This window comes from Gopherus evgoodei, unplaced genomic scaffold (assembly GCF_007399415.2).
Source record: "Gopherus evgoodei ecotype Sinaloan lineage unplaced genomic scaffold, rGopEvg1_v1.p scaffold_41_arrow_ctg1, whole genome shotgun sequence".
In the NCBI taxonomy this organism is placed as follows: domain Eukaryota; kingdom Metazoa; phylum Chordata; order Testudines; family Testudinidae; genus Gopherus; species Gopherus evgoodei.
In genome coordinates, this window is record NW_022060062.1 from 1638604 (window position 1) to 1740660 (window position 102057).

At 44.1% G+C, this 102057-nt stretch overlaps 1 protein-coding gene across 1 annotated transcript; it reads right to left on the reverse strand.

Moving 5' to 3' along the window:
* Window positions 1-5363: 5363 nt before the first annotated feature.
* LOC115642547 (nectin-3-like) lies at window positions 5364-68105 on the reverse strand (the record flags this gene model as incomplete). Its single annotated transcript, XM_030546171.1, is given in 9 exon segments — window positions 5364-6085; window positions 24385-24535; window positions 35473-35594; window positions 40389-40685; window positions 59951-60289; window positions 62735-62899; window positions 64594-64794; window positions 67656-67847; window positions 68033-68105. Coding segments are annotated over 9 exon segments (2262 nt in total), but the record flags the coding sequence as incomplete, so codon positions are not given.
* Between the last annotated feature and the right edge of the window lie 33952 nt (window positions 68106-102057).

A 102057-nucleotide genomic window follows, 5' to 3' on the forward strand; every position in this document is an offset into this window, starting at 1 on the left:
ATAGTCCATTCTATGCACTTGTAGCTGTTTCTTTTTACATTTACTGTTGTTTGTACGTGTTCTGGGCAGGTAGCCCCATTTTCCATACTGGAGTTCAGGTGTCCCTTAGGGCAGCTGAGGCAAAGGATGGCTTGGGCTCTAAAAATGTGTGAAGTTTCTTTATGGAACTTTGGCAGGAACAAGGCCAACAGACATTTGGAACCTGTTCCAACTGTCTCCTAGAGACCTACCTACTTCACAACTTTGGCACATGCATCTTTAAAAAAAGAATCTGAGCACCTTTTGCTCAGGGGCTGTTCATTATATAGACAGTCAAGGTGCAGTCTTCTTCTGCAGTGTCAGATACTTGGATCAAGACCACAGGACCATGCCATCAGATCAGGATCACCAGCATCTGTAAAGACATTAAAGACTGTTAACATCCAGTCACTGACCTTCAACACTGTGGTGTTCCAGAGTTCCAAAATCCTACCTTTGTGTACGCCGGGAAATGGTCCTGCTATTGTGGGGAACTCTTCTGGCTTCTGCACTACCCCAGTGAAGTGGGCTAGCGAAAGGATCTGAGTCTTCGCTCTCACTTCCTTTACCCAGAGGCCTCCCTGCCCATGAGGTCTCCCCTTCCACTCTCCTGTCTGGCAGAGTCCTCAGAACCCCAACAAGGCTGGGCCCAGAATTCCTGGGGGGCTCGACCCCCAACCCTGCTGTGGTCACCCAGGATAGGCACCTCCCTGACCCACTGATCATTTCATACAATTTAAAGCCAGTGCAAGTTGTTTAATTAACAATTTAATTTTAAAAAAAGAATAAGAAAAATGGGAAAGGTTAAAGGAAAACACATCGTCCTGCTCTGTGGCAGGGAACAGACTGAAGTGCCTTATGTCCAGAGACACTGTCTGTGGTGTTCCCACAGACAGTGTCTCTGGACATCAGGGCACTTCAGTCTGTTCCTTGTAGGTCTCAGGCCTCCATCTCAGGTCTTGGCTGTGCTGCAGGGATTCTGCGGGTTGGACACTTGCAATGGTGGTGGCCACACACCAATGGGCTTTGGGTTGTGGGACCCTTCTTCCCAGCATCAGCTCCCCATAGGGTTAAGATCCTCCTCCCAGTCTGGCCTGCAAGGACCTTTGGCTGGGGGTGTCTTTCTGCAGTGGGCCCTTTGCCCAGGGTCCCCCCTTGGCTGGCCTCAGTTGCTCGCTGCAGCTCTGCTCCCAGCACAAGATCTGCTCTCCCTGGGCTGTCTCTGGCTCTGCTCCCTGCTCTGACCTGCTCCCTGGGCTGCTTTTCTGGCCCAGCTCTGCTCCCAGTTCAGCTTCGGGCCCTGCTCTCTCCTTAGCTCGGCACCCCTCTGTCTGACCCAGGCAGCTCCAGCTCACATGGAGGATGGAATCTCCCTGGTCTTCTGACTCCCTGATTAGCCTTCCCATCCTGTCAATCAGGCTGACCTGGAGCACTGGTCTCTCCCCATTATTCCTGGGGACTGTCAGTCCCAGGGTCCCAACCTTCCATCGACCCTCCTCATTTTAGGGCTGGGAGCTAGCAACCAAAACACCCCCACTGAATGTCAGTAAGGGGAAAACCATCCCCTTACATTTGGGAATAGTCACCAGAACCCAGAGGACTATCACCCAGGGTCCCACTACGTCAGCTTCCAGATCCCGAGAGACTGTGGATCACCTGTGATGACAACTGCATCTTAAACTCATTCCTCCTAGTTAAGAAAACCTGGAGACAGTAAAGTATTTTTGGGCTATTCTTTAGTTCTCTTCTGTTCAGTTGTGGCCAAGGTTCCAGTTAGTTAGGACCTGAAGTTTTTTTTATAGTTCATGATTTTTTCCTTTTCCCATTGTTACTTAAATAAATCTGTTTGCAAAAATAATTTCTCTCTCTCTTTTGTACACTACACCACACAAGAGAGGTGGGAGGCACCTCAACTTCTGTCTAACACCTGGTGATAGATCCAGAGGGGTGAAAAGAACTGCTCCTGAAATCAGAATTGTAGCTGGCTTATTTACTCTTGAGTTAACAGGACAGGGAAAAGTTGAGAGGACGAACTGGAGGCACACAGGGTGATGTAACTTGAAATCCAGGTGCTCATTTCCCTGTACTTTTCTTCAGAATCCCAAATTATAAAATGTTTGGATTTCCCTGGTTTCAGAGTAGCAGCCATGTTAGTCTGTACCCGCAAAAAGAACAGGAGTACTTGTAGCATCTCAGAGACTAACAAATTTATTTCAGCATGAGCTTTCGTGAGGATTTTCCTGGTAAATTCTCCAAAGGCCTGATCAGTATAATCTCTCTGGTATATTCCCCCACTCTATTTCCAGCAGCAGTAGCTGTTATCTGGCAGGTCCATCAACTGAAACTCTCATCTTTCCAAATGTCATCTTGTGTGTATTTTATTTTGTGCTGAGTCAGAGAAGCCAGATGAAGGTAGGGATTGCGATTGGGCTGGACATGTGCAGAGTTTAGCAGAACGCTCTTCTAACAAGAGAGAGATCGGTGTGATACTTTGCATTCTGTCAGCTGCAGTATTCAGCATTAGTTTCTTGGCCATGTCACTAGGACGGACAAAAATACTTTAGCACTCTGCAAATGCAAACCTTCCATCAACATCTGAAGGGATGCATGCCCTGACCCTGTCTGGTACTGCCCCAGAGATTCATGTAGCTTCCAAACTCATTCATGGTCAGCCTCATGCTCTGCTTTCTTCCACCTCTGTAAAAGCATATTATCTTTTTCATTAATGACCTGAATGATGGGATGGATTGCGCCCTCAGCCCGTTTGTGGATGACACTAAGCTGGGGAGAAGAGGTAGATACGGTAGAGGGTAGGGATAGGGTCCACAGTGACCTAGACAAACTGGAGGATTGGGCCAAAACAAATCTGACGAAGTGCAACAAGGACAAGTGCAGAGTCTTCACTTAGGATGGAAGAATCCCATGCACCTGTGGTCACTCTGGCCAGCACAATGGTCCTTAGTAGACTATGGATGTGTCTCTATGTGTACAAGAAGGTTACTCACTCTGGGGAGGGTGCAATGGCACTATCCCCCTCCAAGCCAGAAGTGTACACAATTGATCTGTTTTCTTCATTGTGATGTGGGGGAGCAAACAGCTGAGTTGGCATCTAGGTTCTTCACTCCTTTGGCCACAAGGATCAGTGGTATACATGAGAAGAATGGAAGTCTACAGATCCTTACACACAGAAAGAAAATGCCTTCTGATGAAGCAGCTCCCAAAGCTGTTGGACACTGCTCAAACGGATACAGTCACACACTGCTTCAGACAAACATTACTGGGCACTCTGCAGCTTGATGGCCCTAAACTATGACCCTCCTGGCCCTGTCATTACTCCACCTTATTTTTGCCAAGGCTTGAGATGAGCATAATTTTTCTAGATGATTACAAGGTACCTTACTAACACACATAGCAGGGAGCTACTTTCCTTTTATTGTTAGAGTTAGTAACATCACTAAAACTTAAGAGAATGAAAACTTCTGCTCAGGAATTGTTTGTTAGATAAATGCTTATTTTTATTTGCAAGTATTAATAACCATGTAAGACACGCAGTCATTTGGCATCACAAACTGTCAAAAGTCTAATACAGATACTGTCTTTGTTGCAATGCTCTAAATATTGTCATTTTGCAGTGCTTTTACTACTAAAGGAAACATTCAAAAAAGTAGCCAATCAGCTTCCTTAAAATTCTGGTCCAAGCTTGTTAAATTTTTATTTGTGTGGCAATACCACCCCCCCGGCAAAGTTTTTTTCATTTCTGGACTTCAACGTTAAGGCAAGTTTTGCTGGGTAAGAGTTTAACTCATGAATGCATGTCAAGAGGAGAGCTTAAAATGGGATTTCACCACAGAACTATTTCTCACTTCTCATTTTTACAATGTAACTGCCCTCAAACTGGATTTTCTGAATTAATTTCACTCAGATTCCGTTCTATTCATTTGCAAAGATGAAGCAGTGAACCTACTACTGAAGGAGAGGCAAGGTTGTTCCAGCTCTTGAAACTGACTTCCAAGCATTCAGTTTCATTGCTGGAAGCCATCTGCTTCTCCTAGCTACAAGACTGCTTACTGTTTTAGTCAACAAAGCAAACCAATGCAATACAAACAAACCCAACCGAGTAATACATACAACTGCTGTTCTGCGAATCCTGGAGATTCCGGTACAAATTATTTTTCAACAGCATCAAATAACAATAGTTATTTCCCTACTTGCTTTATTTTAAATAGCACTTTTTTTTACATTAACCCCTTTTCATTAATATGTTTTTTTCAAGTATGCTCAACTCTTTAAAGCAATGATGTAATCACAGAGCATCGTAAAAATATGCCCTTTTACCTTTTATGTTCTGCACACCATGTTATGCTGTATTCTGCTAAAATCTTAAATTTCTAAATCTTACCTACATTAACTCCATTTGTTTTCCCCATATGCTTAGAATTTGTACCTGAAATGAGACCTAACCTTGTATTTCCCAATCCCAGAGAAAACTTTCCTGGCCTCATCTTATTTCTAGTTGAAAATTCTCTTAAGTTCGAGAATCCGATTTTGATGACGTGTGAAGTGCAGGACTACAGCTGACTAATTCTGTACATAGACTGTAATCGTACTTTTTGGAAATGAACTGTAGTGTAACAATAATTCTCAAAAATCAGCTACAAGACAAAACCTTCCATATAGTCAGTGTTATGCCTCTAAAATGCCTTCATTGAAAATTCTAACTTTTTCAATGCAACATGTATTCTTTTAAAAAAGTTACCACTAACTGTGCATTGCAGGAAGGCTCATTAAAACAAAGAGGTATTCATTTGTGTGTAGAAAAGTAAAATATATCTTTGGGAAAAAATAGATTTAAGTAAATCCAAGTTCTTTTTAATCATAAAAATTACTTTTAAGAATTGAATTTACCTCAGATTAACTTCAGTTTTGAGACTAATTCACTCATTTTTTTGTCTAAAGTAAGTGTGTGTGTATACATACAGATATACATAAAATAAAGCATGTGCTTAACACAGATTATACTTGATCATAGTCTCAGGTAAACTGTTTTTAAATCGCAAAGCCAAGACAGCTGCTTTTTAACTCTAACATTGTTGTATGGTAACTTTAATTTAGCACTTGGTTCCTATGTGTGCAGCAGACGAATGAAGCATTATGCATCAAAAGCCCAATATTTTCAAAGACAGTAGTACAGCACTGAAAAATCATAAAGCAGCTCAGATACATTTAACCCAGATTTTTACAATATCAAAAGCTTGAAAATCAACTTCAAAAAGCTTGTTTTTCCTCAAATAAAAATGAGCAACCTGAAAGCGATCAACTAATGAACGGAACAGTATCAGTGGTTACTACACATACAGTTCCCTCCGGGATTCTATTGAGCCATCTCCATGTAACACAAAGTCTTCTCCATTGTCATCATAACATTCACCACCCTTGTCCTTTCTTCTCAGTGTTCCTCCTTCATAATAATCCAATGGTCTTTCATACAGTTTTTTGAATCTCTTAAAACTGACTAAATGTTTCCATTCTGGATTGTCGTCTTCATTGTCATTGTAACATTCACCACCCATGTCCTTCCTTCCCAGTGTTCTGTCTTCCATTGGTCTTTCATACCCTTCATGTGATCTGTTAGTATTGACTAAATTGTTCCATTCTGGATTGTCTTCCAGATGGCCTTCTAAATCTTTTGATGTTGGACTGTTCACTGGATGTTTTATTTCTTTTTTTATGCTGTCAGGATGAGAGCCCACATCATCTGAATGGAGAACATCTATTTGGGACTCTTCTTGCATATCTGATGGCGGAATGTAGTTCCTAGCAAAGTAGTAACCACAGACTGTCCATCTTCTCCTATAGCAGATAACTCCAACCAAAACACTTACAAGTATCAGAAAAAGAGCTCCACACACTGCATTAGCGATGATGGTACCCTGATTGCCAGCAATAAAGGAAGAAAAGGTTGATGTTGGAAAATGCATTAGTTCTGGTTCTGTTGTTAAGGCTCTGATGCCATCAGTTGAAGGATGCAATGGAAGCATGGGTGGTCGTGTAGTAGCAGTAGGAGGATCTAATGGAAAGAGGAATAGGGTAGACAAGACATAGAAAAGGCAAAGAATGTCAATACAAGCTAAATAAGTAGAGGGTTTATAAGAAAGCCAAGTTGATGAATATGTAAATATGATGCTCTCTACTAACAGCCAATACTTTTTCTTTCTTACGTTTCTAACAAGTCTGAGCAATTATAAAGTACTTTTGCAATATAGATGACAGTTTTTTCAACTAATTCTGAATTGGCTTCTATGTATTAATTTTGGGCTATACAATAAGCAGAGTGGGTAACTGCTTTTGTAGCACAAAAGCAATTGCTGTCAAATTTTAAAAATAACCATTAATTATCCTAAAACAATGGAGAAGTTCCTTTCAGTTTATGTAGATATTATAGTTGACTACTTCCAACCAGCTTTATCTCATCCATGGGGGATATTATCTACTGCAAAACAGCAAAAACAAAATAGAACCAACCACTAACAATTTTTCAGCAAAAGATAAGAATAATAGAGGTGAAGGACAAATAGTATCTTCACTTTTTACTTAAAGTTTTATTAAATTTTGAAATTGTTCAGTGCATTGAAGCAAAGTCATAAAGAATGAAAAAAAATATGCATTGTGTCCTAAGTTAGCAGAACGTAAGTTATTGATTTTAATTATTCTCCCCCAAACGTTGACTGTGTTAATAGAACCTCAAGAGCTTAAGTGGGGAATGGTGAAGGAACTGAAAGTTCAATTATGTTGTGCAGTTCTTTGCTTATGAATTTCCTTTTAAGAGAATGTCGTCAGCAGTGTAACAATTCAAGGTTATATTTTAAACCACTCTTTGAAAAAAAATATTCCACAGAAACCAGTTGAAGTCACTAAAAATACGTAATAACTAGTACATTTCCAGAATGTTGATTGGTTTAACTTGTTTTTAAGCATTTTTTTTTAAATTCTAAGTTTTCTGTCTCCTCCTTAATGGCACACATTTTGAGTTTTAGCTTGCTCTCAAGGTTAGGCACTGAAACATCACTTAAAATCTGCTGCTGGGGTTGTATGACAAGACCTTTTTTCTTTTGATTTTCTAAGTCAACTGGCAATGTACACGCTTCTATATGTAAAAACCGCCTGAAGTCATATGACTGCCTAATATCTGCAAGTGGTTTAAAACGAAGTGACTTCATGGTCTCTTAAACTGCAAAATCACAAACAATATATTGAGTAGGATTTCTTAAGCGCTGTACGAATTAGCAGCTTATCACCAGCTGCAAGCTTAACGTAATTCATCCAAAAGTTTTTAAAACTGAAATTTTGACTCATGACTTCAGGTTACATTTGAGAGAGAATATTAAAAAAAAAAACAGCTTACACAACAGCTACTAAAGCATGAACCCATCTTTAACTCATTCTTAACATTGTTTGTTACTAACGAGGCAACTAAACGCCAAGAATGAAACCCATGAGAATGGTCCAAGTCGTGACTCAGCTTGCAATGGAAGTAACTGAACAAAACAAAATTAGAAGTAAGATCCAAAAAGTTCAGTGCCTCTGACAAATGCAATATTTACAGGTTCCTATTGAGCACTGCTATTCAATTTTTTTAAAAAATAAGTAATACTAACAATTATGTAGAATCAGTTATAAAATCCTTGCATTACATTGAATGATTTCTCTTTTCAATGCACACAACATTTACTGCAATTGATTTCTTCATTTGCATTTCATGTATTGTGGCTTGTAGTAATCTACTTGTGTTGCAAAGTTCTGTTCAACGTATTTACTGATAGTTTTGTAAAAAAAAATCTTTTGAAAGCAACAAACTGTGGCCCACTCAAGTCCATGGTGATTTGTTAACACATCTATATATAAATTAAATGACTTTAAGATAAGAGAGGAGAGAAAATGCACTAAAGAAATGAACAAAAGGAATTCAGATTATGATTTTAGTTATCCAGAAGTTCAACCTGAAGTGAAAAAAAACTTTATTTCATCCTATAATGGAAAAAGGATAGAGCTTTTAACAATCCTAATTTACCAGGATCATCATCATCCTTCGATTTAAGGGCAAAGACTGAAATCAATTCTTTTTTTCTCAAATCAAGGCTGACACAACTGTTGGTTCTATTAAAGAAATAAAGGTTAGATTCATATCTACAACGCTTCAGATGGCATCAGAACCAGGTAATAGGGGAAAACTCAAGTATTTAAGAAATAAAAGATAGTGCTATAATCCTTCCTTAGTTCTCCTGACCAGAGAGAATTGTTTTCTGAAGTTTCATCCTTTAAACTCTTCCATTTGTGGTCACACGTAAGCAATGCTTGCTTCTTGGAAAGCATTTTCCAATTGCCATGAAGTAAAACCAGTGTCAACTGCAGATTTTTTGCCAATTGATTTCTATAGTGTTAAGGGATCTATAAGATATGGTTAGTTGAAAACCTGAACTAGTAAGATTAATTTGAATATGTAATACTGTAGACAAGTTTCTTTGTTATATTCCACAACCAGAATGTCTAAAAGGACTGCAAGATGAGGCTATCTTAAAGTGTCAATTAAAATGGGATTATTGCCTCATTTTTCATTTATGTGTGTCCAAGTCTCAAGAAAATATGATCCAGAATACTTGTATTTTGTACCGACTTTTATCTAGGAACTACTTAGTTTGGAAACCTGACAATTCATACTCTTAACAAGAAATAGCTATTAAAGCTTCTCTAGTATTTTCTAAAATTGAACTGTCTTAAATGTTCTTGTAAATTTAACTTTTTCTGAAATAAAAGAACAACCCCATTTCCCCCCGTTCCTTCCTCCCCCAACTACCCAAGGTTGAGGCCAGAATTATTCCACTGTTGCTGCTGTAACAGCTCAAGGACAAAATTTCCAGAAGCAAGTAAACACTATTGGGTTTTTTGTTAACGAACTGCAGACATCTCATTTCCAGGGAAGTATCTCATACCCAACCCAGTGAAACAGTGTTTCGTATTGGGCACCTGAAAATTGAGGCATACAAAATAATTAGTCCATTGTGACAAATTTGGCTGAAGACAGTGGCTCTCAATCTTTCCACACTACTGTACTCCTTTCAAGGGTCTGATTTGTCTTGTGTACCCCAAGTTTCCCTTAACTGCAAAACTAATTGCCTACAAAAATCAGACATAAAATTGCAAGTGCCACAGCACACTTACTGAGTAACTGCTTGCCTGTTTTACCATACAGTTATAAAATAATCCACTTGGAATATAAATATTGTACTTGCATTTCAGGGTAAAGTATATAGAGCAGGATAAACAAGTCATTGCCTGTATGAAATTTTAGTCTGGTCTGTACTGACTTTGCTAAGTGTGCTTTATGTAGTCTGACGTAAAAGTAGGCAAATATCTGGATGAGTTGATGTATCCCCTGGAAGACTCATAGACTCATAGGTCAGAAGGGACCAATCTGATCATCTAGTCTGACCTCCTGCACAAGGCAGGCCACAGAACCCCACCCATCCAATTTTATAACAACCCCTATCCCAGGACTGAGTTATTGAAATCCTCAAAATTGGTTTGAAGACCTCAAGCTGCAGAGAAACCACCAGCAAGCGACCCGTGCCCCACGCTGCAGGGGAAGGCGAAAAACCTCCAGGGCCCCTGCCAATCCGCCCTGGAGGAAAATTCCTTCCTGACCCCAAATATGGCGATCAGCTAAACCCTGAGCATGTGGGCAAGAGTCACCAGCCAGCACCCAAAAGGAATTCTCTGCAGTAACTCAGTTCCCATTCCATCCAACATCTCCCCGCAAACCATTGAGCAGACCTATCTGGTGGCAATCCAAGATCAATTGCCCAAATTAACAATCCTATCATAACATCCCCTCCATATACTTATTAAGCTTTGTCTTAAAGCCAGGAAAGTCTTTTGCCCCCACTACTTCCCTCGGAAGGCTGTTCCAGAACTTCACTCCCCTAATGGTTAGAAACCTTCGTCTAATTTCAAGTCTAAACTTCATAATATCCAGTTTATACCCATTCATCCTCGTGCCTACATTAGTACTAAACTTAAATAATTCCTCTCCCTCCTTAACGTTAACCCCTCTGATATATTTATATAGAGCAAGCATATCCCCCCGCAGCCTTCTTTTGGCCAGGCTAAACAAGCCAAGCTCTTTGAGTCTCCTTTCATAAGGCAGTTTTTCCATTCCTCGGATCATCCTTGCAGCCCGTCTCTGAACCTGTTCCAGTTTGAATTCATCCTTCTTGAACATGGGACACCAGAACTGCACACAGTATTCCAGATGGGGTCTCACCAATGCCTTGTATAACGGTACTAACACCTCCTTATCCTTGCAGGAAATACCCCGCCTGATGCATCCCAAAATCGCATTTGCTTTTTTAACAGCCGTATCACATTGGCGACTCATAGTCATCCTGCTATCAACCAGTACCCCAAGGTCCTTCTCCTCCTCCGTCGCTTCGAACTGATGCGCCCCCATCGTATATCCAAAATTCTTATTATTAATTCCTAAATGCATAACCTTGCACTTTTCACTATTGTATTTCATCCTATTTTTATTATTCCAGTTTACAAGGTGGTTCAGATCTTCCTGAATAGTATCCCCGTCCTTCTCCGTGTTAGCAATACCTCCCAGCTTCGTGTCATCCGCAAACTTTATTAGCACATTCCCACTCTTTGTGCCAAGGTCATTAATAAAAAGGTTAAATAAGATCGGTCCCAAAACCAATCCTTGAGGGACTCCACTAGTGACCTCCTTCCAGCCTGACAATTTACCTTTCAATACGACCCTCTGGAGTCTCCCCTTTAACCAGTTCCTTATCCAACTTACAACTTTCATATTCATTCCCATCTTTTCCAATTTGACTAACAGTTCCCCATGCGGAACCGTGTCGAACGCCTTACTGAAATCTAGGTAAATTATATCTACCGCATTTCCTTTATCTAAGTAATCCGTCATCTTCTCAAAGAAGGAGATCAGATTGGTTTGACACGATCTACTTTTACTAAATCCGTGTTGCAATTCGTCCCAATTACCATTGACCTCTATGTCCTTAACTACTTTCTCCCTTAAAATTTTTTCCAAGACCTTGCATACTACAGACATCAAGCTAACAGGCCTATAATTACCCGGATCACTTTTATTCCCTTTCTTAAAAATAGGAACTACATTAGCAATCCTCCAGTCATACGGCACAACCCCTGAGTTTATCGATTGCTTAAAAATTCTCGCTAACGGGCTCGCAATTTCACGCGCCAGTTCCTTTAATATCCTCGGATGGAGATTGTCCGGGCCCTTCAACTTTGTCCCATCGAGCTGTTCAAGTACGGCCTCTACCTCAGTTGGGGTAATATCCACTTCCATATCCACATTCCCGTTTATCATCCCTCCATCATTGCAAGGTTCCTCACTAGTCTTATTAAAAACTGAAGCAAAGTACTTGTTTAGATGCTGGGCCATGCCTAGGTTATCCTTAACCTCCATTCCATCCTCAGTGTATAGCGGCCCCACTTCTTCTTTCTTTGTTTTCTTCTTATTTATGTGGCTGTAGAACCTTTTACTATTGGTTTTGATTCTCTTTGCAAGGTCCAGTTCAATGCGGCTTTTAGCCTTCCTCACTTTATCCCTACATGTTCTGACCTCACCAAGGTAGCTTTCCTTACTGATCCTGCCTTTCTTCCACTCCCTGTAAGCTTCCTGCTTTTGTCTAATCCCCTCTCTGAGTTGCTTGCTCATCCAATTTGGCCTACAACTCCTGCCCATGGTTTTTTTCCCCTTTCTCGGGATGCAGGCTTCCGACAGTCTCCGCAGCTGCGACTTAAAGTAATTCCAGGCCTCCTCCGCATTTAAATCCACTAATTCCTCCGTCCAATCCACTTCCCTAACTAATTTCCTTAACTCTTTAAAATTAGCCCTCGAGAAGTAAAAAACCCTAATCCCAGATCTACATTTGTTTATCCTTCCATCTAGTTTGAACTGAATCAGCTCATGATCACTCGAACCAAGGTTGTCCCCTACCACCATTTCTTCTACGAGGTCCTCACTGCTCACCAACACCAAATCTAAAATGGCATCTCCTCTCGTAGGTACTTCAACTACTTGATGAAGAAATCCATCCGCTATCACATCCAGAAAAATCTGTCCCCTATTATTCTTGCAAGTACTCGTCCTCCAGTCTATATCCGGGAAGTTGAAGTCCCCCATAATCACACATTTCCCCTTTGTGTTTACTTCATTAAAGACATTAAAGAGGTCTCTAGCCATATCCCAATCAGATCCCGGCGGTCTGTAGCACACGCCAAGCACTATCTCAGGGGAAGCTCTAGTTGCTTTTTTACCCAGTGTGATTTTCGCCCAGACAGACTCTGTCTTATCCATTCCATCGCTTCTTATTTCGTTACAGTTAATTTCATCATTGATGTACAAGGCTACTCCACCACCTTTGCCATTCTTCCTGTCTTTTCTAAACAGCACATAGCCTTCAATAACCGTGCTCCAGTCATGAGTACTATTCCACCAGGTTTCAGTTATCCCTATAATATCCGGTTTCACTTCCTGCACCAGTAACTCCAGTTCCTCCATCTTGTTACCTAGGCTCCTCGCATTAGTGTACAGACCTTTTAATTTTCGGTGTTTGGCGTCAGTGACATTCCTTCCCCCATCGTGCAGAGACCTTTTACCACCAGCATCACCCGTTACTCTGGTTTCTCCACTATTCCTCCTTGGATCAAATCTTGGGACCGCAAGGGTATCCCCTCTCACTTTGTTTACTTTCCTCCAGGTTATATTCCGGCGTGGAGATCTCCTGAACATCCCCCAACCATCTCCCCCAACTTCCTAGTTTAAAGCTCTCTTGATGAGGTCGGCGAGCCTCCATCCTAGAATTCTATTTCCCTCCTTGCTTAGATGAAGTCCATCCTGAGCAAACAGTCATCTATCCGTAAACGCTTCCCAGTGACCGTACATCCCAAAGCCCTCCTTATAACACCACTCCCTAAGCCATTTGTTGATCGCCATAATCTTGTCACTCCTTCGTCGCCCTGCTCTAGGAACTGGCAGAATCCCACTGAAGATCACCTGAGCCTCGATGTCTTTGAGCCTCTTCCCCAGTCTGGCACAGTCCTCCTTGATACAGTCCAGCGAGTAACTAGCGGTATCATTCGTTCCCACATGAAGGATAATCAATGGATTCTTTCCCGCTCCCGCTAAGATCGTATTCAGCCTCAGGTCCACATCCTGTATCTTAGCCCCTGGCAGACAGCACACTCTTCTGTTCTCCCGATCAGGTCTAGTTACAGGCCTATCTACTCTTCTCAGTAAAGAGTCTCCAGTCACGTAGACTTGCCTTTTCCTGGTGACAGTGCGATTCTGCAGTCTATCCCCCACAGCAGGTGGTCGCAATTCCTTTCGATTTGTATTCGCCCTTACAGTCCTCCTAGGGCTCATACTTGGTGTCGCCTCCATTGACTCCTCCCCTCCTTCTGCAGGACTAGCTGCTTGCCTCTTCTTCCTCGCCCTTTGTCCTTCAGCAGCCTGCTGTGCTCCATCTTCATTTCCCAACTCAGCAAACCTGTTCCTGAGGTCTATTTCTCCATCGCTGGCCCGTCTTTTCCTCTGCCTGGTTCTCCTAGTCACATGCTTCCACCATCCACTTTCCTCACCCAGCAGCCCCTCCTCAGAGTCCTTTGGTCCTGCTTCTATCCGCTTGTCTGAGCTTGTCCCCTGTGCCTCATCATGTCTGTGTTCCATCAACTGCTCAAATCCCCTTCTAAACTCAGCCAGAGTTTCCACTTGCATCTCCAGTCCCCTTACCTTTTCCTCCAGCAGCTCTATCAGGCGGCACTTCATGCAGATGAAACTCCTTTCAGGCCCTCCCTCTAGGACCATGTACATGCCGCAGCTACCGCATCCGGTCATCCTCAGTGTGTCTGCACCTGCTACCTCCGCCTCCATCGTAGCGCTCCAACTCTGTGCCTGGCAATCCACGCCTCCCATCGCAACGCAGGCCACCAACAAGTGTTGGGCTGCTGGCAGACCCCTGCCTCTTCCCTAGTCAGCCTGCCTGGTTCCTCTGCCTTGGTCTCCCCTGGAAACTCCCACTGAAACTCCCCTGTTAGCCGCTCTGTTCACCGCCTCCTGTGCCGCTGCAGCTGACTGTGCCTGGCTCCTTATATAGGACCCCTAATCAGGTAAGCCCCGCCCCCAACTCAGGGCTCAGCCTCGCTCCCAGCACACAGCCTCTAGCAGCCTGCACACACACTCACTCACACACAAACACCACAAACTACAAAAACCTGCTCCTCCAACAGCACTCCCACTGAAACTCCTCTGTTAGCCGCTCTGTTCGCCGCCTCCTGTGCCGCTGCAGCTGACTGTGCCTGGCTCCTTATATAGGACCCCTAATCAGGTAAGCCCCGCCCCCAACTCAGGGCTCAGCCTTGCTCCCAGCACACAGCCCCTAGCAGCCTGCACACACACTCACTCACACACAAACACCACAAACTACAAAAACCTGCTCCTCCAACAGCACTCCCACTGAAATTCCCTGTTAGCTGCTCTGTTCGCCGCCTCCTGTGCCTGACCTCTCCATACCTCCAGTGGTACACATACCACTGATTGAGAGCCGCTGGCCTACGAATGTGTTGCTAAAGACTGGAACAAAGTGATGGGACAGCCATTTCCCAGGATCTGTTGGAAGAATTTAGCTTGAGTAGAAAGGTTTCTGAACTACAAGTAACTAAACTTATCCTGCAATAACTGGGGGGGTTGCTTTTTGTTGGGGTTTTAAGAAGTTGTCAGTGCAGATCCCACTGTACATGACTTTTTTTTTTAAATTAACATTGTCCATGAGGGCTGCACATGTGCCCGATCCCTCCTCATACTCCTTTGCAAGGGTCTAGGGAGTGGAATGGCGGTGACCCTCCCTCAGGTCCCTTATAATACGAGGCCCCCGTGGTAGCTGAAGATTGAAGAAATGGGTGAAGAACAGCTCACAGGATCCACATTGATGTTAATATCAGCGAAATAGTATAGTTACCTAACTGATAGTAACAAATTCTCCTAGGTATTTGTCCACAGGTTCTGCTCTTGGTATGCATGTCCTACATGAGAGAGAGTTTTTATTAATAGCATTGTTATTTTGGAGTTGTGCCGGCACTGTAAGAGCCCTCGCAACCGTCATAGCCAAGACCACTCCTACTATTCACAGTTCCTTGGGCAATAAGAATTGGAAGTGTTAGGACTCCTGAACTGCAATAGACATGTCATCACCAACTTGGAATCGAACACAGCTTCCTAGGGATTTGATGCTTTGTGTCAGAGTCATAGACTTTAAGATCATATAAGCTGACCTCCTTCACAACGCAGGCCACAGAATCACACCCACCCACTCCTGTAATAAACCCCTAACCTATGTCTGAGCTACTGAAGTCCTCAAATCATGGTTTAAAGACTTCAAGGCATAGAGAATCCTCCAGAAAGTGACCCATGCCCCACACTGCAGAGGAAGGTGAAAGCCCCTGCCCCCACTCCCAGGGCCTCTGCCAAATCTGCCCTGGAGGAAAATTCCTTCTCGAACCCAACCATAGCAAACAGCTAAACTCACCAGCCAGATACCCATGAAAGAATTCTCTGCAGTAACTCAGATCCCACCTCATCTAATGTCCCATCACAGGCCATTGAGCATATCTACTGCTAATAGTCAACCATCAATTTGTTGCCAAAATTAGGCTATCCCATCATACCATCCCCTCCATAAAATATCAACCTTAATCTTGAAATCAGATGTGTCTTTTGAGACACCGCCTCCCCCACTGCCCTTGGAAGGCTGTTCCAGAACTTCACTCCTCTGATGGTTAGAAACCTTCATCTAATTTCAAGTCTAAATTTCCTGATGGCCAGTTATATCCATTAGTTCTTGTGTCCACATTGATACTGAGCTTAAATAATTCATTTCCCTCCCCGGTATTTATCCCTCTGATATATTTATATTATAGAGAACAATCATATCTCCCCTCAGCCTTCTTTTGGTTAAGCTAAAAAAGCCTCCTTTCATAAAACAGGTTTTCTATTCCTCGCATCAACCTAGTAGACTGTTCCAGTCTGAATCCATTCTTCTTAAAGACGGGAGACCAGACCTGCACACAGTATTCCAGATGAGGTGTCACCAGTGCCTTATATAATGGTACTAACACCTCCTTATCTCTACTGGAAATACCTCGCCTGATGCATCCCAAGACCACATTAGCTTTTTTTCACGGCCATATCACGCTGATGGCTCACAGTCATCCTGTGATCAAGAAATACCCTGAGGTCCTTCTCATTCACTGTTACTTCCAATTGATGAGTCTCCAGCTCATAACTAAAATTCTTGTTATTAATCCCTAAATGCATGACCTTACGCTTTTCACTGTTAAATTTCATCCTATTACTATTACTCCAGTTTACAAGGTCATCCAGATCTTCCTGTATGATATCCCAGGCCTTCTCTGTATTGGCAATACCTCCAGCTTTGTGTCATCCACAAACTTTATTAGCACACTACCAGTTTTTGTGCCAAGATCATAATAAAAAGAATAAATAAGATTGGTCCCAAAACCGATCCCTGAGGAACTCCACTGGTAACCTCCCTCCAGCCTGACAGTTTACCTTTCAGTATGACCCATTTTAGTCTCCCCTTTAACCAGTTTCTTATCCACCTTTCAGTTTTCATATTGATCCCCATCTTTTTCAATTTAGCTAATAATTCCCCATGTAGAACCTCACCAAATGCCTTACTGAAATCAAGGTAAATTGGATCCACTGTGTTTCTTTGGTCTAAAAAAATCTGTTACTTTCTCAAAGAAGGAGATCAGGTTGGTTTGGCACGAGCTACATTTTGTAAAACCATGTTGTATTTTGTCCCAATTACCATTGACCTCAATGTCCTTAACTACTTTCTTCTTCAAAATTTTTTCCAAGACCTTGCATATTACAGATGTCAAACTAAGAACCCTGTAGTTACTTGGACCATCTGCCACTTGCTTCTCTATCCTCCTTGGATTCCCACACGAACAGCTGATTCGCGGGAAGCGGGGAGGGGTAGTAAGCTTGGCCTGACCTGATACTCCAGGCGCTGTGCGGCAGCAGTATGGCCCAGCTCCAGCCAAGTGGCGAGCTGAAGTGCCGCCAGCCCCCTCCAGGCAGTGCGGTGAGGGGGCAAGGAGGGGAGTTGGATGGGGGCAGGGGAGTTCGGGATGGTGGTTGGGGTTTGGGGGTGGATAGGAGTCGGAGCGGTCAGAGGGCAGAGAACAGGGGGGTTGAACGAGGGCAAGGGTCCGGGGGGGCCATCAGGAGGAAGGGGAGGGTGGATGGGGTGGGGGGGGCAGTCAGGGGCAGAGGTTCCAGGGACAGTCAGGGGACAGAGAGAAGAAGTGGTTGGATAGGGCAGGGGTCCCAGGGAGGCCATCAGGAATGAGAGGAGGAGTTGTATGTGATGGTGGGGGGCAGTCAGGGGACAGGAAAGGGGTTGGATGGGGCAGGAGGTCCTGGGGGCGGCAGGGGGGCATGATCCCCTTGTGGGGTGAGGAAAGAACCAGTTGTTAAGATTTTGGCAGCTCATCAGTTGCCAGGGGACTGGGAGGCTGAGGAGGCGAGTGGGCAGGCAGTGGCGGGGGGGTGAGTATGTGAGCTGTGGGGGAGAAGGCAGGCTGAGAAGGTGAGTGGGGGGGCAAGTGAGCTGAGGGAGTGGGAATCTGAGGAGGCGAGTGGGCGGGCATTGGCGGGGGAGCAGGTGAGCTGGCAGCGAGGGAGAAGGGCTGAGAAAGTGAGTGGACGGGCAGTGGCGAGGGGGGCAGATGAGCTGGTGGCGGGGAAGTGGGGCTGAGGAGGCGAGCGGGCAGGCGTTGGAGCAGGTGAGCCAGTGGCGAGGGAAAAGGGCTGAGGAAGCGAGTGGACAGGCAGTGGTGAGGGGGCAGGTGAGCCGGCGATGGGGAAGCGGGGCTGAGGAGGCGAGCGGGGAGTGGGGGTCTGAGGAGGCGAGCGGGCGGGCGTTGGCGGGGGAGCAGGTGAGCTGGCAGCGAGGGAGAAGGGCTGAGGAAGCGAGTGGACAGGCAGTGGCGAGGGGGGCGGATGAGCTGGCGGCCGGGAAGGGGGGCTGAGGAGGCGAGCGGGCAGGCGTTGGAGCAGGTGAACCAGTGGCGAGGGAGAAGGGCTGAGGAAGCGAGTGGATGGGCAGTTGTGGGGGGGCAGGTGAGTTGGCGGCGGGGAAGCAGGGCTGAGGAGGCGAGCAGGGAGTGGGGGTCTGAGGAGGCGAGCGGGCGGGCGTTGTCGGGGGAGCAGGTGATCTGGCAGCGAGGGAGAAGGGCTGAGGAAGCGAGTGGACGGGCAGTGGCGAGGGGGGCAGATGAGCTGGCGGCGGGGAAGGGGGGCTGAGGAGGCGAGCGGGCAGGCGTTGGAGCAGGTGAGCCAGTGGCGAGGGAGAAGGGCTGAGGAAGCGAGTGGATGGGCAGTTGTGGGGGGGCAGGTGAGTTGGCAGCGGGGAAGTGGGGCTGAGGAGGCGAGCAGGGAGTGGGGGTCTGAGGAGGCGAGTGGGCGGGCGTTGGCAGGGGAGCAGGTGAGCTGGCAGCGAGGGAGAAGGGCTGAGGAAGCGAGAGGACGGGCAGTGGCGGGGGGGCAGGTGAGCCGGCGGCGGGGAAGGGGGGCTGAGGAGGCGAGAGGGGAGGGGGGGTCTGAGGAGGTGAGTAGGCGGGCACTGGCGGGGGAGCAGGTGAGCTGGCAGCGAGGGAGAAGGGCTGAGGAAGCGAGTGGACGGGCAGTGGCGAGGGGGGCAGTTGAGCCGGCAGCGAGGAAGGGGGGCTAAGGAGACAAGTGGGGGTCTGAGGAGGCGAACGGGCGGGCATTGGCAGGGGAGTGGGTGATCTGGCGGCGAGAGAAAAGGGCTGAGGAAGCGAGCGGGTCGGCGCTGGCAGGGGAGCAGGTGAGCTGGTGGCGAGGGAGAAGGGCTGAGGAAGCGAGTGGATGGGCAGTGGCGAGGGCGGCAGATGAGCCGGCGTCTGGGAAGCGGGGCTGAGGAGGCGAGCGGGGGTCGGAGGAAGTGAGCAGGCGGGCAGTGGCGGGGGGGCAGGTGAGCCGGCGGCAGGGAAGGGGACTGAGGAGGCGAGTGGGGAGTGGGGGTCAGAGGAGGTGAGCAGGCAGGCAGTGGCGGGGGGGCAGCTGAGCCGGCGGCGGGGAAGGGGGGCTGAGGAGACGAGAGGGGAGTGGGGGTCTGAGGAGGTGAGCGGGCGGGCATTGGCGGGGAAGCAGGTGAGCTGGTGGCAGGGAAAATGGCTGAGGAACCGAGTGGACGGGCAGTGGCGAGGGGGGTAGTTGAGCCGGTAGCGGGGAAGAGGGGCTGAGGAGGCGAGCGGGGAGTGGGGGTCTGAGGAGGTGAGCGGGCAGGCATTGGCAGGGGAGCAGGTGAGCTGGCGGCAAGGGAAAAGGGCTGAGGAAGCGAGTGGATGGGCAATGGTGGGGGAGCAGGTGAGCCGGCAGCAGGGAAGGGGGGCTGAGGAGGCGAGCGGGGTCTGAGGAGGTGAGCGAGCGGGCATTGGTGGGGGGGCAGGTGAGCTGGCAGCGAGGGAGAAGGGCTGAGGAAGCGAGTGGACGGGCAGTGGCGAGGGGGGCAGATGAGCCGGCGTCTGGGAAGCGGGGCTGAGGAGGCGAGCGGGGAGTGGGGGTCTGAGGAGGTGAGCGGGCGGGCATTGGCAGGGGAGCAGGTGAGCTGGCGACGAGGGAAAAGGGCTGAGGAAGCGAGCGGGCGGGCGTTGGCAGGGGAGCAGGTGAGCTGGTGGCGAGGGAGAAGTCCTGAGGAAGCGAGTGGACGGGCAATGGTGGGGGAGCGGAAGAGCCGGCAGCGGGGAAGGGGGGCTGAGGAGGCGAGCGGGGAGTGGGGGTATGAGGAGGCAAGCGGGCGGGCATTGGCAGGGGAGCAGGTGAGCTGGCGACGAGGGAAAAGGGCAGAGGAAGCGAGCGGGCGGGCGTTGGCAGGGGAGCAGGTGAGCTGGTGGCGAGGGAGAAGTCCTGAGGAAGCGAGTGGACGGGCAATGGTGGGGGAGCGGAAGAGCCGGCAGCGGATAAGGGGGGCTGAGGAGGCGAGCGGGGAGTGGGGGTATGAGGAGGCGAGTGGGCGGGCATTGGCAGGGGAGCAGGTGAGCTGGCGGCAAGGGAAAAGGGCTGAGGAAGCGAGCGGGCGGGCATTGGCAGGGGAGCAGGTGAGCTGGTGGCGAGGGAGAAGTCCTGAGGAAGCGAGTGGACGGGCAATGGTGGGGGGCCAGGTGAGCTGGCGGTGGGGAAGGGGGGCTGAGGAGGCGAGCGGGGTCTGAGGAGGTGAGCGAGCGGGCATTGGTGGGGGGGCAGGTGAGCTGGCAGCGAGGGAGAAGGGCTGAGGAAGCGAGTGGACGGGCAGTGGCGAGGGGGGCAGATGAGCCGGCGTCTGGGAAGCGGGGCTGAGGAGGCGAGCGGGGGTCGGAGGAGGTGAACAGGCGGGAATTGGCAGGGGTGCAGGTGAGCTGGCGGCGAGGGAGAAGGGCTGAGGAAGTGAGTGGACGGGCAGTGGCGGGGGGGCAGTTGAGCCGGCTGCGGGGAAGGGGGGCAGAGGAGGCAAGCGGGGAGTGGGGGTCGGAGGAGGTGAGCAGGCGGGCAGTGGCGGGGGGTCAGGTGAGCCGGTGGTGGGGAAGGGGGGCTGAGGAGGTGAGCGGGGAGTGGGGGTCAGAGGAGGTGAGCAGGCGGGCAGTGGCGGGGGGTCAGGTGAGCCGGCGGCGGGGAATGGGGGCTGAAGAGGCGAGCGGGTGGGCAGGCAGTGGCTGGGGGTGAGGAGGCGAGCAAGGAGTCAGTGGCTGACTTGTTCTACTGATCTGGTCTGGCTCCCAGCCCCTTTCCAAGGGTTGCAGCTGTCTGGAGGTGCTGCCTTCCACGCCTTCCTCAGTCACTCCTCATTCATTCAACAGGGCAACTGATTACAAGGTGGGGGAAGATCTTATTCTACTTCTAGTAAAAAAAGACATTTTTCTTTTAGCTTAATTATATTGCCTTAGGGGCCCCCATAACATATTGCCCGAGGTTCAATACTGCTGTTTCAGCAGGGCGGCGCTGGGGAAGGAGGGTTTGTTTCTGTGGGGTGGGCGGCGCTTGGGAGGAGTTGTTTTGGGGGGGGGCGGGTGGTGCTGGGGGGTTGTGTTTCAGGGGGGTTGGGTGATGCTGGCAGAGGTGGGGGGGTGGCGGTGCTGGGGGGGTTTCAGCCCTCAGCTGTTTTCTTTGGAGTAATATGGCCCTTGCCGCTTTACGAGTTGTGCAGGCCTGCATTACAGCATTTTAGTGCTAGATATGTGATCAGGCAAAATTCCTCACCAACGTTAAGCTCAGTTCTCAATCCTTTTTCTCTTACTACTTTAGGAAACTTCACAGAAACAGATTAACTTGATGTTCAATTTTGATTTTACTTTTCTTGTTTATTAAGTTTATGTTTGAATGAAATTCTTAGTCTATAGAAGTTGAATATGTTTATTGACAATTGTGTCTACCTTAATTTCCCTTAGAATGTATATTTGCAGTCATACATTAGCACCCAAGCAATTTCTTTTGTACTCTGCATAGCTCAACAATCTTGAAAATTTCACCATCATTATGGCTGTTTACCTACAGATTAATGACTGATTGGCTAATTTTTCTGACCATTCTTCCAGACTGGTATGCACTGTTGAGATATTTAAAGTTTTTTGATAATCAGTTGGAAGCTGTGGACAGGCATGTTAGGATAACTGAAATAGTTTAAGATACAAATAGTTAATACTGATTTTTAGTGGAAAAAAATCATTTGGAAGTCTAAGAATCCTTGTTATCTTTGAAATAGAAAAAGGGGAGCAAAGTAATTTTAGAATTTGATAGTTATTTCATTTTACAAAGACTGCAGCCACAATATGCTCAATGTGTCTAAATCAGGGGTAGGCTACCTATGGAACGAGTGCCGAAGGTGGCACGTGAGCTGATTTTCAGTGGCGCTCACACTGCCCGGGTCCTCGCCACCAGTCCAGGGGGCTCTGCAATTTAATTTAATTTTAAATGAAGCTTCTTAAACTTTTTAAAAACCTTATTTACTTTACATACAACAATAGTTTCAGTTATTTATTACAGACTTATAGAAAGAGACCTTCTGAAAACATGAAAGCTTAAATTAGAGTGAACAAATGAAGATTCCGCACACCGCTTCTGAAAGCTTTTAAATACCCAGGAAGCTTTCAAACCCTTACATAGGTTTTGTACAGTTTTTCCAAAGCTTCTTAGTCAACCTTTCCAATTAAGCATTGGCTGTCTTCAGTAACATAATAGTTCAACGAAGGCAAAACACAGAGCGTTACAGAACAATTTACAGGGGATTTATCCTCAGGAAGATATTGCTACATTTATTTTCAGGTCATAGAACTGCACATGCATACTTACGAGCTTCTTCAAATGTGTTTTTGAAAGGGTTTAACACTAATATTTTGCATGCTTATACCAATTTGGTTCAAATATTGAAATTCTATCTTTGACAGTATTGTCTAAATTCTCCCCAAGCCAGATTAAGCTGTACCGAGTTCAAGGTCACTCACCTTCCCCTCCCATTCGTTTATAGTCAGTGTGGTCTGAGGTATACAGCCTGTGGCATTCTGCTATGAAGTAGTGAAGCCTGCTCAAGTATGTACTTGGCATACAGAGGGTGTGACTTCAATGTTTTAAATGTGGATTGTGTGGTGCTATCTTGCTCAATTTCATTCTCCATTCACAGCCTCCAAGAAGGATATTTTTTCTGCTCTGTTAGCCAAAGAGGCTATTACTTCACTACTCACTCTCAGTGGTCTACAGGCTGAATCTGTAGTGCCACCAGCACAGTAGCTACTGAGATAAGAATGGATTCAGACCTTACCATACAGATTTGCCCTCAAGAACAGAGAAAGAATAAAATGAATTTATAGTTCATATTCTGAATACTGCTACCACCCGTTCATTGAAACATTTGCACCTATTGTTAAAATTAAGCAATTCCATTTCATTTACTCCCATCATCGTGGCAATATAATAATGTTGGGTCTCAGCTCTACTACTGATGCTACTATGTATGATCTTCATTAGGCCATGGTACTCTTTCAGTATGCTGATATACTCAAAGGAACATGTACTACGGTAACAGGGCACTTCTGTCTGCTCCTGAGATTCTTTACCATGGGAAACCCTGGTATAAGTGCTTTCCTGATTTAAATACTAATGAAAAGTCTGCCAACAGCAATACCCCACCCACAAGAGAGTACCACACAGACGGGAAGGGGCAGGTGTAGCCAGGAGCGCTGACAGCCTTTTTGGCACTCTAGGTGGTGGAAGATCCTGCCCCCAAAATACCACCAACAACCATGGTGGCCAAACATCCAGCCGCCACCCGCCAAATGATAGCGCCCTAGGTGACTGCCTAGGTCGCCAAATGGGTTACGCTGGCCTTGGTTGAAGCAAGGTGAGCTAACCATTTTTGTTCCTTGTAATTAGCTTTATGACTGCTCTATAGGAGTGCATGAGCAGTGAGAGGCGTCACTGTTATTCTGACCAGCTCAGCTGAGGATAAATGAATAAAACCAGACATCCTCAGAAAAGTGTTTTAAGCTTGGGTTGGATAACATTTCTTTCCTTCGCCTCCAACTCTGTCATTTTATTTAACTCCTTCCCAGCTAAAATCTCTTCCATTTGTCAACTGATCACAAATTAGGTAGCATGGATGTTGCCAATAATGCTGTCTTCACCGTAGAGGGAGGGAAACAATTTCTCTTAGAGCTAATGTATCATCTCAGACACTACTGTGGTCCTGGTAAGTACTACAATTGGCAAATGGCATGCATGATTGAACAACAGTATTAGCCCCTAGAAACAGTGGCAGTACTAGCAGAGTAATGGTTTATTAAATAGACTCATAGACTCTCAGGGTTGGAAGGGACCTCAGGAGGTCATCTAGTCCAACCCCCTGCTCAAAGCAGGACCAATCCCCAACTAAATCATCCCAGCCAGGGCTTTGTCAAGCCTGACTTTAAAAGCCTCTAAGGATGGAGATTCCACCACCTCCCTAGGTAACCCATTCCAGTGCTTCACCACCCTCCTAGTGCAAAATTTTTTTCCTAATATCCAACCTATTAGATTTCCATTTGTCCTTCCCAGTTTTATATTATCTTTAATCAAAGACTGAGTTTTAGGTAATCTGTTATAGAACATGGCTAAAAAACACATTCAACTAGACATCTAATCTAATTTCTGAAACAGTATTTTAAAGAAAGCATGCTTAGGAAGTGAAGGGAGAAACAACAACTCACCTAAAATGTAGATCGTCTTTTGATCACTTGCTTGTCCAAGCGAATTGGTCACTTTACAGACGGAAGTCCCAGCATAATTGTAAGTCAATGGATGGTTGAAATGCAAAGTATTATTTGAAGACATTAAACCTTCAGGCCATTGCCCATCCACCTGAATTAGAAAATATTTGGAAGTTTAAGCATTCTCAAAATTTACATGACAAAATTTAAAAGCAAAATGTATTATCTGACCTGGCTGGTGGCTCCTATCTTGAGCTGGGCTGAGCTGCTAGTCCTGGCTGGGCTTCGGACGATGGGACTTCCTCTTCCCCTGCATGGCATCTGGCATCCCCAGATTTCTCCCCCAGTTGTCGGGAGCTCTGCCAACTCACTCCTCTCCCTCCCACTCTCATCCCCCATATTTCCTATAGCCATCGCTCCTCAGCTGCAGAGGGAGGAATCAAGGTACAGGGAGCTGCTCCCCGAGCATCCAGACCCCCTTAGACCCAGAATCCTCCTGACTAGCCCCACTCCCCCTGCACCTGGTTCACCCCAACAACGCACCCTATCAAGCCCCAACCAGTTGCACCTGGATCCTGACCCCACGGGATCCTCACAATGAGCCCACATCTCACACTGAGCCCCAACCATCTTCACCTGGACCCTCCGGCAGAGTTCCATCAACACTGCACCCAGAACCATCCAACAAGTCCCTGTGCATCCAGATCTTCCCCTCTACCCAGATCCCTCACTAAGCCTCCCGCACCCAGACTGCCCCACACAGAACCCTCCCAACCCACACCTGGATTCCCCCACACTAAGCCCCTCCCCCCTTGGATCCTGCCTGCCCTATTGCACCTGGCACATAGGGTAGGGCCCTGGGGTGTTTCTGGGGCTCATTATTTCACAATTGGGTGCAGCCTCACTGCTCAGTCTGTGTCAAATTTTTAAGAAAATACTTTTTACTAGTAACAATATAGTTTTACTTCCAACAGGACAGAATTTAACTAATTCAGTCCCTCAAATCACCATTACTGGAAGTCTGAGACACAAAGTCAGGGTAATATATTTGGGCTTAATAAGACCTGAATTTATGTCTCAGGATTTCTCTGAAAGTTTAGATGAGGGAGCAATATTTTCAGAAAAACAGATGATTGTAGGAATAAAGTTACAAAACCCGAAGGACCACCTACAGCTCCCTGTCTTGTTAGTACATGCAAGGCTGATGCATGTGGAAATGCCTATCTTCCGCACCCCTATCTCTAGAGGAAGAGAGACGGACTACTATCAAGGGCCAACAATTCAAAGGTGTGGAGGAGGAAGAGCTTTCTGAGTATATTTGCAGCATTCAATGTAGCGCTTAACACAAATTCATTTGTATCTTGAACAGCCTGTATGATTTCACATATATATTGGCTCTGCCAGCTGTTTCTTGTTAATGTGCTGAGACATTTTTGTTTAGGGGGACCTTTAAATGATCCTTCACTGTTAATTAAGCAATTAGATGATTTTAGGGCACACAGGTGTTACAACTAACCAAAAAACGAGCAGAGAGGTTATTTACCTTTTACAGTAACTGGAGTTCTTCGAAGGATGTCCCCTCCCTGCAATGTGTGCTCCACATCACGATATACACATGGAACTTGCTCTCTTGATAGGAGTTTTCGGTCAGCAGTGTCTATGGATCCACATCTGAACCCTGAAAACCCCTGTGCCTTGATTCAAGAATAAATCGGGAGGGCACACCCAATGACAGTGCAGTTTCTTCTCAGCCATCAGTGTTTCAAGACAGGCTCTGAGGCAGAGGGGAAGGATGTTGGGTAGTGGCATATCCTTGGGGACACATGTCTGGAATAACTCCAGTTACTATACAAGGTAAAGAAAGCAGAGAGATTATCTGAGTAGTATCCTCATGGATGCTCCATGTCAGCAAACTCCCATCATGGAACAGGGTGCTGGGGAAGTGGATTCAGTATGGATCACAGGACAACATCAAATGCCATGTCAGTCCTGGAGGCAGGCAGGAAAGAGCGTAATGCAGGTAAAACATGGGTGACAAAGACCAGGTGGCTGCCCTACAAATAGACTCATAGACTCGTAGACTCTAGGACTGGAAGGGACCTCGAGAGGTCATCGAGTCCAGTCCTCTGCCCACATGGCAGGACCAAATACTGTCTAGACCATCCCTGATAGACATTTATCTAACCTACTCTTAAATATCTCCAGCGATGGAGATTCCACAACTTCCCTAGGCAATCTATTCCAGTGTTTAATTACCCTGACAGTTAGGAACTTTTTCCTAATGTCCAACCTAAATCTCCCTTGCTGCAATTTAAGCCCATTGCTTCTTGTTCTATCATTGAAGGCTAAGGTGAACAAGTTTTCTCCCTCCTCCTGATGACACCCTTTTAGATACCTGAAAACTGCTATCAGGTCCCCTCTCAGTCTTCTCTTTTCCAAACTAAACAAACCCAATTCCTTCAGCCTTCCTTCATAGGTCATGTTCTCAAGACCTTTCATCATTCTTGTTGCTCTTCTCTGGACCCTCTCCAATTTCTCCACATCTTTCTTGAAATGCGGTGCCCAGAACTGGACACAATACTCCAGTTGAGGCCTAACCAGCGCAGAGTAAAGCGGAAGAATGACTTCTCGTGTCTTGTTTACAACACACCTGTTAATGCATCCCAGAATCATGTTTGCTTTTTTTGCAACAGTATCACACTGTTGACTCATATTAAGCTTGTGGTCTACTATGACCCCTAGATCTCTTTCTGCCATACTCCTTCCTAGACAGTCTCTTCCCATTCTGTATGTGTGAAACTGATTTTGTTCCTTCCTAGGTGGAGCACTTTGCATTTATCTTTATTGAACTTCATCCTGTTTACCTCAGACCATTTCTCCAATTTGTCCAGATCATTTTGAATTTTGACCCTGTCCTCCAAAGCAGTTGCAATCCCTCCCAGTTTGGTATCGTCCGCAAACGTAATAAGCGTACTTTCTATGCCAACATCTAAATCGTTGATGAAGATATTGAACAGAACTGGTCCCAAAACAGACCCCTGCGGAACCCCACTTGTTATACCTTTCCAGCAGGATTGGGAGCCATTAACAACTACTCTCTGAGTACGTTATCCAGCCAGTTATGCACCCACCTTATAGTAGCCCCATCTAAATTGTACTTTCCTAGTTTATCTATAAGAATATCATGCGAGACTGTATCAAATGCCTTACTAATGTCTAGGTATATCACATCCACCGCTTCTCCCTTATCCACAAGGCTCGTTATCATATCAAAGAATGCTATCAGATTAGTTTGACACGATTTGTTCTTTACAAATCCATGCTGGCTATTCCCTATCACCTTACCACCTTCCAAGTGTTTGCAGATGATTTCTTTGATTACCTGCTCCATTATCTTCCCTGGCACAGAAGTTAAACTAACTGGTCTGTAGTTTCCTGGGTTGTTTTTATTTCCCTTTTTATAGATGGGCACTATATTTGCCCCCTTCCAGTCTTCTGGAATCTCCCCCGTCTCCCATGATTTCCCAAAGATAATAGCTAGAGGCTCAGATACCTCTTCTATTAACTCCTTGAGTATTCTAGGATGCATTTCATCAGGCCCTGGTGACTTGCAGGCATCTAACTTTTCTAAGTGATTTTTTACTTGCTCTTTCCTTATTTTCTCTTCTAAACCTACCCTCTTCCCATAAGCATTCACTATACTAGACATTCCTTCAGACTTCTCAGTGAAGACTGAAACAAAGAAGTCATTAAGCATCTCTGCCATTTCCAAGTCTCCCGTTACTGTTTCCCCCTCCTCATTGAGCAGTGGGCCTACCCTGTCCTTAGTCTTCCTCTTGCTTCTAATGTATTGATAAAAAGTCTTCTTGTTTCCCTTTATTCCCATAGCTAGTTTGAGTTCATTTTGTGCCTTTGCTTTTCTAATCTTGCCTCTGCATTCCTGTGTTATTTGCCTATATTCATCCTTTGTGATCTGACCTAGTTTCCATTTTTTATATGACGCCTTTTTATTTTGTAGGTCACGCAAGATCTCAAGGGTAAGCCAAGGTGGTCTTTTGCCACATTTTCTATCTTTCCTAACCATTGGAATAACTTGCTTTTGGGCCCTTAATAGCGTCCCTTTGAAAAACTGCCAACTTTCCTCAGTTGCTTTTCCCCTCAGTCTTAATTCCCATGGGACCTTACCTATCAGCTCTCTGAGCTTACCAAAATCCGCCTTCCTGAAATCCATTGTCTCTATTTTGCTGTACTCCCTTCTACCCTTCCTTAGAATTGTAAATTCTATGATTTCATGATCACTTTCACCCAAGCTTCCTTCTACTTTCAAATTCTCAAAAAGTTCCTCCCTATTGGTTAAAATCAAGTCTAGAACAGCTTCCCCCCTAGTAGCTTTTTCAACTTTCTGAAACAGAAAGTTGTCTGCAATGCAGTCCAGGAACTTATTGGATAGTCTGTGCCCCGCAGTGTTATTTTCCCAACATATATTTGGATAGTTGAAGTCCCCCATCACCACCAAATCTTGGGCTTTGGATGATTTTGTTAGTTGTTTGAAAAAAGCCTCATCCACCTCTTCCACCTGATTAGGTGGCCTGTAGTAGACTCCCAGCACGACATCACCTGTATTTTTTACCCCTTTTAGCCTAACCCAGAGACTCTCCACACTTCTGTCTCCTATGTCCATCTCCACCTCAGTCCAAGTGTGTACATTTTTAATATATAAGGCAACACCTCCTCCCTTTTTCCCCTGTCTATCCTTCCTGAGCAAACTATACCCATCCACACCAACATTCCAGTCCTGTGTATTATCCCACCAAGTTTCAGTCTGAAATTGGTCTATATTTGAAAGGGGTTAGAGTGAGTCTTGGTGGAATGAGCAGTAACTCTCAGCGGAGGACGGCAGATTAACAATGAAACTTCATAGAATGTGAGGGTGCAACCTTCAACTCATTTGGACAGCCCCTGGGTGCAGATCAGATGTCCCCTTTCATTCCTTCTGCAAGAGAGATGAAAAGTCAAGGGGCAACCCAAAAGGGCCTACTCCTGTCATGGTAAAAGCCAAGAGCTCTTTAAACATCAAGTGTATGGTGGTTCACTTCTCTGTAAGAGTGAGGCTCAGGGTAAATATTGGTAGATTAAAGTCCTGCTTAACTTGCAATTCAGAAAAGACTTAGGGACTGAGTTACCTTATTTTGGTAGAACACTGTATTCGGTGGGCCCACCATCAAGGTTCCAAGCTCTTACGTTCCTGGCCAAAGTAATGGTTACGAGGAATAAGGTCTTAAGGGCCAAATGAAGGAGGGAACAACTCCCCACAGGTTCAAATGGAACATTGATAACTAGAGTGAGGTCCCATGCTGATGTTAGTTCCTGGATAGGAGAGAAGAGGTTGAATAGGTTCTTGATACATTTGGCGGTGCAGAACCTTTTTATGGGAAGGTGGTCCTTGCCTACCACAATGCACAGGAATTGCTTGTGTGAGGGATGAATGGTGACATGGAAACAGGAATCCTGAAGGTTCAAGGAATAAAGCCTCCCAGACAGAGGGAATTATTGTTCCTAGGGTCATATTCTGAACGATCAGGAGCTGATGGAGGTGTTTTAAGTCCTGAGGTCCAAAATTGGTCTGCTCCCCCGACCCCTCATGGCGTGCCTTCTGAACAAGAAAATATCAAGAAGAGAATTCTATCCTGATGAAACAGAATCTTCTCACAATTAAGTCTGATGGGACATGTTCAATCTCCCCCAGAGCCAGGAGGAATTTTACCTCCCGCTTTAAGAACTCTTTGTGAGAAGGGTCCCTAAACAGGAATGGGGTGGACTGGATGGAGAAGCCCGTGAAAACTGCTTCTAGTATCCATCTGTCCAAAGTGATGAGCTCCCAGGAAGATTGGTAATAGGAGACAGAATCCCCATAAGGGTGGGAGGGGAATAAGTGCAATGTAAGATCCACAGCAAGAAACAGTTTACCACTATCAACCAATGGATCAAAGCAGACATTGAAGATTATCACTGGCTGGGAGATTGCGGAAGGGGAAACCCCTTAGGGAATTTGGTTTTCTTATGTGTGCGCAAGAGCAGGGGATGTTCAGCCATTCTCATAGGTTGGTAGTGGACTGGGCAAAAATATTGAGTTCTCTGTAACCTGATGTATTTTCTTTAGTTGCAGGTATACAGCTGCCTAGAGAACTTAGTGTCACCCAGTAGTTCTTCAGAGAATGGAGGGACCCATCCAGGTTGTCACTCAACAACGTGAGGGCCCTCAAAATGAAGGTCCTCTATAGTATTTTGTACCTCCCAGGGGAGGCCTGAAAACCACAGCTAGGAAGGTTGGCACAGGACTACTGCCATAACCATAGACCGTTATATGCAACTGACAATTGTAGAAACCCTGGAGAGATGCCTTGGCAGCTGTTTGATCCTCTGCAGTGAGGGCCTGAAATTGTTCTCTCTGCTTCTGAGGCATATATTCAGTAAGATGAGCATTTTTAATAAACTGAAGTCACATTTAGCCATCAGGATTTGATAACAAGCCACTCTGAACTACCAGGAGACCAACAAGCTATTCTTATGACCCAGCAGATCCAATCATTTTAGATCCTTGTTCAATGGTGTTGAACAGGATTAATGTAGTCTGTTCCATTCATTAAAAGGTCCTGACCACCAGAGAGCTGAGGGAATAAATACTGAGCCTCTTGGAGGGATATAATACTTTTTGTAGACTCATCTATACAGAAGTGCAACAGTGGATGGAGTTCACTACTTCTGTAGCAATAAGGACTTTGCCTCTGACTTTCAAAATGAAGGCTGAGTCAGATGTCAGTGTCAGAAGCTCTCTAGATGACTTCTAGGTATGCTACTGTGGTCACAGTACTGCAGGAAAGGGAGCCTCAGCAATATATGTTTGGACATGAGGTCTCTTCAGACCCAGATCAAGGAAGTGACTTTCTCTTTTTTTTCTGATTCTGGAGAATGGGGTCTTTCCTTGGGAAATCTAGCGCCTTTGGTTACTGCCGAAGGAGAGCTGGTCAATGGAACCAATATATTTGGGGATAACTCACCGCCTAGGTCTCAAAAAGCACTACAGAAATAGGAACGTATTTTTTTTCCTACCTCAATTTTTTAGATCTGTTTTTAAATCTTAAGTAGACTTTACATTTAGAGGGAATGTGGATTTCTCTCAAGCAGCAGAGAGGCAGGTTGAATCTCCATCATTCCAAGGGAAGGACTTGTGGCACACATGGAAAGGTTTGAAGTCCAGGGTCTACAGCCTAACCCACACTTGGGGTTGTGGATGAGGCCGGGAGGTGAGGGCGGAGGTGAGGGAGAGAACAGGGACCCAGAGGAAAGAAGGAATGACCCCTCTCAAAGCGTGAACTTGTGCTAACAGGAAAAAAAAACACTAAGGAGAAACTAAAATGAGAAAGGCAGAAGAAAGCAAAGGGCAGCCAGCTGCATAGTTCAACTCCTGGGCACGGACTGCTCTGTTGAAGACACTGGCAGTTTATTGGGGTATGAAGGTGAAGAGGGCATAAGTGCGGACACCACTGACAAACATCGCTGATCAAGAGTGCACGAGCAGGTAGCGTATCCTGATGTAGAGCACCCACAGGGACATTACTCAAAGAAGAATATATGTGTGTGTGTGTGTGTGTGTGTGTGTTATTTCCATGAGTGAAGTGTCAACACACTCTGCCATGCAACATCACATGCTACAACTACTTTTCATGAACAGTACCCTAAAAATTCAACATGTACAGTGAATGAACATCCTCAGACTTTCTCCCACATGAGTTCTTGCTGACTATAGGCCAGTGATTGCTAGACAACTATAGAAATGTTTTATTTCTGCAGCTTAATAGCTATCCTCCTTGCCAATCACAAAGTCTTCCTACCATAGGAGTCAAGTGGCTAAACATGCACAAATCTATACTTAAGTTATTTTTCATTGTACATGCATGGACTTTTGTTGTCATTTCATTGCATGAACACAACACACAGTCGCAATACACACTAGTTTGTCATCTCCCCAGCCAAACAAGGATTCATTAACCTTGTTGTGTACAGATTTGTCCATCTACTTCCAGGTTATTAAGATCACTCAGCATGTGTTATTACTAGTACTGAGAATATAACTTAGCCCCTTTGCCTTAAAATTCAGTGGACAAAACGCAAAAATACAGCTATTCTGCACCAGTTCAATTCAAACACATTAATAAGAATTTAAACTGGATTTGAAATCAACTTCAACTGAATTTTTTTCTGGGACAAAGAGAGATTCTAACTTTGCCTTCCTCAAATGAAATTACATTTTTCAGAAGCAAGTACAATACCCCATGCATGACAGGGCTCTCCAGCCTTGCATAATAGTGGTCTGACCCTCTGCACTGCAGCCCAGTATCCTGCCAATAAATTGCAACCTCAACTTTTTAAACTTGGCATTCTTATAATGATTAAGTTTCTGCCAAAGAGTTTATTACAAGAAATTTGTATACAAGTTAATCTACAATTTCTTGAAATTAAGTTCTCTGCTTTTACAAATCATGTTAGACTTGTCTGTACCACATGAGGAATGAAACTGAATCTGGGAATTGGTTTAAGTGTTATGAAAGCCCCTTTAGTGAGAAGGTTAACACATCTTGTAAAACCAGATTAGTTATTTGTCCTTATTACTTTTAACCTGCACCATAACATGTTGGAGAGGATAGGAGGGGTTTTTTTTAATCCAATTGGTTTAAATGTGATCCAGTTGAGACGACTTCATTATACTTGGATAGCATATTTTGTTTTGTGTTACTAGGTTTCATTCAAGAAACTTTGGTTATATGTTTATTATTATTAACCACACATTTCAAATACAATTTTTAAAAGCTTTGTCTACAACAGGCAGCTTTTAGCAACATTCCTGTGCCGCTACAGCTGTGCTGCTAAAAGTCGTGCAATGAGCGACTCCTGCCGACAAAGCACTGTTCACACTGGCGCTTTTCATTGGTAAAACTTCTGCTGTTTGGTGTGTGTGTGTGTGCGCACATGCAACACTGATAAAAGACAAAAGTTTTGCAATGAAGTTCCAGTGTAGACAACGCTAAAACTATTAGTCTTTTTTCTTCTAACTGATCCAGGAAGCAACTTGAGGCTACAAGGTGATACCACAGCTGATCTTTAATGCTTCTTACAGCACTATTACTATCAGTGATTCTCATAGCACTATTACTGTTGTCATAAAGAGATAGCTAAGGGTTAATGTTCTTTTACCTGTAAAGGGGTAACACCAGTAACCTGAAACACCTGACCAGAGGAGCAATCAGGAAACAAGACTTTTTCAAATCTGGGTGGAGGGAAGTTTTGGGTGTGAGTTCTTTGTTCTTTGTCTTGTGTCTGTGCCCTCTCGGCTCTGAGAGTGATTTTTCTATCTCCAGGTTTTCTAATCTTCTGTTTCCAAGTTGTAAGTACAAGGATAGTAAGACAATAGGTTTATATTGTTTTTTTGTATTTATATGTGTGTAGTTGCTGGAATGTTTTAAATTGTATTCTTTTTGGATAAGGCTGTTTATTCATTTTTCTTTTAAGCAATTGACCCTGTATATTGTCACCTTGATACAGAGCCTATTTTAATGTCTTTTTCTTTCTTTTTATATAAAGCTTTCTTTTTAAGACCTGTTGGAGTTTTTCTTTAGTGGGGACTCCAGGGAATTGAGTCTGCAGCTCACCAGGGAATTGGTGGGTGGAAGAAGTCAAGGGGAAAATCTCTTTGTGTTAGATTTACTAAGCCTGACTTTGCATACCTTCTGGGTGAGGGGGAAGAGAGATTAGATCTCTCGGTACTTGTGTTTCCAGGATTGGAAACAGGGAATCTCCTAGGGTCGTCCAGGGAGGGGAGCCTGGGAGGAAGTAACAAGAAAAAAAGGGGAGGGGGTTATTTCCCTTTGTTGTAAGACTCAAGGCATCTGAGTCTGGGGATCCCCTAGGGAAGGTTTTGGGGGACCACAGTGAGCTAGGCACTGTATAATTCCTAGCTGGCAGCAGCAATTACCAGGTCCAAGCTGGTAACTAAGCTTGGAGGTTTTCATGCTAACACCTATATTTTGGACGCTAAGGTACAGATCTGGGAAGAAATGTTATGACAACTGTGCATTACATACACTTAAACACTCACACAAGTTATTTTCTTTGTTTCAGACAGACGGACCAAGTGAAGTTGAAGTAAAAGAGAAGTTTTGGGCCATATATTTGCTTCGGAGGTGGTTCCCTCCAGGGGAACGTACTTAACACGCAAGACTACAGATGGCAGGCAGCAGGACTCTCAGTAAAGGCATCCAATTCATATTGGAGTCATGAAATACTGCTTTTATTACACGACAGGAAGCCATACAGAGATACCAGATATCAACACGGGTTGACTTAAGTTTTGAGTCACAAGGCAAGCCATCTCATGTAGCTTATTTGGAAGCAGATACAATGGCTTACTCTTCATTAGGGTATGGTAAATTTGATGATTGAAATGAGACTTCAAGTGTTTTCCATCTCCATTTTCAATGTAATATCAATTTTACATAATTTTCTTCAAATAATATCCAGGTTTTTTGCATCATTGCTTTACACACAGCTCACACGGAGGAGGAAGGCTGAACAACAGGTCTTTGCAATGTTTTACACTAAGCCCAAGAAACTCAATATCACAATCACCTGTCAAAGAAGTTATTCCATTTATAAAAATAAGTGGATTTATTCTAAAGCATTGGTAACTGCTCAGACTTCAGAGTAACAATCATTCTTCATTTGTACTTTCCCACCCCAATTACTACTGCTCCTTAGAAGCCATCTACTATATAAGACCAATATTTTTCTTTACAACATCCACATCTCAATCCATACATCTGATGCATCAGTATGGGACATATTTCAACAGCATTCATTTCTAACTACACAGAATGTGCATTAGTCATATACTGAAACCAGACAAGTTAGTAGCAGTCAAAGGGCCTTGTTTCCATTATGTTGTAAGCCAGTAACACCCTTCAAAACTCTCCTTTATTAAAATACTGATTGTGTATTTAAATGGAAAAATTCATCTTTCGTTTTCATGAAAACTCACCTGGTCCATGTAAAGTCTGTGGGTGGTGGATTTGCGTTAGCATTACACCGGAGCCGAACACGTTCTCTTCCAAAGAACCAGTTTCCATCATACCCAGTTATTGAAACTTCAGGGGCATCTATAAAATATGAGTCATTTCACATTCCAATATTCAAAGTACATTACTAAAAAGGAGACGTGCATTGCTTAGAATGATATGTCTACATGTTTTATATAACTAACAGTATGGCAATGTTTAATCTCCAATGAGCAATGGTAGTCCTACCTGGAAAGCCTAGGAAATTACAGGTATACATGGGTAGTTGGCATCAGAGGCTTAACATAAAGCAAATCAGTGGGCCCCATACGTTTTTAGTTTGTCTTTACGTCAACAATGTCAATTTTTAGCATAATGCAGTGCTAACTTCAATAGTTCAAATATACCAAATTCTGTGAATTAAAAAAAAAAATCATATTACACGGTGGTAAATGATGAATTGCACATACGACATGGATAACTTCTGGCTAATAATTTATACTGTAGTAGGTATCTGCACTGTGCCTGCTGTGACAGGGTCAGGCCAGAGGGCTACAGGACAGTGATAAAAGGCAGATATATTAACCCCAGGTTAAGTAGTTCCCTTTTCCCTGGGTAAGGTAACAGGGAAGGTCCCAGAACAATCAGGAGCTTTCTGGAAACAATTGAGGCAAACAGGCTGATTAGAACACCTGCAGCCAGTCAAGAAGCTGCTAGAATCAATTAAGGCAGGCTAATCAGAGCACTTGAGTTTAAAAAGGAGCTCACTTCAGTTTGTGATGTGCGTGTGTGGAACTGGGAGCAAGAGACACAAGGAGCTGAGAGTGAGAGGGTGTGCTGCTGAGGATAAAGAAGTTGTTTGGAGGAGGCCATGGGGAAGTAGCCCAGGGAGTTGTAGCTGTCATATAGCTGTTACAGGAGGCACTATAGACAGCTGCAATCCACAGGGCCCTGGGCTGGAACCCAGAGTAGAAGGCGGGCCCGGGTTCCCCCCAAACCTTCCAACTCCTGATCAGACACAGGAGGAGTTGACCCAGACTATGGGTTCCACCAGAAGGGAAGATCTCTGAGGTGAGCAAATCAGCCAATAAGTGCAGGACCCACCGAGGTAGAGGAGGAGCTTTGTCACACTATGTTAATACTACTAGTCCAACCAACAAGGAACTTTAGTGTACTCTGCATTTAATTTTGTTTTATTTCTTTTCAAAGGACTCAAAAAGCAACTAATAGTGATCGTGGCTCCCTATCTGAACCCCATCTTCCCAACTTCTTTCAACCACTCAGTCTTGCCCACAGAATCTCACACTAACCAAGCTGTAGAAAATGTCTGTTTTAAACACACACTTATTGGAAGGCTTCAACTGGGATACTTGAGGCAAATTCACAGTATTCTACAACACAATGTAAACACTGAAATATAATTGACACGCCAACTGAAAGGGTCTGCTACAGTAAAAAGTAAAAGTATAGCCCACTTAAGTAATATGAGGTCAGAATTCAGAGCAGGATAGTTGCGCTCAGTCCAGGACAGCAGGCTCAACTACTTTCTCCAAATGCAGGTGGTACGAAGGTTGAAAAGGAGAGCAGGGCTTGAAATCTCTCTCTCTCTCTTCCCCCTGAAGCTACATCTTCCCAACCCTTATATAGTTTAGCATTACTATTAATTTACGTTGGAGCCATATTATGGATATTGGTTGTTGCTAATGGGCTAGGCCAGAAAGGTTACATTATAGATACTGGCAATTTCCTATTAGGCCCGTCTCTCTTCAGCTATTTGTCATCAATAATGTAAGGATGCAGCTTTTTTCTCTCGAGACTGTGCACTAATGCAAATGACATGTAGGGAGTAGCAGTTTAAAAACTGGTAGTCTTCCTCAACAGGACTGCCTTAATATTCAGTTAATCTGTAGTTTATATTTACACATAAAAAAACCACCTTATGATAACGTCCTTCCTTATTCGCGTATCAGGGCACAGGGCTTGGATGGAGTATTAACAGTTCTCACAACTTGCTTCTTATTCTTATATTTTATTTATGACAACTCCGGTACAATACTCTACTCAGTTCAAGTGCAAAGATTCAGAACTCAGTTGAAGACTCTTAGTATACGTTGAAACAAAGCACTAAGCAGAACTGCTTCTCTATTCATGCTCAACACAATTTTAAAGACCACTAGGCAAGTTCTCATGAGTATGAAATCCCGTATCTTTTTGTAATTTGTTTTGGAAGGTGTTAACGTTTCTTTGTTTCTAACTAATACTGGGGAAAAGATGTGTAACATAGTCTAAAGTTCTTTCGAAATTCAATCACAGACATTAAAATCAGCCAATCCTCCAATACAGACTGTTCTAAAATTGTCAAAAGTTCATTGACTGAATAGAACATACTTGCCTTTCAAAAATGTTCTTTACAATTCTTACAAGTTGTTAATAGTGTGTTTACTTGATAGGATACTGTAAGACTATGTTAAAGGAGGTTGTGTATTACTTGGAATAAGTCATAATTTTAGTCTTTTAATACCATTTCAAATGTTTCTTGATTCCATGTTAACAATTTTACTATCAATGGCACTCTCAGACCATACGTTTATTTATTATGGTATTTCCCCAAGATGACTGAAGGCAAAAAATCAAGAATTATACTAGAGTCTCAACATCATTCCCATCCCAAATGCACCAGATCGATTGCCAGTGGTAACCATAAAAAGAAACAGTTGTTTAAATTTACTGAAAATTCTCTTTTGGTCATGTGTTTATGACACCAACTAGTAACTGGTGGTAAATATTTAATTCTTTGATAGAGCAGATTACAGCAAGGGGCCTGATGTTCAGTAAAGAGCGAAAGTATTTTTAAAATATTTTTACCACTCAGTTGCTTTTCTGAAGTAGTAATTAAGTTACTCTAACCCATCAATATTTTCTATTCTGAGATTTACATCCTACACTTCCTTTCCCCCCTCTCCTGCACACCCATTAGTGTGTTATAGTTTGTGTTTGAAAATTGATGCCTAAAGCTAACATTTTGAATCCTTAGGAACCCAAATTTTTCTGGACTTTTGAAAATTCTGGTCATATATTTGATGGCCCAACTTTAGGCATCCATTTTGGGTTACGTGGACTGAAGTTTGTTAACAGCATATTGAAATGACCAACATAGCATACAATGTAAGGTTATAAGAAATTCAGCTTCTTTATGGCAAATTACAAGTTACTCTTCAAAGGGGAGAAACTGACTGGAATTTATTTTGGGGTCAACTCTTGTCAAAGTCAGCAGGCCATCAGAGCACTGCATTATTAATGGTCAATCTAGGGAGATATGCTAAGGCCATGTCTTCAAACTGCAGTTTGCACTATGGGAGTGTGAAAAGAACTGCATGCCAAGTGCTGTACTTCTACTCCCCTGCGTGGATGCTGTGGGTGTGAACGAAGAGATTCCTAAATTCACACTAATGTAGTCCTGTTTTAAGAACCTCCTAGTTCAGACCCACAGTATCCACATGTGGCAGCTGCAGCTCAGCACTTGGTGAGCAATGATATTCACACTCTCACAATCCAAATGGCAAGGCATTGTAAACAAGCCCTACATTTGTTCGGGCTTTAGTCTGTGACCATCAAGACAGAGTTTTTCAAGCAGCCAGAAGTTCACCAGCAAAGGGCTAGAAAGAGGTCTTTTCTTGTTATATTTGTTAATGAACTAAAATTGAAGTAGTACATGCGCAACGCTTTTTACTTGTGATATGCTAACAATAGTAAAGATGTCCAGTATCAGAGGGGCAGCCGTGTTAGTTTGGATCTGTAAAAGCAGCAAAGGGTCCTATGGCACCTTATAGACTAACAGACGTTTTGGAGCACGAGCTTTTGTGGGTGAATACCCACTTCATCGGATGCATGACATAGGACGTAAAGATGTAGAATCCAAAACAATCTGGTCATACACAGAAATTTATTTGCTGCAATAATGACACAAATTTATAATTGGAGATATACTTATATCCTAGAACTGGAAGGGACCTTGAAAGGTCATTGAGTCCAGCCCCCTGCCTTCATTAGCAGGACCAAGTACTGATTTTTGCCCCAGATCCCTAAGTGGCCCCCCTCAAAGATTGAAATCACAACCCTGGATTTAACAGGCCAATGCTCAAACCACTGAGCTATCCCTCCTCCCCAACATTGCTAACAGATGAAAGCTCTGCAAATTTCTACAGCTGAGATGGATGGTGCAGTTATGAAATTATAAATATTATTATTACAAGGTAGACCTTAGGGTCAAATAAGGAGAGGGGCTTGGTAATTTATCATCTTCTGTCACTTGTTTCTTTTAGGGACATCAAGTTTAACAAACCAAAAAAAAAATCTCTATTAAGAAAGGAAACAAACTTCCAAGTGGAGGGATTCTCAAATTATCCACGCTCTCTCTAACACTCTGAGTAGTGTAGTGAGTGATCTGGTTAAGCACAGTTACCCCATAATATTTTTCATCATTGAAGTTCTTTGGGGATATCATGACTTGTATTATTCCAAATGTGACAGAAATGGCAACCATCATTCCAAGTATTTTTAAATACCTCAATTCTTGTTGAATTTTGCTTATAATAAGTCCCTGTAAAGCTTAAGAGGAGGAATTGAATTTTCAGCTTCAACATCTGAGTATTAGTCACATCTGTTAAAAAAAATAAGGGCCCATCAAGAAACATAAGAGGAATATAAATGGGTAATTAAACCAAGTTAATGAAAATGTAAGTGGCAATGTGTTTTGAGAAGCAGGGAACTGACTGGGTCTCAGGAGACCTAGGTTCTACTCCCAGCTCAGCCAGTGGCCTGCTGCAAGTCCTTGGTCAACACACTTCACCTCTCCGTAGCTCTGTAAAAGCAACAGTTAACTTGTTGTATACTTACATAGTATGTCCAATGTGTAAGGATATCTCAGTTCCTTTTCCAAAGCTGGATGCCTCACAACACAAGTTACGCGTCTTCCTGTAGCAAATTTGGTGGGTATGACTTTGTACCGAGCAACAACTGTCACGGTTTCATTTGGAAATAAAGTAGAAATGGATTCCACTTCTCCAAAACCTCCTTCCCACTCAATATCTGCACCAGGTTTTTCAGTGGCTGCTGTACAAATGGCTGCTATTTTTTTATTTTCACCATCTATTAAAGAGTTTGGTCCCTTTGTTAGGCTCACAGTCGGTTCAACTATCGAAATAAAAAAAAGTACGTTTTCAGTCAAGGCAGAAAAGTTGCATTAACCTCCCTTCAATTCCTGTATATAAAAGGACAAGTGCAGAGTCCTGCACTTAAGACGAAAGAATCCCACACACTGTTACAGATTAGGGACCGAATGGCTAGGCAGGAGTTCTGCAGAAAAGGACCTAGGGGTTACAGTGGACAGGAAGCTGGATATGAGTCAACAGTGTGTTCTGTTGCCAAGGAGGCTAACGGCATTTTGGGCTGTATAAGTAGGGGCACTGCCAGCAGATTGAGGGACGTGACCATTCTCCTCTATTCGACATTGGCGAGGCCTCATCTGGAGTACTGTGTCCAGTTTTGGGCCCCTCACTACAAGAAAGATGTGGAAAAATTGGAAAGAGTCCAGCGGAGGACAACAAAAATGATTAGGCGGCTGGAGCACATGACTTATGAGGAGATGCTGAGGGAACTGGGATTGTTTAGTCTGCAGAAGAGAAGAATAAGGGGGGATTTGATAGCCGCTTTCAACTACCTGAAAGGGGGTTCCAAAGAGGATGGATCTTGACTGTTCTCAGTGGTACCAGATGATAAAACAAGGAGTAATTGTCTCAAGTTGCAGTGGGGGAGATTTAGGTTGGATATTAGGAAAAACATTTTCACTGGGAGGGTGGTGAAGCACTGGAATGGATTACCTAGGAAGGTGATGGAATCTCCTTCCTTAGAGGTTTTTAAGGTCAGCCTTGACAAAGCCCTGGCTGGGATGATTTAGTTGGGAATTGGTCCTGCTTTGACCAGGAGGTTGGACTAGATACCTCCTGAGGTCCCTTCCAACCCTGGTATTCTATGATTCTATGATTTTATCCCCAATAACGTACAGTTACTAACTCATTTTCAAGGCAGATTTGTTTATCACAGCAGGTAAAGTTGATGACACAATGGATATTTAAAAGTAATCAGGACAATTGACAGCTCTGACATCCCTGTGCTGCACATTGCCAGGATGGACTGATTTAAAATCAAAGTGATAGAAGTTGAATTTTAATCAGCAAGCAAGAAATCTTGTTTTACTCTAGCTTTGTATGTGTACTTTATTTCCCCACCACCATCACCAAGGTAAGGTTGATGCTCATTCATTGGTAACCATTAGAACATGTGAACTGCAACTAAATACAGTCTTTAGGCTACATTTGGTGGGATTGCATTTACTAACCAGGAAGAGACACTATATTTTACACATTTACTTAAACAATTCTGTAATTTAACTTACATGTACTCAGTTTTTTAATAAATACCATAGAAATGCATGATGCACTTATTTACAACTACACATCTCCAGTGTGCTCTTAGAACCCAAATCTTCTTTGTTGTGTATTTCAAGTGCTATCACCTAACTAGATTCATAGATACCAAGGTGTTGTTTTTTTCCCTTCTGGGTTAGTTTGTTTGTTTCGGTTTTGTTTGTTTGCAGTTAAAGAGAAAGTAGTACTAAAGATCCTTGCTCCACAAGCTGTTAAACAAATCACACCTCGTTATGTTCTTCAGCCTACTTTCTTTGGTAGTTAACAGTATGACTTGTAGCATTATGCTCTGGCCATAAAACATTCTTTTCTCTTCTCTTCATTTATCTTTTTTTAAAAAATTATTATTAGATCTATATAGTTGTAAACCCAGGACAAATGGCTACAAAGGGAGGGGTAGCAATTTTTCCCAGAGAGGTTAAAAGTCCTCTCCCTATCCACTGAGGAGAGAGAGCCATGGGGAAATAAGGTTCAGCTGGAAAAGGAGTTACCAGGGAACTAATTAGGTTCAGCTGGCCCCAACTGCTGGAGACCTTTTTAAACCCTCCTTGGCGTGGAAGCAGGGGGGAGAGTGAGAGATGCTGTCAGCAAGTTAGGTGCATCAAGGCTCTGAAACCTTCCAGCAAGGAAGGCTGCCCTCTGTCTTCAGAAGGGGAGAAACCCAGCGCAAAGGACTGACTGAGGGAAGGATTAGCCACATCCTGTGCGACCGGGAAGGATTTTGCTTTGCCCAAACCTGAGTTTCCAAGGCTAAAAAGGACTGAGCCAGCTGAGGAGAAGCAGGTACTTTGCCACACCTGGTGTCAGGGGTGGGATGAGATAGTGAGTGAGGCTCTGTGGCAAGCCATCTCAGGGCAAGGTAAATCACAAAAAAAAAAATTTTAAAAATGGAGGACGTAGTGAAGGCGTTGATACAGGCCACTGCAGCTCAACAAGAGGCTACCAGAGTACAGGTGGCGGCTCAGCAAGAGTCAGTACGTGTCCAACAGGAGACAAACCAGTTGCTGATGAACCAGTCAGCTCAAGATCGAGCCACCCTGAATGAAGCAGTGAACCAGTTGAAAGCCCTGACCACGCTGATGCACGGGGCCCAGGGGACCCGGCTGCTACAGGCGAGCAACTATTTACAGAAGATGACACCAGATGACGAAATAGAGGCATATCTCCTTGCATTCAAGAGGATGGCACTGCAGGAGGCCTGGCCCCAAGACCAGTGGGCAGGCCTGCTGGCTCCACTCCTGTGTGGGGAGGCCCAGTAGGCCTACTTCGACATGACCAGAGAAGCAGCTATGGATTACCCCCAGCTGAAGGCGGAAATCCTGGCGAGGGCAGGTGTGATGCCGGCCATAAGTGCCCAGCCCTTCCACGAGTGCAAGTACCAGGATGACAAAGCACCAAGGTCCCAGCTGTTTGACTTGATCCACCTCACCCGGAAGTGGCTCTGGCCGAAGACCCATGGGCTGGAGAAGGTAGTGGAAATCCTGGTATTGGACAGCTACATGAGGGGGTTGCTGCCGGACATACATGGGTGGGTCTGCCAAAATGATCCCTCCTCTTATGATGAACTAGTTGCTCTCACAGAGAGACACTTAGCAGCCCAACAACTTTCTTGGACCACTGGGGAAGGAAGGCACCAGAATTGGAGACCAGTCCCTGCGCCGAGGCCCCGGTTTGCCCGAGCGCCAGGCCGGACAATGGAGGGGAGGAAGGAGGCGGAAGAGCAGCTAGCAGTCCTGGAGAAACTGGAAGACTGAGGGAGAAAGAGTCGGGATAAATCTCAGCAGCCTGAAAAATAGGGGGCTGCCCTGAGCGGGGTACCGATGTTATGCCTGTGGCGAATTGGGGCCTATCACGGCCCAATGCCCAAATCTAGGAAAGTCTATGCAATGTGAACTGGGAGGTATAGGGGGACCATGTGATCTAATAAGTCTAGTCGGAGTTGCGATGGTCCCTCATAGATACACTAGGCCCGCTAAGATGAATGGTAGAGAGACCACAGCATTAATAGGCTCGGGAAGTGCAATCACGTTAGTCTCGGGGGAGCTGATCAGGCAGGACCAACTATCCCAGGCCAAATGCTCAGGAATATTCTGTGTGCATGGGGATGTCAACTATTATCCAACCATCCCCGTAAGAACAGAAGATTTGGAAACCCCACTAAGCTGACGGTGGGAGTAGTTCCGAAACTTCCCTACCCTGTCCTTATCGGACTAGACTTCCAGGGTTTGATGGCCTACTCCCTGGTGACGAAGTAGAAGAAAATAATGACCCTGGGACCCAGAGTGTGGCCCAGATAGGTGATCCTCCCTCAGCCTTCCATGAGGTTAGCCAGAATTTGTTCTCCCCACCGGGGAAGTCCAGGAAGACTCAGAGGAAATGGAGGCTGGATAAAAGGAGGGGGACGAGGATCCTGACCCAGTACCAGAATTCTACACTGGCAGGGGAAAGAAGAGGCTCAACAGACAGTGGGACTGGGTCGGCCATCAACAACCCTATCGTTTGACCTGGTTCCCCAGGGGCTTTTCCCGAGGGGTAGACGGAGGTAGACCCCACCCCCCGAATTTGGACAAATGGGGACCGCACGTGGGAATTTTGGTCAGGATCAGGCCAATGATCCCATATACCACAATATTCATAAGGAAGTAGTCAAGGTAAATGGGGTTCCTGTGGAGGGGAGAGTTAAGGGCCCAGGGCCATATTATATGATTAAGAAGGATCTGCTATATAGAGTAGTCCGTGTCCAAGAGCAAGTCATAGAACAACTCTTGGTCCCCCGGAAGCATCAGACGGCCATAATGGATCTGGCCCACAGTCATCTGTTCAGGGCCCATCTAGGCGTAGATGAGACCCTTGATCGGATTCTATAGGGGTTTTTTCAGCCTGGCATTTATGCAGCAATCCGACAATATTGTACCTCCTGTCTGGAATGCCAGATACATGGGCCCTGACCACACTTAAGGGCCCCTCTGGTACCTCTGCCAATTATTGAGGTTCCATTTGAGCGAATAGCTATGGACATAGTAGGGCCATTGGAGAAGTCAGCCCAGGGACATCAGTACATTCTGGTAGTACTAGATTATGCCACCTGATACCTCGTGGCCATACTCCTGCGGAACACCATGTCCAAGACCATAGCCAAAGAATTAGTCCAGATTTTTTCCAGAGTAGGAATACCTAAGAAGATCCTGATGGACCAAGGGACCCCCTTTGTGTCTAAGCTGATGAAGGACCTGTGTACAATGCTCCACATATAGACTCTTAGAAAATCAGTCTACCATCCCCAGATCGATGGCCTTGTCGAATGTTTTAATAGGACATTGAAAAACATGTTACGGAAAGTGATTAGTCATGACGGGAAAGACTGGGACACCCTGCTGCCTTATGTGCTGTTTGCCGTATGGGAGGCTCCTCAGTCTTCCACTGGATTCTCCCCCTTCGAGCTGTTATATGGTCGCCACTCCAGGGGCATACTGGACCTGGCTAAAGAAGACTGAGAAGAACAGCTGAACCCGGGGAGAAACTTTGTAGAACATGTGCTGCAGATGAAAGACACAATAGCCCAAGTTGCCCCCCTTGTGTGCGAACACATGGAGAAGGCCCAAGGGGCACAACAGACATACTACAATCATCAAGCAATGATCCGGAAGTTCCAGGTAGGGGACTGGGTGACGGTGCTTATACCCACAGTGGACAGCAAGCTCCTGGTCAGGTGGCAGGGGCCATATGAGGTAATAGAAGCTATAGGGAGAAGTTGACTATAAGGTCCGACAGCCAGGTCGCTGGAAGCTGGAGCAGATCTACCATATAAATCTGCTGAAACTTTGGCAGGATAGAGAAGCTCTGGTGGTTACGCTGGGGGCACCATCCCTTAAAAGCAACCAGCCCGACCTGGTGGGAATATCCCCGGAGTTGACTCCAGAACAACGATCAGAAGTGATCAACCTGATCAAACGCAACCAGGATGTGTTCTCGGAAAAGCCAGGCAGGACCACTGAGGTGCACCATCGCATCTTCACAGAGCCTGGAGTGAAGGTGAACGTCAAGCCATACTGGATCCCAGAGGCCAAGAGAGTAGAGATTAGGAAAGAGGTCAGGAAGATGTTGGCCTTAGGAGTCAATGAAGAATCTCATAGTCAATGGTCCAGTCTAGTGGTTTTAGTGCCTAAGCTGGACGGCAGTATGAGGTTCTGCAATGACTTCTGCAAGCTGAATGAGATGTCTCGATTTGATGCATACCCTATACCCAAGATAGATGAGCTTATTGACCGATTGGGAAAGGCATGGTTTATGCCTACCCTTGACCTTACCAAGAGCTATTGGCAGATCCCCTTGGCCAAGGCTGACAAGGAGAAGACGGTCTTTACAACTCCAGAAGGACTATATCAGTACACCGTTCTCCCCTTTGGGTTGCATGGGGCCCCGCTACTTTCCAATGGCTAATGGACAAACTGTTAGGACTCCATGGAAAGTACACAGCAGCCTATCTCAACGACGTCATCATATATAGCCCCGACTGGGAGACGTGCATGGAGAAGGTAGAAGCAGTCCTGGACACCCTGAGGAAGGCAGGATTGACTGCAAATTCCTCCAAATGTTTGATTGGTGTTGCTGAGGCCAAGTACCTTGGGTATACAGTGGGGAGGGGCGTGGTGAAGCCCCAGCTCAACAAGTTAGAAGATATACAGAAGTGGCCCCAAGCACTCCAGAAAAAACAGGTCAGAGCATTCCTGGGACTAGTCGGGTACTATAGTTCCCCACTTCGCCACCAGGCCATGTCCATTAACTGACCTAACCAAAGCTCAGGGCCCAGACATAGTAAAATGGTCTGATGCAGCCAAAGCCACTTTTGCGGATCTGAGGACAGCCCTCTGCACAGACCCCATACCAGTAGCCCCAACTGGGGGAAGAAGTTTATCCTACAAACAGATGCCTCTGAAGTAGGGCTAGGGCGATGCTTTCACAAATGGTCGGAGATGATGAACACCCCGTCCTCTTCCTCAGTAGGAAGCTCCTACCTAGGGAACGGAAATATGTCATAGTGGAGAAGGAATGCCTGGCAATAAAATGGGCCATAGAAAGCCTCCGCTACTATCTACTTGGGCGGAGGTTTACCCTGGTCACGGACCATGCCAATTTGCAGTGGATGCACCAAAACAAGGACAAAAATGTGAGAGTAACAAGATGGTTTCTGTCACTCCAACCCTTCCAGTTCACAGTACGACATAGGTCTGGAACCCAACACGGCAATGTGGATGGCCTGTTGAGGGTGCACTGCTTTCCGACCCAAGTAGCCCAACCCCGTAGTGTTGGTGGGGGGGAATATGTGGCAAACCTAGGACAAATGGCTAGAAAGGGAGGGGTAGTAATTAGTCCCAGGGGGGTTAAAAGGCCTTTCCCTATCCACTGGGGAGAGAGAGCCATGGGGAAATAAGGTTCAGCTGGAAAAGGAGTTACCAAGGAACTAATTAGGTTCAGCTGGCCCCAACTGCTGGAGAACTTTTTAAACCCTCCTTGGCGTGGAAGCAGAGGGGAGAGTGAGAGAAGCAGAGAAGCTGCCAGTAAGATAGGTGCAGTAAGGCTCTGAACCCTTCCAGCAATGAAGGCTGCACTCTGTCCCCAGAAGGGGAGAAACCCAGCACAAGGGACTGACTGAAGGAGGGATCAGCCAGACCCTGTGTGACCTGGAAGGATTTTGCTTTGCCCAAGCCTGTGTCTTCAAGGCTAAAAAGGACTGAACCTGCTGAGGAGAAGCAGGTACTTTGCCACAATATGTGTGTGTGTGTGTGTGTGTGTGTGTGTGTGTGTGTGTGTGTGTGTGTGTGTGTGTGTGTGTGTGTATATCTATATCTATATATTTCTATATCTATATATAGAGAGAGAGAGAGAGAGAGCTATCAAGATAACATGCAAAAACTCAAGATCAGAAAAGACCTGAGAGATGCCCAAGAATCAATGACGTCCAGGAGGTTGAACTCGTATACATTAAGGGAAGCCTGTGAAGAAATTAAACTTTTAAGTGCAAGGAAATTTAGTCTACATACAAATGTCAAGCCAGTTACAAATAAGAGATTGATTTCACTCACATGCTGCAAGGTACTAACAAGGAATACCCAACTGCCCAACATTTTGTGAGTTCAGGTGTCCAGAGCATCTCTGCTGCAATTTAGATTTTAAATAAATAATTCTTACAGCAGTTAGTATTAACTTAAAGTCAATTTGTACATTTATAAATAAGGTTCAATTATGCATCCGCCCAGTGAATACAGTTAGCCATCCACCAATTCTTGACCAAAGATAGAATTCTTACTTAATCCAAGTGTAGTCTATTGCTTAAATAATGCCACTTGTAGATTGATAAGTTAGTAACTTTGTATAGGTTTCACAGTAGCAGCCATGTTAGTCTGTATCCGCAAAAAGAACAGGAGTACTTGTGGCACTTTAGAGACTAACAAATTTATTTCAGCATGAGCTTTCGTGAGCTACAGCCCACTTCTTCGGATGCATAGAATGGAACACACAGACAGGAGATATTTATATATACAGAGAACACGAAAAGGTGGAAGTATGCATACCAACAGGAAGAGTCTAATCAATTGAGATGAGCTACCATCAGCAGGAGAAAAAAAAACCTTTTGAAGTGATAATTAAGATGACCCATAGAAGGTGTGAGAAGTTAACATAGGGAAATAGGTTCAATTAGTGTAATGACCCAACCATTCCCAGTCTCTGTTTAAGCCTGAGTTAATTGTATCTAATTTGCATATTAATTCGAGTTCAGCAGTCTCTCTTTGGAGTCTGTTTTTGAAGTTTTTTTGTTGCAAAATTGCCACCTTCAAGTCTGTCACTGAGTGGTTAGAGAGGTTGAAGTGTTCTCCCATTGGTTTTTCAATGTTATGATTCCTGATGTCAGATTTGTGTCCATTTATTCTTCTGCGTAGACACTGTCCGGTTTGGCCAATGTACATGGCAGAGAGGCATTGCTGGCACATGATGGCATATCACGTAGGTAGATGTGCAGGTGAACGAGCCCCTGATGATGTGGCTGATGTAGTTAGTTCCTATGATGGTGTCACTTGAATAGACATGTGGACAGAGCTGGCATCGGCTTTGTTGCAGGGATAGGTTCCTGGGTTAGTGTTTATGTTGTATGGTGTGCAGTTGCTGGTGAGTATTTGCTTCAGGTTGGGAGGCTGTCTATAAGCGAAGACTGGCTTGTCTCCCAAGATCTGTGAGAGTGAGGGATCATCTTTAAGGATAGGTTGTAGATCTTTGAGGATGTGCTGGAGAGGTTTTAGTTGAGGGCTGTAGGTGATGGCTCGTGGTGTTGTGTTATTTTCTTTGCTGGGCCTGTCCTGTAGTAGGTGACTTCTGGCTACTATTCTGGCTCTGTCAATCTGTTTTTCACTTCAGCAGGTGGGTATTATAGTTTTAAGAATGCTTGATAGAGATCTTATAGGTATTTATCTCTGTCTGAGGGATTGGAGCAAATATTAGAGCTTGGCTGTAGACAATGGATCATGTGGTATGTTCTGGATGGAAGCTGGAGGCATGTAGGTAAGTATAGCAGTCAGTGGCTTTCCAGTATAGGGTGGTGTTTATGTGACCATCGCTTATTAGCACAGTAGTGTCTAGGAAATGGACCGCTTGTATGGATGGGTCTAGGCTGAGTTCTTCAAGGTGCATCCCCCTACATGGACTCCACTTCAGGCACATCATTGACATTTTCGATATCAGTGCCTGTTCAGCACATGCAGGTGGCTCCAGGCCACTTCATGTCCCGTCTCAAGAATAAGGGAAGCAGTGCAGGCAAATAGCCCTCATTTCCTTCGCTATCACCAAAAGACAGACTGCAAAGCAGAGGGGGGAAAAGGGCAAACAGTAGAGCACCTATTAAGACATCTCTAAGAATTTCAGTTCCTGTAAAATTAAACCACCTTTCCTTTCTCAAAAGCCCTGATGGGCGCTCTACTTCAAGCAACTGCCAAGCAGCATCCATAGGAGGGAGCAGCTTTGGAGTTAGATTTAAGACTGCTGACAAAACAGCACTGGCAATAGCAGTATCTGACCTGGAAGCCTGTACTGAGACATATTGTTTGGAAAAACTGAACTGGTGACCAAGTTGCGAGTTTGCAAATTTCAGTGACTGGCACACTTTTCAACAGTGCCATAGAAGTAGACAGAGATCTAGTTGAGTGGGCAATTACTCTAGAAAGGGACAGAACATTAGTGAGCTTATAACAACTCAGAATATCCCCAGAAATGCATTTTGTTTCTTTTGGGTGGAAAGTGTATATTCTTCTGATCGAGCCACAAAAGGAATAGTCAGAGTTTCTAAATGGTCTGGCTCTGTCCAGATACAAAGCTAACACCATTCAGAGTATGGAATGCAGATTCTTCCCTGGACTGGTGTGGCTGGGAAATGGAGTGGGGGAGGGGGAACTACATATACAGAGGAAGGTATATGGCCTGGTTAGTGCGGAAATGGAAGAATGGTTTAGGTAGAAGTTTGAGATGAGGCTGTCATGAAACTTTTTCCTTAATACTGTAAAGGGGCTCCAATATTAATGCCCCTAACGATCGGGCACAAGTGCAGAGGTGATGCCATTTTAATAGGCAAGGGGAATAGAAAACAACTACTGTAGCTAGAGGCACAAATGAAGGCTCCATGAAGCTGTTAAGGACCAAGTTCAAGCCTCGTACCAGAGTAGGTTGGCTTATTGTGGGAATAAATTTATCAGTGCTTTAATGAACTCTGTCACTGTGGGCTAGGCAAATACTGAACCCTCACCCCACCCCTTCAGTAAAGGGAAAGTTGTGAGTACTACCAGATCTTTGACAGAACTCAAGCTAAGGTCTGACCTTCTTAATTCCAAAAGATTATCAAGAACAGCAAAGAGGGGAATGGATAGGAAAAACTGCCAGTGAAAACACCATTGATGAAATCTCTATTTTTAATGTCTACTTCAGACATTAGGAATGGCAACATACAAAACCCTGTAGGAGAGCACTTCAAGCTCCCTGGTCACACTATAGCAGACCTTAAGGTGGTCATCCTGCAGCAAAAAAACTTTAGGACCAGACTTCAAAGAGAAACTGCTGAGCTTCAGTTCATCTGCAAATTTGACACCATCAGTTCGGGACTGAACAAAGACTGTGAATTGCTTGCCAACTACAGAAAGAGTTTCTCCTCTCTTGGTTTTCACACCTCAACTGCTAGAACAGGGCCTCATCCTCCCTGATTGAACTGACCTCGTTATCTCTAGCTTGCTTGCTAGCATATATGATACCTGCCCCTGGAAATTTCCACTACATGCATCCGAGGAAGTGGGTATTCACCCACGAAAGCTCATGCTCCAAAACGTCTGTTAGTCTACAAGGTGCCACAGGATTCTTTGCTGCTTTTACTTTTAAAAGTAGCTAGCTCTGCTCCAGATCTTTCTGCTGTTTAATAGGATCTGTTGTACCTTTGTCAAGTATTCACTATTCCCCAAGAACCATTGAGGAGTCAAGCTCTGGGTGGAAAAGTGCCTAGAACTGTGGGATAACAAATGGGGAACAACTGGAAGGAGAAAGAACAAAGTGAGACAAATCAATTAACGTCTCTTGGCCAAGTTGGTGCGATTAAGACAACCCTGGCTTCGTCCTGCTTGATCTTGTTCAGCAGCCTTTGGGGGCAGTAGTGTCAATAAACATGCAGAGAGAAGGCCCTTTGTCCAATAGGTGAGAAATGCATTCCTATGACCTGAAGATCTCCACCTCTCCCCTACACAGAGCAGAATTTCACACTATTTTCACAGTGGTTGCAAAGAGGTCCACGCTTCCAGGAATCACCAGGTTATGAAAATATGCTTAAGTCAGAGAGTCGCACTCCCACCTTCAAACCTAGGAGAAGTGCCTGCTCAGGTGGCTCTGGTGTTTTGTACACCTGGAAGGTAAAAGGGTGAGATGACCATGTTCTTCACTGTACACTAGTTCCATAACTTCACTGGTTCAGCACAAAGGGATGCTCAGCACAGCATCTTGCCCCTCACTTCATGGTTTATATAATATCACCAATGCAACATTGTCAGTCATGACCATGAAAGACTGGTTCCTGAGGAAGAGAGTAAAGTGTATTCAGGCATTCTTGACTGCTCTTAATTCCAGGAAGCTGATATGGAGACAAGTGCTGGGCACACCATTTGTGCTGAGCAGTGTCCCCCCTATATGTGTTTCGCATCTCATGAGGAATAATCTGAAGTTATAGTAATGGCAGGAGGTTGGTGAAGGAACCTCCTGTACATATTCTGGACAGGTCCTTCCACCACCCGAGCCAAACCAATACTCAATGAGGGACAGATACGATCTTGTCTAGATTGCACTTGTTCTGAGCCATCTCTGCAAGCAGAAACCATGTAACTTGGCATGCTGTGTCACAAAAGGTACAAGCTGCCATGTGTCTTAACCAGACAATTTCTTGACAGTCTGTGGACTTAATTCAAATAAGTGTGGTTTGTTAGTATCAAATCTGTACCTGGTATGGTAAGCTTTGGCTTTTATGGCACCCAAAGAATATCCTATGAATCCAATTACAGTGGGGTCAAAGTGGATTTTTGTTTGTTTGTTTGTTTAGCTCAACTCCTAACCTGTGGAAAAGGGACACAGCTATTTTTACTATAGAGACAACTTTGCTGTAAGAGTGTCCATTGAATAGACAACCATGAAGGAATGGAAAGACAACCATCCCAGGTCAATGAAGTAGTAGCAACTACTACCAGGGCCTTCAAGAATACCCTCCAAGCAGAAGGAACTGATGGGAAGCACAATACTGCAAGTGATCCTGGTTGACTATTAAACAAAGAAAACATCCCATGGGAGGGGTAAATCACGATTCAAAAATTCTCATCCTCAAGATCAAACCTAAAAACCAATCCCTGGAATACAGCAATGGAAAATACCAGCAAGTGTCACCATCCTGAATGTCTGCATTTGCACAAAGGTGTTTAAGGGCTGGAGATGGAAATAAATTGCTCTCCATCCAGAGGGAGTTTTTTTGGACCAGAATCTCTTCCCTCTTAGATGGACTCAAACAGGTTCTACAACCCCTACACATGACAGAAATTACTTCTAGTCTCAGCAAACGTGCATGAGAAGGGTCCCTGAAAAGGACCAAGGAAGGAAGGTGAGCTGGGAAGATGGAGATTAAATGTATGAAATAGTCTGAGGTTATAAACTCCAAAACCCATTTCTTGACAACTAAGGCATTAGGCAGAGGGCATGTAAACAGAAATTGAGTTATTGTCTAAATGTAATAATTTTACTCTGCACATTTATATATGCAGGTGATATCGTCACTGGGGTCTACTGGAACCTTCCAAGACCATCTAGCAAAATCTCATTTACTTGATAGAAGACTGCCATGTGTAGAATGTCTAACAGCTTATGATGGGACTCTTCAACCTATTCTAAGTAGATCTTGACTTGGGCAATTCATTCAATTAGCCCTTGAAACAGCTTGGCACAATCTGTCAGAGAAGTTGGGAGAGGCATCACAGCCTCATGTGGTGAAAATAAGGAGATATTAGTTAGCAGAGTGTCCAACCTGTCTGCTTCTGCCCTAAGAAAGACTCTTCCTGTGCTTGAGACAGAAAAGATGGAACAGAAAAGCATTTTCCTTGGTGATCCCCATGAGAAAGGCAAGGAGCTCTTGAAAACTGTTGGTGACATGGATGCCAGAGAACGCACTTTTTGTTTTATCACTGAAAAGATCAGCTTATTCTAAATGGAGATCCTTGATGGTGTTTTGGACCTCTCTCAGGAAACCAGAAGAATGAAGCCACAAGTCTGGTGGCCAAGCAATGGGTACTTCAGAGGGCACTGTCCGCCAAAACATAAAAAACTCTGCACACAGTATTTTAAAATTCTGCAAGTTTTATTTGTCAATAAATATATGCAGAGGATCTCACAAAGCAGCGGGGAGCATGGGCCACTGGCTGCATTAAGGTAGGAGATCACCTTGCAGCTCCCCCACCCTCCAGACACAGACTCAGTGGTGAGGCTACATCTGACCCTGACACAACATAAGGCCTGGACTTGCCCCAGAAACACCCTGCGACCCTGCCTATCTCCCCTCTGTGATGCAGTGGTCTCCAGATGCAGGGGTTGAGAAAGTCTGGCACAGTGGGCTTCGCGTGTGGAGACGTAGACGGTTCTGGATGTACTGGTGAGGCTTAAAGGGAATGTCTAGGTATGGGAGGTCTGGATGCGCAGGTGTTGGGCGGATGGGGGAGCAGCTCCCTGCAGTGACCGCTTTCCTCACAGTTGAGGAGTGACGGGGGTAGGAAGCAGGGGAGGATGCTGAGCTTCTGGCAGCCTGTGGGAGGTTTCTAGGGGTGGGTCTGAGACAGCTCCAGACACTCCATGCAGGGGAAGAAAAAGTTCCGTCCTCTTCTGTCTCCAGCTCAGCCAGGACTAGCAGCAGATCCCAGCTCAGGGTTGGAGCCACTGGATAGGATATGCCCAGCCCTGCGGTGATTTACCTCTCCATCGGCTGCTCTGGGTGTATGAAACGATGTACCTGCACAGCTAGGGAGTGGTTTGTGACTGCTCTTGCAGCTTCTCTTTGCTTCCCTGTCTGAAAGTCATTTTTCTGTGGGGAAGCAAAGAAATCTGCAGGACATGAATTCTGTGCACTTGCACAGAAGGGGGATGCAGTGACAGCTGAAGGGCCAACTGTGCCACTAATTTTCCTTCATTTACTAAGGCCTAGAGCTGGGCCTTATCATCTGCAGGGCACTTGTACTTAAGCTCTGCCAGCCTACTGCACGTGGTGAAGTTGTACTGCAGGTGCTGACATGCTGTGAATTAGAAGACAGGTGTATGACTAGGTAATCGGTCCTTCTAGCCAGCATAAAGTACTGTCTCTCAGCTCTTTTCGGGGTGGGGGCACAATGTTGGTGTGTGCCAAATCATCTGGGCTGGTTCCAGCATGGCCTTGTTTGTAGAAAGGGCCACATGCACTCTCTCTGTGGCTGAAGGATGTCCAGAAGACTATGTTGGGGGTTCCAGAATTCCTGCAGTGGAATTTTTAAGTTGGTGGCCACTCTCTGCAAAAGTTCTTGGTACTGCCGGTGGTCATCCGGTGGAGATAGCAGCATCTGGTGACAAGGAGGCTTCATTTGGAACTGGTGGTACTGATTACCCGTCTTCCTCCTTGTATACCAACAGAGCTGGTTGGCAGGAGCGAAAGGATGCTTGCAATGGCGCTGGATGTCTGTGGTACAGGTCCCATGGGCTCCAGTAGGGTCAGAATGAGGGGTCCATCCATCTGGGAGAGCCCACAGGGAAGTGCTATCAGGCTTCTCAGGAGGCAGGGGGAGGGGGAGGAGAGGAGAATGTCATAGCCAAGCAGATCAGGGTGTTTCAGCTGCATGTCTGGGCTCCTACACAGCAGTGGAGATGTTGATGGGGCTATATCCTGAGACTTCTGAGTTGGATAATGGTTCTGTCAGAAACAGCAGGACTATCAGTACTGGAGGGCTCAGTCCAACGGATGGAAAGGGGCCTCTCCCACAGCAGGAATAGCAGTTCATCCTCAGCTGTGGGGACATTTCAAAAAATGGACAGGACCATGAGGAGTGGACACTGCAGGTACAGCAGGAATATCTCCTCTGGCATTAGGCAAGTCTCTACATCCTGAGTCCATGGATACCCATTGAGATTCCAAAGGGACCTGAGTCAGCGCGCTGGTGAGGCAGCACTGATGGAGCATCCAGAGCTATGCCTGTAGACGTATGCGCTACGTATCCCAGTACCGAGGTCACCACTGCTACCAACAGATCCTGCTTCTTCTTTGCTTTACCCTCCAGGCGGGGGGCGGGGGGGAGCTTCAGCATTGGTTCCACTGGATCCAAGTGCAGCATCTCACCTGACATAGTACAGGTAGGGGAGGGAACTAATCTCTTATCAACAGTCCACTGGTACTATTATGCCCATGAGTATTTTTTTGCTCTTGTGGTGGGGATTGTCCTTAGGCTTCAGTGCCAGCAGCTCCACACAATGGCTCGTGCTCAGAGGGGCACTACATAGCAGTGGAGGCAGTCTCCTTGGCCAGGATCTGAGTGCACCAGGGACCTCATTACCGCTTCGATATGGAATTCGCAGAGATGGGGCTCACGGGCTACTCTAGTTCTGGGTAGGAAGGCCTTACAGATGTTGCACTTCACCAAAATGTGTGCCTCAACCAGGCAGTAGAGGCACTATGAATTCTTATCGCTAATAGAAAATTAATGAGCGTGAGACAGTTCTTGAAGCCTGGGATCTTTGGCATCGTCCCCACGTGACCAGGGATTGTGTCCCTTAACCAGGGAGGATGTTTGATACTAAACTACACTATGAAAATGACATAAAAATATTTACCCATGTGTGGAATACACATAGGGATCATCACTCGAAGAAACTGTTGCTTTCTGGGTCGGAAACAGCACAATGCCAAAAAAAGTGAACATCGTTGATAATACATCTTTCTCTATCTTCCATATGCTTGCATCTTAACAGCAATACATTCCATCACAGAAATTAAAGAGATGAAGAAAAGCTACAAGACAACACAATCATGAACAGAATGGCTCAAAGCAGTAAATATACACGAAATGTATATGGAATTTATGGTTCACTGAGATCGAATAGAGGCCACATATATCTTTTTTTACAAGACAAAAGCATTGCTTTTATACTTATCACTTATTTTCTAAAATCCCTTACAGTTTTAACAACTTTTAAGCTTTCAGATCCATTGAGTACTACAAAATTTGTGACATCATTTTTCTTAACAGTACTAAACAGCTCAAGTCAAAACTCAACGATTTGGTAAAATCCAGATCAAGTGAGGCGACTAACATTTCAAGTAGACAAAACACTTTGGAGGCAGAGGTTTCCTCAAGAAAAGTATCAAAATTGAAGATAGGAACCATCCTGCTCAAGAGGAAGAAAAGAAAGCATGGGAGAGACTTAAATGGCTAATTCTTGAGAGGGGGCTTGAGGGGCTTACAGAGCAATTTCACCAAATCACCTAACAAATAATAGCAACAAAGCACTATATGTTAAGGCTTAGACAGTAACAGATTATTCTGGAGTCCACACAGACAAGCGGAGGCAGGAACAGAGCTCAGTAATACATCAAGACTTGATCAGACACTGCATTCCTGAGGAACAGATGGTAAATATTGATAACTCATTTTTAACACTTTCCCAGGTTAAGAGCAGCAACTAAACAAACTAGCACTTGAGAGAGTCAAGCACTTATCACAGCCAGTTCGAAAACTGAAGTAGGATTCCTGATATAAGACAGGACTTTGGAGAAGATTCCTTTGTCTGACAACACACGGTCATACTTTAACTCCACCAATATTTAAGGACATCTCACTTTATTGCTCAACTCAAGGGTTCCCAAGTTCATACCTACCAAAAACCTTCCTATTTGACTACAGGTTAAAGTAAAAATGTAGCATGTGTCAGGTCTAAACTCAGGTCTAAACTCAAATTTGTCTAAACTCAAAATGTTACTATAGTCCTGGAGACTTTCTACCCACACAACATCTATTTCATGGGTATTCCACAATGCACCATCTAGCCACAATCATGCCCTTCTCTGTCCTTACAACAAACAATTGCTTCATATTCAACTATTTTTCAAGGTGTCCCATTCTTCCCCTCACCCACAGAGCTCTACAGTTGACAAGCAATTCTTTTGTGCAGTACTTAACATGGAATGCTTTACTCATTCAGCCTTTTAAATTAATTCTTTATGGAAGAAAAATAACCGAGGAACTAGAAACATGTCGCTTCAAATCCAAGCTGTAGAAAGTAGCATCCCATATTTCACAGAAGCAGTTCTAGGACTTACTGTGCTGGAGTAACTGGGAGACAAATATCAACTCAAAAAAATTCATTCTGGAGCTATGTTACAGTCATTGTCACATCAAACATGTTCCTGTGATTAAAACTAACATTATTGCTTAAAATGTTTAATGGTGATATATTATTCAGCTATTTTCAGGAATTTTTCCATCATCAAATCTTCTTATTTTGCTTAAGTACAGAAGGTCTTTTTTACAAAAATGCTGTTACTGCCAAAAGCAAAATTACTTACAGAACGGAAACAACGCATCATTTCACCTCAGATTGGTGAGGGTTTGTCTATACTTTTTTCTTCCATGCATAGAATCATAGAATATCAGGGTTGGAAGGGACCTCAGGAGATATCTAGTCCAACCCCCTGCTCAAAGCAGGACCAACCCCCAACTGAATCATCCCAGCCAGGGTTTTGTCAAGCCTGACCTTAAAAACCTCTAAGGAAGGAGATTCCACCACCTCCCTAAGGAACCCATTCCAGTGCTTCACCACCCTTCTAGCGAAATAGTGTTTTCTAGTATCCAACCTAAACCTCCCCCACTGCAACTTGAGACCATTGCTCCTTGTTCTGTCATCTGCTACCACTGAGAACAGCTGAGCTCCATCCTTTTTGGAGCCCCCCTTCAGTCTAGTCTGTGAAAATAAGAAATGGCCATGGCCAAACTTTTTAACAAACAACTGCCTTCATAGAATCATAGAATATCAGGGTTGGAGGGGACCTCAGGAGGAATCTAGTCTAACCCCCTGCTCAAAGCAGGACCAATCCTCAACTAAATCATCTCAGCAAGGGCTTTGTCAAGCATGCCTGTATCTCTAATCATTAGAGTTTTAGCTACAATTACTAATTTGTAAGTAAACAAAACTCATTTTAACCACTGTTAATGGCGTTAATATCAAAGAGAAAACATAAGAATATGGATTAGTAAGATAAGGCTCCAGTTAAGTTTTTACTTCAACCATCTTAAATACCCCATTTTTTGGAAAAAATGAATTACTTCATATTTGTTAGACTACCCTCCCTAATCTTTTAATGAGCCATAACATTTCCTTTTAAAACAGTACGTAGCAATTTACTTATTTCACCATCAACAGCCTTTCTATAGTCATTTAGTATCTCATCAGATCAATACACCTGAAACATCCTGAACAGAGCTCCATTAAATTACATATTGATTTTTCCATTTAAGTCAACAGCTGCATTATTTATTCCAAATTTCAGAACAAGTTTTGTTGTTTTTTGCCTTTCGTTGAATTGTTTCTAAAATTTAAGAAAGCTTCTAAATAAAAATGCTTGAATTTTTCCCATTCACATGCAGTTTATTTTAAGCATACAAGAATGTGAACTTTTATTTTTAATTAACTGCACTATTTTAGCACACATTTGTCAAACATTTGAAGTAGCAACAATTTCATCTCAGCCTATTGTGACCCAACAAAGAATCTCTTCACTCAGCAAGCACTGCCCAGCATATTAATTCAATCACTCAATGTTTATTTTCTCCTTCTTGCACTTAAGGCCCAACCAACTTTTTTTTTAAAAATGCACACGCTATTCTCATCTTTTGGATTATTTGACAGAGTGCCTGGATCATCTGATTTAAAATACATAAGTCGTCCCCAAATCACTAAGAATGACTTTGAATCAAAAGACTTGTAGTCCTCTTGTGGATGTGGCTACGTCGACCAAAAAACATCATGAATCAACTAATACTGCATTACAACACCTGCTCTGTGTTGTCTTCTAGGCCAGCCAAGAGGATTGTTAAAGAAAATTTGAGACAGAAGAATAAATTATATAATTCTGTAAGTCACAGCATTAAGAAACTCAATCACTTCCTTACGATGCTGGAGCCCGCTAACAATATTTGAAACATCTGTCAAACCCCACTACTGAACTTTCAGTATACAGCAGGAAGGTAAACATGGCCAATCATTATGTGGCAAGATACGGTGCTGTAGATTCAGACCCCAGCTTGCCACACACAATGTCTCCATGTAGCCACGTCCTATGAAGCTTGTTCAGCTTTTTGTGGAGGTTTTGGGGGTAAAATAATCAAATATAAAATTAAGAAGCAAACATACCCAATACAGTTACAGTCGTTGATGACTCAGCATTTCCTAGTGGGAATGTAACTGCTTTGCATACATATTCTCCTGAATCAGAGAAGTTGATATTGTGTAGGATGATGGTTGCGTCAGTAAGTGAGTGGTTCTTAAGTGACACTCTTCCTTGGTATTCTCCTTGAGCAGCAAACCCATCTTCAGGATGAACAACAGCAATGGTCTGTTTACTTTTACCATGTTTCTTCTCCCATGAGATTTGTATTATTGTTCCACTTATTTCAATAATGCATTTCAGGGTGACATTCTTCCCCCAAACTGCCGTTACATGTCGCTCAACAACTGGTTTAGCCAAGACAGCTAAAAACAAAGAAATGTTATGATAGTTGAGTTTCAAAGTTAGTAGCAAATCTAAAGGCACGTATTTACCTGTAGCTGTAATTTCACAAAGCCATCACTCCATGTCTGACCTCTCAGTCCTCATCCTTAAAGAAAACCTGTATAACACCTTCAAAAGATGAGCCTGGAATTTAAATTCCTAACTCTGGAGGACACTAAAAAGCATGGACTTAAATACACTAGTTTAATGGCTTATTAGGACAATTTGTAACACACCCTAACCCTAATCTTCCATTGCTCTGGAACAGCAGAGGCGTTAATTGCACACTTCATTTGAAGTGGTCTCCTACAGCATGTGTGAATCACTTATGCTTAACAATCTATCACATCTTGTATTTAGCTTGGACACTCTGGTTACCTTCCTCAGACTTGAAGAAGAGCTCTACGAAGTTCAAAAGCTTGTCCTGGTCACCAACAGAAGTAGGTCCAATAAAAGATATGACCTCACCTACCTTGTCTCTCTCTGTTTCCTATGTAGGTACTTATAAACTGTGATCAAGTCACCTCTTAAACTCCTCTTTGTTAAGGTAAACAGACTGAGCTTCCTGAATCTCTCACAATAAGGCATATTTTCCAATCTGTTAATAACTCTTGTGCCCCTTCTCTGAATCCTCTCCAATTTATCAGTTTATCCAATTTGCGTCCTTCTTGAATTGTGGACACTAGAACCGGATGCAATATTCCAGGAGCAATTGCACCAGTGCCAAATACAGAGGGAACATAACTCTTCTACTTGATTTTCCTCTCTTTATACATCCAAAGATCATATTAGCCCTTTTAGCCACAGCTCTGCACTTAGAGCTAATGTTCATTCGTTATCACTCCTGAGTCTTTTAGAATCACTGCTTCTTAGGATAGACTTTCCCATCTTGTAAGAATGGCCAACATCCTCTGTTTCTAGATATACTGCCTTACATTTGGCCGTATTAAAAGGTACATTTTTTTTGTTTGCAACCAGCTTCCAAAGCAATTCAGATCGCTTTGTATTAGCAACCTGTCCTCTTCATTATTTACCACTCCTCAATTTTCTGTGTCATCCGCAACCTTTATAAGTGCTGAGTTTATGTTTTCTTCCAAGTCATTGATAAAAATGTTAAACAGCATAGGACCAAGTACCAATCCCTAAGGGAGGCCACTTGAAGCACATCTGCTCGGTAATGATTTTCCCCTTACAACTAAATTTGGAGATCTATTGGTTAGCCAGCTTTTAATTCATTTAGTGTGTCCCGAGTTTATTTTGTATTGTTCTAGTTTCTTACTCAAAATATTGCCTGGTGCCATGTCAAACACCTTACAGAAGTCTAAGGACATTACATCAACACTATTATCATCATTAAACAAACTTGCAATTTCATCAAAAATTTCTCATCATATTGTCTCATTGCTTCCTAGTACTCCCATATCTGTCTGTATTCATCAATCTTATACTTAGATTATAAACTCTTTGGGGGCAGAGACCATCTTTTTTTGTTCTGTGTTTGCACAATGGGGTCCTGGTCCATGACTAGGGCTCCGAAGTGCTATGGTAAGACAGATAAAGAATAGTATCATTTGCTTTTCTGTGACAACATTTCTTCCCCTTTTTTCTAATTCCTCTGCCTTTTTGGGTATATATATACACACAAATCCCCACATTTACTCACGGTCCACAGATGTCTGTCAAATTCTGTGCAATTGGAAAAGTAAACATCCAAAGGCAGAATGTGGCCCGTGGTAAGTTTCTGGAGAAACACATTAATTAAATTCTAGGAAAGAGAATGATCTTCCCTATAATTTGAAGGAAACGGTTTGCTTTTTGTCTCTGTTGTATGGAATATACAGAGTGTAAATAATTCAATGATAAAGTACAGGAGTTTCTAAAGGAGAGAACATTTTTGATTATGGAAACATAGAAAGATCAATGAAGACTGCTTCTTTTGAATATGTCATTTGAAGTGCTTTGAAATGTAATGTCATTTGCTTAGCAAATATCTTGTACAACTGTAAAGTAGAAATTCATTATGTCAACAAAATGGATAATTGGGAGGGGGGCAGTTAGATCTCTTTACCACCTTGGTCAGTGTTTTTATTTTGGGGCTCAGGTTAGAGTAAGTTTCTTGGGCTTCCTTCTCAGTAAAGGGAAAAGTAAAAAGGTATCACATCTTCGTGAAAACTAGCACATACAAATAAAAAAGCCTACATCAGCTGACATATTTACAGATTTAAAAACTATGTAAGCTTCTCCTCTACAGGAGGCAGGTACAGGCAACGACTGAAACAGAAATTCTTGCACCAGACTGACAAGTGCAAATATTCCTTTTGAAGAAACAAGCTTCAAAGTGTTACATTTCTGATGCACAAAAGGCCAGGAGTTCTAGCTTTTGGAGTTTTGTATTGAAGACAGATATTAAAGCCCAGCTAGCCTACCAGAACGCTTGCCATTCCGCCTCTGGCTACATTCACAGGTTCCATGTTCAGCACAGCGAGGGTGGTAGGCTCTTTGATTGCAGGCTGGTCCAGTCCAACCTTTTTCGCAATGACACGTTCCACCCATGCAAACACCATGAGAGCCACAGTCCACAGAACAGATTTCTGTATTTAAAAGGAGGGATGGGAGAAAAAGAGAGAAAGAATGAGAGGGGAACACACATTAATTAACAGCGTTACATTTTAATTCAACATATGAAGGAGAAAAGAAAATCTTTGAACATTAAATCAAAGGAATTTACTGCTAAAAGCATTTTCAGGTAGGACCCAAGAGAATATGGAATATGAAATTTGATCTCTGCTAATGCTTAATTAGTTACCCAGTTGACTTAGTAATGCCTAAGTCTCCACAGGTCTTCTGTCAGTTAGCTCTCAGTAATTCTCAATTATATTTTTTGCGAGGACTTATTTTTTAAGGGTTACCATTTGTAGCTTAGATTATATGAATTTAAACCCATTAGAATTTCCTGCATAGTTTTAGTGACTAAATGTACCATGTACCTTGCAGGTTATTTACATTATAGGCAAAAATCTACAATTGAACAAAAGTTCAATTTAGCAAAGGGGATTTTTTCCTTGCTCTCAGACTGAGACTAAAATTCAGATTCTGATCTAAATTATAATAATTCCATATATTATTCTGAATTTATACCAATGTATCTAAGAAAAGTGACTGGCCTTAAATGTACTAATTTTTGCCATGAAGAAAGCCTTACCTGTTAGAACTGTTGGCCCAATCATGCAGTCCTTATTCAGGCAAAATTTTCATTAACTTAAGTCTGGAGTTTTGCCTGAACGAGATCTACAGGACTGGCCCCTCCAAGCACCTAAAAATACATTTTTCAAATGGAAATACACCTCTACCTCAATATAACGCTGTCCTCGGGAGCAAAAAATCTTACCGTGTTATAGATGAAACTGCGTTATATTGAACTTGATTTTTATCCATTGGAGTGCACAGCCCTGCCCACCCTGGAGTGCTGCTTTACCGTGTTATATCCAAATTCGTGTTATATCAGGTGGTGTTATAATGGAGTAGAGGTGTATTTCTGGATGCATCATTAACACAGTTCTAAATATGTAGATGAATATCTCAGTACAAATCTTAAGTGCAGAAGGTACATATAACATTTTGTTCTTTTCTTTGAACCATCACCAAAAACAAATGCCTTCAATTAATATCTGAGTGAAGAAACTGTGATTTTCAAATATTTATGAAAGGTCATTTGTTCTGAATGTTTCACTCATGATATATGGCCTGATCCTGTTCCCACGACAGTCAACAGAAAGACTTAGCTTCAATGGCAGCTGGATCAGGTTCTTACACATGTGGAAGTAGAGCAAGAGTCAGACTAGCTGTAACCCTAATAACGTGAGATTTGTGGAAGCGAGGATTGTGTGAGGCAAATGGGAAAGAAATAGGTGAGAAGTTGTTGCGACCTTGTGTCGATAACGAGGAATGTAGACTAGTGTCTAAATAGAAGTGAGAAAAATAAGATATCAAGATAGCCTATCTATAAACAAAATGCAGCTGTTGCTTATTATTGTCTATAACATGAAGTATAAATGCTTGCTGGAATTGTTTACCTGGACAGAGACCTGCCTAGGAGGGGGAAACCCTGTGTCTTAGCGCACTCCCTCCCTCTATGCAATTGCTTGAAATAATAAAGTATCTGACTTTGCTGCACCCAACCAAAAAGTAAGAACTAAGTTTTTCTCTGACACACAGTAATGCAAGATTATGTATTAACTTAAAAAATATTAGAGTTTTACACATAGGGAATGTTTTTAGTCCTTACCATTTGAGCAATCTACACCTGTCCAATTAGGGTCACAAGTGCAGGTATCACTTTCTTGAAGGTACATCCCATGACCAGAGCACTGGTCTGGACACATTGTCTTCAGCATTTCACAGTTACTACCACACCATTCTGAATTACAGTGGCACCTTCCATGGACACACACACCATGACTGGAACAGGCTGGGTCTAAGTAATCAGCTGGAGAGAAAAAAAGATACTCTTTAATATGTAATTATTAACAATTACAATAGCAGCAATTATCATCCAAGGATTTTAAGCACTTCCTGAATTAATTAAAAAACTCATGTGAGGTAAACAGCACTACACTCATTTAACAACAAACAGTAAATGGGGATACAAGGCGATGAGGCAAATCACAATGTTATGTAATGAGTCAGTGGAAGAACAGAGAGTAGAACTCATGAGTCCTGAGGTGGCCTCTAGCCTACCTGCTTTATAATTATAATAATTGGAGATATATCAATCTTCTAGAACTGGAAGGGACCTTGAAAGGTCATTGAGTCCAGCCCCCTGCCTTTACTAGCAGGACCAATTTTTGCTCCAGATCCCTAAGTGGCCCCTTCAAGGATTGAGCTCACAATCCTGGGTTTAGCCGGCCAATGCTCAAATCACTGAGCTAACCCTCCCCCCAAATCTTTAATCACAAGATAACAAGCACTATCTGATCAAATAAATAAAAAAAATCAATATATAACTAACAGAATGCAACTTCTAATCCGTTTTTGCTATCATATTGGTCATTTTCTTTGTAGTACATGAGATCATCAAAAGAAATTGTAAGGATTCATGTTCATATGAGTAACTGGTTTAATGACATTCTGGGGATAACGGACACAAACCTCGAAGTCATTGATGTAACTGAGACTCTTGCAAGGATTTGTAATTTTACCGAATGCCACCAAGATTCACTTGAGTTTTCAGGCTATTGCTCTCCATTTCCCTAATCACAGAGTAACAAAATCTTGGATTCTCTACAACAAGCAGTATCAGCTGACCTGATCCACTACTACTGAGTTCTGAAAGCTATATAGGACCCTCAACCTGTTTGAGAAATCAATGAGTTGGGTATTCTCTATCCTTCTGAATTCACTTTAATGTGCTTCAGATGACGAGATTTAATTTAGCAATTTGACTCAATAAAACTTTACACTTGTAGGGTCAATGGTCTGAAAATTTAATTCCAGAGAATTAATTGCATTACTTTGTATGAGGAGATCAATAAAATCAATTTGATTGAGGAAGGGAAATGGTGCTTTTTCCTCCTAAAAAAAATAAATAGAAAATGACTTCCACTTGACAGCACCCCAGAATGAATACGTATACATCTCTAAAATACAAAAAAAAGCATAATTTTTCAGTGTGATGCATTTGAATCAGCATTTTCAACTGTGACGTCTTTATAAAAATCTTGGTGGGAAAGACCATATGCAATAGAGTAACAATTTCTTCTACAATGTGAAAAATCACGATGTCTGATCTAACAGTCAGCTTTTCTTGTGCTTCCCTGTTAGCTGATGTCAGACAGATAAAATCAATCTAGTTTTAATAAGCTGAAATTATCAGACAAAACCTGCTGAAACCAAAATATCTAGCAACCAGAGTATTTTAGGATGCTTAATATAAGGTGGACAATTTGCCAGCACATGGCTTCACTGGGCCAGATTTTCAGCTGGTGCAAATTGACATGTCTCCAGTGAAATCAACAGTGTTATGCTGATTTACACCAGCTGAAAAATCTGACCCACTATGCTGTAATCTGACATTTTAGAAACATTACCAGTGATGAGCTGCCAAAATCTTAACAACTGGCTTCCTCCTCACCCCACAAGGGGGTCGTGGCCCACCCCCGCTCCCCGGGGTTCCTGTGCCATCCACCCTCCTGTGTTCCTTGATGCCCCCGCCAGGACCCCTGCCCCCTCCACCTCCTTACCTGTCTCCTGACTGCCCCCTGCCGGCCATCCAACCCCTTCTCTCATTCCTGATGGCCCCTGCCCATCCAACCATCCCTTCTCCCTGCCCCCTGACTGCCTCCCACTACCCCATCCAAACCCCGCTCCTTTCTGACTGCTCCCACAGGACCCTTGCCCCCATTCAACCCCCCGTTCCCTGCCCTCTGACGACTCTGACCCCTATCCACCCCCCCTGAACTCCTCTGCCCTCTATCCAACCCCCCCCCAACTCCCTGCCCCCTTACCACGCTGCCTGGAGGTGGCTGGTGGTACTACAGCCACGCCGCCTGGCTGGAGCCGGGCCACGCTGCTGCCACAGAGTGCCTGGAGCACCGGGTTAGGCCAAGCTCACAGCTCCCACAGATCAGCTGTTCATGTGGGAGTCCTGGGTGGGTGGAGAAGCAAGTGGCGGCTTCGCACTCAGGCCCAGGGAGATGGAGGCAGAGTGGAGGTGAGCTGGAGCGGGAAATGGTTCCCCTGCGCACCCACCCCACGGGCTACCTGCTGCGGCACAGGCGGCCTCCCTGCCCCAGCTCACCTCAGCTCTGTCTCCGCCTCGCTGGGCCTGAACACGAAGCCGCCACCCCATTTCTCTGCCCTCCCAGGCTTCCTCCGCGAACAGCTGATTAGTGGGAAGCACGGGGGGGGGGGCTGCAAACTCAGCATGGGGGAAACGGGATGGAGCGTTCAGGGAGGAGGCCAGGGTGGACCGGAGGTGAGCTGGAGTGGGAAGTGGTTCCCCTGCACGCCCTCACCCCCAGGTTACCTGCTGTGGCATGGGCAGCCCCCCGCCCCAGCTCACCTCAGCTCCATCTTCGCCTCGCCAGGCCTGAGTGCGAAGCCGCCACCCCATTTATCCACCCTCCCAGGCTCCACTTTTCGATAATGTACTCAGCAGGACCAGCCGCTCCCCGTTCCCCCCCTAGCTACGATCCTAGGTCACTTCAACTTACTGGTTGTTAAATTTAGAAGCCCGCACAGGACAACCAGTTCTAAAAGGGCTTCTAAATTTAACAACCGGTTCCCGTGAACCAGCTCCAGCTCACCACTGGACATTACCGTAGATGCCTGGATAAATATTTCATTTACCTTCTTCACAGTTTTCTCCTTTGTACCCAGAGTTGCAGGCACAAGAACCCATGATACAGACCCCACGGCCCCCACATTGAAGATCAGTACACTGGGTGGCAGGCACATCACACTCTGTACCCTTCCAACCGCTGAAACAGAGACAGTGTCCTTTGGAATACTGCCCATTGCCACTACACAATACTGGGCTGGCTGCCGTGAAATAAAACACAACAGAAGAATTAACAAAACTCTTTTCAAAATCAAGCTTTGGGGAAAAAAGAGGAACATGTATGAAACAAGTTGCATGCCAGTTTCTTTTCCTTAGTAGATTAGTAATGACTCGTCTTTCTGCAGTTTATTTATTTTAAAGTAAGAAAAGAATTTGGTTCAGATACCGCTTGAACAATCAAGGCCCAGAAATCCAGGAAAAAAATGGCATGATTCAGAAACACACTCTCCATTTCCATGGCAATTTCAGTGGCTTTCCATTCAGGGCCGGCTTTAGGAAGTACGGGGCCCGATCTAATAGTTTCGACGGGGCCCCAGCAAGGATGTCAAAAAAAACCAAACCTATGGGGCGTGTGCTCACTGGGCGCTGCTCCAAGTCTTCAGCGGCAATTCAGCGGTGGGTCCTTGGGTTTGAGCACTGGCCTGCTAAACCCAGGCTTATGAGTTCTATCCTTGAGGGGGCCATTTAGCGATCAGAGGCAAAAATCTGTCTGGGGACTGGTCTTGCTTTGAGCAGGGGGTCGGACTAGATGGCCTTCTGAAGTCCCTTCCAACCCTGATATTCTATGATTCACTCGCTCTGGGTCTTTGGCAACACTGAAGGGCCAGCTGCCGAAGACCTGGAGCACCACTGGGTAAGTAAAAATTAAGAAGGTGTCTCTAGCCAGAGAAGGGATTCTTGGCCACTTCCTCCCCGGGCAGCCCTGTCACAGGGCCCGATTCGGGAGAATCTATGGAATCGGCCTAAGGCCAGCCCTGATTCCACTACAGACTCTGAAAGAAAGAGTAAGAACAAAAATTCATCCAGACCTCTACCATAATACTAAAGTACAACAGAAAAGGTGTCTATCATCTCATTCTAAACCACTAGTGACTGACAGCAAATTAAGGTACTTACAGAACCATGTATGTTGCTTTATTTAGTGACTGCAAGTAAAGAGTGGCTAATTTCCTGTAATTAATGCTTGTGGTATCCTATTACACTTTGTTAGAACAAGAAGCTCAAGATTTAAACAGTAACATGATAGTTACTTTATGCTCATAATACTGCCTAATGCCACTTATGAACATGTCAAAAAAGCATCGTCCTTTGTGAACCACACATCATGGGAGGCTTTCATATTTCAATTACTGATTTATTAAAATACATTTTCTATATCTTTTGTTGAGTGATGAAAAAACATAATAAATTCAACATTAGTGAAAACAACCCAGACTATTTAACTCAGAGAACTCATCTCTGTTTTTAACAGAATGCTTAGATTGCAGCTTTTGGTGAAAACTTTGGAGACTGTGCTTACCTATAACAATCGTATTAAAAGGCACCTGCTCTGCATTTTTCCCATCATTATAAAAAGCCAGATGCCAGATTCCAGAATCCAAATACTGGATAAAACCTGTCTCATGGAGACTCCTGGACCTTGTCTGTTGGCCTGCTCTCTCTGACTCAAGTAGGTTGTGATGTTGTCTTGCGATCAACCTGCTACCATCAAGGAGTTCCACAAAGTCATACTACAAGGGAGGAATGTGCAAAGGGTTTATTATCCACTTATTGCTCTTTTTAATTACCATTTTCATAATTTTTTCTATAATTTAGTAGTTATGAAATGTGCCAGCCCCAGAAACTGTAGTTGCATATTCCCTCACAGAATAAATAGTACAGAGAGTGGCAGTGCAAACTTCCCACAATCTCATGTAATATGCATTCAGCTTGACCTGGAGAGATCCCTTCTAGAACAGAGAAGATAAAATCTCAGGCCTTGTCTACACCACAAAGTTGCAGCGCTGGTGAGGGGGTTACAGCGCTGCAAATTAGGAGGTGTACACACCTGCAGGGCATTACCAGCGCTGCAATTCCCTGTTTGCAGCGCTGGCCGCACACCCGGTCGAACCTCAGGTGTAGAAGATCCAGCGCTGGTGATCCAGCGCTGGTCATCAGGTGTAGACACTCACCAGCGTTTTTCTTGACCTCCGTGGAATAAGCAGGTATCCCAGCATACCTGAGGAAGCCTCTCTGGTAATCAAGCAGGTCTCCTTCCCCGCGGTGTGCTCTCGCGTTCCCCGAACCCCCCCCCCGCAAGCAGGTCTCCTTCCCCGCGGTTTGCTCTCGCGTTCCCCGAACCCCCCCGCAAGCAGGTCTCCTTCCCCGCGGTTTGCTCTCGCGTTCCCCGAACCCCCCTGCAAACCGCAGGGAAGGAGACCTGCTTGCAGGGGGGGTCGGGGAACACCGGAGCAAACCGCGGGGAAGGAGACCTGCTTGCAGGGGGGTTCGGGGAATGCGAGAGCACACCGCGGGGAAGGAGACCTTCTTCTCCGCGGTTTGCTCTCGTGTTCCCCAAACCCCTCTGCAAACCGCCCAACAGCGCTGCAGTGTGGCCACATCTAACACCACTTGCAGCGCTGGTTGCTGTAAGTGTGGCCACTCTGCAGCGCTGGCCCTATACAGCTGTACTAATACAGCTGTAACAACCAGCGCTGCAAAACTGTAGATGTAGACATACCCTCAGGCTATGTCTACATGGCCCCACAATTTGACTGTGGGAGTGTGAATTGAAGCATGCATTAGCATGTGATGTTATAACGCCCCCGTGTGGACGCCTGCTGGCATAAACTAAAGCAGTGGTTCTCAAACTTTTGTACCGGTGACCCCTTTCACATAGCAAACCTCTGAGTGTGACCCCCCCCAAATTAAAAACTTGTTTTTTATATTTAACACTATTACAAACGCTAGAGGCAAAGCGGGGTTTGGGATGGAGGCTGACAGCTCAGGACCCACCATGTAATAATTTTGTGACCCCCTGAGGGATCCTGACCCCCAGTTTGAGACCCCTGGAATTAAAGGACTATGTTAATGCGAATGAAATACCTTTTAGTTTACAACTGCAGCATCCACATGAGGGAGGTACAGCGCAACATGATAGTGTGTGCTACCAGTCTCCTCCCATCCCCACAGTCCAAACTGCAGAGCCATGTAGACAAGCTCTCAATGTCTGTCTGTTCTTTCACTCCTCTTGATGAGATTTCTAAGGAGAATGCCAAGTAATGCCAGTTATTATGGTGGCGCTTTCTTGTGATATTGACACCGGACCACCAATTCATTTAACATTAATTTGCAGAACAAAAAAGTCAGATGAGGTTAGTCTGCAGTCACAACTGGCAGATGTGAGCTGGCCATCTGCAGGTGACTCAGTCCATATTGACTGTGCCATATAAACTAACTAATAAGAATATCCTGCTCCAATCCATTAGTCTTTGCTGCTTCTTTTGTTTCACAATCCAAGGTAAATTCTCTGTTGATGTAATTCCACTGACTTCAATAGAGATACTACTGCAGAAAATATGGCCTTACATTTTGTAAAAGCAGCAAAGAATCTTGTGGCACCTTATAGACTAACAGACATTTTGGAGCATGAGCTTTCGTGGATGAATACCCACTTCCTCAGAACATACATCTGAGGAAGTGGGTATTCACCCACGAAAGCTCATGCTCCAAAATGTCTGTTAGTCTATAAGGTGCCACAGGATTCTTTGCTGCTTTTACAGATCCAGACTAACACAGCTATCTCTCTGAAACTTACATTTTATAGAATCACAGATTATTAAGGTTGGAGGGGGGCCTCAGGAGGATTGAACTCACAATCCTGGGTTTAGCAGGTCAATGCTCAAACCACTGAGCTACCTCTCCCCGCAAGAGGCTAGCTTGCATTACTTTTGTACAAAGTAAACCAAATACCAAATGCAAAGTATAACAGGTTAAAACTGTAGAAAGCAGTGACAGAAAATACTGTAGTTCAGATTAAAACTCTCTTCAAAAGCTATCACAAAATTTTATAATTTGTTTTATTAATAGCAACAACTACATGGGGGCGGATATAACATCTGAGTTGCCACAAGCACTGGAGATAAAGAGGTTTATCATCTTAAATTCACATATAAGATTATCCACAAAATGCCTGTGAGCACTAATGGTAGCTGTTTGGTCAACTCTGCACATTCAGAGGAGAAACCCTGGGTGTAAATCTAGTCAATGGACCTAAACTGAAAGTTTCTACTACCTGAGGATCTGGCTCTAAATCGCTAAAGATTTCTTTTCTGAATTTGCCAGGTAAAGATCATAATATATAACAAAGAGTTACAACCTATTAACTTTAAAAATCACTGTTTCCTACAATAAAGAGTAACTTGGTTTCCACATTCAGTTCAGTTTCATTTTTACTCTGACATGTGTCTACTGTGTGAGGTGAACTACTATATTCAAACCTTCTATCTTCCCACATATTTGAGATATCACTCAAATGGTATTTCATTCAAGGTCTGTTTAGGTAAAGGCCAGTGTATGAAACCACTGATTTACCGAAGTTGTGATAAAGTCAGTTATTTGGACTGGAGAATTAGTGGTTTTATGTACTGACTTACGCTCTTCGGAAACAGCTCTTTGAATGGCATAGAACATGATAGTCTTCATCTCTGGACAGGATCTAAGCACTGAAATCCTCTTCTCCTGAAACTCTCCTTGGTTGCTAAAAACACATGATATTTTAAGAATGTTGCTATGCAATACATCTGAATTATCCCAACACCATTCAAAATGTAAAAGAAATGCATAGATCATATGCCTTTACCAATTCCAGAACCAATTTCCTTTCAGCTACATCTCAACAACCGTAGTAGAACTTACTTGATTATTATGGGCAAAAGCTAGTACCTTGATATGCTGTCACCGTGAATGTCCAACGAATCCCACATGAAAACTAATGCAATTATTTTGGAAAAGCACTCCTAATTTAAAATCATTCAATGTTCTCATTTGTCAGAGAATTAAATATTTACCTTAATTCATGAAAGAGTCAAAAACTGTCTCTTTCCCCCCTCAAATTCTCACAGGCTCTTTTATCTGATCACAATACCTAATATCACTGAAAGAAGAAAGAAAAAGATCTCCATTCTGAGTTTTAGCAGGTTATTTATGGACAATAAGAGATGTTTTTCAAATTACTTCAGAAGGACCCTTCTTGTTGTAGGACAATCTCAGTTGAGAACACATTTTTAATCTGGGCATTAGGGATTGTACTCCTTAATTGACCACAGCGAGTATACTGATAGCTGACAGGCACAGTATAATTAATCATTTTAGAACTATAACATAATAAAGATTGATGTTATTATATGGATAGTATTTCTGAGGTTGAATTTTTTAAAACCACGCATATGGATGTCACTATTCATTCCATCCCCAGCAAACAGGAATAATGTGGCTTAAATCCTATCAAGACTGCTTCATAAATTTAGGAGTGGGATTGCGAAAGGGCATAGACTGGAAAAACAATGACCGTTATGTGCTAAAAATATTTTCATTTTGTTTTCCTCCTATGAGGATAAATTAATTAGCTTTATTGAGTATAAACGGGATGATCTGCCTACCCCTCTACATTCAGTTTTGCTTTAAGCCATTAAAGTCCTTTGTTATCCTTAAAGTCTCCTTAAATAAAAACATATTGATTCTCTGGTTAGTTCAAAAACAGACTCCAACGAGAGACTGTTGAATTGGAATTAATTTGCAAATTGGACACCATCAAACGAGGCTTGAATAAAGACTGGGAGTGGATGGGCCATTACACAAAGTCAAACTATTTCCCCATGTTTACCCCCCCCGCCTCAGTTCCTTACATCTCCTTGTCAAGTGCTGGAAATGGGCCATTTTCCTTACCACAACAAACAGTTCTTTTTCTCTCCTGCTGATAATAGCTCACCTTGACTGATCGCTCTCGTTATCGTGTGTATGGTAACACCTATTGTTTCATGTTCGGTGTATATATATATCTTCCTACTGTATTTTCCACTACATGCATCCGATGAAGTGGGGCTGTAGCCCACGAAAGCTTGTGCTCAAATAAATGTGTTAGTCTCTAAGGTGCCACAAGTCCTCCTAGTCTTTTTTCCGGTTGCAATGAAACTGACATTTTTAGAAAGTGTCACAAAGACTTTCAGAGTAGCATTGATTGGATCTGAATGGACAACTACTGTCAATTATTTCTGATGGACTTATTTATAATTCCCCAGAAATAGAGAACTATACATCTAGTGCTGCTCTATGAAACACACGGAGGCCATCATTCTGAAACGTGAGTGCCTAAAGTAAAAAAACAGAAATACTACCTGAAACACCACTGTTCCTAATTATGTTATATTGAAGTATTTGTTAGATACTATGGCACATAAGCAACAGTTTCCCTCAGAAGCTATGGTTCTTCGAGGTGTATTGTCCAAGTGTTGAATCATTCCAGAACGCTCTTGAATGCTGTTCTGATACTTACAGTACTGTCACTGATGATTGCTTCTGAGCGATAGCACAAAGTATCAGAAGTGTATTACAGCACTTTTTTTTTTTTTAGGACTCTAGCACTGGTGTAGCCCAGATATTTATTCGACTGTTGGTGCATGTGTACCCACTGCACTTTAATCTGGATTGTTTTGGCCAACAGTGTTCTCATACCTCCAACCAAGGGCATATTGGGTGGGGGAGCCCCAGTCACCCTTCGGTTCTGTTTCCATAGAGAATCTTGATGTTAGTAGTAGGTATTGGGCTAGGGGAGGGAACGTGATGATTATGGAACTACTATATGGACAACATAGCTTGAAGAATCACACTGCAAGAGAAGTAACCACCACTTCTTCTTCGAGTGCTTGCCCATATATATATTCCACTCTTAGTGACTCACAATCAGTGACCTAGATTGTAGGAGATGGGTGCTAAGAGTCTAGCTAACCAGTTATTGTAGGACAGCCCTGCCAAAATTAGCATGATAGAGTAGTGCTAGGTAAACGTATGTACTGAAGACCGCATAGCTTTCGTACAAATATACAGAATGGGAACATTTCTCAAGGAAGCAATAGAGATTGCTTATGGCCTCGTAGAATGAAATGTGATTCTCATAGGAGAGATTACATTAGCTAATTCATAACAAAGTTTACAAACCAAGAGTCTCAGAGTTGAAATGGCCTGTCCTTTAACACTGTCTCCATGGGCTGTGAATAACATGGGGGATACTCTAAGTAGCTTAATTCTGTCTGCACAAAAAAACATTTTGGGTTCTGTAGAGGAGCAGACTTAGCCCTGCGGTGCCTCCTGCTGGTGACTTCTGGGAATTAGCTCATTCCAGCTCTGGACCGCCCTCTGCAGGATGGTGATACGCCTGTCCTCTGGCCCCCATTTCCCTCCCGGACCCGGTGCCCTGTTGTCTGGGGTGCTGCCCTCTGGCAGTAACCCTCCCAGTGTTAGGGTCTCCCCTCCCCTGGGAACTCCCACCCACTATTCCCACCTCACCTCAGTATAAGGCTACTGCCAGTCATTGTCTAGCCCTACACCTTGGGGCAGACTGCAGTATCAGCCACTCATCACTGGCAAGGCTGGGTTTGGACCTGCAGCCTTGCAACCCCCACTACCTGTTGCCTTCTGCTAGACCGCAGCCTGGGGCTTTCCAGGCTGGAGCTCCCCAGCTCCTCTGCCTTTCCCCAGCCCTGCTCCACTCAGATACCTTGTGTCTAGCTCCCTGCAGCCCTTTCTTGGGCTGTTTTAAGGCCCGAAGGGCAGGAGTGGGTAACCACCCCACTACACGTGTGCTCTCAATGACACCCTGTCCTTATGAAAAACTGTATACAGGGGCCCTGCCAAGAAGACTTGTATCTCCCCATCTATCCTGGTTAATATTATTGCTACCAACAAGGCTGTTTTAATGGAAAGCTGAAATAGGCTACAGCTACCTAAAGGTTCAAGAGCTGGATACATTAACCCACGAGGACAATATTTAGATCCCACGGAGGAAAAGTTCCATTACTCTTTTTAAGAATCTGGCCATTGTGGGGCATCAGAATGTAGAAGCCCTCTGTATTGGAGGGCAAAGAGCTGAGATGGCTGCTAGACAGATGAAACCTCAATGAGCACACAGATAGTCCAAAGTTCTTTAAAATCAGGAGATGGTCCAGTATGTCTGGAATTGGGATGGTGAGAAGTACTGCTGTGAACAGATAGTCAATCTCTTCCATTTAGCAGTGTGCATCCATTAGGCTTTTCAACCATGGATCAGGGAAATTTGTATTTCTGATGAGCAGGTTGTGACGATGTGGTTCTGGTGGGACCCAACTGAGAGTGCCAATTCAGGACCAATTGCTTAAACAGGGCAGTCACAGCCCAAGGCTGGGGTTTTTCCACCTCTAAGGCAAACTAAACCAGCCAGACAAAAATGACTTCAGTTTCACCCCACTGGCTAACCACAAGTCAAACAAGCAATTTCCTTAAACACTCCAGTCTCCCAGTATCACCACCAGTGCCACCCGTCCTGGTGGCATGGTTATGAAAACCAACACCCCAGTAAAAGAAAAAGGTTCTCTCAATCCCAAAAGGACCAAGCCCCAGACCCAGGTCAATATACACATCAGATCTTACCCACAAATCACGCTGTTGCCAATCCTTTGGGATCAAAAATCTAAAGGTTTATTCATAAAAGGAAAAAGATAGAGATGAGAGCTAGAATTGGTTAAATGGAATCAATTACATACAGTGATGGCAAAGTTCTTAGTTCAGGCTCGTAGCAGTGATGGAGTAAACTGCAGGTTCAAATCAAGTCTCTGGAGAACATCCCCAGCTGGGATGGGTCATTCAATCCTTTGTGTAGAGCTTTTGTTTGTAGCAAAGTCCCATCAGAGGTAAGAAGCAGGATTGAAGACCAGATGGAGATGAGGCATCAGCCTTATATAGGCACTTCCAGGTGTAAGAATACCTCTTTGTTCTTACTGTGGAAAATTACAGCAAAATGGAGTTTGCAGCCACATGGGCCAGTTTCTGCACACCCTGCTGAGTCACAAGGCGTATCTGCCTCCTCTCAATGGGTTAATTGTGTAGCTGATGGTCCTTAATGGGCCATCAAGCAGGCTAAGCAGAGCTAACACCCACTTGTCTGGGATCTTTCCCAGTAACACAGCACAAGTTTGAAATATAGACAGTATAGAGCCAATATTCATAACTTCAACTACAAAATGATACAGACATACAGACAGCATAATCATAACCAGAAACCCATAACCTGGTCTTAGACACCTTATATGACCCCCTTTACATAAGATTTGGTGCCACTACAGGACCTTGGTTGCAAACCATGTTCTATATAGTCTCAGTTTATATCAATAACGTCACACAGGTTCCTTCTGTTGAAGTCAGTCAGCCAGCATCTATGGCCTTTGAGGTGCTGGGAGCATGAGTTGGGATCAAGCACTGGACTGCATTTCTGCAATATCAGGTCTCGTTGGACAGGTAATCATATCAAAGAGATTATTTAAGTCTAAGTACCAGAATTGCCTTGATCAGCTAGGAGCAACCATGATCATTCTGGCTGAGCACTTTCTTAGAACATGTGGATTAATGGACTGGTGGTCGGGGAGCGTATGTGTACAGCAAGCTTGAGGACCATGGAATCAGGAATGCATTGGATAGGGATCCCTAACTCTGACTCCCTCTGGAACAAAAGTGTTCACAATTCCTGTTACCTCTGGTGGCAAAGAGGGATGGTCCCTCATCAAAGGCTGTTATGTAAATTAAGCTGTCATAGGATAAAAGGGAAGGTCCTTTCATGGATTGAGAACTGGTTAAAAGATAGGGAACAAAGGGTAGGAATTAATGGTAAATTCTCAGAATGGACAAGGATAACTAGTGGTGTTCCCCAAGGGTCAGTCCTAAGACCAATCCTATTCAATTTATTCATAAATGATCTGGAGAAAGGGGTAAACAGTGTGGTGGCAAGGTTTGCAGATGATACTAAACTGCTCAAGATAGGTAAGACCAAAGCAGACTGTGAAGAACTTCAAAAAGATCTCACAAAACTAAGTGATTGGGCAACAAAATGGCAAATGAAATTTAATGTGGAGAAATGTAAAGTAATGCACATTGGAAAAAATAACCTCAAGTATACATACAATATGATGGGGGTTAATTTAGCTACAACGAGTCAGGAAAAAGATCTTGGAGTCATCCTGGATAGTTCTCTGAAGATGTCCACGCAGTGTGCATAGGCGGTCAAAAAAGCAAACAGGCTATTAGGAATAATTAAAAAGGGGATAGAGAATAAGACGGAGAATATATTATTGCCCTTACATAAATCCATGGTACGCCCACATCTCGAATTCTGTGTATAGATGTGTTGTCCTCACCTCAAAAAAGATATTCTAGCACTAGAAAAGGTTCAGAAAAGGGCAACTAAAATGATAAAGGGGTTGGAGAGGGTCCCATATGAGGAGAGATTAAAGAGGCTAGGCCTCTTCAGCTTGGAAAAGAGGAGACTAAGGGGGGATATGATAGAGGTATATAAAATCATGAGTGATGTGGAGAAAGTGGATAAGGAAAAGTTATTTACTTATTCACATAATAGAAGAACTAGGGGTCACCAAATGAAATTAATAGGCAGCAGGTTTAAAACAAATAAAAGGAAGTTCTTTTTCAAGCAGCGCACAGTCAACTTGTGGAACTCCTAGCCTGAGGAGGTTGTGAAGGCTAGGACAATAAGAGGGTTTAAAAGAGAATTGGATAAATTCATGGTGGTTAAGTCCATAAATGGCTATTAGCCAGGCTGGTAAGGAATGGTGTCTCTAGCTTCTGTTTGTCAGAGGATGGAGATGGATGGCAGGAGAGAGATCACTTGATCATTGCCTGTTCGGTTCACTCCCTCTGGGGCACCTGGCATTGGCCACTGTCGGTAGACAGATTCTGGGCTAGATGGACCTTTGATCTGACCTGGTACGGCCGTTCTTATGTTCTTATGTTTGGATGACTCCCCCGCCTTCCTTCCCCCTGAGTAATATGTCTTGAATTACATCATCATTTATGGACCACTCATGGTTACTTGAAAATTGTCTGCTGAGGTGATCTGCTAGCATGGTCCGTGCATCTCTAGCAAATGAACCACCCTCAGAATAATTTCATGACAGATACAAAATTCCTAAAGATAAAATATGTCTGTAATATTTTCTGTCATGATTTGTATGTTATTCCTTTTAGGACCAAAAAACTGAGCATGCTGAACAAATGTCTTTTAGCACCAGGACATTTATGTGGAGTGTTACTTCCTGAGGAGTCCATATATTTTGTGTTTAGAGGTTCTCTAAATGGGCCCCCTATCCTAATGTGGAGGCATCTGTCATCAACATCTTTGTAGGTAGCGGAAGAGAGAATGGTTCTCCTTTGCAGATTTTCAGTGGGTCCAGCTGCCAATTTAATGAGGACAGGACTTGTGGTGTAATGTATACTAGCATGTTCAGTTATGTTTGCTTGGCTGATAAGCAGACTTCAGCCACTCCTGCATGCAATGAAAGTGGAGTCTGGCCTGCTGAGTTACGAAGGTGCAGGAGGCCACATATCTGAGACAAGTTCTCATTAATGCCCTGGGCTGAGTTGGTAGGTGGGTTCGTAGGTTTAGTATGGCTTGGAATCTCTCTGGTGGAAGATAAGCCATTGTTGTTTTGGAGTCAAGAATGGTTCCAATGGATTCTATTTTTCCTGTGGGTGTCAGTATTACTTCTCTTCATTTACTTTCAGGCCTGAAAGGGCAAACAGATGCAGGGTCTGCTGAACGCAGTCTGTTACATGCTATTGGATGAATGAGCCAATCATCTAGGTATGGGAAAACTTGGATTCCGAGCTCTTTGAGGTAAGCTGCTATTACTGCTAGGCATCCTGTGAAAATCCTGGGTGCTGTCAACAGGTTGACTGGTAACATATAGTACTGGTAGTGGCAATTGCCCACTTGAAATGTCAGCTATCTTCTGTGGGGTGGGTGAATCGCAATAAGAAAATGCATGTTGACTGAAGGTCAAGAGCTATGTACCAATTGTTCCAGTGTAGGGATGGAATTATAGTAGCCAGAGTCACAACCCCAAACTTGAGCTTGTGAATTAAAGTGCAGAAGGGGCCACCAATTGCCTCTCTTTCTGGGAATCAGAAAATAATGAGAAGAAAATCCACTGTGTTCCCTGTGCTACTGAGGAACTTCTTCCACTGCTACGATAAGAAGTGACTGGCACCTCTTCATGAAACCTTCTCAGTGAGAGGGGTCCCTGAATAGGAACAGAGAAGGTGAGTGAGTTGGGGGTGGATATCAAACTGGATGGTACAGCCCACCTATATATCTCCAGGACCCAACAATCCATTGTGGTGGTGCTCCAGAACCACAGAAATGAAATAAATTATTCACAAACGGAGAGGATAGGACTGGAAGATCTGAAGGGATTTGCACTCTGCTCCTGACCAAGCAGTCATATCTGCTGCTTTGATGTTGATGGAAGTTGATGAGCAGAAATGGAGATGGAACCAGATGTCTTTCTTCTGTGCAATGTCTGTCGCTTTCTAGATTGTCCAGGCTGCCTATGCTGCGGGTAAAAGGAATACCTCTCTTGTGATTATTGCTTAAAGTGTTTATGCTTAGGTATCAGAGGGTAGACCACCCCCCAGGGATCTCAGTGTAACACAAGTCCTTTAGAGAATGTAAAGCCCTCTCTGTTTTTGCATTAATAAGTTAACCCTCTGAATGGGTGACCCTCAATTGTTATGTGAATTTCTTTAGGGATCCTTGAGGAGTGGAGCTAGGAAGATCTCCTCTTTGCAACTGAGGTTGCCACCAATCTGCAGGCTGTACCTGAAGTATCAAAGGCTGGCTGGAGGGACATACATGATACAAGATGACCCTCAGTGATGATGGATTTCAATTCTTCCCTGTCATCTTGTGAAAACTCATATATAAATTTGGTAGTGGGATCCCAACTAATACAATCAGATTTCATCAACAGGGCTTGGTAATTGGTGATTCTCACTTGCAGGTTTGATGCTGAATAATTCTTCTGACCGAACAAACCTAATTTCTTGGGCTATCTGTCTTTAGGTGTTTGTTGATGCTGACTCTGATATGAGCTTCTGTTAACTGCTGCAACCACTGATAAACTAGGCAAGGATTGTGTATAAAACTGCTCATATCCCTGGAAAGGAACTGAATAGTGGTTCGCTGTCGTTGATGTTTGTGCTAAAGAGTCAGGTTCTTAGAGAGTGTAATAGAATTTCTCGTGCTTTCTCTTAGTCTAGAAGTGAGTTTGTGTGTGAAACTTGGGTGTATTTTTAATTAAATACCTTCTCTTTAATTTTTCACTTTTTTAAAAAAAACCAAGGAAATTAAAGAAGTGACTGTAATGTTCAGATAGTGACTTTAATTGCACAAATAAAGAAATTCATAATGAATGCCCTCCAGAAACCTTAACTCTCTCCCCTTTCATTTCAACAAGGTATTTCAACATATTACCATACAACAGGGGAATGTAAATTAGTACCTGGCAAACAGAGAGATAAGGTGCGTGAAGTAATATCTTTTCTTGGACCTGCTTCTATTGGTGAGAGAGACAAGTTTTTGAGAGACTCAGAGCTCTTCGTTGGGTCTGGTGGTCCAAAAGAAGATATTATCTCACCCACCTTATCACTTTATTATCCTGGGACTGACATGGCTACAATTATCCCACATACCTGGTAAACAGTTCAGAATAATGTAATTGGGGATAGCTTTCTTTGAAAAATCAGAGTTATAGAGTTGACAGATTTCTTTGTTTTAAAATAAAACAAAAACAAAAAAAATGAATGGAATTTTGAAGTTAGATTTTTTTATTGAAACTAAATACAAGCATAATAGCTGACCTTCTATGCAAGTCCATTAATCTGCTTTGTCCAGAGGTCTGGACATGACAGATGCCGAATTTCTCATCCAGCATTAGAATGGCAAGAAGTTGCAGTGCTCTCTTAACTCGGTAATTGCTAATTTTCAAGAAACTGGAAAAAAAGTCCTCTTTGGTGGAGCATAAGGACATAAGAATGGCCACAATAGATGAATGATCCATCTAGCCCAGTATTCTGTCTTCCAACAGTGGCCAGTGCCAGACGCTTCAAAGGCAATGAACAGAACAGGGCAATTGTCAAGTGATCCATCCCCTGTTGTCCAGTCCCAGCATCTGGTAGTCAGAGACTTAGGGACACTGAGAGCTTGGGATTGCATCCCTGACCATTTTGGCTAATAGTCATTTGATGGACCTCTCCTTTGTGAGCTACGGACGAGAAAGCAGAAGTTGGACTGAAATTGGGTTGAAACAGAAGCAATTCACATTGGGGGGGGTTAAATAAAATTTTAATCAGAGTGAACTCCAAATTATTGTCTCTGAATACAGTGAAGTAGAACTGTATTCTGGGATACTCTGGAGAAATCTTAAGACAGGAAAATATCTAATAATAATTGATTCTTGCAATTTTAGTTCACTGTATCCCAGATACACATATTTCAATATAATATATTTTTTAATCAAAAAGCAAACCGTACATAGCATGACACTCACTAGTAAAACAAACTGAACCACTATCAAAAAGAATTTTTTTCAACTTGCTTGTAACTTTGCCAGCTTTGCTTTTTGGCAGACAAACCCAGGAGAGCAAATAAATTCATGAGTATGATACTTTTAACTTTTGAATAAACTAGTGTATGTCCATGGACCACCGTGTTGGAAGATAAAGAGACATTTAATGCAGTTATGATAGGCATCATCATGGAAAACAATGATCAGATTTGATCATAAAGCAAAAGCTTTCCCCACACTGCAGATTTTAAATCCCAGAGAATCTTTTAAAACTGCACTTATATTAGAATGACGATATATTTTTCACATAGCGTAAGATCAATATACAAAATGGAAAGTAAAAATAAAACAATAGGAAAAAGGAAAGGCTGCAATCCTAATAAACACAGCTCTTAAAAAGATGCAAACTGGCAATGTCATGGTACAATTCCCCACTCTGAACCTTAGCGTCCAAAAGATGGGGTACCAGCATGAATTCCTCTAAGCTCAATTACCAGCCTAGTACCTGTAGCACTGCCACCAACCAGGAATTCCAGTGCCTGGTACACTCTGGTCCCCCCAAAACCTTGCCCGGGAACCCCCAAGACCCAGACCCTCTGGATCTTAACACAAGGAAAACAAACCCTTTCCCCCTCCGTTACCTCTCCCAGACTTCCCCTCCCTGGGTTACCCTGGAAGATCACTGTGATTCAAACTCCTTGAATCACAAAACAGAGAGGAAAATGCACCTTCCCCCCTCCTTCTCTCTTCCTCTCCCAGATTCTCCCTGAGAGAGACAGTAATCCTAACACAGAGAGAATTTAGCCTCTCTCTCCCCCTTCCCTCCTTTCTCCCCACCAATTCCCTGGTGAATCCAGACCCAGTCTCCTGGGGTCTCACCAGAATAAAAAAACAATCAGGTTCTTAAACAAGAAACTTTTAATTAAAGAGAGAAAAACAGTAAAAATGATCTTGTAAATTTAAGATGGATTAGGTATGGGGTTTTTCAGCTATAGACACTGGGAACACCCTCCCAGCCTAAGTATACAAGCACAAATTAAAATGTTTTCAGCAAAATACCAATTTGAACTCCTTTCAGCTAAATATACATTTGAACTTCTTCCAACCAAATACAAATTTGCAAATAAAGAAAACAAACATAAGCCTAACTCGCTTTATCTATCTAGTACTCACTATTTTGAATCTATAAGAACCTGTATCAGGGAGATTGCACGTCTGGTCCCTTTGAGCCCCCAGAGTGAACAACAACCAAATTCTAACAGCACACACAGAAATTGCCCTCCCTCAAGATTTGAAAGTATCCTGTCTCCTGACTGGTCCTCTGGTCAGGTGACAGCCAGGCTTACTGAACTTGTTAACCCTTTATAGTCAAAGAGATATAAAGTACTTCTGTGCTATTAACTTTTCTTATCTGTTTATGACAGGCAGTTTTCAATATTATATCTTGCTTTTAATGAAAGCAGCCCTTACCTGGGTATGTGATGGGGGTAAGCCCTTTCGGCCATATATGCCAATCAATGCATCTTTCTGAAGGGAGATATTGAATCTTAGAAACTGTGGCTGATCAATCAAGAGTTGTGATCTCCAGAAGATCCCCGGAGGAACCTCTTGTATTGCTCTTTGGCCTATATCGAGTTCTCCAGAATCTATAGTGTTGTTTTCTTGTGCAAATCTCCCTAATTTTACTAAAAGATAAAAAAAATATTATGAGATCAAACATTAATACCCACCTTTTGCTCTCAGTCTTCTTTTAAATAAGCTGTCAAATTTTTAGACTCCTCTCAGATGAAATGTTACTTGAGAATCTTTCTGAGGATATCAAAGATCCTGAGGAATTCACTTAAGTGGAACTAACAAAACAAAGATCTCACACAAATACCTTCCAAGTCAGAATGCAATGATTTACCTAAGGTATGTCTATTAAAGAAACTGTTTTAGGATCGTCCTTCAAGTCTTGATTATTATGAACGTAATTATCTTGCAAGGTATGTGTCTTATTATTTTGTAAGGAGGATTAACTATCGTGTTTATGAGTCCTAATAAACATATAGTCACACTATAAAGTGTAAATGAAGGGAAAACGGATTATACAGCTTTTCAAAGCAATGCTCATGTAAACAACAAAATCAATCAGCAGAATTGGGAAGTGCAATTTTCACTAAATTAAACAGAGCGTTCATTTACACGCCACTAACATTCTCTAAAGTATTTTACAAAGTCAATTCAGTTGAACGAATACAAACAAACAGACCCTTCCCTGTTTAAATAATGGATTGAACAGCCAAAAAAAATCAGATTCAACTCCCACAGAGTTCAGAACAGGGATACTGTTCAGTCCTTTCCAGAGACAGTTTCATGTTTTGACCCATATTATACTAAACTATGGATGTGTTTTAACCTGGAAATTTGGTTCAAATAGTCCCAACCCACCCCACCGCCACCCTAATTTCTGCTTTAGGGCACTTTCCAAAACATGCACCAAATCCTCTAGGATGCTGAGTGCCCTCAACTCCCACTGACATTAACTGGAATTGTCCCACTAACTAACCAATCTTCAAAGCATCTTGAGAAGTAGACAGTTATAGAGTGATGTTTAACATGAGGCAGAGAGTTTGAATGACTTGCTCAGAGTCACAGACAATGCTACTATTAGAACTAGGATTAGAGTTTAGTAGTTCCTGGTTCCTAGCCTTTTGTTTCTCTATATATAGGACTATAACAGCGTTTAAAAGAGAACTGGATACGTTCCTGGTGGTTAAGTCCATTAATGGCTATTAGCCAGGATGGGTAAGGAATGGAGTCCTTAGCCTCTGTCAGAGGGTGGAGATGGATGGCAGGAGAGAGATCACTTGACCATTGCCTGTTAGGTTCACTTTCTCTGGGGCACCTTGCATTGGCCACTGTCGGTAGACAGGATACTGGGCTAGATGGATCTTTGGTCTGATCCGGTACAGCCGTTCTTATGTTCTTATCTATTGCGTTCTTTGTGGCACAAACCTTATACAAATGTTGCTCTCTACTTACCGCACACTTAATAAAGCACTTTTCACAAACATCAAAATGGTGTACGTGTAATATAAAAATAAAGTGAGGAAAGATAAATGCTAGTAAACACACCAAACAAACGTTTTATGACTTTTAAGTTTTAAAATAGTTGTAAAAATGCAAATTACACGAAGAAGAACACATTTCCTTCTGTGTCCGTACAGTGCCCAGCACAAGACAGTCCCAACCCCTAGGGTCTTTCGGCATATCACTATTCGTAGTACTAGTTCAACAAAGGAAGGATTTAAAAGACAAAAGTCAGCCACAATCATGGCACCGTTATCCCCCTCCCTTAATGCTGCGGATTCTTCTGAACAAGTGTAAAAACAGAGCCAGAACGGTGAAAAGAAAGTTGCATAAATATCCAGTGTGCAGAGAGAATTCTGAAAGCTGTGACGAAACCCTACAGTGTGGGTCTAATGGTCAGTGGAATGATAAAAAGAGGCCTCTTCACAGATGGTCCTGGCCTTCAATACTTCTTGACTCTTGCCTATTCTAAGAGAGGAAAGGGAATTCTTGCCACTTCCATGGATCTATGCAGGGAAAACTGCGAGGGGAAACTTGCTCAGAGATTTCCTCTCTCCTGGCTTCCCTTCTGTGGATTTTTCTGAGGAAAGGATGAGATCTGGCTCACAAGACCAACCATGTGAAGGCATAGTACAGGTAAGGCATGAAGGTTGAAAAGGGGGAAGTTTCCCACCAGTTGCAACCAGGAAGGTAGAGGTTGACAAAGCCAACAGAAAAAGAGTAGTGGAGACAGGGCTGATGCTGGGGGAACTTGACCTGTGGCTAAATAACCAAATGGTGTGAGAACTCATAGACTGACTTGCTAGTCTCCACAAACTGAATACCAATATACCTGGTTGGCACTGATAAAACACAGCACAGAGGGATCTGATGCTGAAGTGCATACACTTTCAGCCACAGCAGTTGATGTTGAAATAGCCAGTACTGGACGTCAGAAGTTCAAAGACAATGATACTGAGGCACACAACATCTCAGTAGTAGACACTGAAGCTCTGAATACAGAAGAATGGGAGACAGAGACCAAAGAGGCCTTTGACACCAAATGCAAAAGCAGAAATGGCAATTCATTGACCATGGTATTAAGAATTCTTTGGGTGTCAAAGATGAATAAAGATTGCTCCTGAATTAAGCAGATTTTGAAGTACTATCAAAAGGTATAGAACAAGGACTTAGCTATGTTTCAGTGGAAGTGACGCCACTGAAAATGTTTAACCTGCAGGATCATCAAACCAATTAATGTTCAGTTTTTCAACTTGAAGAGACTGTGGAGCATCTGATCTTGAAGAATCCAGATATACCTATTTTCTACACTAGCGAGGCCAAGTATGAACCTTTTTATCCTTCTACTTAGCAATTTTTGACAACACTCACACCCTACTCCAGCACATTTAACTGCTTGGTTCTTACCACTTTCTCCAACTTTAGGCATGTTGAGTCTCATAAATTCACACACTGATGTTTGGTAATCACTAAATAATAAGCACTTATTTGCAGAACTGATCAGCAACTTTCACAACAGAATATCAACAATCTCCTGTGAAGACTGAAATAGAAGACGAGCTAGCAAGCTTTTTACAGACCCACTTTATCAGATGTCCTGCCCACCTTCTGAAGTTTCCACATTTTAGCAAACCAATTCCACCTAGCAGATAACTCCCGCAATCCATTTACTCCACCAAAAATGGGAATCGATTGCACCCACGAGCCACATCCCTCTCACTCCACACTAATCAAATCCCTCTCTTGACCATTATGGACTTCATTCACTTCCCTTCCCAGGAATGGGGCTTCTATACAGTTCTCTAAATTTCCTATTGTTTCTTACTAGGCATAGAAAGATTCTGGATGTTCCCATTATTTCCCTTTTAACATTTTAAAACAGTTGAAGTTATCTTCCGCAGATGGAAATTAGACCCTAATGTTTCTCATTTCAAAAAATTTCAGATATATGTCATGTTCTTTTATACAATTCAGAGTGACAGAAATTCAGAATATGTAAACACCTGGAAAATCTTCTCTTCCAGTCTCCTCCCATTCCCTCCCCACCTCAAAACAAAGCGCAAAATAAATAAGAATCCAGAAAGAACACTTCTCCCAGGAAAAGCTATTAGTTCTCATATTATCTATAGCTAGAGAGAGAGAGAGAGAGAGAGGCACCTGTCAGGGTTCCCTCCCCACTCTGAACTCTGAGATACAGATGTGGGGACCCATATGAAAGACCCTCTAAGCTTATATTCCACCAGCTTAGGTTAAAAACTTCCCCAAGGCACGAATTTGTTTCCTTATGCTTGGACAGTATTGCTGCCACCACCAAGTGATTCAAACAAACATTCAGGGAGGGGCCACTTGGAGCCCTGTCCCCCCAAGTCCTTCACCCCCTTTCATGGGGAGGCTTGAGAATAATCTACGAACCAAATAGGTTAACAAGGTGAGCACAGACCAGAACTTTGGGAGTCCAGAGCATGGCACTTCAGCTGTGCTGTTCACGGTGTTTGCCCCCTTGTAAGGGAAGTTAAAGTAATCCTAACCAAAAACTTCAGTAAACTTCCATAGCTCACAATAAGCTGAGTCCTAAGACTTCAGGAAGCCAAAGACGGGGGGGGGGGATAATGGGGGAGGCAGAGAAAAGCATCCACCCCTCTTCTTTCTGAGAGGGTCTGGGCACCCAAGGCTCTCCAGTCATTTAGCTGGTCAGCAACCCTTTTTTTCCAGAGATTGAGGAGCTCTGAGTTGTAGTCCTGCCCCTTTAGAGTGCCACCCTCCAGTAAGCAGGGATCCTCCCTTTTGAGTACCTGTCCATCTCCAGGCTTACCAAGCTTCACAAGGTGTGCCAAGATGGAGTTGAATGTGCTCAGAGCATTTTAATCCCTTCCTGAATGGGATGGGCACCTGTCCCACCACACTGAACAAATCATAATGAAGATCATTTAAACATTTGTTTTAAAATATAAATTAAAATTGTCATTATGGTATAATGAAAAAATATATAGAGCATCAACTTCAGAAGATTTTCTCCATTGTCTGGTAACCACCCTGTGTAGAAAGTCCATGCAGCACCATCCACACCTGTTAAGCTTCACAATAAGGGTTTATGTGGTGTGGAGAGCCTCGTGCCAGGGGGAAACTCACGATTTAAGAATAGGATCCCGGAGATGATTAAAATTGAGTTGATTGATCAAGCTGAGTTATTGGCATAAAACCAAATTACTGACTATACAGGTAAATTTAAAAGGGGTATTAAAAGTGTTGAAATAGGAACATCATGATGGCACATCAGACTCTACAATCCTCAGGTGCTGATAAACTTTACCAGTGACTTATTTACTTTACTCCAGAGCACCCATTAGACTCATACATACATACACAGCAGCCTGAAGGAACTGGACCCCCTTTCAGACTTCCTAAGACACCAACAAACTTCCTAAGGCTGAGGTTCCCAAACAGTGGGTCCCAAGCAACCAGGTTGCAGAAAAGTTTTACATGAATGGTAGGCTCGGTGTAGAGGGAATCCCTAAGGGGAAGGAGTGTTGGAGAGCCAAGCCCATAGCACATTCACTCTTCAGTGGCAGCTCTTGTCCCACAGGACCGGGCCCAGCTCCTTGCTATGAGTCTTGCAACCTGGGCATGTGGTCACAGTGCCACACAGGTCAGAAGGAGGGGTGGCTGGAACAAACCTGAGCAGTGTAGTGACCATGGGTTCCAAGTGCAAATGGAGTGGGGAGCCAGACCTGGCCCTATAGCAGGAGCCACCGCTGTGGGGTGAGCGTGGGATGGGCTTGCTCTCCAACCCCTCCTCTGTTTCCGCACTGGGCCAGGATTAGGATTGTGATGCCAAGGCTGAGGATGCTGCTATGGGGGGTCAGTGCGTCCCCTTCGCAGGGTGAGGAGCAGGATTAAGCAGAGAAATTGAAAGAAAAGGATACTGGCCTAGGATTCTGGGGCCTGCTCACAGATTTAGACCCTTGGTGGTTTGCCAAAATAGATGAAATGCAGTCGGTGAGTTGCCTTACTAAAAAGTGTGGAAATCATTGTCCTAAGGAACTCTAGAGGGAGCTATGTGCTTTGTCAGCACTTCCAGTTTCTGGGACCTCCTACAGCCTAGTCTACATGTGGGGTGGGGGGGATCAATCTAAGAGATGCAACTTCAGCTACAAGAATAGCATAGCTGAAACTGACATCTCTAAGATTGACTTACCTCCCGTCCTCACAGCACAAGATTGATGGCTACAGCTCCCCTGTTGATTCCACTTCTGCCTCTTGCCCTGATGGACTTCTGGAGTTGATGGCAGAGCATTCAGGAATCAATTTATCACAAATAGATGAGACACAATAAATTGATCCCCACCTGCTGATCCAGTGGGTAGTGTGGACATACCCTAAGGCTCTAGAGGTGACTAGACTCTTGCCCAAGCACTTGAGAATGCGATGGTCAAATTTCTGACTTAGAATCATAGACTATTAAAGTTAGAAGGGCCCTCAAGAGGTCATCTACTCCAACCCCCTGCTCAAAGCAGGTCCCATTGCTGGACAGATTTTTACCCCAGTTCCCTAAAGGGCCCCTTCAAAGATTGAACTTGCAACCCTGGGTTTAGCAGGCCAATGCTCAATCCACTGAGCTATCCCTAGGTGCCTGGTATACTGACCTTAACAGACTGACAGAAGGGAAGCCTCATTATAATGAATCTTTAATAAGTGTAAAATATGTTGTGAGTGGTGCACTGTATGTATATTGCATGTAAATGTATGTTAACAAACTATGACACTGAGTCAGAAGTCTGGTACACTGTGTAACATAGTGCCACACTTTCCAAGGATGTAGACGAGGAAAAGGAGGTGGTAGTTTTAGGGGGGTGGGAGAACTCAGTGGTTTGAGAATTGGCCTGCCAAACTCAGGGTATGAGTTCAACCCTTGAGGGGGCCAATTAGGTATCTGAGGTAAACTTGGTCCTGTTACTGAAGGCAGGGGACTGGACTTGATGACCTCTCAAGGTCCCTTCCAGTTCTATGATATAGGTATATCTCCATATATTAATTCATGATGCACATAGATTCTGGTACACAGCAACACATCTGAAATGCTGTGATGACAAAATAATATACAGAGCACAAACATGGTATTGAAAAGATCTGCCACATGCTCTAGGCCAGGGATAGACTGAAGGAAAACAGCTTGTGGCTCTTGCTCATGTCCAAAGATCCAAGAGGAGGCACATGCAACCCTGTGGGCAGATCTGGCCTATACATCATTGTAGACGTGCCAGACTCACCCCTGCAGTGCCTCCTGTTGGTTATCCTTGGGAATTATCTCACTTTCAGCCAGGAGCGCCCTTCCAGGACCCCGGTGCCCCTTTAACTCGGTTTCTCTCTCCCAGGGGAACCCTCACCCCACTATCCCCACTTTGACTCAGTATCGGCTACTGCTCAGTCTCCATCTAGCCCCTGTTCACTGGGGCAGATTGCAGTATCAGCCACTCATCATCGGCAAAGGGGTTTGGACCTGCTGCCTTGGCCTACCCCTGGGCTGCCCCCTGCAACCCCAGTACATCTTGGCCTTATGCTACGCCGCAGCCTGTGGCTTTCCAGGCTGGAGCTCCCCAGCTCCTCTGCCTTTCCCCAGCCCTACTCTACTCTACTCTACTCTACTCTACTTTAGGTACCTTGTCCAGCTCCCTGCAGCCAGCCCCTTCTCCCTCTACAGCCAGAGGGAGAGTGTCTGGGCTCCTGGCTCACTGCCTCTTATAGGAGCAAGCTGGGCCTGATTGGGGCCTGGCCACAGCTGGACCTGCTATCTCCCAATCAGTCCAGGCTTCTTGCCCCAGCTACATCCCTCTCCTGGGCTGTTTTAAGCCCCGAAGGGCAGGAGCGGGTAACCACCCCACTGTAAGCATAAAGATAAAAGTGTAGAATCTCTCTCTTAATAAGAATGACGCTGCTGTATTTAAATTAAACCCAGATAAAATAAGACGTTTTTATGATCACATAATGAAAGCAAAGGTGATTAATAGCAATCAAGTTATAATCTTCCCTCATACCTGTTAACAGGTACTGCAAGAAACATTCAATTTAAATGGCATTATGAATTAAGTTATGTTTTTCTTGCTACTGCCAGTCAGTGAGCTTTAGGAGCAGCAGAATAATGTTAACTTAGCAATGCAGGGAAGCATATTGTACTTCTTATTAATAGAATAAAATAACTCACAACGATTACAGCTACACTTCTGTCACTGCTGTCACGAGAGAGACGCACTGTGTGATTTTCATGATTAAAAACAAATCTATTACTCTTGACATCTTCTGCCCCAATTAAATCAGTGAGAGTCTTGCCACTAAGTCCAACTGGAACAGAATCCACCCCTTTGGGATTTGTGGGTGAACGTGACAATAGCAACTGTCATATTAAATGCTTGGCTGGATGGTAGAATAATAGAGAGCAGAAACTCAGGGACAATACCATAGTGACAGAAAGTCAACTAGTGAACAACAGGATTGATGATGTTTCTCATTTCCCAAGGTTGATTTAAAAATATCTATACAAAGGGTTAATTTGGTTTACTATTTTTCCTTGCCCTTGGCTCTCACTCTTCCTTCAGGGTTCCATCTACACCTGTCTTCGCTGGCCAAGTACCCACTCACCTTTAAATTCTATTTTAAAACCCATCTCCGAAGGTTATCCTTCATCTCTTCTTCTCATAGTCAATAATCTCCTCACTCTCAGGCTAGGTCTACACTGGGGGTGGGAGTCGGCCTAAGATACGTAACTTCAGCTATGCTCCCCTGTCAACTCCGCTTCCGCTTCTCACCGCAGTGGCGTTACAGAGTTGATGGCAGAATGATCAGGGATCAATTTTATCGCGTCTACACTCGATGTGATATATCGATCCCCAATAAATCGATCACTACCTGCCAATCCAACGGGTAGTGTAGACATACCCTCAGACTCCTAAAAGTGCTGTGAAGAGTTTTGACTTTGTCTTGTAGCTTTTAACCTTTTCAGGGCAAGGAGAGTTTGTTTTTTAAAACATCCATTTACAGTGCCATATAAATATTTTGTAATAATGATAATAAAATAGGTTAATTTCTGGACTGGCAATAACAGTGAACAGATATGAACCCATAATCACAACAAAAGCACAGTTCTAGATATTTACACTAAAATGAGGAAACAAACAATGCCTAAGGCATGACTTTTACAAAAAATACTGTATTTCCTTGACTTTTGTCCTTCTTGTGTCATTTGCATTTTTCTCCCTGACATCCTTGTAACCTTTCTGCCATCATATAAGTCATACTGATAAGCCAGACGTTTAAATTTCACCTGTATTTAACCCAGTGAAATATAAGCTACAATATGTATTTTCCCATTATGTTTCACTTGTTAGGTCTAAATCTCACCCACTCACCCTTCAACTCTGTACAGAATGGATTTACCTAAGATTTCATAAGAAAGTAGCAATGAAAAATGGTTTCATGCATTACTGGGCTTTTTAATTTAATAAAATAGCATTTATATTACAAAAATAGAACAAAAAATAAATGACAGAACGCATTTTATGTTGCCATTGATATTTAAATATTTGCTCTATCATGGAGGAGGACTGGTAGGCATATATATTTTTTCTGACCCTTGGCTGCAGAGCTACGGCTAATGCAATAATTCATTTCAAGGTTCACTGAGGGTCAAACCTTCCTAAAATGCAAATGGACCTGAAAGTGTGACAGATAACTACTAAGAAGTCAGACCTGCAGAGAAGGTGGATTGAACAGGGTATTCATTCCACTATTTTCAAAGACTGTTTTATGTTCATAGAAACCTATTTAACAGACACAGGAAAACAGGCCCAGTTACCTAAGACTGGTACCGTGAATGTCCAGCAGTGATGTAGGAGGTCTGCTTGCCAAGGTAGCTCCACGCCTGGTACAACATTCCTGGATCCATCTGGATTGATTGAGATGGTGCCAAGGAATTAGCATCATCGATTCTGGAGAACCAAAGAGAGTCTGTGTCTAGCACAAGAGGCACTGAGATCCCATGACCCACACAAGTTAACTTAGTCCAGTGACGAGGCATAGAACTACTGCCACCAGTTACTCTTTTAGTTCAAGTGGTAGAGGTTGGTGCTAAAAGATCCTGAATTCAAATGCTGATGGTTTTCATCATCAATCATCAATATGACTCAGTGATTGATTTTTAGTTTGCTTTCTTAAAAACCACATTAATGGAGTTTAAGGATGAATAGTCAATTTCTCAAAAAATAGTAAATTTCTAAATGAAGGTTATGCATATAACTTTCATTTTGTCCCCATGTACATCTACCATATGATTAAGGCTATGAATTAGTCATGGGTATTTTTAATAAAAGTCATGGACAGGTCACGGGCATGAAACAAAAATTCATGGCCCGTGTCCTGCCCATGACTAATACTAAAAATACTTTTGTAAATGGGGGGGGGCACACTGTGCATGTGAGGGGGGCTGCTGCTGGGGAGAGGACACCTAGGGTCAGCTGCTCCAGCTGCCCGGGGCCACAGAACGCGGCTGCTCCAGCCCACCGGAAACTGCTGCCTCGGACTGTGGACCGCGGCAACCACTGTCCGGGACCACGCCTGCTATGGCTGACTGGCCGGGGACCGCTGCCCGGGGGTGGAGCAGCAGCTGGTGTGGCTGTCCCTAGGGCCACTCCAGTAGCTGGCCCCAGAGCCAGCTGATTGGGCGGCCCTGGCGTTAACCACACTGGCCCCCGCAGAAGTCACGGAGGTCACGGAAAGTCCCAGAATCTGTGACTTCTGTGACCACCGTGACAGATATGGAGCCCTACGTATGATACATGATTTATTCTACGGAACCATTGCCTCATTCATCATTGCATATGATAGACTGTGAATGAGGCAGAGAGGATCAAGCAAAAAAAAGAGGGAATTTATTTTGTGTTTAAGGCACTGCCCTGTAACCCAGGAGAGCTGGGTTCTATTTCTGGTTCCAACACAGACTTCCTGTGCAAAGCTGGGCAAGACTATATTATCTATACGGGCAAGGAGGCCAAATGAAGATTACATGGACAACCTTCTATCTACGTTCTTTTTCAAGGCTTCAATTAAATATAGTTCCTCCCACGCTTTCAAAAAGGACAAGGGAACGCAGAAGTTTTGAAAGGGATAGAAAAGTGAATTACTTTGTTCAGAAAGTGGAATTCTTCCAAAGGGGTCCCGATCTGCATGGGCATGTGCTCCATGCCCCTGATATGAGCAGAGTCTGCACCCGCACCCTTCTCCTCCTTGTGCTCTGAACTGGGTACATGACTATCCACCTCTCCAGTTACCTTATTACCACATGAAGTCCCGGGGCAAGACTCCACAGCAGAGAGGAAGCAGGATGGGGAGTATAACACAGCTAGGGACCACACATCTTGAAGAACTCTAGTTATTGTAGATGGTAAGAAACTTTTCTTCTTTGAATGATGTGTTACTCCTGGAGGAATTCTGTACCACTGCACAATGCAGAATTTGTGCAGAATTAATGTTCTGTGCAGAATTCCCTTCCTCTCAAAGACTGGAGCTGAAGAGCGGCTGGCTGCCACTAGGAGCCTCTGGACCCAGCAGAGCTCGACTCTCCAACTCGCAAATAGAAGACATTGCTGATGGAAGCGGGACAGAGCTGGAGGGTTCCGGGCAGCTGCAGTTCCCAGAATGCACTGAAGAAAGGAGGTGGTGTGCAGGAAACTCCATACAAGCCCAGGACGCAGCATCAGGCTGTTTCTCCCTCTGGATTCCTGGCCTTTGGGAGTAGGGGGCATGGGTTTCTGGGATGGGGGGTGCCATGGAGTCCCCGGGAGATGCTCTGGAACTGCTCCCCACAAATCCAGTCAGGATTTTGGGGAGCCTCCTGTCCTTTGGAGCAGATTGTCTTTAGGGCAAGAAGCTAACACATAGCATTCAGCAGGTGCCCCTCCATGTGCTTCCCACAGCGAGTCCACCCAGGCAGGGTTCTGGGGAAGCCAGAGGGTCCTGCATCCCCACCTTGCAGTCAGATGTTGACTCTCAGCCAGCCAGTAAAACAGAGGTTTATTTAGATGACAGGAACACAGTCCAAAACAGGTCTTGCCGGTACAGACAACAGGACCTCCTCTCGTTAGGTCCATCTGGGGCCCCAAGGAGGCCACAGCCCCGCTGGGAGGCCCGAGCCTCCTCAGGGCTCCCCTCCATCTTCCAGCCAGCTTCCAAAAACTCTCAAACCCCCTCCACCCCTCCAGCCCCTCCTCTCTGGGCTGTCTCTCTTTCCCGGGCCAGGAGATCACCTGATCTCTCTGTCTCCAACACCTTTAGCATCCCCTTGCAGGGGGAAGGGCCTAGCCATTAGCTGCCAGGAGACTGAGGGTTGGCCAGAACTGAGGCCCCACCACAGTATTCAGAGGGAACATTAAAACCAGTCCCACTTCATCACAGGGGAGAACTCTGCAGTTGGGTTCTGGGGATAGGGGACAGGGTGTCTGGGATGGGAGGCACCCCACAGCTGGACTCTGGAGGAGAGGAGGTATGGATATCGGGGCCAGGGGTGGAGGCTGCAGCTGGGCTCTGGGGAGAGGGGGTATGGGTATCTGGGATGGGGGTGCCACACAGTGGGCTCTAGTGGGAGGGGATGCATGTGTCTGGGCTGGAGAGGGTGCCCCATGCCTGAGCTCGGGGGTGGGGGAGGGGGACAGAGAAACAGAAACTGGGGTTGCCATTGGGGTTTCTTTAACTCTTGACTCCTGGGGTATTTTTTGTTGTTGTCTGTATTTTTACAGATATAGCTGCTGACAGGTATTTTGAAATAAATTACCAAAATAATTGAAACTAGTGTCATTATATAGTGTTATTTTGAAAAATACAATATGCAGAATTTTAAAATGTCAGGCACAGAATTTTTAACTTCTTGGTGCAGAATTCCCCCAAGCGTAATAGGTACACTATTCTGGGTGACTCATCAGTATTCATTAAGGAGGAGAGTGCGAGGATCAGAGAACTGCTTTGCCAAAGGATGCATCAACTGTAGAAGCATGCATATGCGCATACTGTCTCGCAAAAGTGTGCACAGAGCCCCATGTTTTCGCTATGCTGATATCCAGGAGAGAGAGATCTTAATATCAGGCTACTGATGCAGGCTGGGCTCTAGTTCAGTGGGTTCTCATATATTGTAGTGGAGAGGGTCACTGGTAACTAGCCACAGTAGGATGCAGTAGACTGAGATTCCACAATGTTATCGGAGAAAAGATTCTGATGAGATCTTTTAGAAACCATACTGTGATAGGACAACTGAAGACCAAGTGGTTTTCTGCTGGATGTGACTAAATGCACCTGCAGGGATCCAAAAAATAGTCCTGAAGTTTGTAAGGTGAGAAGGTAGTACAAAATGTCAGGGATGCCAAGCACTCTCTGGGATTATCTGGCAATGTTGGCACCAGGTAGAAAAGCTCTTCCACTTTGTTGTGTCCTTCTGGAATCCTTCCTAGATTGCTAAGGATAGGTTCTACCATCTTCGAGCACGAGTTCTCCAGGTTCATCATCCATCCAGCTATCAGGCTGTTAGGTATAGGGATCATGGATTGGGGTGTTTGATCTTGCCTGTGTCCTGAGTCAACAGCTCTAGGATAAGTTGGACACAGGTGCACGGATGTGCTGAAATCTGGAGTATGCTGGGGAACCAGAATTACCTGGTTAGGACCAATCAAGATCACTGATGCTCCTTCTTGTTTAATCTTCCTCAGAATTAGAGATAAGAAAGGAGCCATGACTTGTGCAGCCCTGGAGCAGTAGGCTTCTTCAGGCACAAAGAGATCTGAAGATGGGGACCTCAGCTGATGAAGTATGTTCTTTACCACCATTCATGATCCCTAAAGATATGCCTGCAGAGAATATAAACTAACATCATAATCATTGGTGATATTCTGCTGACAGGGTGATTGGGTGGTGGATATACCAGTTCCGCAGATTGATTGCTTCTATGCAAAAAGGGATGGACCTTTCTCCTCGTTTGCAGATGTAATATGCTGCTGGTGATCCTGTTTAACGTAACTTGGATACGCAAGGTCTGAATGAACAGTTGGAATTCTTTGCATGCCTCAAGTCCTGCATGTAGCTCCAGGAGGTTTATGTATAACTGGGATTCCTGGAGGTTCCATGTAACTTGTGCTATACCTTCATTCAGACTGAACTACGGTGGTGAACCAGAGGCATCTATGGTCAGTCTTTATTTGGGTGGAGAAAGGACAAAGGGAATCCCATACAAACTCTCTCTTTGTTCTCCCACCAAGAGAGAGATGCCTGAACTCTGTAGGAGAACAAGACTAGTTTATCCAGGCTGTGCTTGTTTGGCACATAAATTATCTACAACCAAGCCTGAAGACATCGAAGATGGAGTTTCACGAAGGATGTCACAGAAGTACAGGTATGTGCGTCTAAAGACAGGTTTGGACTGTCATCTGGAGGCTCCAACAAAGTTGAGTGATGAGATCCTCCTTAGCTGGAAATCTGTTCTGCAGTACGTATGCTTTGACATTGATAGAGTCCAGGGTCACCTCCATGAAGTTTACAGTCTGTGTGGGAACTAAATGGATTTGTCCATGTTTACTCAAAGCTCCAAGGAATGTACGAAATTGAGATTTCCTTGTGCATAAGCAATCATCTAGATAGGGAAAAACTGCAAATCATGGTGGCAGAGATGGGCTGCCACTACCAACAGCATCTTTGTGAACATTCTTGGGATTGTGGAGAGCCCAAAGGGAACACATGGTATTGGTAGTGGCCTTGACCCTCAGGGAATCTCAGGAATCTCCTGTGTGCAGACTGGATGTCTATATAGAAATAAGTGTTCTTTAAGTAAAGAATTATAAACCAACTGCCCTGGTTTAGTGAGGGAGTTATGGAGGTCAAGGTGATCATACTGAACTTCAAGCTGCAGATGCAGACATCCAACCATCTGAGATCCAAAATGGGTCTCCATTCTCCTTTCTTCTTGGAGACAAGGAAGTATTTCAAATAAAATTGTGCTGAGGAGCTACTGGTTCTATGGCTCCCAGGTGGAACAGGTGGTTTACTTCTTGCCTGAGCATCGTCTTGTGAGAGGAACCCCTGAAGGGCGACACAGAGGGGAGGTTTGGGGAGGGAAAGGAGAGGAACTCAATGGTGTAATTCGTGGTGATTACTTCCAGGACCCATTTATGTCATTATCAGGAGACAGGGTAGGGAAAAGCAAGTTAAGCATCCCCCAAACTGAGTTAAAGAGTCCCAAACAAATAGATGTGGCAGGGGGACTGGACTTGATGATCTCTCCAGGTCCCTTCCAGCCCTAGAATCTATGACTCTATGAAATTATTGTACCAACTCTTCCCCAAATCCCAAATAGGCATTGATATATATAAGACGTTTGGTTGTACTAACTAGAAATACTGTGACTGAGCACTTTTAATCTTGAAGTTTTATGAATGTGATAATTATTAAAAAAAATTCTACGTCCAAAGTCTACCTCTGACTCACTTATTGATATAAACAGACCAGTGTATATGATCAATGAAGAAAAAACAAAATTCAGCTAGGAAACAGATTGGTCTGCCGTGCATGAGACTTGAGCTGGATTCCTCTGCAGGTCTCCAGGCTGACAGGGAGACTGGAAATGCTGCTTTGAGAGCTGTACTCTACCACAGTGGAAAGGAATTTCTCCTATTACTCAGCAGCCACATTTCTTGCATTGTTCACAGTGGCTCCAGTCCAAGTAAGAGTTACGTCAAAGGCTTTATTCAGCTTAAGCTGCGGCTTGGACTGAAATTTAACAAGCCTGTTTCAACAAAGGCAATGAAGATTTATGGATCATAAGCCCCTCTGGGATTTATTATTAACTGACATAACTTCCCTCTTGGTATTTTCCTCCCTTGTCTGGGCATATGGATCAGAGAGCAACAAATATGGCTTTCAAAAGTCAGACTCGTACATTTATCAGTCCATAATCACAATGGTTTAAACTTCTTATTAACCAAACAACACACTAATTTCAGTTCTACCAATCTTCATACTGTGGATAAAAAGACTATTTTTCTATTAACTTGATAGTTAGTTTTTATCAGAGATCCAGAGGCAGCTCATAAAGCCATTCATGGGTTTGGAGGTACTGATATTCATAAACTGATCATAGACATAGAAGTAGCAGAAAATACATTAAGGCCCTGATCCAACTCTCACTGAAGTCAATGAGTTTTCCAATGACAACAGTAGAAGCAGCACTCTCCTGTCATTAGGTAAATCTAACTTTATATAATGCTTAAAGTTCAATATTTGTGAAATTAAATAACTTAAATGAATAGGATCATAATAGATTGTATCAAAGAGGAAGAGTTTGCAGAGGCACTTAGGAAAATGAAAATGGGGAAAGCACCTAGGCTGGATGAAGTATCGGAGGACATTTAAGTTATTGGGAAACTAAACTATGTTACAGGTCTGTTCAATGACATACCTAAAGAAGAGAAAATCTTGCATGAATGGCATAAAACCTTCGTGGTCCACATTCTTAAACATAAAGGAGATACTACAGTGTGGCAATTATTGCCCAATTAAGATGACATCAGCTCCTATGAAAGCACAGGAAAATGTAGAACTGATAAATGAAATTGTTTTTAATTGTTCACTTTATTAATGTAACTTCTGTTCACGATTCACACTACACTGGCCTACATTGTAACTTCTGTTCACTGTTTGCCATTTTGTAATTCAAACCCCATTTTAAAACACTCACTCCATTTTGTAAAAGCTTCCTCCAACCTTCATTTTTGCAAACCCTACTGTGATCTTATTAGTTTAGTTTAGATGTGTGACTGAGGTATGTATGGATGATGGAATCAACCTCCAGCCCCAGCCTGTCCTGATGAAATAAGGTTCAGGTCCCACTGGCTGAAGAGGCAGACAAGAGCCCACCCTAAAAATAAAAAGGTACAATAGAAGAAAGATCAAAGCCAGGTCCAAGGTTGAAAGTCACACCTGTAATTGACGGGTGATCAGTCACCAAACCCAGAGGCAGCCTGACACAGCAAGACCTATAGACTCTGGATTCAAACTAAAGCCTACAAAAAGGATGGGTGACATGGGAGACTTTGAAGGGTAACATTCTGCTGCCAGCATGGAAGGGGATCAGTGCCTGCCCAACAGAGACCCAGTTCGTCCTTGTGCCCGGCTTTCCTGGCCAGTTAGCCGCCACGAGCTACAAACCCAAGCTGCAAAATCAAGCCACAAACTCAAGCTATGTCTAGGACTGATAACTATGCAGGAGCTGCAGAATATCAGATGGATGTGAGTGTGCGTGTGTGTGTGAATGTGTGTGTGTGTGTGTGTGTGTGTGCGCATGTAGAGGTATTAGGTATAATGTGTGTGTGTAAGGATTAAGATATTAGTTATTGGTCATAAATCAGATTGTTATCATAATAAATGTGACATCATTGTCTTATGTGATGGAGTAGAAACTGTCTGTCTGGGCAATGAGAGAGCCGGGGAGGACTTTAGGAGAGGGACAGGATCTAAGCTTGTAACCTGAGCCTGGCATGGGGGAGGTGTGTCAGCACCTTTTACCTGGGAAATCGGACAAAAGAAGGAAAAGGGAGGGACCGGAGAGAGGAGAGTTAGTTCAGTTTCGGGTTTGGGCTGGTATTTGGAATTCAGGGAATCCCTAGCTGAGGACTAAGGTTCCTGAACTCCCAAAAAGAACCAGATTTAGGGCTAATGGTTGGGCCCACAAGTTCTGCTGTAACCTGAATTCCTGTTGTCCAATACACCTTCTATTTTATTGCCAGACTCAGAGTCACTGTGAGTCCCAGGAAGAGGGGTGCAGGGCAGACGCCCTACACTCTGTGACAGAGGTGCCCCAGAGGAACGTGGCACTGTGTGATGGAGAGGCGCCCCAGAGGGATGGGGCAGCGTGTACAGGAGAGACGCGCCAGAGGGACGCGGTAGTATGTGATGGAGAGGCGCCCGAGAGGGACAGGTCAGTGTGTGCAGGAGAGGTGCCTGAGACGGAAGGGGCAATTTCTGCAGGAGAGACGCCACAGAGGGCAAGGGCAGTGTATGAAGGAGAGGGGCCAAGAGGGACAGATCAGTTTGTGACGAAGAGGTGCGCCAGAGAGACGGGGCAGTTTATGACGGAGAAGTGCCCCAGAGGGACAGGGCAGTTTGTGCAGGAGAGGCGCCCTAGAGGGACGGGGCAGTGTGGGACGGAGAGGCACCCCAGAGGGAAGGGGCAGTGTGGGACGGAGAGGCGCCCCAAAGGGACGGGGCAGTGTGGGACATAGAGGCACCCCAAAGGGACAGGGCAGTGTGTGACAGAGAGGCACCTCAGAGGGATGAGGCAGTGTGTGACGGAGAGGCGCCCCAGAGGGACGAGGCAGTGTGTGAAGGAGAGGCATGCCAGATGGATGGGGCAGTGTGTGAAAGCGAGGTGCCCAGAGGGATGGGGCAGTTTGAGAGGTAGAGGTGTGCCAGAAGGACAGGGCAGTGTGTGACAGAGAGGTGCCCGAGAGGGACGGGGCAGTTTGAGATGGAGAGGTGCCACAGAGGGACAGGGCAATTTGTGCAGGACAGACTGCACAGAAGGACGGGGCAGTGTATGAAGGAGAAACGGCAAGAGGGACGGAACAGTTTGTGACATAGAGGCGCCCCAGAGGGACAGGGCAGTGTGTGACGGAGA